General features: G+C 37.3%; 1 protein-coding gene across 1 annotated transcript; it reads right to left on the bottom strand.

Moving 5' to 3' along the window:
* Positions 1 to 26302: 26302 nt before the first annotated feature.
* On the bottom strand, positions 26303 to 110383 carry ST8SIA4 (ST8 alpha-N-acetyl-neuraminide alpha-2,8-sialyltransferase 4). The gene is made up of 5 exons (XM_026714595.2): positions 109979 to 110383; positions 98392 to 98523; positions 83601 to 83858; positions 68194 to 68487; positions 26303 to 33621 (listed from the first exon to the last, which is right to left on the bottom strand). Exons 1-5 carry the CDS (start codon positions 110089 to 110091, stop codon positions 33339 to 33341), a joined length of 1080 nt encoding a protein of 359 aa, XP_026570380.2. The 5' UTR covers positions 110092 to 110383; the 3' UTR covers positions 26303 to 33338.
* Between the last annotated feature and the right edge of the window lie 33796 nt (positions 110384 to 144179).

The following is a 144179-nucleotide window of genomic DNA, read 5'->3' as shown; positions in this document are numbered from 1 at the left end:
GAACAGTGCATTCCACCTGTCTCTGATGGCACCTTTGCCAAATAGTAATAATTTAAAATCCCCTTTGGAACACTTGTTCTCCTTTTATCTAGCTTTCCCTGGCGACAAAGACAAGGTGTTTGTCCACAGCAGAATTAATTTCACAGAATTTCTTCTGATTTGATTATTCGTAAGAGTTGCAATTCACTTTTTTTTTTTTCAGAAACTCAAGCAGATACATGGTTCTTCCCCTTCTATTCTCTCCTGCAATGGTGATGCTGTGAGGTCAAGGTGAATGGGAAAAGGTCTTTTTTTCATGATCTTCCATGGTTGAAGGAGGATTTCAATACTTCTCTCTCTAATTCTAGCATAAAAGCCTGTCTTCTCCACTGTTTTAAATTGGTGCTCATTAATAGGATGTGGCTTAGTAACTCTTTAGTCTGTGCAAATGATAGCAGCTGCTACAACTCCAAACTAAATCCTCATTATTGGTTTTGTGGCACTCAGGGTAAAAAAATTCAACTCTTTTCTCTCTTGCCATGGTCCTAAAGATGGCTTCTACTTTGAAGCTGTTATTTTTTATTGGACAAAAATCTACCAATAATTAAAATCCTTTCCTCATATCCTATTATAATTTGGTCGGTTTTCTGTTTCTTTGTCAATTCTGTAGCTGCTATTTGCATTTTTATAAGTATAATTTAAATGTAGACACATGTTATGTTATTACTTTAGCCCCTAGATACTCCACACACACTCATAGATACTTTATTTTTATAAAATAAGTGTACCAGTTTGGTATCTTGCAATTTTTGCTGGTCTCTTCTTTAACAGCCAGGCTTACTCCCTTCCCCTCAAAAAAAAAAAAAGACAATGTTCTTTTTTCCCCTCTGTCTTTCATTTATTTCTAAAATAATTATTGGCCTCTTAGATTGCTAAATCCCTGTGGTCTCCATAATTGCTTTACTTCATTAAATAATATATTTTATCCATGAATGAGTTTCACATAGTTTGTTTTTTTATTAGTTACATACTGAATATTCTATTTTATCTAGAGGAAAAGAATGGTATATTTGATCACTACCGTCTGATGCATCTTATTCTTGACGTGTGATGAAATCTTTACGGGATCAATAAGCTATGAACTATTCTTTAATGCTTCAAAGATGAATTACAGTAAAATATGGAAAAGAACCCAATTTATCCTATGAAATACAATCTGTCTTCTTGTGGCTTTGGTAATATTAAAATAATATGATGAAGACAAACTTTTTTTCTTGTTCTTTCTGTTAATTAAGCTGTGCATTTCTTCTTAAAAAGAGGACACCATGAAAGAAACATTATTGGGGTATTTTTTAACAGCCTATGATTTCTGCAGTGCTAATGTGATTATTGATGACAGAGCATTGATATGTACTTTTTGGTATTTCTCTCAGGAAAGTTAAACATACATTATCATGATTTGCTGCTTAAAATATTCTGAAGAAAGCATTACTATTTAGAAAGCTTCAACTGTTTGCTTTAATAAATTCCACTAATAGTTTTATATTATCTTCAAATTCAAATAGTTTTCTCTTTTTATAAGAAAGACCCCATTATAAATAGCTGAAATGTGTGATAAAGAGGTTTAAATTTCACTTGCTTTCCTGCATTAATTTGCTTATTTGTTATTTGTAGATTACCTGTAAGCCTAAACCTCCCCTTTTGCTAGCGTAAATTCTGTTTCCTAGTGATTTTTTGTTTGCATGTATGTGTGTGTATTCATATTCACATGCATACATACATCTCTCTGTGTGTTCATACATACATACACACACATACATACATACTCACACACAGTATATATATAAATTATAGCACAATGACCAGAGTTTTTCTTGGTATCTGCTGAACCCTTATGTTGTCCTGCTCAGGACATATCTCTCTCTCTGTGTGTGTGTGTATACACTGCTCAAAAAAATAAAGGGAACACAAAAATAAGACATCCTACATCTGAATGAATGAAATATTCTTATTAAATACTTTGTTCATTACATAGTTGAATGAGCTGACAACAAAATCACACAAAAGTTATCAATGGAAATCAAATTAGCAACCCATGGAGGTCTGGATTTAGAGTTACACTCAAAATTAAAGTGGAAAAAAACATTACAGGCTGATCCAACTTTGATATAATGTTCCTAAAACACGTCAAAACGAGTGTGTGTGGCCTCCACGTGCCTGTATGACCACCCTACAACTCCTGGGCATGCTCCTAATGAGGTGGCGGATGGTCTCCTCAGGGTTCTCCTCCCACACCTGGACTAAAGCATCCCCCAACTCCTGGACAGTCTGTGGTACAACGTGGCGTTAGCGGATGGAGCGAGACATGATGTCCCAGATGTGCTCAATTGGATTCAGGTCTGGGGAACGGGTGGCCAGTCCATAGCATCAATGCCTTCATCTTGCAGGAAGTGCTGACACACTCCAGCCACATGAGGTCTAGCATTGTCTTGCATTAGGAGCAATCCAGGGCCAACCGCACCAGCATATGGTCTCACAAGGGGTCTGAGGATTTCATCTCGGTACCTAATGGCAGTCAGGCTACCTCTGGCGAGCACATGGAGGGCTGTGTGCCCCCTAAAGAAATGCCACCCCACACCATTACTGACCCACTGCCAAACCAGTCATGCTGGAGGATGTTGCAGGCAGCAGAATGTTCTCCACAGAGTCTCCAGACCCTGTGTCTGTCACATGTGCTCAGTGTGAACCTGCTTTCATCTGTGAAGAGCACAGGGCACCAGTGGCAAATTTGCCAATCTTGGTGTTCTCTGGCAAATGCCAAATGTCCTGCATGGTGTTGGGCTGTAAGCCTCTGGACGTCGGGCCCTCATACCACCCTCATGGAGTTTGTTTCTGACTGTTTGAGCAGCCACATGCACATTTGTGGCCCGCTGGAGGTCATTTTGCAGGGCTCTGGCAGTGCTCCTCCTGTCCCTCCTTGCACAAAGGCAGAGGTAGCAGTCCTGATGCTGGGTTGTTGCCCTCCTACGGCCTCCTCCATGTCTCCTGATGTACTGGCCTGTCTCCTGGTAGTGCCTCCATGCTCTAGACACTACGCTGACAGACACAGAAAACCTTCTTGCCACAGCTTGCATTGATGTGCCATCCTGGATATTGTTTCAGGTCTGGTGTTGGTTTTTGTGGCTGGGACTCATTTGTCAGAAGAGAAGGAAATACTTCCTCCCTCTTCCATCACCTTAAAGCCACAGCACATGAAATTAATTTCGAAGGAACCAAATTAATATCCAACACTGAACACTCCAGCAAGAGAATAATCAGGTAAGCCATCAAGATAGAAAAACACCCCCATAACATGAATAGATGGGACAATACCTCCTGCCTACCAGACATCTGGAAGCTAGCCCTCACCAACAAATGTGTCCCAGCCACGAAAACCAACACCAGACCCAAAACAACATGGCACACCACCGCCAACCCCCCTCATCAGACCCAGGCCCAAGCCCATCCTATAAATGAAGGACAACCACCATCCAGAAAAAAGACCATGGCTGACTCTCCAGCTGTCGCACCCCCCGACCCCAAAACCAAACAAGCTGACACATGCCAAGAACACAGACCCAGACCCCAAACTCGAAGCCAGGCTAAAACCCAGAATGCTATATCACAGCCACCCACTCAGGATATCAGGAAATTATACCACAAGAACTCAAGAAGTTGCAACACAGCAAATGACCCAGGATATCACAGCACAAGACCAAGGATACCATAGCAATAAGTCTCACAAGGTCACACAACCCATTACCCAAGCCGTTACTACACAGGAGGCTAATGGAAAAGAGATCAAAACACAAATGACCCAGGAGATTACAATGCAGGACCCAGGATACCACAACAAAAGAACTCACAAGCCCATCACACAACCCATTACCCAAGCCGTTAAAACACAAGAGGCTAATGGAAAAAAGATCACCTCAAAACAAATGACCCAGGAGATTATAGCACAAGATCCAGAATATCTCCACAACAAAACTCACAAGGCCATCACACAGCCCATTATACCAACATCAACTCCATCAACCAATCAAGAGGCAGCAGCACAGCCAACCAACCCAGCACACCAGCCCCCATTACCAGTATTTATAGAGAGACGGGAGCTCCGATCACACACTGCTTGCACTGGCATGAAGCTGAAAGCACCAGCCTGAGGATGGCGAGTGGGACCTCACCGAAACGTCACCAGGATACTCTTAATCTTACACGGGAAAAGACCCGAACACACCTAGATCTACACACACACACACACACACACACACACACACACACACACACACTGACATGCCTGGTTTCCTCAACAATTTAAAAACTTTTATACTCTGTTCTGTGCATTTTTACAAAAGTAAACTAAACAGAATTGATCATCACTGATGCTTTATTGAATCCGATGGGTCCCTAGAACTGTTTCACCATTAGAAACTTTATAGATAAAATAAGTGCTTCTAGAGAAAATTTATCCATGCGGCTGTTGACAGTCAACACCAACGTCATGACATCTAATCAATTTCTCAGACTGTAGAGGGACCACAGTATCTAAGTAGCAGAATGCCCCGAGCCCAGCTAATTAGTAGATGCAACTGATATGTCCATCAAGATCAAGATCAAGTTAGGTTTAAAAGCTTTGATCTATAATGCTTACTATGGTTTAGGGTTTAATTATTTGATAGAATCCCTTTTCCCAGGTACATCTGAAGCCATCTCTTAAAATCCTTCTTTCAATTCTTTACTCTAAGGTTTGGACAATGGCAACAGGTTAAAAGAATTCTTGTGGGCATTGAAATTGAACTCCTGTTTTATCTGTTTTTGAGCAATTATATTAGCTATTTAGATCCATTGATTGAATTCTAACAGTTTAGTGTTTTGTGCTGCTTTTAGTAGGGTGTTATTTTTATAGTTTTATCATATGTTATGAATCTCTTTTTACTGAGGACTTACTGCATCATGTACTGTAACTTCTAGAGAATTATATGGCTAAGAGGTTATATTGAAAGATTTAAAAAAATCAATCAGTTATTATAAAAGTATAAATAAATGTAACTATAAAACAACAAAACCCCAAATTAATACATGATAACAAAGGAAGGAAAGAGTATACAGTGTACTGTTACTGAGTGATTTTCAGCACATTTCCAAACTAAAAAATTAATAGTACTATCTGACAGTCTTTTATAAACTTATTGTAAAGATTAAAGAGATGATAGACTCTGATTAATAAAGGTAAAAATTGCTTCCTATCAAGTCATAACAATGGATTATTTCATTCAAATTAACTACAGCAGAATTGGCTATAGCCTTTTTTTTTTTTTTTTTGCAACTTCAGAGAAAGTGGTAGGGCCTTCTCCAACCCATAAACACTTTCCAAAGATTTTTGAACTAAAAAACAAACAAACAGCATAGCATAGTACTTAAAATGTGAATGAATGAAGAACATAGGAACCAGGACAGAAGGAATAAGGAAGGAAAAGGAAGGTACTTTGTAAGTAATGGAATGAAAACTTCATTTTCTATTTCTTTAACTAATTTTTCATATATTTCTACAGCTTCTGTTTTTATTCATGTCATGTTATCAGCTGCATAAAAACATTCATTCAGTGCACGGGTGGGTGTTTTTTTTCTTCCAAACAGCATGTATCAAGTTGAGTATTATTATTTTTTTAAAAAAATCATGTGTACAGTTCTGTGGATTAGTTTCTTCATGTTTCCATTAACTAGCAAGTCCTTTTGGCTGTGAAACATTGTATTTTTATTTAAGCTAAAACTTGTGCCATCAGGACCAGCCCAAAATGCTGTCAACTTCTCCCAATTCACTTACATAAATTGACTAGACTGGCAACTGAATCTTAGTACAACACTGATTTAATGCATCTTTTTTTCAATCCAAAAGCAACAGGCTAGTTTAGAAAGCTCAAAGCAGGTAGAAAAAAATAGTTTTTCCCCCACAAACCAACTCTCCACTTTTGCATTTAATAGCTATTATATGAGAAAATCTGTTTGGGTTATCATATACCCCATGTTATAGGTATGGTTTTCTCCTCCAGACAACCTCCAGTCTTCCAATTTGTTTCTACTGTATGATTAAACTATAGTATTTGAGCTGATTATGATAATCCATCTTTGGTAAAGAAACCACATTATAGCCAGGACTGGGATTCAAATTTCTTAACAACCGGTTCTGAGGGCATGGCCTAATTTGTGGGTGTAGCTTGGTGGTCATGTGATTTGGTGGATGTGCCTTGTATGTAAATATTGAAAGATACTACACAGGCATCACATCAGGACTGCCTTCAAAACAGACAGAAAAATAGCAGCCATCCAAAGATAAAATTGACTTGGAAAACCAAGGCATATATGAAGTCCCCTGTGCATCATGCCCTGCCACATACATTGGACAGACCAATAGAAGAATAAGTACCCACCTGGATGAACACAAAAATGCAGTAAAAAAGCTGGAAAGCAACAGGTCATAGCATCGACTTCAATGGCACCAAAACCCTAGCCACTATAGAAAACCCCAGCCACAGAATTATCAGAGAAGCCATAGAGATTGAAAAAAGACCTGAAAGCATGAATAGAAGAGATGACTCCACCAGACTGTCAATTATTTGGAAGCCTGCACTCACAAACAAAAAAATCTCCACACCACTAGCTAGCAAACACCTGGGCACAAACAGATCCCCCCTGATACCTCCAGCTCAAACACACCCCAACAAGACACCCAGATGAAACTTAGCTTCCTAACAAATGATAGCTGTTCATTTTCTCAGAGCCAAGCCACACTAAAAGCCTCCAATACAGGAAACACAATGTTGCCACCAATCAAGACAAAAAAGCCACAAAACAGACAGAAGATATTAGAAACACCAATCAAGCAGAACACAGCAAACTCCAAGAACAATAAACACAGACCAAGACTCCCAACCAATCAGGATGAAGAAAAAAACATTCTGGCACAGCAGTAGGCTAGCCCCAAATTTAAAACTGAAATGGCTGTGAAAGTCTGACTCACAGACAAACACAATACAGAAGCCTGATGATGGCAGATGAGATTCTGCCGAAATGTTGCTACAACTTTAAAAGCACAGCTATAATGATGTGGGAAAAAAACTGAATAAAACTGAATATCATACATGTAAGTACCCGCAAAAACTTAAGAAATATATATATGTTTTCTTAAGTTTTCGCGTGCACTTATTCTTCTGTTAGTTTGTCCGATATATGTGGTGGGGTAGACGGTGCAAGGGATTTCATAAATTCCTTGGTTTTCTAACTCGATTTTGTCTTTAGGGTTTCTTAGGATGGTGGATATTTTTCTGTTTGTGCAGAATGCACACTTCCATGTAGAAAGCAGACTCACACCCACACAGAAGATAAGACACGACCACGGACCAGAAGCCGCACCACAGCTGCATCACTACCCACTTCAAACCCCTCTGTCCCATACATGAAGCGAACTGACGCCCACCATGAAGATGCAGCATGACCACGAACGCGAACCGAAACCGCAGGATCACAGCTCACCAGCTCAAATCCCCCAGCAACTAAAACTAACCTGAGCACAACCAAGCCCCCACCTGAACAGAACACACCCCCAGCCAATCAGAGCATAGCCAACCCCCAGCCAACCAGAGCACAGCCAGGCCCCCAACCAATGAGAACACACCCCCACCCAATGAGAACACAGCCAAGCCACCACCCAATCAAGTCACTCCCCCACTAGCAGTTAAAAGGAAGAAGCAGCTGCAAGCTCACATTACTCTGAGAAGCAGAGCCAAAGACTCTGGAGATGATGAATGAGACTTCATTGAAACATTGACTAGATACTTCCAATTTTATGTGGTAGAAAACCCGAATAACCAAAGATCCACATACAAATACCCGCGATAACCTCAGAATATATATATATGTGTGTGTGTGTGTGTGTGTGTGTGTGTGTATATATATATATATATATATATATATATATATATATATATGCAACTTGAGATTGAGATTGAGTTGCTTGCAGAATCACAGATTCACTCACAGATCTACCTTTCTTCAATCTGCTGCCTGAGTCTGCTCTGAAAAATACAGGCTTCAATCCTAAGGAAGGTTTGGATCTGCTCTCAGGCCACTTCTCCCCCCCCCCAATCCCCTGAATACTACCCCTGACTGGGCCTCAGGAAGCCTCCTGGGTGAAGGCAAAGAAGTACAACAGCAATTTAGATTAGCTAGAAAGCAGAAATCTGACAGGAGGGGGGCAGACAGTGGCGCGATTTGCCACTTCTCTGAACTGCAGAAAATCGTAACAACTGGTTCTATAGAACTAGTCCGAAATGGTAGAATCCCACCCCTGATTATAGTGAGTATGTTTGACTGATTTCAGTGCTCTCTGGAACCAATGTGAGATTGAAATAAAATGACCATGGCAAAGCAAATGTATTGTAAATGCAGTCTTTCAATTGCTTACCTATCAGACTATTACATTGAAAGATATTCATTGTTTTGAACATATATTAGCTTCGGTATAGCTTCTGCATGGTTATTTCAGGAAAGAACTATTTTACAGACCTAACTGATATTTGACATAGTACCACCAAATTCCCTTGATTTGATCAGTGTTCCAGATATTGCCACTGTGCAATTAATGTTCTAACTATGAATTGTGGCAGTCCCACTTATGATCAGATGAGATCATAAATATTACATCTCTTCATTTCTTACAATTTTTCAGCCTGCAGACAACAGTTTCAGATTTGGGAGACAAAACCAAGGACTTCATACTAATTCTATCCCTGCTGGTAAAATTTTATTATCTCCTGACAAGTGGGCAAATTTAGAGCACTTCCTTTTCTAAGAATATTTGTTGCTCAAACACATTACTCTCTCAGTGCATATTAATTTTTCTATTCTTCTTAAAGATTGTGTATGTACATGTGTATCCATTGCAAGTTCTAGTTAAACACAAGGAAATTTGTATTTGAAAATAACAGAACCCAAGAAGTAATACATGCATTTTTATTATATTGCACACCTCGATACATACATAAACCTTTTTTGTTTATTATTTATTACCTTTTAGCATAAAAGTGCTTAGCGAAATAAGACTTTTTAAAAATTTCATTCATTCAACTTTTACTTTGGAAATATATCATTTGATTTTAAAAGATACGGGTTCTTCACTTTTTCATGAATAAACATGAGCATTTTGCTTGGTGAGATGAGAATATTTAGAGAGTGAGAGGTAACTGAAGACTCATTTTATGTGGAAGCATAAAACAAAAGCTGTTGATCAAACGCCCAGGGCCAACTTTCCATCTAAAATAATCTCATGGATGCTTAATAGTTCGCATTTGGTGTCTATGCAAAACAGCCACCCTTTTTGTAATCAATTCTTTTTTCTGAGTCTGAAGCAATCAAGACCAAGTAATCCCTGTAAACCACTTAATTTGTTCAACTAAGCCATCTGCTCATCACTTCTACAGTGAAAGAAGTTTTTAAAAATCCCTAAAATAATTTAGTAAAGCTTAGTTGACTAGAGATATAAAAAGAGGTAGTCAAGGGAATCATAGTTTCTTAAAAGTGAATTAAATTTCCAATCCAACCTTGTGGAATAGGAGGAACCTCACAATATCTTTTCTTTCATTTTCAACATTTTGAATCAGTCCAATGAAGGACCAGATGTCTGGAGGAATCAGTTCAAGTGCTAATATCTGTTCAAGCTCTTTCCCCCTTTCCTTTTTCTAAAAAACTTTTTAAATATTAACTGAAAGTGTATATTCCATTGATTCCCTCTGTATGTGTATTTTTTCACATTAATGTAATTAATGAAAATAGAACTCATACTGAACACATTGAACACATTGAACACATTGAATTAAGACAAGGTTGATTCTGCAAGGCAACAAAGGCTATTTTTGTGATCCATGCACAACAATAAAAAAATCAGTTGATTTAGATATTGTGTAGTAGTCAAAAGGGGGAAGGTGTTGAAGAAAAAAATCTTGTGAAATTTCTTTTGATATCTTTTGAGCAGTAAGTCAAAACAGTCAATATTGTTATTAGCAACAAAGCCCACTTTCTTTTGCATTCAACAAACATTAAAAGGGCAGACCTTTGTTTGCCTGATTACAGCCTACCATTTTGATGTATTCCCCATCCCCATGGATGCCTCTGCATTTGACAATGATATTCCAATAAAAATAAACTAAGTTTTTTCATCAAAGAGACCATTTCTAAGACCAACAATAGAACATCTATTGCAAATCTTTTTATGGATAAAGATTGCTAAGTGAAGTCGCACTAGATTCATGGGAAAAGGGCAAAGGAATTGTTATTTGCAGAAGAATACTGTAGTTTCGAGCTTATATGTAATGGTTCATCTGCAAGCCAAAATCTTCAAGATGGAAATGTTTTTAACCATATATTGTATAACTATGGATTACTGCTATGTGACTTCAGTGGGGCTGTCCTCAAAGTCTCCCTGAAAACTTCAACTGGTCAAGAATGTGAGCTGAACTGGCTTCCAGTTTCCTTCTGGTGCAATTCAAGGTGCTGGTCAACACCTTTACAGCCTTATGTAGCACAGGACCAAATTATCTGCAGGACCAGCTTGCCTCAAGAAAAACTATCCATCCTAACAGATGAGATAGGATGGGTACACTGTTAGGTCCTTTCCCTAAATATTGCCATCTGAAGGGAAGCATTCCTAATCTATGGCAGCTCCTGCCCTATGCAATTTCTCCTGAATTTCAGCAGGTCTTCACTCTCTTAGCCTTCCATAAAGTTTTGAAGACCTGGCTTGTCTCCCAAGTGCTGGGATAAGATTAGGTGGATGCAGATCAAAAGCTTGATTTGGTGCCAGGTTTTTATGGCTTTTAATTGTTTTAATTTTTTTTTAGTTTTATAGTAACAGTTAGGATGCTGGGCTGATGAATGGCAGGCTCATGTTCAAAATCTGGTTGCTGCCATGGGACAAGGTGAGCTCCCTTCACACACTTCAGCTTCTGCAGACCTAGAAGTTTGAAAGTGGGTGACTGCAAGTAGACAGATGGGTACCACTTTGGTGGGCAATTTAACAGGTACTAACAGTAACCCCTTCTGGGCTTCTCCTTAGCAACAGTAATGTCACCATTTAATCTTTTCAACCCAGAAATGCTTTGGTGCTCCTGTCATGACTCTGGTAGTAGTTTTATAATTGTAATATGGCTTTTATGCTGTTTCCTTTTGATGAGGAGCTGCTCTGATTCTGAGAGGCTCTTTAAATGTTTTAAATAAAATAAAATAAAAATATATTCATATATACATGCCTACATAAATCCATATATGAACTGACCTATGTACCATCCACTCCCAGGATTCAGTGTCATTTACAAACAAGCAACACACAATCACAAAAATAAAAATCTAAACTAACCTAGCACACCATGAGTAAGACATGCCTACTCATATAATCTTTCTAAATTCATCTGTTCAATTTTTAAATGAATTATATGTGGGTCCATTTATGCATCAGTTAAAACATGGAAATAAATTACTATGTTATCTTAAAATGTATTGAAGTGAGGTGAGGTGAGGCAAGGTTCATTTGGACACCTTTCACAGGTAAAATCACCTCTCTAGCTGAATAAATCAAGCATATGAAAATAGTGCTGAACAATTAACACCCTAGCTATCCATTTTATATCAGGAAGTTCATAAAAATCAATGTGCTTCTCAAGAAGTAGAAAATAAAGTTTAGAAATAAAATACAAGACATAATAATTGGCCTTATCCATGAATGAAATCATATTGAAGCTTAGTAAAATAACAATCAGTTATAACTTTTTGAATGGGTCATCATTTAAAATAAAAGGCAGTGTATCTTAATTAATGGTAGAACCCAGAAAGCACAATAGAAGCAATTTCAGTATTATTCTACAAAATAAGATTTTAAGATGTAATTTTATACTTTTTTTAAAGCTTTTCTATTATTCAAAAATAACCTGGCCTTTGTAATTTTGCAGAAAGAAAAATCCATCCAACATTGAATGTTCAATACCAAAACTGATGGGTGTTTATTGTAAATTAATAAAAAATCAAAAGCAATTATAGATAAATTAGATTTTTTTTTACATTACATTTTCAGATACCTTTATTTTGACAGTTGAATAAATCCATGAGTATTTTCACTGAGCTACCTGTAATAATTATAAAATCATCTGTCAAGTGCTTACACTGTACAGCAAATCATTAAAATATAAAGAAATTAATATTTCAGTGATGACATTTAATCAATACCATCATTTTTTAAAACCCAGATTGTAGAAAAAAAAAACAAGACTGGTGGATTACCTTGCAGTTATGATATTTCCTACATTGAAGACAGCAAAGTCCACATTCTGGGCAGAGATGACTACTGGTGTGAGAGAGGGTCAAAGAGGCAATCTATATCAAAATTAAACAGCCCTCTCACAACAGAGGATATGGTACCACCTATTTCCTGCCTACAACACAGTCCTTCAGCAGTACCAAAAAGGTTTCACACCCTGATGCAGGTGGCCCTGAGAATATAGTTAAACTCTCAAATGGCTTCTATGACTCTCAGAGACCTAATGACCAACCTTCCGAGTGCTAACAATTAGATGACTGCCAAGAATATAAATCCTCCCATTCCCCACCTTTCAGCCAGAACTGAAGAAGATTTTTGGATGAAAACAAGCACTTTTCAAAGAAAAAAAAAGTCCAGTTGTATTTTGAAAAGCATCTTTGGGACATCCATGACCTGGATGATTGAGAATCTCCATAGATATTTCCTACAGTTAATTGCAGATATAACCATCATCATGTACAGTTTCTAGAAACAGCCATTCAGTAATGAATATCTTAGTTCAATGACAGAACACACATTGTACTTTCTATGCATAACTGTCTTTGGCATTTTCACACAGAAGGTCCAGGAATCAGATGAGAAGATAAACATCTGCCAGAAATACTTTAAAAATTTTACCAGCTAGATTAGACAGCTTCAAGCCAAAGATAGCAGCCAGCTAGAATTAAGGAAATGTGACAAATGTTAAGTGACACTCATTCCAAAGTTAATATTGCATATGTTATATGTTCTTTAAAAGTTGTGCATGTGAAATTTAGTATTTGATAATGTTATGGTTATGAAATTGAAGCACAAAGTGTAAACCTGCAATTTGGAAGCATTGCAATTACAGATCAAATCCCAAACAAACCTATGAATCCAATTCTATTATTAGCCATCTTTCAATGAACCATTCTGGAAGCTACACAGAATTTAGTTAACACCAATTCTATCTTCCTATTCAGCAACTTGATTTCACTGCAACTAAAATTGAATTTATTTAAAGTCAAACTCCCAGGTTTGAATTTCAAGGCCCTAGGAGAGCATTTCATTGAATTCAATCAAATTCTTTCAGCTGTAAATTGGACACATTAGATTCAAATAATTGAGTTGGAAAACTCTCCAGTTCATGATTAGTGAATCATCACAAAACCTAGATGGATTTGTCTTCACAATGTTAAGTCAAATAAACTTCCAAGAAATCATATTAACAGTATCTAAACATCCAGAAGCTGCAGCTTATACTAGATCTTGTCTAATTAAAGCAAGAAAGTCTTTGATTCAACAAAGCTTCACTAGGGGCTTCTGAAAATTAAATTCCATGCACCTTTTACACTGATCCACTTGAAAATCTTCAAATCTTAATTTCACAGATTTAACTGTGTAATCTCAATTCCTTGAAACAAAAAAAAGATATAGCAAAATTAGTAATCTAGTCCTATAATAAAAGGAAGGAAGGAAGGAAGGAAGGAAGGAAGGAAGGAAGGAAGGAAGGAAGGAAGGAAAGGCCTCTCTTACTTGTGATATGTGATATAAGTTACCATATATATCTGATAAATATAATGCAGAATATTTTTAAAGGTTGATTTATGAAACTGGAATCTGGCTATATTATCCATTTGTATTCCTAATATAGAGCACAATATTAAACTGCTTAATTTATTTAATCTAGAAACTGATACAATTCTCTCTCCTTTCCCAATGTTGTTGCTTTGTACAATGTAATGAAAATTCTATTTTGGAAGCGTAAAACTAATCAAGCTCATGTTTGCCTGAAACTACCTCAGAAGCAGTAGAAAAAATTTCAGATCTTTTCATTCTGCTTTGGAAGGCTTTGTTTGCAAATCTGTTTTCACTGGGTAACCCAGATGAAGCTTTGTGGAACTAAATAAAAATGAAGTGGACATCGCAAAATGCTTAGATGCTGTGGACATCGGAAATACTTAGACTTCAGCAAGGCACTACATAAAGTAGATCACAACCTACTTCTTGATAAAGTCGAAAGATGTATTTGTATCTGACAAACCATACTCAACAAGTAGTCATTAATGATACGACATCTACATGGAAGGAAAGAGGCAGTGGCGTACCACAAGGTTCCATCTTAGGCCCAGTATTCTTCAAAGTCTTCTAAATGACCTAGATGAGAAAATAAAAGAAGAACTCATCAAATTTGCAGATGACAATAATCTGGCAGGAATAGTCAACACCCCAGAAGACAAGCTTAGGATCCAAAAAGATCTTAAGCGACTTGAACAATGGTACCTATCCAACAACATAAATGTAAAGTGAAGAAAAGCAAAGTTTTACACTTAGGCAGGAAAAACCAAAGGTACAAGTACAGATTAGGCGAAACTTGGCTCAGAAACAGTAATTGTGAAAGGACCTTGCAGTCCTAGTGACAATCATTTAAACATGAGGCAGCAGTGTGTGGTAGCAGCCAAAACAGCCACTGCAATCCTTGGTCGTATAAACAGAGGCACAGAATCAAAATCATGTGAAGTATTAGTATCACTTTATAAAGCCTTGGTAAGACCACACCTGGAATACTGCATCCAGTTTAGGTCACCACATTATAAAAATATGTTGAGACTTTGGAAAAAGTGCAAAGAAAAGCGACTAAGATGATTAAGGGCCTGGAGATAAAAGCATATGAAGAACGGTTGCAGGAATTGCGAATGGCCAGACTAGTGATAAAAGGACTAGGGGTGACATATCTGTATTCCAGTATTTGAGGAGCTGCCACAAAGAAGATGGGTTAGCTTATTTTCCAAAGCATCAGAAAGCAAAGCAAGAAAGAATGGATGGAAACTACTCAAGGAGAGAAGCAACTCTAAGACTGTCAATGCCTGCAATCATCCAAATGACATCAAATTTCCTCCCCTCCTTTATCCCTCCCCCCCTCCTATCAAAAGAATTAGGTCAATGCAGAACTTCCAAGCTTTAAATTGAATTTCATATTGTTAAGCTGTAGCGTATTTCCCCAAAGAGCATTTCTGCTGTTAAAAAGACCTTTGAACAAAAAAGCTAATATTCAGATTTTTGTTACTGTATTGCTTGGGTACTCTTTGTGTGAACTTGCTGAAATGAGCTCATCCATTTGTCCAAACTTCAAAACTTTGACATACTAGTGAACAAACAGCTGAAAAGCCATCTCCCCTGAAGTGAGTGACATTTTAGGATCATTCCCTATCAGGCTAAAATTGCAATCAGAAGTCTTATTGTTACTTCAGCTGGTGCAAAAATATGTTTCCCCAAGTAGCTTGTTTCTTTTTCACAGTCCCCTATGAAGCACCTTGCAGCAGACAGTACAATTATAGGCAAAGAGCAAGAAATGCAATCATATGTTCAAACTGATGATTAAAAAGTGGATATTGTTTCCTCACAAAAGCATCAGCTGCAGAGCTTCAGACAGGATATGGCTGCTTGCCTTTGAAAAGGACTGATTCAGTTAAACACAGACATCTTTCTGGAATGCTAATTAAGGAAAGAAACAGAACAGATTTATTGCTGATGTAATCTTATGGCCAATGATATAGATATATATGAACTATGGAACAATAAAATGGAACAGCAATAGAATCAAAGCATTCTCATCTAAATGCTGCTTTGCAATGAGAATTCTATTAATACATTTTGATTTGGCAGGCCACATATTGCTCAAATGGTGAGACATACGCATAGGCAATAGTAATATAAGGGGAACAGCATTTTTTTCATCTGCTGGTGAGCTTAGTCTTTGACCTAAAGCCTCTGGGTCACACAAAACCCACAAAGCAGAAGCCCTCTGACTATTGTCAGCAGTTTGTACATCAGTGTTTTTCAAACTTGACAACTTTAAGTTGTGTGGACGTCAATTCTTGGAATTGAAGCCCACACATCTTAAAATTGCCAAGTATGACAAACATATAGACTATAATGTGAGGGAACTAGAATGTTATTTAATGCATGGCTGGACAGCAATCCTAAATGCTAATTTAAAGTTTAATATAAGTGAAATAAAAAAATAAATAAATAAACCCTGAATGCCTGATTTCCAGTCCAGTCTGCAAAAATTCTATACTGGTATGATGGCTTTTCTGCAAGCTTTGCTCAGTTTTCTTGATCTTGTCTATCTACAGCCCAATTCTGGGGAAATTCCTATATTCTAGAAATTATTTCTATATCCCTCAGCACCAGTTCCTGCCTCTACTTATGGCATTACGTACAAAAATGTTGCCTGAAAGGTGGTATGGTTGCCTTAAAGATGTTTGCAATAGGGAAATGTTACAGACTAGTTAAAAGCAGGTGCAACTGTGATGGTCAAATATAAGAATTCTTATATTTATAGAGAATTATATATAACTTAATATATAGAGGAAGTACCTCTATTATACTTGGAGGCCAAATTGTCAAGGCCTGCAAAAACACACATCATTTTTATTTATTAAGGAAGACTGTTGAGTTCATTTGGACTGAAGGAAGTATCTGAAAATGAAAATGCTGTTGAAAATTAGTTCTTTATTTTGCAATACTTAACTTCCTGTTTTGTAACTTCCCAGAAAGCAAGACCTCTGAGAACTGTTTTGTTTGTTGTAGGATATAAATATAAAGCAACACATGCTTTTTTTTCAATTAAATAAATAAATAAAAATTCAGATGGAACTGCCTGTTTGGCTCACTTTGAGGTCCCAGAATTAGGCAATGGTCCTGTTGGGTGGGAATTTCTCTCTCAACTGATATGAAAGAGGCTACACTGGAGAAGGCTGCTACCATACATTGCTTATCCATTTGTATTCTAGTTTAAATTCTGCTGACCTACTTAGCCCACTGTTATTTATACTTTTCTTCCATGGTGAGATTTTTCAGTCTCTGCAGGGCAGCCCATTGAGACATTGATAGAAAACCCAAACATTTGATGATTATACCAGTGCTGCAAACACCAGTTCACTTTATGTCCCTCCCTCCCTCCTTCCTTCTCCCCCCTCTCTTGATGGACTTTTCCCTTAGGAAACAGTGAAAAGAATATCAGCGGGTTCCCAAGTCACAAAGTCACTTTTGATATACTGGAAGTCAAGCCTTCAGGTATGATTTGTAACCAAAGAGATGAATGGGAATCAGTAGCTTCATAAGTTTTTGCAATCTCGTCTCAGACAAGATACCTAGGAGGTGGGAATACCTGTCTTACTGTTTAAGCCTAACCCTGAATGGACATGGGCTGCCGTGCTTGAGGTCACCACTACCCATTTCTCAGAATATGCAAACTAGGCCCATGTGCATTTTTGAAGAAGAATCTTTTTGGCCTATCATATCTATTGTTTATTTAAACATATTCTGGCCTCAGCAATGCTTTATTCTGTACAGAATAGGCTATGTATGGGTTGTTAAAAATAAATGTAAAATCAAGAGGAAGAGCAATATTTATCTCTTTTTTTAAAAAATATTATTTTCTAGGAAATGGGAAAAAACATGATTTTGAAAAGAAAGGAATGTAACATATAATTTGTGTTCCATTTTGAACCTAGGCCAAAAGAGGCCTTGGCTGTAGCAATAGCTTGAGTTTTGTGTACTGAATTTTTTTAGAAGAATGTAGAAGAATCTGGAACTGTTTTCCTTCTCTTTGGCAAACTATTTGAGTGGTATTTTCAAGTAGAAATGATTGAAATGCCCTGCTGGGGAATATATGTTCAGATTCTTATCAGGAACAAGGAATAATACACTAAGCTGCCAACTCCTGTGAAGCAATGACAGTAACTACAAGGAAGAATCTCCTTGCTGGAATAAAAGTCTCCCCATTTCAGTATCTCCATTATTCTTAGATGACTATAGAATAGAATAGAATAGAATAGAATAGAATAGAATAGAATAGAATAGAATAGAATAGAATAGAATAGAATACTTTATTAGCCAAATGTGATTGGACACACAAGGAATTTGTCTTGGTGTAAATACTCTCAGTATACATAAAAAAAGATACATTCATCAGGAGTCGAGAATCATAAGATATGACACTTAATGATAGTCATAGGGTACAATAAGCAATCAAATCATACTAGGAAACAGTCAATAAAAATTGTAAGGATACAAGCAACAAAGTTACAGTCATACAGTCACAAATGAGAGGGGATGGGTGACGAGAAGATTAGTAGTGCAGACTTTGTAATAGTTGAACAGTGTTGAGGGAATTATTTGTTTAGCAGAGTGATGGCTTTCGGGGGAAAACTGTTCTTGTGTCTAGTTGTTCTAGTGTGCAGTGCTCAATAGCGTTTTGAGGGAAGGAATTGAAACAGTTTATGTCCGGGATGTGAGGGGCTGTAAATATTTTCACAGCCCTCTTTTTGACACATGCAGTATACAGGTCCTTGATTGAAGGCAGATTGGTAGTAATTGTTTTTTCTGCAGTCCTAATTATCCTCTGAAGTCTGTGTGTGTCCTGTTCGGTTGCAGAACCAAACCAGACAGTTATAGAGGTTCAGATGATAGACTCAATAATTCCTCTGTAGAACTTGATCAGCAGGTCTTTGGGCGGTTTGAGCTTTCTGATTTGGCACAGAAAGAACATTCTTTGTTGTGCTTTTTTGATGACTCTTTGATGTTACATGTCCATTTTAGGTCATGTGATATAGTAGAACCTAGAAATTTGAAGGTCTCTATTGTTGATACTGTGTTGTCTAGCATTGTAAGAGGTGGTAGTATGGGAGGGTTTCTTCTAAAGTCTATCACCATTTCTATGGTTTTGATTGTGTTCAGTTCCAGATTGTTCCGGTTATACCATGAGGCAAGTTGTATAACCTATTGTCTGTATGCGGATTCATCGTTGTCTCAAATGAGACCAATCACTAAATATCTGAATTCCAAAATTGCAATTGTCAGAGTAAAATTATATACTTTGGTGCTATGGATTATATTTCATGTTCATCTAACACTCATTTATTTAGTATGATTAATTTCCCTTGGTTCTTGATCTCTTTAGTTGTTCTGTTTCTTTTTGTGACTATTTCTTCTCCTCATATTCCATTGATTCCTGCTCATTTCACTCATTCTCTCTTTTTCCTTCTCAAATACCCCCCTTCTCTTCTTATGATCATCTTTCTTTTGCTCTCAACTCATCAGTGCTGATTAACTTCAAATCTATATTTCTTCTTCCTCTGATTTGTCTTTTTCAGGCTCACTCTTCTTTTTTCTCCCAACTCTTATTTTTCTGCTAGATATCCTGCTACTAATGCAGTTGGTAGAGGTAAGGGCAACTCAATTAACAATGTTACCTCCCCAAAAAGGCAATTGGTTGAAGTTGCTGCCCCAACACCTGTTGTTCCTTTCACAAGTTACTGTGCATTTACCATCTATTTTTATAGGGCTCAGAAAGATGGGTAAGTTATTTTTTTCCTCTGCAGAAGGAAATGAATTGAACTAAACTGAATATGGCAGTTTAGCCTCTGAACACTGCATAATAGTCAGGTCAAAAAACTAATATGAAAAAGTATCAGGGATATGTGTGAATGAAGCAAAAAAACCCCACCCCACAACATTTGTTATTAGCAGTGCATTAGCAATTACATTTGTGAGCCTTCTCAAAGAGCCTTCAAGAGAGAAAAATACACTGCTAAAAGAATTAATGTTAAAATAATTGTAATTTTATACCTGAACAGAGACAAACAGTCCCTACATTAGATATAGTTATCTCAATCTGAGAAAATGATGTATCACTCTGTAATTATTCTCTCCACACTAGCCAGCTTCAAAAGTCATTAATTTCTTTGAAAAGCATTAGGCACAGGGAACAATATCTGATTGAATCATTTATTTTAGAAGAAAAGGTGACATTAATTTTCTAATTTAGCAAAATTAAGAGTTAAGTAAGACAGCCCATCTCTTTACAGTGTTCACTCGTTTGTCAGCCTAATGGATTCTTGTCTCTGTTGCTAATAAAGCTATGCTGTAAGCAAAGAACATTTAAAGTTAAAAAAGGGACTTTGCTCAGATTGTTGCTCTTGATTCTTGACAAAAATTGGAGATACTGATGAGAGAGGGCAGAGCTGGTGTTGTGACAATACGGCATGCGATCTTGGAGGTCTGAGATCGCTGCCGATATCTTTGCTCCTGGACGGTCCTATCAGATCTAAACCATCCCGAAGAGATGGTGAAAGTGAAGAATGCATCCTGTCGATCCCAGGGATACCGCAAAGTCCCTGGTAGATCCAGGAGAAGCTCTTCTTGCCAGCGGCAAAGAGGCAGCCATTAAAGCTGCTAAAATTGGGACAGCTCCGAAATGAAAGAGAACAGAAAGAGAGAGTATGCCGGTTTGGTGAGAACTTTTTCTTTATTCTAAGATCTGAAAGGACACCCTAAGGAAAAGAAAGAATCTGTAAAAGTTTTGACAGAAGTGATTAAGCGGCAATTTTAAACAGGAATGTCAAAGTAATGTTTTTTTATCATTGTTGGATTTTCTATACATGATCTTATATTTTGAAACTGGACTGGTTTTTTCTTTTCCATCTATTTTTTTTCTCCTTTTTGATTTTGTAACATTTTAGGCTAGAGACTCCCTTTTAGTTATTTCTTTTTTAAAAAATCTTTTTAAAAAATCATTAATTCTTATTATATTTTGCTTGGAAAAGGAGGGGGAAAGTGAAAGCAAAGAAACTTTGTAACACTGCCAACTAGAGGCTTGGAAATGTTCTATTTCTCCTGTGACCTGACAAAGCTGAGAAAGAAAGAACTGAAACTTTTTTTCAAGGATATTGCTATTTGATAAGATAGAGGGAAGAGCATGGGAGAGTATTATTGCAGGTGCTCTTCTGGGTTTCTATCAGCAGCTGGAGTCTGGTGTTGAAACTTAGGGAGAAAAAACGGTGATAAATTTTTGGAGAAGAGAGTTATAATAAGAGCCCTGGATAATTAAACAAAGTGCAGTGTGCTCTTTTAACTTTTTCTAAATTGTGCTATCCCTCCTCACCAGCTTTATTTTATTTCATTTTATCTTTTTTTTTTTTGCAATAGCTATTTGGATCTTTGGCTTTGTTGGAGCTTGTCTTTATTTTTCTTTTTTTTCTTTGGAAGTCCAATCTCCATGCTTGGTTTTCATTTTAAAGGGAAACCTTTAGTATTAATGTTTCCTTTTTTTAAGGGAATAGCCTTTTTTTCTCCTTTCCTAGTATTTTTGTTTTTTCATCTACCTTTCTGGTTTATTTTTATGCACCCTTTTCTATTTGAGACCTCTCAATTGGATTAAGGTGTTGAAGAACCTGAAGAATTTTTCCTTTCCTTTTTTTTTCCAAGCCTTTTTCTTCATCTAACTACTGATTGGATTAAGGTATACAAGAACCTGAAGAAATTTTGTCCTCCCTTTTTTTTATCATTATTATTTGGCTTCTTTTTTCTACTATTTTTATTTTGAACTACAATTGGTTATTTCACAATTGGATTAAGGTTTAGAAGAACCTGAAGATTTTGATTGCTTAAAATGAGTAGGAAATTTACAGCTCCTGGTTCTTCAACTTCTACTTCTTCCTCTCCACCATCTGGAGGACAACATTCAATACAGACAATGTTAAAGCCAGAAAAAGAACAAGAAAAAGTGACACTGCAGATGATTATGCAAGGAATTCAAAATATTCAAGCAAGATCAGAGAATATTGAAAAGAGAATAGAGACATTGGACAAAGAACAGAGAACATTGAACAAAGAAAAGGGAAAACCGATGAAAAAGTGGAGAACATCCAACAAATGATGTTGAAGTATGATGAGAGATTCCAAAAGTTGAAGAAGAAGATAAACAAAGAGACAAGAAGATTGGAGATATTGATAATAGATTAATGGTGGTTGAACAAGATAAAAGTGGTATGTTGAGATGGGAGATGGATAGATCAGAATTCTATCTTAGATTCCAAAATGTAGAGGAAGAAAAAGGACAAAACTTAGCTGAGATAATGCTAGAAATACTGGCTGAAGCTTTGGAAATAACTCAAGAGAAGATGATGGATGGAATAGATGAGGTTTATCGAGTTTTCACAAGATATGCAATGAGAAATAGCTTACCAAGAGAAGTTCACATTAGATTTACAAAGAAAGCCATTAAAACTCAAATATTACAAGTGGCAAAAGATAAAACATTGAAATATAAAGACAAGGAGATTGTGGTCTTGAAACAAATACCCAGAAGAATGAGAGAGATGAGAAGAGAATACTGATTCCTGACTAAAATGCTACTTAAAAAAGAGGTGAATTATAGATGGCTGATTCCAGAAGGTTTAATATTTACATGGCAAGAAAAGAGACACAGAATTGACTCAATTGAGAAAGTGGAATTATTTTATACAGAATTTTTTGGAGGGAAACAGGAAGAGGCATAAAAAGAAATCTCACTAATTGAATTCCAAGAGGACTGCCAAATGGTGATTGAAAAAGAAGAAGGTGCAGTAGGTGGAAAGGTGGAAGCCAAAGAACAACGTGAACTAAGATCTATGAGAGCTGTTAAATCTAACTACAAAATGTAACCACGGAAGAGAAAAAACTGATTACAATTAATATAAATGGACTTAACTCAGCCGTTAAAAGAAGGAAAACCTTTCATCAATTAGAGAAATTAAAATTTGATATAATTTGTCTACAAGAAGTACATATTAAAAAACAATATGAACAATTGTTGATACAGCCAAAACTAGGGAAGATATTTACTTCCTTGACACAATGTAAGAAAAGAGGAGTGGTTTTTTACATTAAAGAGACCACCCCAGCAAAATTGATTTATACCGATGATGATGGAAGAATACTAATGGTGGAAATAATGGACAATAATACAAAAACACTCCTGATTGCAATCTATGCTCCGAATGACAAAGAAGAATTCTACAAAAAATTACATATGAAAATAATTGAACTGGACTATGCTAATATAGTTATGATGGGAGATTTTAATGGAATTGTAGACAATAAATTGGACTATACAGCACAGAAAACAATAAAGCAAAACAGAAAGACTCTCCCTAAATCTTTTTTTAAAATGGTAGATGAAATAAACTTAAAAGATACATGGAGAGAAAGAAATGCTAAAACTAAACAATACATATTCTATTCAAATAGACACTTATCATGGTCCAGAATAGATATGATATGGATGTCAACAGAATTAATAACTAATATTCAAGAAATAAATATTGAAACAAGTACTTGGGCAGATCACAATCCAATGACAATTAAATGGAAAGGACAAAAAAGAAGATTTAGATGGACGTTAAGTAATACTATTTTAAAGGAAAAAGACTTCACACAGTGGATGGAGAAAGAATTGGCTTTTTCTTTAGAGAAAACAAAAAAGAAGATACATCAATTCAGAATGTATGGGATACAATGAAGGCATATGTTAGAGGCTTGATAATAGACTATACAAGGAAAAGAAATACTATGAAAAGATTAGCCTCTAAGCCCTTAGAGGATGAGTATAAAAGACTTGACAAAGAGCTACAGAAAATGTCACAGAAAAAGGACATCAAGCTAAAAATGGATATAGTTAAACATAAAATGGGTCAAATAGAAAAAGAAGAATTAGCACAGAAAATTAGAGGTGCTAAACAGAACTACTCTGAAGACACAAACAAACCAGGTAGATGGTTAGCATACAAATGAGAAAGGAGAAAGAATCAAGGAAAATATTGCAATTGTTATTACTGTTGGAACAGATGGGCTTTGCTAGAAAATTTATTCAAGCAATAGAAGCTATATACATAAGCAAATGGCAAAGGTAATGATAGAGGGAGAACTGACAGACTCCATCAATATAAGAAAAGGAACAAGACAAGGGTGCCCACTATCACCTTTGTTGTTTGTGTTAACTTTGGAAGTGCTAAACAGAAATATTAGAGCTGAAAAGAATATAAAAGGAATGAAAATCAAAAAGGAAGAATTTAAGCTGCAAGCATTTGCAGATGATCTTGTTTTCATCTTAGAAGACCCTCTAGAAACAGCATCAAAATTGATAGAAAAGATAGAGACATATGGAAAGGTGGCTGGTTTGAAAATAAATAAAGATAAGACAAAGATCTTGACAAGATCCTTTTACTAAGACAAAAGGAAGAAATGGCAGATCTATTGAAAATTCAGGTCATGAATAAGATCAAGTCTTGGGGATATATTTGACAGCAAGATGTAGTACATTAAAAGAGAATAATTATCTTAAACAGCAGATAGTGCTAGATTTGGCAAAATGAGAAAATTTACAACTGTCACTAATAGGGAGAATTTCAACAATCAAGATGAATATATTACCCAGAATGTTATATTTGTTTCAAACAATTCCAATTAGGCTTGGAAAAGATTACTTTGAAGATTTAAATAAAATTGTGTTGAAATATATATGGCAGTGGAGCTCCCTAGACTAATGGCTTTGGAGGACTTAAATCTTTTTCCTGTGAATGGATCCTGAGGTGTTGTAAGGATTGCATGGCTTTCATGACAATCCTGGGCCTATCCCACATCATTCAAGAGACCTCAGGGTTGTCACTGCAGGTCTGCCATGTGGTACTTCTCATCCTTGAGGCAACTGAACCCTTGGTTCAAATCACATCCATATCACTTTTCTTTTGGGGGTCCTGGCATTCACCATGGTTTACAAGACATTGAGGGAGATGATATAGGAAAAGCGATGGCTATAGTGTTGCTGGCACTGAATAAACAACTCAACCGAACACAAGTTATAGCCACTATTAAGATCTACCCTGTGGAGATAAGGAGGGCAGTGCATCTGCAGACTGAAACCCTACAGCCCTTTTCAGGTGAAATGAGCCTATTTATTATTGTGTTGAATCAAAATTGATTGTGCATATTCTAAACCAGTGTCCGGATTCAGTAAAACGTTGAAGACCAGGAAATTGTGACTAAATCTTGACAAAAACAAAAGAACTTGTAGGCATGTAGTCCTTGAATACAGGCACTTAGTTTGCTTTTCTAAACTAGATTGCATTCCTTCAGAGAATTGGTAGTTCAATTGGTGGTGTTCCTAAGGTTTTCACTGAGAGCCCGCATGACCATAGTGCCCCAAATTATTCATTAACTTTGGTTGTATAACAACTGTAATTGTTCGACTGACAGCCAGCCAATGTTAATTCACTGCCAAACTTATGTTTAGACTACTATAATGAATCCCATGTGGGGCTAGTCATGTGCTTGTAAAAGTACAGCAGGAACAAAATACAGAAATGAGGTGGAGTGGAACTCTTGGCCATATTCTTCCAAAGCTACTATACTTGGACACTAATTAGCTACTGAACTAGATGAAAAGTTTACAGCCTTAACATTGGGAGCAGGTCAGCTGACAAACTCACCTTCGCTGTCATAATCAGTGTTCACCTTAGCTCTTCATCCAGGGCTTCCTTGCACACATTTGTTTTTTGCTCTTTTCTTTGCACCTTTTAAACAATCTACTCTGGTCACCCCCACTCTTCTATCACTTCATATTCCTCCTGTAGCTACAAGTTGTCTTACATGCATGCTGAGCATTGTACTGCAATATTTAGCATATATTTTCTGAACAACCACTCTGTTTTGAAAGCCTTATCTACAAAATTGGAATAAAGTGTTCCAAACAAATGTTCAAAGGAGAGGCTAAATTACTTGTCAATGAATTCTCACGTGTATTAAAATTTAGGTTTAATGCATTCAGCGCCTACAAAATTGAAACATAGCAAAGGCTTTTAATCACACTGACATATGAATAAATGAACGACATTCTATAAAATATATCAGACTGGATCTAAATATTTGAGATGTGTGAAATATTTCATGCATTCTGCATTAGAGCTTGTTGAGTAAGGATTTCACTGGATCAACTGTCTTAAGAGTCTGCAAAATATTATTTTTACAACAGTTTTTGCTATTTCACATACAAATTCTACTAATGCCGTCCTTCCAGAAAAATTAATGTATTCATTGCTGTGTAAAAGAAACAAAATGCCCAAACAAAAGGACTGGAAAAGGAAAGAAATTGACTTTATTTTACAAGTACAAGTAACAAAGAATTAAACAGCAACTTCTATACACAAAATAATATTAAACTGCATTAAACAAGATGATCCTGACAGAATACATCTCAACAGTGCACACAAATGAAACCTGTAGTTTAATAGCAGTAGTATTGTTTCGGAAGGTATTTTCTGAAAATATCCTCCCTCTAATATATACAGTTAAAACAATTGTGCTTTTGCTGATTTAGGACAACAGTGCTCTTTTTCATAGGATGAAATAATAAGGACAGGGAAGAAAAAAAACATATAAAATTGCACAGCTCCAGTGTGGCATGGACCCTTTCATTCCCATTGAAGAAACAGAGATGCCTGTTTCCCTGTACCTTTCTGGATGGCATTTGGAGCCTTGAGACATACCTTCAGTTATAATCAAACTTTTTGGGTGCTTTGTATTTTAAACTCCTATCCCATTGGCTGACCTCCTTTGCACAAAACCAAAGAGGGGGTAGACAGAATTCAACCTGTGAGAGATTGAAAGGTATACTGAATGCTGTGTACCTTATTATTTCATCTTCAAAGATACTTTGAAGATACTTTCCTTCAATATAGATTCTAATGTTCCAGTGAACCTTTCCTTCAAAGTGCCAGAGTAGTTTATTTGGCAAAAATGACATTTCTTCCATTAAAGCAAAGGGGCTGATCAAGTCCATTTAGAGCAAACTTACCGCAATGTTTTATGGGGATAGATAGACTCACTCCCTAAGGCACATCAAGGTAAGAGTGATATGACTTAGGGAGGACAATAAACTTACATACTGAATGCGACCCCCCCCCCCAAAAAAAAAACCCTGCCAGATTTTGATTTTTCTTAATAAATGACCATTCATTGGATTACCACCTAATCTTGGTTTCCAACATAGTTACACAACTTCTATGTCTGGTAAATTCAATGATAATTTCAACTGGCAACAAAGTCATAGAACCCAGTTTAAGAATCGCTAACAAGAATTTGAGTGTCTATATGTATTATCTGCAAATTGAAAACTATTTGTAAAATGTAATAATTTTAGTTTAAACTGCACACCTCATAAGTACCTTTGGCTAGGTTACTAAGACATGCTTAGAAAAAAAATGAATGTATTCATTCATTATAGCTAGGAATGAAGGAGAAATGTGTTTGACTAGAATTATATAAGCTTCTCAGTGAATACTCTTAAGTTAAAACATAAAATAGAATAAATCTGTGTTGTAGCTGGTGCTTTTAGAATTTTGCAGAATAATATGCAATTCAGCAACACATACAAAATAAAATTATTCAAAAACCCATATAGTACCATATGGAGAAATTATTTGCAAAAAAGAGCATTTAATATACAAGGAATATATGATATGGAAAAGCATGAATTTTGGACAATGTTTTAGTGATAAAAAATTCAGAAACTGATGAAAACATGTTTAGAAATTAACTTAATCAACACTGAAATATTTTCCAGTTTCTATTCTGGCTATTTTAAATCAACAAATATCAAATTATATCAAATTATTCATTTTTATTACCTTGTTTTATTTCTTGTACCAGTTTCTGAATTTTCTAAAGTACAAAAATTACTACACATTTCCTTGCACAATTTTCTACTAGCCATACTTTTTTTAATATATGCATTTTTGCAAATAATTTATGTATTTTCTTCTGTTGTACCAATATGGTAAACCTTTCCAATATAGGCATTATATAGTGCCTTATATCCCTAGCATATATTTTTAATGTTTTTGTCTAAGCGGCTTCATAAAAATGCATGGAAACTGTAGTACACATTAATTTTTACCCCCCTATAAGTTTGGAAAATGTAAGTTGACCAAATTTGCAGTAAATTGTGAATCAAGCTGCCTTTTATTGCTTTTAATGCATCAATTTCAAGTAAGCATGACTTAATCTAGATTCAACTAATGGTCTTTAATTTTGTGAATCTTTTTTCTGGATGATATAAAATAGAGATATATCAGAAAGACAACTAACTAAAAGAAATGTTGAAAAGATTTTACCTTTTAGTTAAAAGAATAAAAGAGGGAGAATATTCCCAAGGGGGAAAAAAAACAAGAACAGAAAAACCTTAATTAACTGGATCTTGATGAAATAGATTTTATATGGAATGGAGCAACTTTTCACATTAACATCATTTGTATAATAGTAATCATTATGCAAATATAAATTGACACAAATGATATACTTTTTAATTTACATAATGATCTATGAGAAATCTCTAACTTAATAATTCCCAATTCCTATTAGTCCACTTAAATGAGATTTCATTGTACATCATCACTAATCTCAGAAACTAGAGAGTACCTAACATAACTCCCAATTTATAAACACTGATTTATGATTTATATTCATGGAAAAAATATTATTGAATGAACAAATTCCCTTTCTAATTTCATAGTTTAAGATTTTGCATCAAGTGATCAAATTTTGCACCTGGATATTTGTTGGAGATAGTGCTGGGCAATAATAATGGGAAAAACATTGTCTATATCCAGAATTCTGGCAGTAAAACATGGTATGGAAAAGAGCAAATATGAAGAGAAACTTCAATTTATTCTTCATAAAGATCTGAAAAGATGTCACCTATTATTTCAATGCATTATTAGTATGTGTGGCCAAAATCTTTCTGTATATTTTCTGATTACCTTTTCTTCTCCCGGAGCTCTAGTCAAATTTTCTCAATCAAAAATTACTGAAATTGCAGGAGAATGCCCCATTTAGCAATATTAATACCCCATGAGCTTGAGAGTCTTTGTTTTTATTATTTTATTACAGTAGTTTTTAGGTCTTTAATTTTAGAGTCCTGTCTAAAATTTGATATCTTGCGAAGCACCATATTTTATGGTGCTTGCAGGCATTGCATCTCCAACCCTAGATTTAAAATGGTGGTTCTTCTCAAAAGCAATCATTGACAATGTAGGTCTGCATAAAGGAAAAACTTGCTGTAGGAGTTGCATTTAAAGAAAGAATAGAAATTTCAATTCATATAAAAAAAAAAATCCAAAACAAAGACATCGGGCAGATTTTCCTCAAGAGCTGCAGAATCTGACAATCAAGAAGAGGCAAGGCAGTTATAGGAGTTGAATTTATCATATACAGAATAAGAGAGGAAGGTGAGCAAGTTGACACTGTCTATAAAGAAGAGATGTCAACATCTGTAAATAATTTCAAACAGATGAAATGAATGTAAGGCTCTGAAGGTATTGTGTTCTTAAGAAACTTTCTGATAGTTTCAATCACTTTCAATTATTTTAACTTAGAAGCTTTTATTCTGTTTTGTTCTTTTATAGACCAAATCTATCCATGTTTATGTATTTATTGTCTTCAATGAGGCTTATTTTACAAATAGGATTTTAATATCTTATAATGAAAAACAGTTTTGGTTTTTTTTAATGTAAAATAGCAATATATATTAATCTTTTTTAATTGTAACTTTCTTCTATTTTGATTTGGAAAATTTAAATTTCCCTGAGATGAAAAACATAAAAGGGATTTTAATTAGTATTTTAGCCCTTTCTTTATAATGGACATATTGAAATAATCTATATAAGAAAAGAATAATACAAACCAATGATAGGTGAGTATTAAGATTCAAGATAAAGTAAGTTGATTATAAAGGCACTAGTATTAACATCCCTAAGATGATTGCCTGTAAGTTTTAAAGTATATAATCTATTCTGTCAAAAACTGCATTTTAAAAAAATGCATGCATCATTCTTAATAAAGCAAGTACTGCAACTTGCAAATCTACCCTTTTACATTTTTATAAACTAAAAAGAAAAATCCTACAACAATCATTTCTTGTTGTTGAATTATTTTAATGTATTTCTTTTCTCACTGTGTTGCAAACAAGTGAGCTTATAAATAACCATAAATACAAATTAAACTTCTTTTGTTAGAAAGATCAATCTTATTTACTGAGTGAACAAGAAATAGTATAATTTGCTCTTCAATGCCTCATCAAATAAAAGTTTGTGCTGGTTGAGTAAACAAGTCACTTCAACAAATTTATTTTGTTCTTTTTTTTTTTTTAGAACAAGAGCAAGAAAATAGCTACCAGTTAAAATAATATTGCAGGAATCAAATACTTTTTCTAGTGAAAAAGCAGCTGCTAAATTCTTAGCATTGGCATGTATACACGTCTCACAAGCTTGCCTTTCAAGCTCAGTAACACCAATATAACACGTTGTGAATTGTTTATCATTTCCCATCCACTTTTATCAAGCTCGAATAATTTCATCCTTCCCTTAATCAAAAAGAAGAGAAAGAACAGCAAGTTATAGGAGAACAAATGTCAATGAGCTTTCCAAAGACGTTATTATGAAAAACAGGATGCTGAATTAGACAAGATATTAGTATGATCCACCAAAATTTCTCTTATGGTCTTCTGAAATGACAGTGATACATTGGCAATTCGTTAGTACGTGGAAGAGATGAATAGCTGATTTTAATAAGGTAGGTTGTAAGCCAGAAATGAAGTCAAACCATAAAAGATGGTTCAGCAGTCCTGCAATCATCTAGTATGTATGTATGTATGTATGTATGTATGTAGGCACAAATAGATAAGCAGAAAGGAAAAGTGTGAGAATAGAACTTAAGACCTAGAAGGTTGTCATCAAAAGCTCGAAATTTTTCTATTGGTGAGAAAATGGCATCCACAGCCCATTCTTCCTTATATGTTCTATTTCATAAGATCCAATTAATAGTACTCCATGTTTGCTTTTCAGCCATTTTCTCCTTTTGCTCTCATTTAGAAATTGGAGATAAATAAGGAAACAAAGAAATAAGTACTCTGTTCACCCTGTAATAATTTTGACACCAGTCATTAAATGTGCTTCAAATACTAAGGTTTGCAGCTATTCTGTGTACAACCCTGCTTGACGCTAGTGCTTCTGTTAAATAATTCTTTAGAAAACCTTTCGAAGCAAAGTGCAACAATAGAATTCTTCAAAATAGTACAAGAAAAGGAAGCTTCTAAAAAGCAGAAAGGCAAAGTAATTTAGCAGTGAGGTTTTTCATTTACTATTTATCAGAATATTATTAGGTCCAGAAAAACAGGGATATTGTCCAGCACTATAGTGAATATATTGTAAAGAAACCAAAAATTGTGGTTAAAACTGCCAGTACAGAATCTGAAATAAATATTAATGTACTTTTCATTATTTCCATTATCCTATTTTGATTAATGAAAGTTATGGGTACATTCTAATTAAGAAGGGAGAAGAATCAGTTTTGCTCTGTTTATAAAATATTCAATAAAATATTCAAAAACAGAACCAAGACAAGTTAAGGAATTTGTCATTCAAACAGAATCTAGCTATTAAGTTAATGGAAACAGAGATGATTGAAAATAGTTTCCTCAGCAGTACAGCAACACAGTAATAGCACTAAATGTACATTTTTGTCAATACAAGGTAAATAAATACATCATCAATTACAAAAATCAGCATAATCTTTGGTACCAAATGTAAGGGCACCCGCTTGTTCATGGTATTTTCATATGCCATACAAGGAAACAATCTTGCTTTATTAACTGCTCAAAATATGAAATGCTTTGAGTATGATTAATTTATGCCATAGGGCCAAACTAAATGGATTTCTTCTCCATTTAACTTGTCTTCTACTACAGCCCATGGCAGGAAGCGGTGACAGTCCAAAAATAATGTCAATATTGTGGCTGCAGCCACGCAATCAAAACCTTACTCTTTGTCATCCTCCCCCGATTCTTCTGACCTTAACCATAAGATTTATTATCATGAATGTGTTTTAAAAACATGCTTAAGATATGTTTTCAAAATGACAGTTTGAAGTCAAAGCCATATGAAGCCCTCAGCCAGAACATGTTCCCTCTTGGATTTCAGGGTATAAGCCAGCCTCTGTTTGAAAATGTTTCCTGTGGCTGCTGCTGTTTGAAGCAAATAATAATTAGGAATAGATTCAAGAGCCCCAATATGAAACTATCTGAATCAGGATTTCACAACTGCTTTTTCTGTAAAACAAAACAAATCAAGAAGAGTGTTTTTCATTTGAACATGTATTTATCAATCTCTCCAACAGAAGCACATTTTTTATTATTATTAAATTTCTATGTTGCACATCTCACTGATACAACAACTCTGGGAGGCACATAAAGCAACCGCGAGATTCTAAGGCCTAGTACTCAAATTATACTTTTTTTAAAATACTGCTTAAAACAGTCTCTCTGAGGTGACTTTCCACCATCCATTTTGTCCAAGAGGAGGATTGTTAATTATGTATCATTCTTACCAGCACCACATCTTCCTGTCAGTGGTTAATGCTAATACAAAGCCTCTGTGGCTTGCAAAAACAGGGGAATGGCTCTGCATACTACAGCATCAATAAGCCTCCCATGGAACTAGTTTTGATTCTAAGGTTAAGCTGAACAAGATGATACAACATCGATTTTAACCTTCAGGTTTTTTTTAAAAAATAAGACCACTTCTTGAAGTTCACTTAGAATGTTCATGTTATTGTCTTTTTAACATCCCTTACAGAGTTCCAATACCTATTATGATAAATGCATGAAAAACAGGAAAGCAAAAGAGGAAGATTATAATACAAAGTTAGGCATTCCTGTGATCAAGGTGTCCTGTTTGATCTTTGAGATATGATCCACTGCACCTTGACTTCACTTCATTTCGTTTTAATGCCTGGGTATTCCTTTGGACATTGCCCGACTTTGTGTGGAGGCAAATGATCAGCGCACAAGTGATGAATGCATTGTTGGAGCTTGTAAACACTTCTGATTGTATACATTCAAGATTTGTTCTTAGCAAAAGTGGCACTTACTTGAACCATTGCACTCAAGATTTAGCACTTCAACAGGTAAAACAACAGCTGGTAATAGAGTGTTGATGCACTTCCTTCTGTTCTGATGGCTTGGTACAGTGCACTGGGATATATCCACTGTTTGGATCCCACTGCTGTTCTATAAAATCTGAATTTCCTGTATTTCTCTTGAAATTTGACTTGTGCATTATTGCTGTATACATTTCCCTGTGGTCAGTTTAAGTGCTCCTTTATTATGTAACATGTTCAGTGTTTTAAACTCTAATGGCATCCTATGGGGGCTAGCGTTTGAAAAGTATCTGTACTTTAAGTCATCATAATAATGATATTTGACTGGTTTTCCATTTATATCCTTTGGGAAGGGCCAGAATCCATAAAGGTGAATTTCATCACAGAACCTCGTCGCAAGAGTATACATAAGGAGTCCAGTGCTGGGTCGCTTGATGTAAACTTTGTTGGTTAGCCAGTAACTGTAGAAGTTGGAAAACAAACAGAAGTACATTTGATTATTAAGAAGCTTTATTTCAACTTCAACAAGAATATCTTAAATTATTTTCTCCTTGAAATATGCTTTTCTAAGCCTTTTGTATCACAATAAACATATTAGACTGCACTTTAATACTATTTCAGACAAACATACTTTGTGGTAAGGTTGAAATAGAAAACCTGGTGTTTAGTAAAAAATCTAATCCACACATAAGCCTGGAAAATGGCAACCAAATCACATATAAGAATTCACTAAGGTTTAATTAAGGTCACATCTCAGGGATGGGAGCATTTTCTCCAAACAGCAAGTGTCTGTATATTGAATTAATATTTAACTACAGGATTTCTAAGTATTCCCCACTCCACCCACTCCTAATAAAGCATGAGTATCAAATATAGTTACATATTCAGATAAGAGTAGATATAATATTAAAAATTAAATCCTGCTACTAGCTTAACTTATATGAACAACATGGTTTAATCCCCAGTTCACAATTTGTTTTCTGTCCCACTCACTTTATTGCTCATACAAAGAAACACATTCAGCACAAAATGCTTCCCACTACCAGCAAAAAAAAGTTTGAAACAGCAACTCTGAGAAAATCACATTCCTCCAAATTAATGGAATCATTGCTACTCCCCGTGGCAAAAGTATGCTAAGTGGTCTTAGGGAAGCAGAATTTCTTTCAACTTCATCTATACACCTCTATGGTCTTGCAATTCAACAAATCATTGCTGTATCTTGTGTTTTCACTGAGAAACAGAAGTATATTTTTTATTGAAATTGACAGCTGAAATGTAGCCTGAGGCAAACTACAAGAGTAAGGCTCAGGTACGGAGTATTTCTAGGGAATGATTAAAAAAAAAAGAAGTTAAGATGACAGCCATAGCACTTTATAGTACTCTCTGAGAGGTTTACAATGTGTTATTTGCATATTGCTTCCAATAATCTGAATCCTCATTTTACTGATCTCTGAAGGATGGAAGGCAAAGTCAACTTTGATTCTTATGAGGATCGAACTCCAGTTGTGGGCAGAGTTTGCCTGCAATACTGGACTTTAAGCACTGCGCAAGTAGGTGTCTTTGTTTTTAATGTGCTACTGTTGTGATGATCCTTTTTTTGTTAACCATATCCTGCAGATTTCCCTGGGTGGAGGTGAAGTAGATTCATAATACCTAGAACTTAGGAGCTGGTTTCTTGTTTTGGCCCAGGATGAACGTTATCTTGCAAATAGAATTCAGTCATTTCATCCCATAATTGAGCATTGAAATGAGACCACCAATGTCTTCCTGGAAGGGCCACCATCCCAATGCAGATGTTTTTCCCTCACAAATGAACAGTGCTTAACTGCTGCCTAATCCTATCTCACATCAGTTCAATATATGACACCAAATAAAAGCAGCCATGAGGATCCCAGACTGGATCAGAACTGGAGCACTTATGATGAGGAATTTAATCCTGACCCTGCTGTTTTTACATACACACCTGCCCTTGTCTCTCTTGCAATCTACAATTTTGGAAAAGATATAGAACCATCACACATATTTCCCCATTTAGATAAACAACACCTGGTGAAAGAATTTATATCAGTAGTATGGTCAGAAAAGAGAAAGATCTATTCCTGGTTTTGGTTTTCCCCCTTCCCCAGTTGCTGCAGTGGCGGGTCTTGTGGCTGTTTTAAAAGAAACTTAAAAATATAGAGATAGTCGGTTAGGTCTAGCGGTTAAGGCACTAGACTAGAAGCAGAGTAACCTGAGTTCCAGTCTTGCTTTAGACATCCAAACCAACTGGGGTACTGCAGACCAGTCAATCTTTTTTCCTTCCCTTCCCTGGGAAGAAGGTACTAGTAATTCCACTTTCAAAAATGTTGCCAAGAAAAACTACAGAGAGTTATCTTTGTAATCTCTTAGAGTCAGGCTGACTGAAAGCTATACAAAGCATGAGCACAGACCTCAACTCCCCTTTTATATTTGAGTCTGTCAGCTGTTGCTTTTACAGTCTGAATGTAGATGGAGAAATCCATAACTCAGAAAAATGCTTTTGCTGAGGCAAGAAGGCTTAAGAGTACAGAAATATATTTTGTAGGAAATCAGACCATCTCAAGTTGAATTAGTTTTCAATTGTACACTCCTTTCCCAATTTTCAATTAACACTTCCTTCTCAATATAGCAACAATAAAAATGTATTAATTGTGAGTTGGATCCTTTAAAAAGCAACTGTTGAAACAACAGTGACAGACGGGGATGGGCGGAAATTAGAAGACTATGTAAAGCATTTGCTAATTTTAAACTTATTTTGTTCTTTGCTAAGTGAGATAAAGTATCTTGTCTAGCAGCAAACCTTTTAAGAGATATTACAGGATGATTTTTTTCTGGTACACTTAGAATAAATCCAAAATAACTGCATACTTCAGTTATTTGACACTTAACAAAGACTTGTCTTAGAAAATGCACATCAACACATACACATATAAATTCAAGCCTGCTAATGTGAAACAAGACAGAGATGGTAATGTGTTGTTGCTGTTAGAAGCACAATATCAAATGTATAAAACTAAAATGTATAAAACTCTGTATCACGTTTAATTCTTTTTCCAAAGATCAGTTCTAAGTGCTTTCAAAAGCAGCAGTTAATTCAACGAGCAAATCACTCATCGATTTAACTTAAACCAGATTAATACATGACAATGATAATAGCCAATGGTCAGAAGATTCTGCTGCATGCATTGATCGATTAAAATGCTTTCAACTTTGACAGTTTGCAAGCTCCATGGTTGTGTAGCTTGGGCTGAAGTCCTTTTGACTGCCATGTGTGTTTGTGTGATAGAGATGCTATGATCTTTCTTTGGCTTGAAAAGGGCAGAAAACGGTTCTTGTTCGAGCAAGAATTATGTTGTAAATGACAACTTGCCAATATTGGCGCCACACTGAGCTGAAAATATGCAGAAACCCTAGCAATTAATGTAAGGTCGTATTTCACACCAAAATGCAAAAAGGTCAGCCATATGTGGATTTGGATTTCTAACTGGGCCTCAACATCCCATGGGAAAGTTTCTTTGGAAAAGGTTGCTACAGAAGCTGAATTCTTTGCTGTAGCAATTGCCATATAAAAGTCTCAGCTTACCAGGATACAACAGAAGTCATTTTTATGGCTCAAAACTTCGGGACATTTATTTCACCAGGAAAGAATAACATCAACAACCCTCTTTTGTGTTGTACCAACTATGGAACTAGATGCAGCTTTCTCATACTGAGCCAAAGACACTTAAAAATCCAAAATGTAAAAAATGCCACCTTGCATTGACAGGAAAAATAGCCTAAAATTTACTGATTGTAAGTTTAATTCAGCTTCTATCTCTACAAAGGTTAATCCCCATCACAAGGGCTCATCTATGTGTCCTAACAGTGCTTGTAGATGCCTCGCTAACTATGGCCTGGTTTTGCTTTTACCTGATATGGCATTAAAGTGATGCTCTCAACCTTCATCCAACAAAAGCCTTGCTCTAAGCACAATTTTGGACGTTTCAAAAACCATTGTGGTGAAGTAGAACAGGGGTGTCAAACTCAAGGCCCGTGGGATGGATCTGGCCTGCAAGGTGCTTAGATTTGGTCCGCAGGGCTGCCCTGGAAACAGCAAAGAACCAGCTCGTGGTGCCTCTGCCATTGAAAACAAAGCTCAGGGAGCTCCGTTATCACTGGCAGAGGGCTGCAGGGAGACGTTGTGGCTGAAAATTGAGCGTTGACAAGTGACGCTGAGCTGACCACGCACCCTGGGCAACCCATGAGGACAAACACAACCCTGATGCAGCTCTCAATGAAATCGAGCTTGACATCCCTGAAGTAAAGGATGTGGGTTTACCTGTAGCTCTAATTAGCCTCTTCCAAGCGCTGCATACACAGCCATACATTTCAGCCTGACAATTCCTGGGGAAATATTTAACTGTCAAAGAGAAAAGGGGACAAGAGCTTTCTGAGCCTAATCACATTTTCTTTTCTCATTTAAGTGACTCTATGCTTGCTATTTAGAACTTATACATATGAAACTAGAGTAATGCAGGCTTTTTTATTGCAGCTTTTGATTGCCATTCTGCTCATGATAGAGTGGCAGAGAGGATGAACAAAAATGGCAGGAGTGGGGAGACCATCTGTTGGAGCCTACAAACAGCCTCCCCATCAGCTGTTTTCAGACATAGTGAGACAGAGAGTGAAAAAAAGGGCAAGAAAGAGCAAGACAAATCAAGCAAGAGACTAAGATTAGGAAGGAGCACAAGAAGCTGAATGAAAGGAAACGCAAAAGAGCACAAGAAGGAGAGAGAGGCAATTTGCAGATCATTTTTGAGGTGGGTAGAGGTCTCCTTAATATAACAGGACAGCTTCTTCTACAGGTCTCGAAAATTCTTTTCCACCCTGTGAATTGGCTGCAGAGCTTGGATGACAGGGTGAATTGGGGCTTTCTTGTAAAGGAGGAAGGCAGAAAGACCCTACTTATTTCTGAAGATCAGGTTAGGACAGATGACTAAATCCATGGATTACATCCTTGGTCAAAACTCATCTCTCCCCAGCCCCATTCAATGTTAAGGGCAGCAACCAATGGTTATTTTTCCTATGTGTAGGAAGTTCACCAATTATTTTTCTTACCTTGTTACATACTGAACATATAAAAACACTACTACTCACAGGTTTCATCACTGAGACAGATTACAGCACAGCTGTCAGGAGAGAGCAAATTTTGCCAGGATACTTTATGCTGGCATGTGGATTGGAAAAAAGCATATTAAAGTGGCTGTCTGGATGAGTCCCAATTTTCTATCTTCAGTTAACTCATTTAGGAAGGCTAGTGCCAACACTTAATGAGTGAACCAATGCTAATGAGAACAGAGCTCCATTTTCATTGCCTGGACCACTTCTTACAATAAATAATTGCAGGAATTTTAATTTAGTCTATATTTCTCCAGCCTCAGGTTTACTCTATTGATACATATTCAACAGAATTGTTTCCTCATTAAAGTTGGAGAAGACATTTTGATTTGGTGATACATTATCAAAGGTCTGTTAGAGATAGTCTCTCCCAAACCGAAAGCTGAAATATCCTTATAACTGCTATCCAGTCTATACTTCTAAAACAAGTTTGTAGTTAGAACTAATATATCCATATATATTATGGATTACTATTATTTATATGAACAATAATATTCATGTATATTATAAATTGCTGATCTCTTCTATCCAGAACTCCACCATACTGTGTCAATTGTTCTAAGTTTTTAGATGTGGTAAAAAGGACAAGGTAAGAAAATATCTATTTAGCAACTATATATGATCAGTATCCCACTCCTACAGTCAATTTTTGCTGATCTGAGTACTCTAATCCAGGGGTCCCCAACCGTGGCAACTTTAAGACCTGTGGACTTTAACTCCCAGAATTCCTCAGCTCAGCATACTGGCTGAGGAATTCTGGGAATTGAAGTCCACAAGTCTTAAAGTTGCCAAGGTTGGAGACCCCTGCGTCTACAGATTCCAAATCATGTTGATTTGTATACCACAACCAATACAGTAAATAGACCATGGTAGTTTACTGAAAATTTATCATTCTTAATTGCATTGATACGGTACAGGAGCATGAAATCAATATGATAAACATTAAATACTAAAATCAGGAAAATAAACAATTCATTTATTTGAATGTTTCTGTTTCTGCACCGTCAACTTGGATTGAGTTACAGTATCATCAAATAAAAAATAACTAAACATAGAAGTCAACAAGATGACTTTTCTCTATGTCTCTAACCTTCCCTTGCACTTAACTCAAAAACAATTAAATCTTGTCTGCATGCTTTTAAGGTATATCTTTATGTAAACCTAAGTATATTTTATGTAAATCTACACAATGTTGATTTAATAACATGTCTTGTTTTGATTTTAGTCTGAAATAGAAATAACAATAGCACTTAAGACTTATATTCTGCTTCACAGTGCTTTACAACTCTCTCTCTAAGCGGGTTATAGAATCAACGTATTGGCCCCAATAATCTGGGTCCTCATTTTACCAACCTCGAAAGGATGGAAGGCTGTGTCAATTTTGAGCCAGTGATATTTGAACTGCCAAACTGCTGGCAGCTGGCAGTCAGCAGAAGACCCTGCAGTACTGCATTCACTACGCCACCACAGCTCTTAATTAAAAATCAATACAATACAATCTATGGAAAAGTAATAAAGACAGAACCTGGCATTCATGAACAGATACAATTAGATTTTCCCTACTTGGTGGGTGTATTGGACTGTTATAATGTTGGCCAAATCATTGGGAACAGAAAAGAAAAGCCTTTAGCTTTAGAATCATGAGAACCTCATCCTATTTTGGGGAATCCAGAGTAAACCCTTGTCCTAATTCTGAAAGTAGTAGTATGATTTTCTGCCATTTTGAAGCAAACTACATGTGAAAATTCTAACATAACTTCCAAAATAAGCTTGATATACTTTGAAATGAAGAAAAACAGTATTAGCACACCAAATAAAATGAAACCAAAAGTCTCAGGGCCACACATCTGCATCATAAGCCTACTCTCTGCTCCTTCCATGTTTTTCTAATATATTAAGGAAGGCTCAAGCAATCTTAAGGTTGCTCATCTTACGCAAAATAAAAACTGGTTCATGGTATAGGGAAAAAGACTTAAATGACACATATAATAAGCTAGCAATAATATCTGCAATATTGTTTTCTGAGTTAATATTTTCCTATCTGGCTGTTATTGTATATATCCAAATACATGAAGAAATACAATCATTTGTGTTGGCTCTTATCACATAGTTCATAGATGAAAAAGGAATGAAGCATTTTAAACTCTGAAAACTCTTGAAACTGTGATTTAACAAAAGAAAACAACTACGGTATATAATATATGAAAGGACTTGAAAATCTATTTTAATTTCTGTAATTCTTGGGAATTAATAAATTCATTTTGCAACATTCAACCATCTCAAAGAGAATCCTTTGGTTTATGACATATTCTTTACAGAGGCTGGTTTCATTCTTAATCAGCAATTAACACATTACTCTCCAATACAGCCTGGCTTCTAGTTTTTGCTTAAAAAGAATTTTAAAACTGACCCAGAAATTTAATTAGCATCCACCATTTCTTTCTAGAAAATATGTCTGAACTGATCATAGTCCTGACATTTTGTTAACTGATCAATCAAAATTGAATACTGAAAATTATTAGAAAAGTAACTGAGTCATAGATACTTGCATTAGAACTATACTATGGTTGGACCAATTCAAGAATTTTTGACATTTTTTTTACTGGTTGTAATTTCTTTGGAATGCACAGATTCTACTTTGAGTATTTATTTCCTTTCATATGCAAACCATGAGGATCTACATAGTTAGCAAAAACCAACTTCACTCATCTCTGATTTTGACTATTTCCATGAACAAAATCATCAATACCTTGTGTACTTCTTACTAAATGTATACTGAAGTGTGTGTGGCAAGAGAGTTTTGTTTATGCATTTGAAACCACATGAACACCATTCAACCTGTAAAAACAGTCACCCTATCTGCACTTTTAGCATTTTTAGCAAAATGAACAGCACTGTCTATTAATAATTATTTTGAAATCTGAATTTTTCAAAGTGTTCCCTTCTACTTTGGTCGTAAAGCCACAATAAAACATTTGTAATTTTATAATATGCTATCTTTCGTGATACATCAAATCAGTTGCCAAAACACTTTGATGAGGAATTGGAAAATATAGACATATACATGGAAACACATCCTGTAGCCATATTTCAAAAGATCAAGATATTTTCTATTAAGTTTTCAGAGGCTGCTATGATTTTTATTCAGAAGAAAGGGAGAAAATACATTTTTTAATAAAAGAGAAATAATGCATAGATCTGGTGCTATATTTTTACAGTACAAAATCAAATAAAACTGTAGGGAAATTGAAGACACTGCTGTAAATATTTATTAATCACCAAAGGATAAATTTATGTTTTGTCACAATTTTTGATAATGCAATAATAGTATAATATAATTTTATATTACACATATGGGGTGTGATGCTAGTTCACCTCGTTGAAGTGCACCCTGGATAGCACAGAAGTGTGAAATGACTTGCAACAATTGGCAGCCAGAGTACATTGAAGAACTGGCAGTTAACGACAGTTGGCAGTCAGACATATTTGTAGAACTCCTGGCTCTCTAAACACATGGCAATGGATAAACAAAATGGCTCCCCATCCTGAGCCACACTGCATCTCCAACTCTACAAATGCAGGAAGCCACAAAATTACAACTCGCTCAACATCTGTCTAACAACTTTGACATCAACACACAGTAGAAAGCCAAATGGGCTGTTGAACACCACATACAGGCAGTTACGTAGATGACCCTACACAAAAAGTGCCAAGTTTTGATCTTCCTCACCAGCATTGATCAACTTTGAACAGGATCCGTACCCAACATGGTGTCTGCCAGGACTCATTGTTTAATGAGTCTTGTCTCTAACCCTCAGTGTGACTGTGATGCTCAACAAAATATCCATCACATTGTGTCCAAATGTCCATCAAGAACTTTAACATTTGAACTACTATACATCCATGTATTTGCCATACTCTAAATAAATAAAGCACACATGCACATACATATGTGCATACATACATGTGTACATATATTTTGAATCATGTAATTTATATCTGTCACTGCATAAAACTCACTTGGTTTTAAAATTATTTCCAGGGGTGCGATTCAACTGGTATAACAACTGATTCAGTGAGTTAATACTTACCTTCAACTGCAGCTGAAGAAAACAGCTGAGGCATAGCAAACCATTCTGCCATGCGAATCAGCTGTGCTCTAACCAAAAGACATAAAGCACAGGAAAGGTGGGCCCACATGCTTGTCGGACCGAACTGGTTCGGAGCCAACCAGTCCGAACCAGGAGAATCCCACCCGATTATTTCCCTGAGGAGAAAGACATGCACTTAATGTAGTACTTTGTTCAGCAATATTGTTGCTTTATAATTTGTATGATTTCTTGGAGTTGAAGCAAATGTGATTGCTTTTAAAATGTATTTTTGGAAAGTTTCACAATCTTTTAAGTGCCCTAAAGTAACTGGCCTTCTGTTGTACATGTCGATTGAATATAATTAGATGCATGAGCCTTGGTGGCACAGTGGTTAGAGTGCAGTACTGCAGGCTACTTCTGCTGACTGTAGGCTGCCTGCAATTTGGCAGTTCAAATCCCATCAGGCTCAAGATTGACTCAGCCTTCCATTCTTCTGAAGTGGGTAAAATAAGGACCCAAAATTGTTGGGGGCAATATGCTGAGACTGTCAATTGCTTAGAAAGGGCTGCAAAGCACTATGAAGTGGTATACAAATCTAAGTGTTATTGCTATATAAAGATTATGTGAACATAAAGAAATGTTCTTAAGAAATCTCCAATATTGTAGCAAGTGAACAAAAAAGCACGAGTGTGCCTTATTTAAAGTCTTAATCTAAAACCTAATTAATGGATTTTGTGCTTAGTTATTTAGAGAAATAAAGTCTCCTGAACTGAGTACAGTAAATATGCATCAAATTATTATAAAGGTAAAAAAAAAAGGTGAAATATGCAGCCTGAACAATTTATTATCCAGAGTCATATTATTAGATGTTGAAAACACAGATTTATCTTGAACATAAATATTGTAATGATCAACTCTAACGTTCTGGATAAACTGACTATATAAGAATTTGGAGGATGCATCTTGGAAGACAGAAATGCTCAGCCTGTCAAGCAACCATTATACAATATCACTAAAACCAGTGAAAGCACAGGTTCCAACTACCTTCATCAAGTAGAAATGTGTACTTCATTATTCAAAGGGATGCTAAGTTTGGGTAAACTGATACTTCCTGATGCTTTTAACAGGGGCAAACTTTGACTAAACATATGCATGCCATGCTAGTAATTGGTTCATGAAATAGGATGTGCCCTTATTGGAAACACCTGCATTAGTAATCAATTATTTTCTGGACTTCACTTGAGATAGATTTATTCTTTGAAATTCTACATTGCTTTGACCTTGATATTTGACCGACCTCCTGTCTTATAATGAACCTGTCCAGATATTAAGATTGGTAAGAAAGGCTCTCTTGCAAATGGTCTTATTTTCTGAGAACCATTTATCATGTTTGGGAAAGGATTTTCTTCTACTTTCCAAGCTATGAAATACATTCCCTTGAGAACTGTGCTCATAACCCACTCTTTCTACTTTCAGGAAAGGAAACAAGAACTTTGCTTTAATCAGCCAGGCCCTTGCAGTATCACTAAAAGGATATTTTAATTTTTTATATGTGAGCTTAGATAGATACGATAGATAGATAGATGATAGATAGATAGATAGATAGATAGATAGATAGATAGATAGATAGATAGATAGATGACAGACAGATAATTTTAATAACTCTCTCTAGGCAAAGATACTTGCTCTTGTGCTTTGTAAAGCATCCTGAACATATAGTAAGGAAATATAGTTGTAGGCATTGCTTTCAAAGTAGGTCTGGAGTAACAGTAAGTCACAATAATGGCCTATCCTTGACCCCAAAAGTGATATCATAAAGATGCCCAAACAACTGCATGAAAACATGTGCAAGAGTTTTCAAAGACTAGAATTTCCTTAATGCACACTTTTTGGCAATGTTCTTTTGATGCTGTCCAAGTTACTGAAGCCACTTTTCCTTGAGGACATGGTTTAACCTCCAGAAGCTTTAAAACTTTAAAAACTCCAATGTGCAGTTTTGTAACAGATTACTTAGGCTTATGGCCAGGGTAAGATGATGTGTTATTTAGGGGATGATTTCACTAGACTCTGGGTGCTGAATGGTACAAAATAAATGTATGAATTCCTATTGTCAAAATACAAGCATCCACCAAAGCACATTCTCATCAAGATTTGTATATGGCACTCTTATGTATGACAATTTAGAAATAACTTCTATAGTTTCTTAACAACTGTTACTATTTTAAAAGCTTATGTTTATATAGAAACTAGGATATCTTGAAACTAATGATTTAAAAAATTTGGAGCAAGCATCATTAGTTTAGAACAAAGCAAATTAAAACCTAAAAATCATATAAATGAATGAATGTGCTTGATTTAGATGTGATTTAAGATCTAATTAAACAGTAAACTTCAATATGCATATAGATGTTGTCCAGTAACAAATTCTAGAATGGTTTTAAAATAAAACAACAAATTAAACAAAGCTGTCATTAACATAGGGGCCTCCAACATTAAATTAAACAAAGCTGTCATTAACACAGGGACCTCGTATTAACAATAATTGTTTCATACAAAGGATTGTCTCATATGCAGGTCCAACTCAAGATGCTGTATATTAGATTGAAAAATAGAAATTATTTATTGTCACTTTTTTACTTTACAGAAAAAGTCCTATAAGATAAATTATCCTCCTGCACTTTTTCTTAGTTACATTTAGTACTGCTACTGAAACTTGTTAGAACATTCAACTAAATCATCAACATCAATTGGACCTTAAGAAGCAAGGCACCTTTTTTGAAAAGACAGTAAAGGGCTTTCATTTATCAAAGAGGACTGAAATAAATGGGATACACACTAAAGTGTCCTTGCATTCTTCTGCATCTTATATATATGTTTTTAAGAGACTTCTGCTGTACAATTTTCTAAGTTAACTCCTGGCATATGGAAGATTTCTGTACATAATAAATTCCCAGTATAAATAAATAAAATTGTTAAATTCTGCACTTGTATTGAACTACTTCCAATATATCCGTCATAATATCACCCTAGTAATATTACAAAGTAAGGGAAGATTTATAGATGAGACATGTTCTTGAATCTTTTTGCCAAAAGGCATATGAGAATGGTAATATTAGAAAGTTAAGGTGGAGAAGATAATACATACAAAAAATACTTACCATCTTTTATTTGGCAAAAGACAATCCTAAACATTCTTTCCCCTGAGGAAACATTATTGATTTCTGTTACTTTCATCAATATCTTGCTAACATTAGTCATTATACTAGTATTGGACTTCCATCTCATTTCTGTGTACACAATAAACAACCTTGACAAAGAAAAGTTAGAGCATATGACTAAAATCATCCTGCTGGGCATGGTATGTGGACAAGGATGAAAAAACAAATAAGCCCCAAGGGCAGTAAAGAAGCCAATGTGACTACGCAAAAACTCCGTAAAGCTCTGAAGAGTCTTGTAAAGAAAAGAAAAAGACATAAAGAAAACTGAGAGCGGTCACAGATAAATACTTCAGAACAATAGGGCTGAAGTACAGAAAAAATGTAAACTCAAAATAAGTTCAGTTTTGGAATAGATTCTAGGAGTATCAAAAAGTGTTCAATATGCTCAAAATAAAGCAAAAGGTGGTTAACTAACTGATGGACTAGCCATATCCTTTTATCTTGAAGAATGGGATTCATGTTAGATACTTGGAGCAAAAAATGATATCCTATCTTCAAAAAGGGGAAGAAGAAAAATCCAGCAAACTATGGAATCTGACAGGGTTATCTAAAAAAATTCTAGTTAAAATTTTAATGTTGTTCATCTGTAAGCATCTTTAAAACAAAATAGTAATTGCCTTAAGTCAACATGGATTTGTGAAGAACAAAACTTGCTAGCCTAATTGTATCTCAGTGTTTGATTGGGCAACTTCCTTAATAGATTGTGGAAATGCTGTTGACACTGCTGTTTAACACCAGTGAACCATTTGACAAAATATCCCTCAATATTCTGATTACAACAAGCTATTTAAGGATGAGATAAAGGGTTTGACAATTAAGTGGATTCTGGAAAATCGTACATTGTCAGGATTACTTTTTTATGTAATTAATGAAGCAATCTTATTCACTTAGATTCTCAATCAATCAATAGGAGCCAATGAAGCTCTAATTATTTTCAGTGGCAAAGATGTGCAAAAATTCAGAACATCTGAAGAAAGTGATGAAGACCAGTCTTGCCAATTCCTGCATCATTGTTCCCCCAACTGATTGTCTGCATCAAAAGGTTCAACATTTCCCATATCAAAACTAGCCCACTTGTACTTCCAACTCAGATGTTAATGATACACATAATAAAGAAATTGCAATTTTCATGAAAAAACAGTTGCTAACATCCAAGGCTTCTGATAGTATAAAACCTAAACTCACTTATCCTTGCTATGCAGTTCTATTAACTGTAGTTTTTTATCTTTATTAAAGGAATGCTTTTACCAGTAGAACAATGCATTTTGATGGAGCAATAGATATACATGTTGTAACAAAATATACTGTAGTCCAAGGATTTATTATTAATTTAAATTTATTTTCTTTAAAAGGTGAAGGTGAGACTTAACATTTATAACATTTATATTCTTTAGCTTATGATACTTTTAATAAAAAAGTAGGGCGAATCATTAGTGGCATTGATTTAAGAGAAGAATGCCCAGAAATTCACTCAACAAGTTGTTTACTTGATCACCTTTCCTATAATTTCAAAGTACATTGAAATTTATTCAACTACATTGAATCCCATTCTTATATTAAATTCTCTACTGAGTAACTTTTCTACTTGATGATCAAAGTAAAAACCAATTTCAGGACTTTTGGGGAGGGCCGAAATTAATTCTTTATCTTTCTATTATATCCACCTATCACACATGGAATCTTCTCTCTAAACTATTTGCTATCGACTAGCAGCATGTCAAAAAGTTTATCTTATATAAAGGACAATATTAAGTAATAATTGATGGATAGATTTAAAAGTGGTGCTTTCAATGCTTGTGGCACGTCCCTGAAAGAGACACATAAAATATAAATGTTCATTCATCTGCTGTGCATATTTGAGACATTCACATAAGAATATATGGTGCGTAATTATTTTATACACAGTAAAATGTTTTTGTTTTAAATATTTGAATTAACTGCATTCGAAAATACTGTGCCAGAAATGCTGCCACTATGACATTTCTAGCTGCAGTTCTGCTATATGGTAGCTGTTGAGTGGTAGAATGGCATTTGTGAATACATTCTTCATTAGGTCAAGTGCCAGTTCCTTCCCCTATTAGTAAAATTGAGTTAATACTTCATTGTTCCTAGTGAGAACATCTGTAGTTGCATAAACCCAGTTTCTTATTCCATCCTCTACAGAAGGATCACCTCACATTTTCAAGGCTGAGAGCAATTTTTAGCACTTGAGAAGTTCCCTCAAATATGGTACTAGTGTCCTATGGTACTCATTTACCTAGTGTCCCCTTAATTTTCTGTTCAGACATAATACCTGAAAAATCTATTGTTCTATGAAGAAAATGGCACTGAGGCATCATCTAGGAAAGATCTCCTGGATAAACCGTTTGTATGAATGTATTACAAGTGAGGAATGCAGATTTAGTACACCATGAGGCAAGGGTTTTACCACAGTGTCTGCCACTGTTTTAAATCCATGATATGATGGCAAATACCAGGATATATTCTAATATATATAGCAGAAACAATTGCTGGTTCAAAGACATATTCAGTCTGAAATACATTGTGGAATTAGGTAAGTGAAATTTAAAAGAGATCTGTATTATTTTTTTGAAAAAAAATTGATACAAATAAAGATAATTTGAAGATGAATATTGCTTTTTTCCTTTTTTTTTTCCTTATTCCACCTGCTAGGTCTGTGCTGATCTTTAATGCTGTAAAATTACTATCGTAGTTTGGCTTTAGTTTTTCTATGTCAAACAGACATTCGTCTGTTAACTATGTCTGGCACTAAATTCACAAATAAGGAAATTCTAAAGAAGAATGTGAGACAACTGTTGTTAGTTTCTGCTGTTTTGAAGTTCTCTGCGTCTGAAATTCTATATCCCTTCCCTGTTGTAAGGTGCTACAGACCCTTCTGCTCCCACAAGCTCTGAAATGCCTTTTAGAAGTAGACTCTGAAGCACAGGGCTAGTTTGAATCAAGCTTTTAAATTTAATTTTCATTAAAAATATTGGTTATAATAGTAAAATCTAATAAAAACTAAACTTAGAGAAAGAGAATGGAAAAAAAAAATAAAAAGAGTAGGAAAAAAGAAATGGAATATAAAGAAAATATAGAAAAACAAAAATTAAAAATATATAAAAAGTGATTTCCAACGTTCATCTATTTGTTTAACTTCCATACAAGATTAGCCCTGTAATCTCTGTACCAAATTTTGAAGCAGAGAGGTTGTTGTTTATAATCATCCAGAACAAGAGAACACATTTCTTCCTACCCATGTTGACAACAACTATTCTAATTTGTCAGAAACTGCACAGACTAATAATTAAACATGTGGAAGAAGAGCTGATCCCAGGTATGTCTTTAACAGAGGGAAAGATGTTCAGGGCTGAATTATACATTAATAGAGGGAGAAAATATCATCCCTCATCCTACTAGTAAAATTGGAGCAAAGATATCAGACCTTACTTCTTTGTTATCCTTAAGTGCAGGTCTATTCTTTTCCCCAACACTTTTACTTTTTCTCCTGCTATTTGTATTACTTCTAACATTCCCATCTGTTTCATTGAATTTGTTTGGGGGTGGCTACTTTGCAACAGGAAACCCTAACAACAACACACTGTGACAGGTGAAAACCTCTATTTAACTATTCCCCCCCCCTAAAAAAAACCCTGCTGCTACATTAACTGTACATCAAATGAACATGTCAGAGGATCCCAATTATACTTCTTTTAAAGCATCTTCAATAATTGTCAAGATGATAGAATTTTGAGGCACGATCCACCTCAGATTTGTTCTTTTGTTTTTATTTTTGTTTTGAGGCAACAAAAATCTGCTGAGAATCCACATTTCATAGGTACAATGTGATCATTAAGTATTGTGAACAAAAAAAGTCCTATTGATCAAGCAGATTATTGAAAAGTAAACCAAAGCAATCTACATGGCTTTGTTCTGTTGCTACTTTTCAATCAATACATATTGCTTCTCCTGCAGCACATCTAAGCTCAGAGACTGTAAATGATGCCAAATTATGACTGTTTAGTACCAGAAACCTTTGAGCTGGTTTGAGCTACTAATTTAAATTACAATGATTGATATTAAAAGCTATAAGCTGTACCATGCTTCAGGGTGCCAGTGCTATAATTTACTGGGTTACACTAGAGTTTATTTGTAAAACTAGTAGTCTGGGGTGATACTATACTCTTTGGAAGTATGCATTGTGTGAATTACGGTGATGTTGAGTATTAGTGCACAAATACAAATCCACACTTCTTTCAAGCTAATTGTTGAAAACACTTGGGAAAACACCAATGTCTTGAAGTGCCTTGTGCACACATGGGATTTGCGTATATACACAATAAGGCTATCCCAATGTAATATCAATGAATATGTTATGAAGACAACAAGATGGGCACCTTCATTTTAGGAGATCCATATACAAATCTTAGATAGTCCAACATAAGGTCAAATAAGGTAACAAACAATGAGAGCAAAAAGACATATGGGCAAAATATCCCACAGTTGCATCATTTTAATATTTAAATGTAGTGGTAAGTATAGAACTAATTGATCTCTTCGCATTTAGAAAACTAGGTTATAATTCAGAGAGTTTTAGACTGGCACTGTGTTACATAGGATTCCAACTTTTTATAGTTCAGAAGTGGAAGAAACAGTAAGCTGTATCATCTATTTTTTCTATGTGAGTCCTACTGGGCCCTAATTTTATCATGCAGCATAGTTACATTATTTTTTTTTCTTTCATGACTATATATTTAAGAAAAATGAGAAATTTAGTTCTAAATAATGCACACTGCTTGTTAATTGGGACTCTTGTGAATTTATCATTCACGTACAACAAATAAAATTAACATTTCAATCATGTAAAACACATTGCAATTGTTGGGTATTAATCCTGCTGTAATTGTTAATATATGCACAATAAGACATGCAGGCATAATAATTTATTTTATTATGGGATCTAGGAAACAGAATTATAAGAGCTCAGTTTCATTCATACTAATATGTAATCTGAAAGCTTGCTTTACTTACTGAATTACAAATTACAGAACAATGGCAAGATCATAGATAGGGTTTACAAGAAACCACGACCAATAAAATCTGCATCATAATGCAACATCACTCTCTTACATACTTCCATGCAATGTCATGAGACAAGTACAAAAGGGCAGAGTTTGGTATGTGATGCTATAATTTTGTTATGTCAATTCTGCACCACTGTGTATAGCAACACAAGTATGTTTTGCGGGGAATTTTAGTGTTTGAAACAGACTAAATTTAGGTCTTTCCACTGGAGATTACAGAGTGTAGCAATGGAAGGCCTGTGAATATTTAGAATTCTGGTTACACCCAGGATGTGACATGGAAAAATGAATGTCTTCAATATAATTGTGGAGCAATAGATTTTTTTCCCCAATATAATTGTAAAGCAGTGGTCTCACCAGTCATCCTTTATAGACTGATATACTGAATTTTAATTTATCATGTCACTAAATCCTGACCCGCTTTTCTTTAATCAGTGTAATAAAACCTATCATTTCAAATATCTATTACACATACTTAGATTTTAATCAGGTTAAATCATCAGATATAAACATATTGATTTTACTATCACATTTCTCATCAAGGCCTTCATGCATTTGCCAAAAGAGACCTGCAGTACATTAAAATAGTAAGTAATCCTCTAAATAATCGAAGGAGGTATTCATTCCTGTGAGAGCAAAGCACTTAAGCAGAGGAATTGGCAATGGGCAGAGCAGCTGGAGTAATATTTGCAAAGCTTTGTATAATGCTGAAATCCTTTATATCAGCAGTTTCCAAGGAAAAGGGAACGATGTGAATGATCAGGGAACTGACTTCAACTGTTTTATGGGGCTACAAGCATTTCATTTCAGCTGTAGATCAAGCTGTGGAATTGTATAGGCAGTACCATAGTTTCTTCTCCAGAAGAGTAGAGAAACATCTAAATACATTTATGATTCCTACTTGTGCCTTTATGTTGAGTCTCTTATTTGTCATTACTAGTACATTCGGGATGCTACCAGGTTTCCTGAAAATAAGACCCGGTTTTATTCTCTTTTGGGCCCCAAATATATATAGAGATAGAGGGAGAGGGAGGCAGGCACCCAAAAAGAGGCATCAACTGGCACACCTCAGATCAGCTGCAGGCTGATGTGAGAGCATGGCTGGTACCGCCATGAGATGAGGTGAGAGACAGCAATCTGATCAAAACTCTGTGTGTGTGTCTGAGAGGGAGGAGAGAGAGAGACAGAGAGACAGAGATACAGAGAGAGATGCCACCAGCCATGGTACAACTCTTCAAGGCTAGATAGGATCTCTCTCTGTCTCTCCTCCCCACCACACACACAGAGAGGTTGGATTGGATTGCTCTCTTGCTCTCTCTGTCGTAGCAATGCTTTGGTGCCTAGCTGGCCAGGATGGCCCCACTTTCCCTCTTTCTTCTCCTCTCTCTTCCTCCCCTTGCTTTTCTGTCCATTGCAGCGCAGCGCCTGGGATCTACTTTGACAGTGGCAGAGCTTAGGGGATGGTCAATCCTCATTCATAGTCTGGCTGCAGACCATAGCGGTAAGGTGGAAGGCAATCCTGCGCACCAGACCAGCCTGTCAGGGGTGGGGTGAAAACCAAGAGATGTTGAAAACAGCGGAAAGTGTGGCATTCAAGCCCTGAAAGATTGTTTGAAAGGGAAGTGTAGCTTGCAATTCTCATTACTGGGAGAGACTGCACATTGCTCCCATGCACACACTTTCCACAATATTCCGGAACTTGATTACACAAAGACAATTAGCTCTGAAAGGGAAACAGGAAAGAAGTTTCTGTTGGGAGAGGTCCCACTCAGCAGTCAAAACTTCAATGCCACATTTCAACACCAGCTGCTTTTGGTGCTGCTCTGTTTCCCTCCCATGCTGTGACACCTGCCATGCCCTGCCCGACTTCTGCGACCACTTGTGGCCAGATGCAATGTGACACGTAGCATCCAAGTGGTTGCAGAAGTCAGGCAGTGGCGCAACATGTGTCAGGGCATGGGAAGCCAGGCTGTGGCTGTCCTAAGCGGGTGCAGGGCACGTGGGGCAACTCCACTTTGTTTTTATACCTGCATCTCTCCCTACCATGTAAAATTCGATGGTGGGCAGGGCTTTAACTAGGACTTATTTTTTGGGCTAGGGCTTATTTTAGCAGCAAGCATGAAAATTGGGCTAGGGATGGTTTTCGGGGTAGGTCGTATTTTCAGAGAAACACAATTGATGCTTTCCTATTTCTATTTTCAATTACTTTCAAACTCTACTCATCCAAAGCAATATATGTCAATAGTTTCATCAAGGTCACAGATAAATTGAAGCTTATACAGAAAAACTTTTTTTATTCCACTAAGTTTTATTTGGGTACATAAGCTCATATAAAAACTTACTTTCCACGATAGGTAGATATGTTATTCTTTGTATGGAAGTACGAAAATATAGTAACTATACTCACTGTGGGAAGGCAGATAATGATGCATTGCTATTCTCTTCATTAGGGTTTACAAAATAAATATGTTCTAATGGTTGGTGGTCTATGTACCTAATGGTCCTATCTACAGTTGAAAAGTTTCATACAGTATACACTGTAGAAAATTAATCTAGATTTCACTATAGCAAAAATAGCAGAATATTTCTTTTGACACTGACATATAAGCCTAAATTGCAATACAGTACTTTTTTCAAAAAATCCTTGCTGCCATTTGAATTTCTTCAATTAGCCTTGAATCAAGAACTTCAAAGTTATGTGGGTTGGCAAGATTTGGATGGGTTGTGTGGGTTAACAAGATTTTGTACTAACTGACTAAGGCAGTAATTGTGAGCATGCATGGGGTCATCATAAAAGTTCTGTTTAGAAATTGTAGATTCTGATATCTGAATTTTCCATTTTTATCTGTTCTTTTCTTAGAAAATTCTGTTGTCATTCACTCACCCATAAGATAGAAAACCTTTTTGGAATGCTCCTTATTTTGTAATTTAGAAAACAAACTTTTGAGATAACTAATAACCAAAACCAAAATGTAAACTGTAGACCTCCCTAAGGATGCAAAAAGCATTACCACTCTTATTAATCAGCTTCACCGCCTGATTCCCAACAAAATTAGTGGCAAAAGACTCTATACCTTGAGGAAATAAAGGGTTTGAAGATGATTTATTTAGTAACAAACATTAGTTATGTAAAGGCCGATATGAAATTTCCAAAATGTACAGAAAAATATGGCGAAATCTATTGCCACTTTACACTTGGTGTTGAAAGTATGGTCCTTGTATGTGGCACTGTATTTTTAATTCTGTAAGCTGTGTTGATATGTACTGAAAATTTATTGGCTACTATTCCTTTAATTTCTAAAGATACGCAGAAGTAAACCTATAAATTGCAATGCTGATATTTGTGCATTCTCATCCCTGATGTTATCATAATTAGCAGAACAGCAGAAAGGAGAAACAATACACTTAAAATAAATTAACTTTTAAAAACACCAATGAATAAGCAAATTCTTATGTCAGACCTTTAAATGTAGTTGTTTTTTTATTATATCATGCCTATTGTCCTTTTAACTTACAGAATTCCTTACAAGCAGCAGAAGTACAAATGTTTAAATAACATTTAATATAAAGGTTTTAAATAACAATTCTTTCTTCTGGTTGCCTTTTAATCTTGTCTACCATCAAAAACTAGTACATGTTTTTCCAAAAAAGCCATTATAAGAATCCCATTTGTTCTGCTGGTTAACCAAACCAAGTTCTGAATCTATACGCCAGACAGATACTGAATCTTACCCAACAAATTGGCCAGTTCTTCTTGAAAAATGAGAAGCTTTTGTATACTAGCCATGATTTTCAGTATGTATTTGAATCTTAATCTTAACCATGGGGTTTAGATTTGATTTTTAAGGCAAATTCAGGTCTAAAAGTAATTTATCATCCAGTCAATCCACATCCCATCTTTTCACCTGTTTTTGAAGCTGTTAAATGAGGAAAGAAAAACATGTAAGTTTTTCTTCATTTCTGATCCATCTATTAGATCAATATTTCAATATTTGCACTGTAATCATAAAAGTACAACCTAAGTACAACTCGAAGACTACTTTAAAAAGAATCCTCTGAGTTTAGACTTCTACAAAGGGACTGATTTGCAGGAGGGCAAGGCATGAAAAGACTGGAAGATTTAGTCAACCCTGACGTTGTGCAGTTTCCAATGCTATCTGATTGCTAAATCTATCTATGTATCTATCATAAAAAGTTTATATAAACTTATTTTTTTTTAATTTTACAAGTAATTGTTTCCTACTGTAAAATATCTTATAACTTATTTTCATAGACAGATGCACCTTTTTGTCTGCAGATTCCCATAATATAATGAGTCTTGTATATCAATGTATTTTTCAGAACACTGCAAAATCTGATAGGAAAACAATGTTGGTTTTGTATCTTATTTGAGATACGATCATATCAATGTATGAACAGAATACATTTTTTCCCTATATATAAAACTCTGTACCTGCATAATGTAACATTTGTATCTCTCTAGTCTGAGAAGGATAAACTGTTCTGATCCCTCATATCAAACTTAATACAGAAAGAATAATAATCTGGAACACGGCTGTTAATTGAAGTTTTACAAAACAATTTTTAAAATCTATCTGGAAAGAAAATAAAAAAAAGCCTTCCAGACTGGTTTCAAGTATTTGATAGGAAGTTGAGTTATTCAATATTATTGTCCTTCACAAATTATTGCTGAAAATATATACACCTAATGTAAGAGAAAACAGGATATCCTTTGTCCAACTTCAAGTCAATAACAATGAGTAGTATCAGCATTGATGGAAAAATCAAATAAACTTCCTTTTTCTTTTTTGAAGATAGAAGCAGATGTTTAACTATTTTAGGAAGCAGACAAACAAAACTAAACTGTTATTGTTTAATAAACAGAAATCTATGTGTTAGGCCAAAGGTCTCCAAACTTGGCAACTTTAAGACTTGTGGACTTCAACTCCCAGAATTCCTCAGCCAGCTTGAAGATATAGGAAGCAAAAGGCCTGGAATAATCTACATGCAACTGAGTAAGAAAGATGCAGGGAAAACCTCTTTTTAAGTTGGAAGAAAGAACAAGAATATCTATTCTGTGTATTACAAGCCAAGCATGAATGGAAGTAGGAACATTCCCATAAAATAAAAATTTAATAAATATAAATGTAATAAAAAAAACTTAATAAAAACTTAATGAATAATTAAATAAACAATTCCTAGTTCTACACATCCAGGTTCTTATCAGATGAATAGACAAACTGCTTCCTACGTATTAAAGTACTATTTCTAACTATCCTATTACCCCCCCCACACACAATCCTATTCCATACGACCTATCCATTGTATCCATCCTATCATACCATTTATTTCATCCTATCATTCTATTACTACATGGATAGCTCTTATATTAATGAACTGTTTATGTCAAAGATACTATTTTAAAGGAGCTGGCAGAGGTCATCTCAGAACCACAGCACCATATCTTTCAAAAATCCTGGAGCACCGGAAAACTACCAGAGGACTGGAAAAGAGCTAATGTGGTTCCCATCTTCAAAAAAAGGGGAAAAAAACAGACCCAGGAAACTATAGACCAATCAGCCTAACATCAATACCTGGGAAGATACTGGGAAAGACAGATCTGCCAACATCTAGAAACAAGTAAAGTAATAACTATCAGTCAGCACGGGTTTGTTAAAAACACATCATGCCAAACCAATCTTATTTCATTCTTCAACACAGTGACTAAATTAGTAGACCAGCAAAATACTGTGGACATAATATATTTAGATTTCAGCAAGGCATTCGACAAAGCAGACCATAACCTACTTCCTATGAGCTAGAAAAAAGTGGAATAGATAGCACCACCACTAGATGGACTTGCAATTGGCTAACAAACCAGACTCAACGAGTAGTCCTTAATGGGTCTAAGTCTACATGGAGGAAAGTAAGCAGTGGAGTGCCACAAGATTCCGTCTTAGGCCTTGTATTCTTCAATATCTTCATTAATGACTTAAAATGAGGGAATAGAAGGGGAACTTACCAAATTTGCAGATTATACTAAGCTAGCAGGAATAGCTAACACCCAAGAAAATAGGCTCAAGATCCACATAGATCTTGACAGACTAGAACACTGGGCCATATCTAATAAAATGAAATTCAATGTAGAGAAAAGTCCTACACTTAGGCAATAAAAACCAGAGGTACACATATAGACTGGGTGAAACCAAGCTCAATAACAGTAACTGTGAGAGGGATCTTGGAGTCTTAGTGGACAACCAGCTAAATATGAACCAGCAGTGTGCAGCAGCCAGAAAACTTAATGCAATCCTAAATTGTATTAACAGAGAGATACAATCAAGATCAAGGGAGGTACTATAAAGCCTTAGTAAGACCACACCTAGAGTACTGCATCCAGTTTTGTTCACCACATTACAAAAAAGATGTTGAGACTCTAGAAAAAGTACAAAGAAGAGCAACCAGGATGATTAGGGGGCTGAAGGTTAAAACATACAATAAACAGTTGCAGGAACTGGGCTTGACTAGTCTAGTAAAGAGAAGGACTACGGGAGAGATGATAGCAGTCTTACAATATTTGAGGGGCTGTCACAGAGAGGAAGGGGTCAAGCTATTTTCTAAAGTGCCTGTAGGCCACACAAGGAATAATGGATGGAAACTGAACAAGGAGAGATTTAACCTGGAAATAAGGAGAAACTTTCTGGCAGTGAGAACAATCAACAAATGGAACACCTTGCCCTCGGAAGTTGTGGGAGCGCCATCACTTGAGACTTTCAAGAAGAGATTGGATTGCCATCTGTCAGAAATGGTGTTGGGTCTCCCGCTTGGGCGGGGGGTTGGACTAGATGACTACATGGTCCCTTCCAACTCTGATGATCTGTTATCTGTTATCTATGAGGTTTATACATTTCAAAGGGAATCGGGGAAAAATATAAAAAATATAAAAAGGTATATGAAGAAACTTTGATACAAAGCTTAAGTATATTCATCTATGGATTCTATCTGTATATTTTGATTGAGATGCTAAATGCACAGAGTGGGGTTAAATATGCAGACCGCATTGGGAGAAACGGCTCTTATGAATATTTCCCCTTGCATAAACTGTATTGCTGCCATTTCCTTATTTATTGCATTTATATCCTTTTACATTCCTCAAGAACTCTAAGTGGTTCACAGATATACAACAATTAAACTATTAATGGTTGAGTTAAGAACATATCCCACATAGAACAATCAACTCAAGCTCCTGGCAAATTGTGAAATGCTATATGCAAATAATAGGTTTCTCCCATTGATACCTAATTTCAAGGAAGTATGAGTGCATTGAATTTTAGGCTAAGATACTTGTTGTCATTTCATGAACTTGAAAACCTTCCTATCAATTTAGCATGTCTCAAAGCTACAAAATTGGAATTACTTTGCAATTAACCTACCTGGCACTGAAATCTAGCAATAAAAAAGTAATCATTTTAATTCACCTTTCGATTGCAGTTTTAATTCTCACAGTTAATCACGAACAGTGCAGTACACTGACTACCTCAATTATTTTTTATCAATAACAGACCCAGAATTATATAATAATGGTCAGCAAAAAGCTATTAGAAAATATTGTGCAATTTTGCAAAGAATACTTGTAATACAAAGAGGGGGTGGAAAGGAAGTTAGACTTTGAAAGTTGAAAAAAGAACTAGTGAAATTTGTCTATAAAATTATTTTACAAGATATAAGTTATAAAAAGAGATTACTTCAGTATATCATTATCAAATATGGTCTAATGTATTAAATCGACTGTATCCATGCAGAACTTTGAATTGCCAATGAATTCTGAGTATAATTTTTAAGGTGCCCTTGAAAATAATCAATTAATGCTGTTTTATATTCTAAAAGGTAGACCTGTCTGTCTTTCTGTATGTCTAAAATATTTTTTTGTAGAGACAGCTTTCCCAAGTATCAGAACTGCAACATAAATAAATGGTGTAAATTAAATAGAGGGGCTGATAAAATTGCAGCATGCTTAACAAATAAGGATATATATTGAAAAGAAAACAGAAGTTCAGATTTTGGCAAAGAGTAGGGGAACAGGATGGCATTTAATGAGGCAAAGGCAATGGGATGGTGGGGAAATCAATATGGCAGTCATAATCAAAAATATTCAAACTCGCCTAGATCTTTGAATCATAAGGCATGCAAAATGGATTGGAATTCGTCTTGCAATCACAACCACTATTGTGAGTTTTGTGATGCCATCATAGAAAGCTCAGTGCTGAGGTTTTTCAAGGTTTCTCCCAACAACATTTCCAGACATGAAAGATGGGGAAATGCTTACTTTTTCTTAAAATGAGAGGGGTTAGATGAGGACTCCCCAAGCCTAAGGCTGCAGTCCACTACCATGCATTGAGCCCTTTGGAATCAGGCCGCAGAAGTGGCAGGCAAGTGAAGTTATGCATCCCACTTGCACAAGCAGCAGCAAGCTCAGGTGGGCACATTCTGCCACTCGTGCAAATGGAGCTGTGTGTGCATATTTGACTGTTGTTCATGCGAAACCATCCCCTTTCCCCTCCCCAGCTGATCCGCAAAGGCAAAAAAGTTAGGAAACCATGGGTTATAATATGTTTTGCAAAGTCAAGTATCTTTCCAGGCTTACAGCATAGGCCTAAATTCACACCAGAGACTTGAACTGCAAATGAATTTTTATAGGAAATATACTTACAGGCTCCGTTGATTAAGAATCAGGCATGTACAACTTCTTTCAGATCATAGATAAATCTTGGGCTGAGTGGCATTTTAGGGCCACATTACTTAAAATAGATAGCTCAGTGTCAATAATGAATAAAACCAAATTTATGTTGATTAAGTACAGTTAATCTAATTACTTCACCTCTGCTTAATATATACCTTCTTTTAGACTAAAATCAAAGTCTGGAGATAGTTTTCAAAGAGTAGGGCTGTTAGGTTTTCCTGGTTGGCTTGAAACAGATTGAGCACTTCAGAAATAATGTTCTTTCAATTCTTAATATTCATGTTGAATGGACAGTAAATGCTCAAGCATCCAATGCCTCATTTTATGTCATACTCTCTGTGTGTCCTAACAATGTGCCATTATAGTGATATTACTTTTAATTGTCTCTCAGCCTTCAAGCCAACCTGCTTATGAAAGATTTCCCAAATTATGATTCTTTATGTGTATGAGAAAGCAAACATCCTCTGTACCACAGTCTATTTTTAAAAGCATGTCTTTCTCCTCAAATATTTAGGATCCTTGTAGGATCCTTGTTTTGAAAACAACTGCTTTTGATTGAGAGATTTCTAGAACAGAAGCTCTTCAAATCCTTTCAAAGAAGCCTCAAGGTAAAAGATGATCTCAAAAAGGGCTGCCAACAATATTATTTCACTACTACGGTCTTTAGTTTTCCTTCCAGGGTCCAAAAACTGAAATACTCCCAGCTTTGACATTTTATGGTCAAATTCCATAAATTAGTAACAGTTCAGTTGTGTCTATAAATGTGCAATGCTTTTAAAAGCTGTAACTCTTATTAAACTCTTACATGAAGATTGGCTAATATATACTTTTATTTTATTTAGAACATGTACAGTGCAGCCAAGTTGCTCAGATAAAACTATGTGGGCTAGAAAAACACAAAGGGACACTTAGCTGTTAAAGATAAATGTTGTCTTTTCTCCCAAACGATTTAATAGGCTCACTTAGGCTATTAACTATGAAGCTATACTTTTATTTGTTGCTTATAGTTGTGCAGTTTATTTCAGGTAGTATCTGAGTTCAGGTAAGCTATTCAAGGAAACAATGCATTTAGGAGGTTTTCAAAATCCTTCCTATGGTATTTTATTTTTATTATTTTAGCTATTACAAAGAATGTATTGTGTTAAAACACATTGTAAAAACTTCTGTGACTTTGCTGACTATCATGAAACTCTAATTCTTTAAAGTAAAAAAAGGCTTGCATAAAAAAACCATTCTATACATAGTGTACCACAAAAGTGAGTACACCCCATCACATTTTGTAAATATTTAAGTATATCTTTTCATTTTGACAACACTTAAGAAATGACACTTGGCTTCAATGTAAAGTTGTGAGTATATAGCTTGTATAAGTGTAAATGTGCTGTGCCCTCAAAATAACGCAACACACAGCCATTAATCTCTAAACTGCTGGCAACAAAAGTGAGTACACCCCTAAGTGATAATGTTCAAATTGGGCCAAAAGTGTCAATATTTTGTGTGGCCACCATTATTTTCCAGTACTATCTTAACCCTCTTGGGCATAGAATTCATCAGAACTTCACAGGTTACCACTGGAGTCCTCTTCCACTCCTCCATGATGATGTCATGGAGCTGGTGGATGTTAAGAGACTTTGAGCACATCCACCTTCCATTTCAGGATGCCCCACAGATGCTGAATAGGGTTTAGGTCTGGAGACATGCTTGGCCAATCCATCACCTTTACCCTCAGCTTCTTTAGCAAGGCAGGGGTCATTTGGGGTGTGTGTGTGTTTGGGATCGTTATCATGTTGGAATATGGCCCAGTCTCCAAAGGGAGCTCAGCTCCAGTATGTCACAGTACATGTTAGCATTCATGGTTCCCTCAATGAACTGTAGCTCTCCAGTGCTGGCAGAACTCATGCATCCCCAGCCCATGACATTCCCACCACCATGCTTAACTATAGGCAACACACACTTGTCTTTTTTTATTCCTTACCCAGTTGCCATCACACAGGCTTGACACCATCTGAACCAAATAAGTTTATCTTGGTCTCATCAGACCATAGTACATGGTTCCAGAAATCGATGTCCTAAGTCTGCTTGTCTGTAGCAAAGTTTGAGGGCTTTCTTGTGCATCATCTTCAGAAGAGGCTTCCTGTCATGCCCATCAGAATCTGATTCTGAGGGGGAGGCTGAGCAGCTGACAGGGAGTGGGAGTGTGGCTCCACTGGCTGTGGAAGAAACTAGGGAAACTAGGCTGGGCAGAGCAAGGCAGAGGGAATTCAGAGGAAGATCCAGGCCCACCCCCTCTTCATCCTAGGGTACGCAGGAAGAAACAGAGAAAGGAGCAACATGGGTTGTGTGGTTTATGGGAGAGGAAAGCGTCCTGATTCCCTTCATTAGCTGCAGCTGTGGACATAGTGTTTAAAAAGGTAGATTGTGCACAGCAACTTGTTGGAAGCAAATTGTGAGTTATCTGTTATTGTCGAGGCTTATCTGGGTTCCTGGCATCTTCCTAACTGTGTGTGTTTTGCTGGCCTTTTAAGTCTGCAATTCCTTATCCTGCCCTGTGAAGTTAATTACCGTGGTTTGTGTGGATTTTTATTTATAGTTTGTATGTACTTTGTTTTCGGACTGAATTTCCTCCACTTAGATTGTTCTTGGGAGAGTTTTTTTCTCCAGCCTAAGATAACCTGGACATTGGGGGCAAAGTTGGAGGATTAAAGTGACTCTTCTTATGTGACTGTGTTGCCTTTGTGTCACGTGCCGGGTCATCACATTTCCTTACGGGACAACAGCCTTGCCAACCAATTTGATGCAGTGTGCGGCATATGATCTGAACATTGACAGGCTGAACATTGACATCCCTTCAACCTCTGCATCAATGCTGGCAGCACTCATACATCTATTTCCCAAAGTTAACCTCTGGATATGATGCTGAGCACGATCAGTCAACTTCTTTGGTCGACCATAGCGAGGCCTTTTCTGAATGAAACGTGTTGGCCAATGTGCTGCAGCTCAGTTCCAGGGTCTTGGCAATCTCCTTATAGCCTAGGCCATCTTTATGTGGACCAACAATTTATTTTTTCAGATCCTCAGAAAGTTCATTGCCATAAGGTACCATGTTGAACTTCCAGTGACCAATATGAGAGAGAGTAATACCTACTCCTCCTTCACACCTAAGACCATGTAATACTAATCAGTCACATGACACCAGGGAAGAAAAACTGCTACTTTTAACCAAGTCAATTATGATTTTTTTTCATCATATAGTGGTTAAGCAAACTAGGCTTAGTGAAATATATGAACCTAGCTTTTAACTCTTCAAAGTTTGGACCTAATAAAGATTGATACTCCTCCCTCTCTTTTTTTATAGGTCCCATTGCAGACCAATTGTTGTCTATGGCAACTATTTCCAAGAGCTAATAAAATGGGAGACCTATCTAGTCATGTCCACTTTTTCTACTTCTGCTATCCTTAGGACAAGTTCCAGTATCTGAGCTTTTCTTTCATTATCTTATTTTATAAAGTTTGGGAATTCCTAGGCTGGTGGGCGAGGTGCAGAATAGCTTCAGCTACTCTCAAGTCATCTAGAATAGACTTGATGATATATGTTGTCATAGAATTTAAAAATAACTTTGCAGCAGCTGAGAAACTGCAATTTGAGTATTTTAATTGGAAGAAGAGAAATGAGTAGCAGCCTTCCAGAAAATTCAATCTCTTTTTTAACTTAGGAATGAGTAGTATGCAATGTGGATAGGTCTATATTACTAAAATGGACTATACATTGGTTTCTAATTATTTGGATTGTGAGGAAGTGGAGAATTAATTTGTCTACATACATTAGTATTGGTTGCAGAAGACAAGACTTGGGATTTTATCCAACTATTTTTATTTTTATTATCCCAAAATTATACATGGTAAATATACTTAATACTACTGTATCCTATTACCACAACAGCAACCCTTGTGAGTTGGGCTCTTTGTGTGTGTGTTGTATGTGTCAGCTCTGGAATCCTTTAGAAGCTTGGAGGTTCCCTGGAACACTGACAGTATGCTGTGTGTGTGTGTGTGTGTGTGTGTGCAGCAACTATCCAGATATCCTCTCAGAACCACTTTTGGGCAGAACAGTCAGAAAGATGCAAGGCAAACAATATTTGGGATCTATCACAGATTCTTTACATATCCTTCACAGACTATATACAGCTAATGCTAAGGGTAAACAGAAGAATAATTATGTGAATATGCATTCAATGCAGATTTGTGCAGAGTTAAAAGGTGGAAGGGTCATGGGCCAGTTTGTAAGGCCTGCTATGACTACCAACTAGGCTGTTTCACAAGACCTTCATGTAAATATCTGAAAAAGGCCAGTACAACAATTATTGAGTATCCTTTCAAAGCATTTTGTGATCTGTTAAGATAGGCTTCACAAACTGAAAAATATTGCTATGCAATTTATATAGGATGGTGAATCAGAGGTCCTATATGCAATATACCATAAATCCAATCCAGAGTTCCAATCTCTGCAAAAGGTTCAGAATAATCAAAATTCATAGATCAAGATTTTGTCTAAGATTGGTTTCAAGGAAGACAGCTGCCTAAACCATATGTCAAATGTCTTAGTGTTTGAGCTCAAACAAAGATTACCATTTCAGAAGCTCTTGCTCTCCTCCACTCAAGCACAGTAAATGGTATTTAGGCTGAATTATGGTTGCTGGGCTACATGCAACTAACAGTCTACTTAAAAATAACAAATCCTGAATAGATTAATATTCCCAAAGCACACTTCTCAGCAATCTTGCTCTGCTCTGCGGCACTTAATTTGGAAGCAGATGCCCTCTTACAGCTTTGTTCTTTTACCAGATTCTGTATTTAGGACTGTGGCAGTGAAAGCAATTCTGCTAAGACCTCGCAGCAAGCGCATGGCTCCTCAGGTTTGACTTGCCATACTTTCTATCCTTATCCAGAAAACTCTAAAAGGGCCACAAATGGGTCTTTATTTGAGTTGCACATTGTAGATTCATATTTGTGTGAAGCATTAGTCTTTCACTAGTCAGATTCATCTCTAATTCAACATACTCTTTTTGGTGGGGTTTTTTTTTAAATCTTGTTGGGTGTTCTGTTCAACTATTGATAAATAATTTGTCTAATGGCGAACATCAGTGTGCCTTTTCAAAGCTTCCATGCTTTTTTTCCCATTTAAATGACAGGATCTCAGCTGGGTACATATATCTCTTTATTCCTAATCCCTGCAATGATTTTTCACTTTCTGTTGTACTTTTTCTCATGTCTCTCCTAAATCTGAAACATATCCTAATTTGCCATAAATTGTTTATTAGACGATAACTTACGGCTCTTGCTTCCTGTGCACAATAGATGTTAAAGCTTATAACAATACCATTGTTTAGAAAAGGAAATTATTCCTTTGAGGTACTGCTATAAACTACATAATCATCTTACATTGGACCTGATTCATATTAGTTAGAAAGAAGCAGCAGATTTGCTCTATTCTATTCTGGGGAGGGGGCAATCAAACTAGTATCAATCTCATATCCACAGCCAGCACACATATTTTTATGCCAACATTATAATTGATAATTTATATAACTTATAATTCAGTCACAAAGATTCACAATTCAACACAGATTTTGGGAGGTGCATGATTTAAAAAATACAGTATTTAAAAAACAAAGCCAACATGGAACTAAAAAGGAGAAACAATATACCATAGCCAAATAAACATTACAAATCAAATGAACACACTACCAATGAGCTTTAGGGAAAAACCATAACAGGCTTTAAAAGACTGTGTAAATGAAATGGCCTCAGAGAGGAGGGCGGAGACAAGCATGGTGATCCAGCTGATTCGCTGAACTGCACACAAAGTTAACTACCGGTTCGGTTGAATTGGTGCGAATCCCACCACTGGAATCATGTCCTATTAATATTTGTTATGCAGACCTTTAGATAGCTCTTCAGCCTGCTGCCTGGTTCTTCTTCTCTCTAACTGACCGGAAAAACCATCTCTGTCTCTCCTCTGGCAAAGGCTAAGTCAGCTAGGGCATTATAAAGGATCCAGTTTATGCATGTGCTCTCCAGGAGACCTCACTGGACTCATTATACATGCAACCCAGCAGACGGCAATGGTCCCGCAGGAGACCAGTTCATGTGCTATACATGTCGCACATCTGATTGACAACCCGGCACTCCAGCACACAGCTCAGTATGTGTCCCAGCTCTGAATGACGTACGGGCTGGACAAATTCCTTTGGCGGGCCGTATCAGGTCTGGGGGCTGTAATACTGTAATACAAGGACCCCTGGTCTAAAGGATTGCAAGGTTGGAATGGGCTGAACCTCCAGCAGGGATGCTGTTTCAAAGGCAGGCATTGAAATAGTGGAAATATACTTCTTGGGATCCAAGAGATAAGAGTAACATTCTCCTTCGCAATTGGATCATAGATAATAGTCAGAAATACAACCACAAATGGGACCAGAAACTTGATTGTAAAACAATAAGGTCAGTAAATGTGATTGTGCTTACAATCTTATTTCAGCCTTCTTTCATTTTACAGCTCAGCAAAGTTTATAAATGCTTTGGATTGGTCACGAAATTACTTTTTTATCGCTGTTGTAGCTGCAAATGGTTGCTAAATGAAGCAGATGCCAAACAAGGACTGCCTGTAATGGACCAGAGACAATCTTTCAGAGGGCTTTATAAATGATAAACAGAGTATTAATTGCACCCAAAGCTTAAAGGCAATAAGCACCATTTATGTAGCAAATACAGTTCCATGTAGAATATTACTTTGGGGGTTTTGGACAGTAAATAAATAAAATTTTGTAATGATCCACATCAGAGACTAATGAAATATTGAAGTGGAAGGGATAATAGAAGAATCAGCAAATGCAACATCTGTTTGGTGTTTCTTCAGAAGATGTCCATGTGCTTTAGTTTGCAGAGGATAGTTTTGGGCTTAAGCACAGTTCCCTAATTAAAAGACTGTCCAATTCCAGTGAAAGAATAAAGAACAAAAAGACAGAGAATGGAATTTTTAACATCGCATCAGCTTTAGAAAATATACTGTGTAGACATGCATGTTTTATCTGTCTCAATCTTCCCACTGTGGTACAACTTATTTGAATGTAATATGTAATACACACTGAGAATGTGACAAATCTGTATATCAGGAGGGAACCCATGTTAGGCAAGATTACTCTTGCTATTCTCAAAATGGATTTTTGAAGATTACAATAGTAGTTATGCAGCTCCAGTATACAGATTGCATTTTAATCTGGCGTTTTGGAGCATAAAGCTATTACGTAGATCAGGGCAGTTATTTTTACTATTGATAGGTACAATTGCTTTCAGAATAAAAAGCCCTATAAATTCTTACCACTACATAATACCATGCATTATGCATGGTATGCATTTTCATATTTGAAAAGTACCTTTGGCAAAAAAATCTAACTATATTGTATGATGGGGATGCGGTGGCTCAGTGGCTAACACGCTGAGCTTGTCGATCAGAAAGATCAGCAGTTCGAATCCCTAGCATCGCGTAATGGGGTGAGCTCCTGTTACTTATCCTAGCTTCTGCCAACCTGGCAGTTCAAAAGCATGTAAAAATGCAAGTAGAAAAATACAGACTACTTTGGTAGGAAAGCAACAGTGTTCTGTGCGCCTTTGGCATTTAGTCATGCCAGCTACATGACCACAGAGACAGCATTGGCTCTTTGGCTGTGTAATGGACATGACCACAGCCCTCTAGAACCGGAAACTAGCATGTCTGTGTGAGGGAAACCTTTACCTTTATACTGTATGATATTCTAATAAGAAGAAGGCCAATAAAAAGCAAAATGCAACCAAAATAATTAATCTGAAATGATTCCAGCAACAAAAAGTGCTGCAATATCAAACGTTTCAAGGCAACACCAGAAATGTACAACATAGCAATGAAATGACTGACTACAACCTGGGAAAAGGTTATCTCCAGAAGGATGCATCCCAAAAATCAATTAATCTCAAATAAAAAATATATGATACTTGATGCCTTTTCTGTGGCAGCTGCTACCCTATGGAACAGTCTTCCTCCTGAAGTTAAGCAAACCTCTACCTGCCCACGCTTCCAAAAAAATACTGTCGAGTCAGCTTTTCCTCCAAATGCTGGGATAAGTTGAGGCAACTGCATACGTTCAACTTGTGCCAAGTTTTTGTTTTCAATATTTATGGTACTGAAAGTTTAAATATGGTTTTTACGTTGCTTTTACTATTTATATTGTTTTAATTCTTGCTTGGGAACTGGCCAGAGTTTGATATAAGATGGCTGGCTAGATAGATGTTTTAAATTAGTATAACATTTCCTTACTGTTTGTTCAATTGCAGAAATATAGTGTGCGGATTCTCAAAGCCCTGAAAACATACATATGGAAAACAACAGTAGAAGGCAACATTTTCAAGTCAGAACATACAATATTGGTGGTGGCTGGCTCTGTTACAAGTCAAATGGGGGAGGGGAGGGGAAGCGGTCCAGCCATACCTGATGAAGATTTACATGTTTTTTTGTGTCTAAAGTGGAGAAACAGATGGGAAGTGCTTGCTCTAAAACATGTCTTTATCAGAAACATAATCCACTATGAGTTGAATGGAATTATCTCAAACCTTTTAGAGCCACTCTTTCTCTCTAGCAGAAATTTTAGTTATGAGTTCCATTGTGCCAAGAACAGACCAGTCTTTTCCAGACACTTACCCTCTGACAGCATGAATAAGCCTCAGTGATGGATAGGCAGTTCGCACTTTCAATTTATTCTTAAGGATTAATGCATTAACCCACTGCACATGCTTCTCTCCGCCTTTGACCATGAAAGCAGGGATCCAAAGGACACTGTCATTCAGCATAGATAGTCTATGCACAAATTTTTCTCTGTCACTCTCATTCCGAAAGCCTCCAAATGCTCTTTGTACAACTGATGGGTTCATGGTAATAAAATCTGATTTAGTTCCCACGTCTGCAGCAAACTCCACCACAGGAGCTAGATTGCACCTGAAGAGGAAGAGATTAATGGAAAAATAACAAAAAACAACAACAATGAAACATTAACTCAAGTAAAAACATGCATGAAATAAAAGCTGAAAATGAAAAATGCAAGGCTGTTTTCATATTGAGTAAAAATCCTGGGCCATCTCACAGGTTTAAATTTAACTCCGTGCCGAATAAAGCACTGCCCTCGTCATCTTAAGAATTTAGGTGGAATCCAGAAACAATTTCAATTCTGCTGATACAAACAGATACAATTTACTTAACTGTAGACTTAAACCTCACTAAATTCTACTTATTACTGGATAAATGGAACACAGATCTAAAGGTCATTTCTAAGTAATTCAAGTAACAAAGGAAGTTTTATTGTGCATCAGATGCAGGCATAAAACCAAAGGTGGCCTACAATCTTTTCAGGTGGATACAGTGATATGCCAGAAATCATATTCCAACAAGAGGCAATAATGAGCTAAATTTGGATGAATGAAAACTGACTTAGTACATTGCATGGGTTTATTTCTTTTCTGTAAAACTATAATTTAATGGAAATCAGGGTGGATAAAAATTGATGTTTTTTTTTATTTAAATCAGATTTTTTTTTATTTTGATCAAATTTATTTTAATAAAATGCTTTTGGAGTAAAAAAAAATCTATCTATAGTTTACTATTTAAGATACATTAATAATTTAATTTATTCAGCATGAAATGGAGCTTAGTTATGTAACATGAACTGTATATTCTGCAATATTTACATTTTTAGTAAACTCATTCAATGAATCCAAGCTCTGCAAGCTGAGATAACATGCACTGCATTGATGCATTCACACAATTTCACAGTAACCATGAGATAAATCATAAAACAAAGTTCAGGAATATTCTTTTATCCCATTGTTTTTGCAAATCTATGTACACTACAAACTGTATAATTGTTTGAAGAGAAATACACCTGTACCACCAGGCTCTAAGTGTGAGGAGAAAGGGCAAGCAGTAAAAATGAAAGTGAAATCTTCTAAGCAGCTTATAAGTATAGTATTAAAGAGCACCTGTCATTTCAGATCCATCATGGCAGTGCCTGTTAGGGGATATCCTGTCACCTGCTACCTGCCACATACCTCATCTTGTTGTGTCACTACCGTATCACCAGCCATCCCATTAAAGTGAATGGGACTGTCAGTGAGTCCACAGCAGGTCAGAAGAGGAACAGCTGCTGGACACAGGTGACAATTGTTCTTTAAAAATTATGATTTAAATTGAGTCGATTTAAATCAAATCCACATTGCTGGAAATAGTTGGATATGCATCAAGGGCCTGCACTAAAAGTTTCGAGGCTAGTAGCCATAGAACTTTGGGTTGTGTAGTCTTGTACAAAATGTCCCCTTGTACCAACTAAGTGCTCCTTTATAGAAAACATATGCACATGTAATTTGCAGTTAATTTCAGGATCAATATGAACATGAATGAGAATCTTCTAGATCAGGGGTGTTAAACTCACATCATCATAGTGACATCATGTAACACATTGGGACTTTTTTTCCACTTTGATAAAACATGGGCATGGCCAGCGTGTGATGCATCCCAACCATGGGCTGGGAGTTTGATAGCCCTGCTCTAGATAGCACTTTGTGACTGGATTTTCAGAGCCATATAAATTTAAACACTGAACTATGAAAAAATACAATTGGTCTCATAATTTGTCAATATTAACTAAGTAACTGATCGTGGTCCAATATCAAATATTCCATAAAGCCTAGAATGAAACTATGTATAGGGTAGTTTCTTTTCACCTTTATCATGCTGCAATTGTTAGAATGAGGAAAAAAATGGATTAACCGGATTAGGGTGAACAGAGTTGGAAAGGACCTTTATACATTTAGTCCAACCCGCTGCCCAAGCAGGAGACCATTAGTTGAGTTTACTTGATTGTAATTGCACCTCGTACAACGAAATTAAATGCCATCTTCAGTGTACCTTATAATTACAAAAATAAAACACAAACACATATCCTTCACAATTCATTTGTGTGCATGGCTGATGTGCATGCTTGCACACAAGACTCCATTTGTGTGAGCAGCAGGCTCGCATGCGAAGCTGCACTTGAGTGAGTGGTAGGCATGTGTGCCCACAGGTTAAATGGAGCTGCGCAGGCTTCCTGTATGTGCCTGCCATTCACACAGAGCCATCCCCTCTCCCCCTCTGCCAAGCCAGAAAGGTTGGGGACCACTGTTCTATTCATTAGGAGATTTATCTAATGTTCTGTCATTACATTTATGAGCTCCTTGTTCATACATATGACCACTCTTCTAAGGCAAGTCAAACAAACATTGTGGAATATGACAACGAAGGAATGGTGACAGTTGACGTGGCTTCCAATGATTCTTCCATTGACAATCTTCTGGAATTCTTATGGTCTCTAGTCATCTAATAAAAACAATCAATAATTTTCTAAAAGTTGGACTTTTCTAAAAAATACCAAGTCATTAAATTATCAATCTACATTCTTTGTGGATGCATTTATACTCTTAGTGGAATTAGAACTTCATGCACAACCAAACATAAATCTTCATATAAAGAAAAACACCACCTAGATAATGCCCTTTTACAAACATTCCCTTTCCGTACAAGAAAGAGTACAAGACCTTTGGGGTGTATGTGTGAACATGCCTTTTTCAGACCCCACCAGCAGATTCCCAGACTGATGTAAATTTCTCATGGCTATAGATATTACACTAACATTAGTTTAGACATGGTATCTTTATACTGTTTAAAGATTATGAGACTTAAAAGATTTTGTTTTCAATTTTTAAACAGAATTATACTCAACTTGACATCTAACAGAAATAAATAAGGACTCATATTTTTTATAGAAGCAGTTTGTTTGGGGGTTAAAGCACCAGACTAGAAAGCAGGAGACTGTGAGCATAAGTCCTGCCTTAGCCATGAAAACCAGCTGCATGATTTTGAGCCAGTCATTCTCTCAACTCTACCCACCTTCCAGGTTTACTGTGGAAAAAATAGGAGGAGGAAGGCATCATACAAATAAATAAATATAAAGTTCTAAATATTAGAAGAGTTTTCAAAAAACCCTGCTGCCAAATGAAGTGCAGCAATTAATAACACAGAAAAGGGACCATCATAGTGTTAAAACGTTGTTTAAAATTTTACATCTGGCAAAAGTAATGCATTTCTTATATGGAAGGCAGCTAAAATGGAATTATTCTGAAATATTTTTTAACACAGTGATAATTCTATCTCTTTTTAAAGGTACTCTTGTTTCTGTTTCATACGCAAAATGCCAGGTGTTTTTGGATTCTGATAGAATAGAAATAAATATCTAAAATAAGCAACCACAATTTGGCATGCTTTGCGCTGAAACAGTAGATTACTTGCATTGGATTAAAAATTATCAGGGCAGATGGAATAGAAAGTTAAAAGGAAGTTGAAAAAAGAGAGAACTGTGAGGAGATAGAGCAGAAGTAGTTAACTGAATAAAAAGAGAAAAAGAAAAAAAAGAAAGCTGTATATAGGAAAAAAATGAGATATTGAAATGTGAAAATGTAAATTATCACTAGGTAAATAGGCACATATTTTTAAAGGAAACCATTTAGAATTGTACCTTATACTATTTATATAGTATATTATTATGATATAAAGTTTTAATTGCTCATAAGAAAACTTTAAATGAGTGAAACCATACAATAACGTTTCATGCCCAGATCCAGTAAGAAAGAAGTTAACATCTGTAGAGGTATATACTTATTCTGGTGTAATGGCAGTGAGATTTTAGCTGTCTATGCCTGTGTGTAGTTGCATGAATGTATACATCAATTAAATGATCATGTGCAACAAGTCATTGCAGAATCTTAGTTACTGCATAAATTCCCTCCATGATGATCTGACCCTAACCCTAACCTGGTCTTTCTGATCTTCCAATAGTGCAATTATGTCTACTGTAACTTTCCATCCACATATTAAACATGCATAAATTATGTATGTATGTATGTATGTATGTATGTATGTATGTATGTATGTATGTATGTATGAATGTATAAATACACACACACACACACACACACCACATATAGATATCCTCAAACTAAATGTAGAAGAAATTATGCCACTGCTGGTCAAATAAACCCAGTTTCACCATGGGCACCTTGTTAACTTTTCATTGTATACAGCACATGATGCATTTTAATGATTTACTGGGTTTCCTTTATTTTTATTATGCTTGTTAATTATTTACTTTACAAGTGACTTTCAGCTGTATCTGATGTTTTAAGAATTAATCTGTCCATTGATTGTACTGCCAACTGCATTGTACTTTTTAAAACAATAAGAGAAAAAATAATAGCAACACCTTTGTTTTCTTCCATAATACATTTTAACACCTTAGCCTGTTTTGTTAACATAATTTAAGCAAATATGAATATAATTTTTACATTATGTTCACAGCACTCCCCCATTCAGCTGTTGAAAATTCACACTAGCAGTATTCTGCTGTTTGTTCAGTTTTCACTGCTGATATTTTCTGAAAAAAATCACAAAACTGTACTCAATGTAATTTTTCTTGGTTGAAATCTAAAGCTGCAAGTAACCTAAGCAAGTCGATGTAGATTAAGTGGCATATCTTTAAAACATGTGAACCAGCCTGATCTTATAATTAAACTATTCTTGTTGTTTCCTCAGTTTTTAGTATTACTGCTAGCAATTCTTCCCATACATTGAATATATATTGTGAAGATGCCTGTTTTATTCCATTTCTTCACTCTATCAGGCATGAGAAACTATGGTTTAAATCTCCTAATAAAAACTGAACTATCATTAAGCAAGGAAAAGAACAGTGAGCTCTGAGCAGACTGCAGGAAACCCTCCATTAAGTTGGTGAAAACAGAACAGAGAAGCCTAGTAAGAGCCATGTAAATACAAGAGGATCATTCACCAGTTATGTTTTCCAAAGAAGGCAGCCAGGTGCCATGAGGATCCCATCTCAGCAACATACATGGTGAAAAAAAAAGGGAATAAATAATCATGGGAAGAAGATGAACGTAAGCTCTAAAATCTAAATTCCTAATTTTCATAGATTTAATGTTTCAATATTTGCAACTTAACCATCTGTGGCTTTATGCTGGAATGGAACCATATAATGAGGGCAACCTGAATTGTCCTGTCAGGTGTCTTCCAAGGAAAGCTAAGAAACTATAGAGTTACCTGGGGAGGGGGAAAAGGGAGGGTAGAGACCAACAGTGAGGAGAGATGTGGGAGCTGTTCGAAAAGAACACTAAGTGCCAACAGTGGACTTACACTAAAAGAATGCCGGTTTGAATGACAAAGTAAAAACGGTGCTAGAAAATGAAGAGAGAAAAGTAATGTGTATTTTGAAAAAAAATTGCAAAATGAACAAAGAATGGTCAAGATTAATAATGTAAACATTAATGATTAATAAGAGCCCTGATAAGAGTGAATAGAATTAAAATAGCTATAAAACTGAGATCAGGAATTTTGGAAGAAACACTTAAGAGATCCATATGAAACTTGATCATTCATTGATAGCATCCCCCCCAAAAAAAAAAAAAAACTTGATGAAAGCAGTCTGTAAGAATGTTGAAAATTTTAAGACTAAGGGTGTAGATTGTATGACTGGAAAAGGTTAAAATGTTAAAGTATAGAAATTTGCTCCATTGAATGTATGAACAATGGCTGCATCTAGGCATTAGAAGCTTTCACATCACCACTAGTTGTAGAAAAGGCAGATTCCTCTTATACTTGCAAAGGATAGTCATAAAACTAATAGGGAGTCTGTCTCTATAATTGCTACTGTTCCAAGAAGAACATTATCCTATCTTTTCTCTAGAAGCTCAAGGCAATATATATGATAACCACTCCCTGATTTATTTCAACAATAAATCATTGAGTTGCTTAGGCTAAGAAAGCATAACTACATCAATATCACTGTCTGAACTCCAGTGAAACTTAAACCACTGCCTTCAGTCTAAACCAGGGGTCATCAACCTTTTGGACCTCAGGGACCACCGAACTCATAATTTTAGATCCCGGGGAACACTAACTGGTTCTGTGGGTGTGGCCTAATTTGTGGGTGTGGCTTGGTGTCATGTGACTGGCTGGGCATGGCTGGTATGTAAATATTATAAATATTTATATAAATATTGATATTTTTTTTATAAAAAAGAGCAACTTTTATCCAAAATCAGGCAAAGCAGGCAGGCAGATTGAGTTGCTCACAGAATCACAGATTCATTCAAAAATCTATCTATTGGCTAGCTCAGTCTGTCACATAAAATTTGCTTGCAAGCAAACTCACAAAATTAATTCACAACACACCATTCATGTAAATATTGAATTTTTTATTTAAAAAAAGAGTAACTTTTACCCAAAATCAGGCAAAGCAGGCAGATTGAGTTGCTCACAGAATCATTCAATGATCTATCTGCCATCGGCTAGCTCAGTCTCTCAAATTTGCTTGCTGTGAGTCTGCACTGAATTTGCTTGCAAGAAAACCTTCAGTCCTAAGGGAAGTTCAGCTGTACTTAAAAGCCGAGCCAAAGATCTAAAGACTAGCTAGAAAGCAAGAAATCCAACCATTTTCTGCTTCCTAGCTAATCTAAATCTCCCAGAAGAACAGAACAAATGATGGTCGGAAAAAGGAAAAATAGAAATTTAGCAGGCAAGTTTACCAGGTAAGGAGTGAGTGGGAGGGTTTCTGCAGGCCATTTGGGTGGCGCAGCCTTGTGTTTCTGTGCAGCCTGGATTGTTTTTGTGGGGGTGCTCTGGGGGGGGTGAGATTTCTCTGCAGCCTACCAAAATTTTCTCACGGCCCATCAGTGAGCTGCGGCCCATTGGTTGGCGACCACTGGTCTAAACCAATCACCTCAATCAGAGTTTATGAAAAAAATATGAGCGCTACTATAAGCTGTTACATCTATGCATTTTCTACAATGTACAGGAAATGGTATTTCATTCCTGACAATATGTCTCTGTGAAATGTTGGGAATAATATTATCTTAATTTGCTAAAGCTTTTGAAACACTCTGCTAAGAAAAAGGAAGTCTTCAAATTAAGCTCAATTTTTTTATATAAAGAAAGAGAAAGGAAAAACTGGAACAGATAACCCTGAATGTTCTGACCTATGAATAAAACCAAAGAACTAATAAAACCAAATAGCTAATATTGTTCTTTTATGATCTGTCTCTTGAAATAAAGTTTTTTAAAAATGAGTATCAGATTTGAGAGGTTGGTATTATAAGTAATGTAAGGGTTCTCTGCTTTCTCTGCTTTGTTGTTTTATGGGTCTTTTTTGTTTCAAGTAATTATAGCAATAGTACTTAGACTTATATACCACTTCTTAGTGCTTTACAGTCCTCTCTAAGTGGTTTGCAGAGTCTACATATTGCCCCCAACAGTCTGGATCCTCATTTTACTGACCTCGGAAGGATGAAAGGCTGAGTCAACCTTGAGCCAGTGGGAATCGAACTGCCAAACTGCTGGCAGTTGGCAGTAAGCAGAATTAGCCTGCAGCACTGCAATCTAACCATTGTGCCACCACAGCTCTATTACATATATTAAAAATATATTATTGAAATCCTGGGGACAAATATAATAGTTAAAAATGTCACCATGAAAGCAAGGAGCACCTCAAACACAAACAGCAATACAGAAGTTGATACTTTTTAAAAAACCTCTAGCTCTACTGAGCTTAATTGCAAAAACAATTATTCCAGGTAGAAAAAAAGCAACATTGTGGATATTAAGGAATAGATTCATATGTTGATTTTGAAAGTATCTTTAAAATGAATAGATGGAGCAGTGTACATTACCATATAACTAATTTTAATATTATGAATGTATCAAATTAATTCTACATTAATGTTTTATGCATCTTTTGTTTTTGAGATTTTTTTCATTTGAATCAATTAAATATATCAGGTTATCTGATTTTTCTTGTCTTATTAATTTCAATTCATCTTCCAGTAGGAAAGGTGATAACAAAATGATGCACTCCATGAAGAGCATAATTCTTTCTATAGTATCTGAAAAGAAAACATTTTAGTAACCACAAAACCTGTTTTTTGAATTCAGAAAGCAAGTGACTTGGGGGGGAAATCTATCACTTTCAAAATGTTCCAGGAAACCACACCTATTATTTTATAGAATAGAGAAGTTATGACCATTAAAACAAGATTTTGCTTTGCCCTAAGGCTTTATCTTCCTTTTTCATTCTGAACAGGTATCAGAATAAAAGTTTATAAATATAGTTGGATATTAAATGTTGAAGCACATCTTTAATTTTTTAAAAAAATAATTTGAAAACAGCTGTTGCCCAAATAATAAATCCGACTATCCTTTGCAGTTAACCTTCTATGTCCCGTAAGAGTATGTAATTTGGAATAATACTGCTGATATTTTTGTTAGCTCACTAGACTTCAAAAATGAAGAAACAAAACTTCTGCCAACAGCTGAGTAAGATCAGTCAATAACAAGAGTTGGAAAGGACTTTGGAGGTCTTCTATTCTAAATACCCTTCTCAAGCAGAAGACCCTTTATCATTTCAGACAAATGGCTTCCCAATCTCTTTTTAAAAACCTCCAATGATGGAATACCAACAACATTTGGAGAGAACCCGTTCTAGTGGTTAATTGTCTTAACTGTAAATAAATTTCTCCTTAAATCTAGGTTGGTTCTCTCCTTGATTAATTTCCATTGATTAATTTTTTGTCCTGCTTTGGAGAATAGTTGATTCCCTTCTTCTTTGTGGCATCCCCTCAAATATTGAAATACTTCTAAAATGTTACTGCTAGTCCTTCTTTTCATTAGACTAGACATAACTAATTCCTGACACCATTCTTCGTATGTTTTAGCTTCTAGTTCCCTAATCATTTTTATTGCTCTTCTCTGTATTCTTTCTAGAGTCTCAAAAACTTTTTGTTATCACGGAGACTAAAAGTGAATGAAATGTTCAAAGTGTGGTCTTGCCAAGGCTGATAATAAAGCGGTACTAACACTTCATATGATCTTGATTAATATTAATTATGAACACATGATTAATGATAATTAAATAAGTCAGCTGCTGAAATTGACATTAACTAGTAAAATTAATATATTTACATTTGGATGCTTATTAATAAGGAATTAGAAAAACATGACCTAAATAATCCAGGGTTCCTGATTTATATGTAAAACAAAGTTGGGCTGCCCCAAGAACATAAATTTGATTATGGAATAATCCCATTTATGGATTCTCTGAAATCCTTAAGTATAGCTTTGCTTGTCATACAGTATCAGTGTTGCTTTTGGCATGCTGGGAGGGGTTATTTTGGACTGGAGACATCAGAAGGGAAAAAAAACAACTCACATTCTCAGTTCCTAGTTGAATGACTGATGTTTAAACATAGCTCTCAGACTCACTCCATTGCTGAAGAGACACATCTAGCAGTGGTTGAAAATGACATGAAAAAATAAGCAAAAGGAACAGATGTAAATTTTGAGGGGAAGAGAAGGCACCATGTTTAGTTTTGTATTAAAACCTTATTTTAGCCTCCTGAGAAAAACACTATGTCCTGATGTTTTTTTTTTAATATATTTACAATATATAGAGAAAAATAATTCAATGCAACAATGTTTATCACTTATTTCTCTCATTCAAACAGTGGAATTTTCAGGACAGGAGTTTGGGGAGAAACTCCAGTCCCATCCAACAGAAGAAAACCTCCCCAAATGCAGCTGAATTAAACCCACAGAAGAAATGTGAGCATGGAAATGTCTCCAATGCCTCCCTAATTTCTTGGGCTGTAAAAGCAATGGGTGAAAAATGTACTTTTAGGCTGCAAGATTCTCTTAATGTAACCTTAAAGACAGAACTAGAACTTCTGGGTATGCTTCTTGACTGGACCACTTTAGAAGGCTGATGCAAAACAGATAGAATAACTTTAGATTAGACCTTCTAAACTGCACTACTTTCAACTGTGTTAGATGTTGACTTTAAGGGTCTCATTTGTAGGGTTAACAGTATTTTCATATGTTAGCTTCTGTTAGCTGAGATGAGTTTTTGTAGATCTGCATGACATTCTGAAATGATTAGATTTCATCTAAATGACACATATCTGAAATAATGCTCTTTCAAATATTGATGTTATTATTTATTCTTCCAGATCTAAACTACTTCCCAGTGATACTATCAATATTGATTTCTAATGGTTTTAAAGAGATACGTCACATCATTTTAGCTCCCAATCAAGATGAATTTCATTCATAACGTTCCGAATGTTCTACACAATGAGATTTTGAAACCAATCAATGTTCTGTTTTAAACTTCAATTTCCAAATGTGCGTGCATCAACATAAATCTCAGAAAGGAATACTTGAATCAAAGAGTCCACCTTTGTTTTTATTTCTTTATTGATTAAATTTTAATGTTTTGCTTCCTCAAACACCCTTCAAAAAACCCAACATGAACTTACTCCATCTACTTTTGTGAGTTCAAGATAAAAATGTAGGAAGCAAAGCCTTGCTTTGAATTCCCTCTAATTGAACAGTCATTTCAATATTTTTCTGTTGGAATATAAGAAGTCACATTTTAATTGGAGCTGTTACATTTCAAGCTCAAAATAAAGTGTTCTGTGTACATACCTATTACTCAGAAAGGAGACATATTTACCTCTAGAGCTAATTTTGGGTTTATAGCCAAGACTGAATTTTCCCCTTTCCTTGATAAAAAGGAAGATTTTATATTATGTAGACAGGATAAATCTGTCTGTCTGTCGATCTGTCATCTTTTATCACCATCAACTTTAGAAAAAAAGCAGGAAGGAACTAACAGATAGTGGACTGGAACATATGTTTCCTGTGTTAAACGTACTAATTTAATTGTATTATTCATGTCCGTCTATCTCATTATTTCAATATTTATCTTGGATCTAGAAAAGCAGTAAAAAATGCTCCAGATTTGGTTTGGCACAATAGAGAACAACATTCCACACAAAAAAATCCCTTTAGAAAAGAAAGTTATACAATGGCTTAGAATGCTGCTACCTGTCACCATACTATAGTATGACATACCAGCCTACCCAGTTTTAGCACTTCTGGATATGTTGACTGGAACCCAGAATTCTCAGCAATAGACATGTTGAGAAATTCTGGGAATTGATATTTACATGTCAACAAAATATTCAGCATGTGGAAGGCTTGTATCACATATATTGATACCGTGTTTCTCCAACAATACGGCCTCCACCAATAGGAAGACCCAGCATGTTTTCTAGGCATAAAATCAAATTAAGCCCCCCCCCCCCAAATTTAGGCCTAATTTAAAACATGCAAAATGGGGGGGGAGGGTGGGGGGACTTGCCATTTGGAGTGCCGTTGGAGCTACCGCCGCTGTTTGGAGTGCCGTTGGAGTTGCCGCCGCCGTTTGGAGTGCTGTTGGAGCTGCTGCCGCCATTTGGAGCTGCTGCCGCCATTTGGAGTGCCGTTGGAGCTGCCGCCGCCGTTTGGAGCTGCCGCCACCGTTTGGACTGCTGTTGGAGCTGCCGTTGCCGTTTGGAGCTGCCGCCGCCGTTTGGAGTGTCGCCGCCATGTTTGGAGCTGCCGCTTCCGTGTTTGGAGCTGCCGCCATGTTTGGAGTGGCGGCGGCACTCCAAATGGCAGTGGTGCTCCAAACAGCGGCAGTGCTCCAAACACGGAAGCGGCACTCCAAACGCCGGCAGCAGCTCCAAACGTGGAGGCGGCACTCCAAACAGCGGCGGCAGCTCCAACAGCACTCCAAACGGCAGTGGCAGCTCCAACGGCGCTCCAGATGAGGATGAAAGGGGGGGGGAATTAAGTCACCCCCAAAAAGACAGCCTAGCCGTTTTTTCGGGGCTCAAAAAAAAAATAAGGCCCGGGCCTTATTATGTGAGAAACACGGTATTTCCAATTTGTTCTAGTGGTCAAGGCACCAGGCTAGAAACAAGGAGACTGTGAGTTCTATTCCTACCTTAAGCAAGAAAACTGGCTGGGCGACTTTGGGCCAGTCATAATCACTCACTTCACAAGGGTGTTGTTGTAGAGAAAATAGAAGAAGGAGTAGGTATGTATGTTAGGTATTTTTGCTGCCTTGAGTTATTTATAAAAATAATAAAGGCAGGATAAAAACATATAAAGAGAAGTAAAAATAAATAAAATTGATAATTAAAAAATACATGACGTGCAGATTTAAATCTTCTAGATATAACTCAACCCAACTCACAATTCATACCAAAGAATAAATTGTTGAGTTAAATTCAAGCTATGAAATAATTCTATGAGCATTCTCTGCCTTCACTAATGCAAAAAGGGAAGCAATATACAAATAACTAGAATCTCATATATGAATGACATACAGCAGTCCATTTTGACTACAAGGAAAGATGAATACATGGCAAGATATTCCATGATGAACAGTAATTGAAAACTTCTCTTTAAATCAGCGGTCGGCGACCAGTGGGCTGCGGCCCACTGGAGGGCCGTGAGAAAATTTTGGTGGGCCGCAGAGAAATCTCACCCCCAGAGCACCCCCACAAAGCAATTAATCCAGACTGTGCAGAAACACAACACTGTGCCGCCCACATGGCCTGCGGGAACCGTCCCCGCACACTCACTTCCTTACCCGATAAACTTGCCTGATAAATTGCTATTTTTCCTTTTTCCGACCATCATCTGTTCTGCTGTGCTGGGAGATTTAGATTAGCTAGGAAGCAGGAAATGGCTGGATTTCTTGCTTGCTAGCTAGTTTTTAGATCTTTGGCTAAGCACAGCCAAACCTCTCTTAGGACTGAAGGTTTGTTGCAAGCAAATTAAGTGCAGACTCACAGCAAGCAAATTTGAGAGACTAAGCTAGCTGATGGCAGATAGATATATCTCTGAATGATTCTGTGAGCAACTCAATCTGCCTGCTTTGCCTGATTTTGGGTAAAAGTTGCTCTTTTTTATAAAAAAATTCAATATTTATATAAATATTTATAATATTTACATACAATCCATGCCCAGCCAGTCACATGCCCAGCCAGTCACATGACCACCAAGCCACACCCACAAATTAGGCCACACCCACAGAACTGCTTAGTGGTCCCTTGGATCTAAAATTATGAGTTTGGTGGTCCCTGAGGTCCAAAAGGTTGGCAACCCCTGCTTTAAATGATGACAACAGGTGGTACCATTAATAAAAAGTCTAATTATATTAGGTGGTGATACAATGAACAGATCATCAAGAGTACTATCTGTCTAGATCTATAAAACACATATGTATGATTATTTACTGTTTCTGCAGGTAACAGATATACACACCTATATATAAACTTTGCAATGTTTTTCACTTGTATGTGTTCCTCTTAAGCTCAGAAAGCATTCTAGAAATTAGATGGATTATGTTAGATAAACTGCAGGATTTGAACTCATTTGTACCCCAGAAACAATTGACAGATATCTATTATTTGTACTTCAGAAACATCTGCAAGATGGTAGGTTACTCAGCCAAGTGTTAAGTATAAGTGTCTACTATCATCCTTGCTACATCATCTCTGATTGGAACAGTGGAGAATCTCTTTTGATTTAAAGAAAATGTAACTAAAACAACAATTCTTTTAAGTAATGATATAAATGCAACAAAACAAGCAAACTGTAAAAGTTGTAGGTTTTTTTAAAAACAGAACTTTTAACTTCCCAGAACAAATAACAATATTCACTTTGAAAAGATAACTGCCTGAACAACAATAATTTACACAGCTTTTAAACTGTACTTATTTATAGAACTCCAAGTGTGTAGACACAGAACTTAAACTATATTCCACCATTTAAAATGTTAACCCAGAATGTAAACTACTGAACAGTGACATGTATATATTTAGGAAAACTGACTTAGTCACACTTATTTCAGTAGTGATGTTGAGCAATTTTTAGAGGAGAAAAAATATCACAAAAGAGCAAAGAACTCTTGTATCTCACAGCCACTCTTTGTCCCCACTTCCCAAAACTTATTTCTAAAGTTTACAAGAAGTCAATGCTATGTTGATGGAGAAGATGATGTCTTTATTTATATTTGGGGAGGGTTTATAAAATTAAGTGCAAGATTTGCACAAACTCAACACAATAATTTTACCTACTTCCTACAAAATGCAAAGAACTGTACCACCAAAAATTATCAATCAATCAGAAAATCTGGTGGTATAATGAGGAAAGAGTAAAGAATATTGAAATATGACACTTAATATTGTTTAATTTGACTGGATTGTTTGCCTTCTGTAATTTGATACCAATAGATCTAGTAAACTCTTACTTAGAAAATATAGTGAACATATCTAATATATCTAATTGATTTTATTAGCTTCTTTAGTTCCCTATGTAGCAATATGGTTCTTTGACTTTTGTCTCCAGATAATGCTGGCTCTTTGGCTTAAGAAACAGAGATATATCATCCCCTAAAGTCAGTCACAACTAGTGGGATAAAACCCACAGAAACACCTTTAGCTTTTTAGTTCCTAATGCTTGTATTATTTTTAATTAATTTTATTTTACCTGAATTTTGATTTCTTGCTGATCTTTGATAATTATATTCAATTTTAAAGAAATTAATTATTAAAATGAAATATATGAACATATTTGTGCATGTAGTTAAGATACCTTTTCAGTGCAGTACAGCATCTAAGTGTTTAGATAGAAAATTTTAATAATCCACTTAATGGGAATTATTTGGCTAATTCCCAGTGTATTTCATCTAAACGTAACCATAGATAGTGCATGTATAATAAATAAATATGGTAATTTTCTATTATGATGACTGGCAAGAGGGAAAAATTGAAAACATTTTCTCTTTGTGGAGCCAGTTCCCTATCAAAATAATTGTTGTGCCTGCATAAAGAGCAAAAGCAGATCCTACAAACAGCATCACAAATCTCTGCAGTCTCCGAGAGTGCAATTTCTCTTTCATAATATATAGGCAGCACTTTTCATTTTCCACTGAAAATCTTTTGATTTGGGCATCATACAGTGAAAGATATATTTCAGAAAATCTGAGGTATCATTCCAAGTTAAGCATTTCTGTTCATTGCTGTTGAAGTAATAAGCAATCTGTCAAGCAAAAGATAAAGACTCACCTTATAACAAACTCATGACTGTCAATCTCTTTTCCACACCCACTATCCAGAAGGATGCCAGAATTTCCTACAACAGCACATGTCTTAAATCGACGATTCTTCATTGGAGAAACTTCAGGAAGGAGGCTATGCAAATCCTGAGAAATATTTAGTGTACGGCGTCTGTCTAACACATAGTGGATTACATCTCCCGGCTTGAAACTGCTTTTGACAACCGAGATGTCTCTTTCAGCATCCAAGAATCGAAGAATATTCTTCCTGCATTGTAAACAAGAAGGTATTGTACCTCTTTAAGACCTTAAGGAAATTGCTCATATGTCTCATCTGAAAGATGTATTTCAGAAGACTGATCTGTTTCTTTTGGGAAAACTCACCTCCGAACTTGCATGATCACTTCAAGATAATTCATACTTCAATTGCCTAATTCAAATGTCAGATAAAATAAACTCTCTGCTGTATACCAGGAGGAAATCAACATTCAGGGTAGAGAATGAAATAATAAAAAAAAATCTAAGACTGATTTTCATTGATGGGGCCAAGCCCTAGTTTGAACTGTATATGACATCCTCCCACTTTTGTGCAAATCCTCCATTTCTATGATCAAACAGTTTCTAGTATTCAGCAAGTTACTATTCAAAGGATGGAAACATTTTTTTCTTTTTTTCAGCAAGATATGACACCTCTTGAAACAATGAGTGAAAAATTATTATCTGTCAACTTAAAATTATAACAAAATTACATTTGGAAGCCTAAGATTAAAAATTGTGGTCTAATTTTAAATTTTCATGTTTAGCTCCCACAGGTCAATTTTACTGATTATTTTTAATCAACAAAGAAATCAAAACTTTTAGAAAAAAATAGATTGAATCATATCTGTAACAAAATAATTCTACACACAAAACAATAAATAACTTTCATTTAACAAATCAGTTTTCGATAGCATACTAAATTATATATGTATGTTAATAAGAAGTTAGGTCAAGAAGCGAGCGGAGAATCTTGGTTTCCAATAGATGGTTATTTCTCATGTTTTCAGCTCCAATTCCCCATCAGAGTACATTCTTAAAAGAAAAGTACTTTTTCCAGGACAATCCTGAAAGATCCATTTAAAGGTTAGTTGTAGAATCAGACTGACCCATGAGGAAATGACATCACTTTGATTCTAGAATTCCTACCTCTCATCCTGCCCAAGTCTAGATACAAACAAATCCAAGCCAACTGTGAAAATGAAATAATAGTCCTTTCCAAATGCTTGTTCCCAACGAGAAAATTTTCTTTTCTCTTCTGCTTTGGGAATGGATTTACTGTGTGCTTTTCTTACTGCTTCCTTTGAAGAGAAAAAGAGTTGCTCTAGGGCACTGTGTGGCTGTTTCTTGGGGACCAGATTTGGGATAGAGCAATGAGATTAGTGAATAGAAAATACAAAGAATCTCTTGGAAGAGCAAAGAGGCTTCTGCTGAAGCTGAGAGCTTTTTGCAGTCTGTGAAATATACAAGTAGTCCTTGACTTGCAACATTTCATTTAATGACCATTCAAAATTATAACAGCACTGAAAAAAAATGACTTATGACCTTTTTCACACTTATGACCATTGCAGCATCCACACGATCAAAATTCAGGTGCTTGGCAATTAACTCATATTTATGATGGTCAGTGTCCTGGAGTCATGTGATCACCTTTTGCGGCCTTCCAACAAGCCAAGTCAATGAGGAAGCCAGATTTGCTTCGCAATCTTGTTAACTGCAGTGATTCACTTAACAACTGTGGCAAGAAAGGTCTAACAAAATTTATCTAACAATTGTCTCACTTAGCAACAGAAATTTTGGGCTCAATTGTGGTTATAAGTCAAAGGCAACCAAGCTTTATTCATTACTGCCTACAGAAGGAACATTGGAAACTGCCTTATACTGGTTCAATGGTACTTTGAAAAGCAGTGTTCCTTCATGAATTCAGTCACGTTGATGGTCTTCCTTCTAACATGGATCAAATGTTTGTAGGCATCCCATTATAAAGCTTTTCTTTAAAACAAATGTTTGGTAACTTAGCATTGAACACAAAATAGTATTTTCCAATAAGCTTCTCAATATATTTCTGATCCATATAAGTGAATGCTTAGTCCAGGATGATAGATAAGTCTATGAAGGAACTAATCTTTGCCAAGGACCTTTGAAGGGTAAAACAACCTGAGAAACACTTCCTTGATTACTTTTAGTACATTAGCCATCTAGGCACACACACAGAAAATGGCTTTAGATTTCCATGAGGACAGGCTGATGAATCACCTTTCAGACACAGTTATGTGCCCCAGAAGGCTGTCTAAGATGTGTCATCTCTTCAGTCACTGCAAACAACCTGCCTCCCTGATAAATGTGCCAACTTTTAGAAAGATTTGTCTAATTTGATAGTTATTCCTCTCCTAGCCTGTAGCCTTTTAGTAATTAACCTTATACTTGGAACCCAGTTTCAAAACTATCATCTCCAATGGCTTATTGTTTATCTTATGTAAGGAACGGGCAACCTTTTAGTAGCAGGACACATTCAATAGTTTTTTTCTGGAGAAGCAAAGATTGTATCTGCAGATGTTGATGCAACAGTTGGAGCAATGTCACGCATGCAGATAGGAATGTTTCATGCGTGTGTGCAGGTTGTGAATGGATGGTGTTTTCCTTAAAAAAAAACCTTATAAGACAAGTTTAAGTTTTATGGCAGCTGACCATGCTCCAATCTCATGGCATTTCCCCTCCAGGAGTTCCCAGACAAAATGGCTATCATTCACATTTCTGGAAGTTAAAGTACAAACTCATTCAACAAAAAGTGAATAGTGAAAAATTTAGTAAAGACAATAAATGACCATATGGTACTGGCTAACAACAGGGGTGGGATTCAAATTTTTTAATGATCAGTTCTGTGGGCGTGGCTAGGTGGGTGTAGCCATGTGACTGGATGAGCATGGATTGTTTTTGCAGCAAACACCCCCCCACACCATTTTTTTCTCCTTCTGTCAAGATTGGAGAGTCCTGACTTAGAGAACTAAAAGATAGCAAGTCAAATTAAATGGATAATTAAAAACATTTAGTCATAATGACCTCATGTTTCCTTCAGTTGTGCCTACCAGCTGTAAAAGAACAGCAACAGTCTCCTATATCATATTTTCTCAGAAAATTCATATGGAGATCTGGTTAGTCATAAGAGAAATAAGATATGAGACAGGATGGGTCTTTCATTTTCTCTAGCAAAGCTATTTTCTTAGTGAATGACAATTGCAGCAGATTTACAGATTTTAAAACAACACATAAGCTAGAAAAAAATGATAGATTTCTATACAGAGACACATAATAAATAAAGCCATTAAAATCCCGAGTATCCATATTCAGTGCTCTAAGTCAGAAGAAGATTTCTTAGATTCTAACTGAACGTTATTTCCATGAGGTATATTCATATATACATACATGAAACTTAAATATTGCTAAATGTGAAAAGAAAAATGTTTTTCTGTGTCTTCAATATACAACTAAATTAGGATCAAAACAAGAAAATACATGTTTCAGAATAATGAAGCAATAAAGCAAAATGAAAAATATTAAAACCTAAAGTGCCTAGAGATCCTGATAAATGATAATAAAGTAAGGCAAATGTTTCATTTCCCTAGTTTCACTGTTCTGCCATTTTTTTTAATCCTTAATGTAATCTTGCATCCAAATGGTTTTAAAGCCTTTCAAGTCTAATATACTTAGATTGGCAAAATGTAAGAGTATTGGAAAAATTGCATTAAAGACTAAAATAAGCAACTGATCTAGCTGCACTAATAGTTGCAAAAGGACAATAATGAATTTTTACAAGTTTCCCAGTTTCTGACTCAAAACAGTTAGCTGCATTACACAGAGTCAAATAATTGTATCAGGGATGCAGATCCCTTTTTTTTCTGAAATAGTCCTGTGCCCATGAGAGTGAACCATTATGGGCTACATGCCTCTCATCACTGAAGAAAATTCAAGAACAGAGAATGTTGAAATCAAAAGCAGGCAAAAGCAACACCTTTTTAGTTGCTCATCTCTTTCTCTCCCTCTCTCTCCCCCACTTCCTCTCTGTTGAAAAAGTGGTTAGGGAAAGATGTTTTTGCCATCAGGTAGGCTGCTTAGAGAGAGCTTTTGAAATCGAATTAAGGCTTAAAGCAGCCTTCTCTAACTGAAAACTGTCCTATAGTCCATAACTTGTGATGCCTGCAACTGAACATTACGTTACTTACTTAAGGAAGGCATTATTTTCTCCAAGGATTATGGTGGCATAGAACAGAATCCCTTGCTCAATTTTCTCCACAGCAACAACACTGTAAGATATGTTGGGCTGAAAGATAGTTCGAAGTTACCCTATGACCTCCCATAGCTGAAGATGGTCTGGATATCACAAGTCTAATATTTAGCACTCTATCCACTGGTTCTACCACATTGTTCCATCCTTTCCTTTATATTGTTTTTCAAGGTGAAAAACATGGTTTGATTGTTCCTTGCTATATTAGTTACACAACTTTGTGTGGTAAGTTAAGGTAGAAGAAAGACTGACTAGTTCAAGTTCTTTTTATGAATTTCACTGCCAAGTGAAAATTTGAACTCAGACCTCTAATTTATTTTATTAAGTACATTATATTGTGTATATTAATAAATGTATAGTAACAAATGTATTTTTTAGCACCCTAGAACAGTTTTTATGGAAAAAAGCATATTAATATGTTTTATATGTTTAATAAATAGAAACCAAGTTGCCAGAGAAAGCTCTCAGCAAATATTATATCCTACACATTTAAAAATACAAATTTTCTAGAAGAAGGCTTTTTCATTCTTTAATGCTACCGTTGTTTGGCTTTATCAACCATTAACAGTAACACATTTTTGGGAACCCAGACAAATAGATACTAACCTAATTAGAAAATCTAATTTTAGCAAAATTAGTATTATAAACTTCTTGACAATTTACAACATACTTTGTGTCAAAACAATTGGGCAAAAAGTATTAAAAAATTATTTACAGCCTGTCTTAAAATTATTTTCTGTGATAAAAACATGGAGTCAACTATAAGTCTCTACAGAGAAATACAGCCTAGGGGGGAAAAAAACACTCAAAGTATTAAACTACTTTACATGGAATCAAAATACTGAATGAAAAAAGAAAAGTTAGGATGTGATTTTACCAAGAATTAATCAATCAATCAAAGTCTCTAAGAGCTACACTGATATGATGTTGATGTTATTCTTTTACAAAATGAATAAAGTATTTTGGATCCTTTTTGATAATAAAGCAGATTTTGGGGCGGAGACTCAACAACAACAACAAAAGAGTGCTAAGAGATAGCTGAGTAGTGAAGGTTAGGTCATTTATTTTCCATTTTATTTTCACATGACAAAAAAATGAAAGATTATACAACTAAAATTCTGTTTTGCTCCTAAAATGCCCTTTGAGTCACTTGTGGCCCAGAGCTATGGATAAATTTATGACAGAGAGGTCATAGTGTCTGCCAGGGAGGGTGCAATGTTATTTCTGGGTTGCAGCAACATATAAGCATTTCCAAATACCTGTTCAAAGAAACAGTAGCAGGAAAGGCATATGACTCTATGTCTCGTTTTGAATAAAGCATCCAAGAAATAAAACCTTAGGCCAAGATTTGGACTAATTTGGCAGAGCTAACCTAATGTTATATTAATAGACTTTGAAAAAAAAAATATTGGGTCTTTGGTTCAATGAGCATATCTGACATTTGGATACTCTTATAAAATGGTTGTCTTAGTAGCTTTGTCTAGTTAGAAACACCACACTTTAAAGAAGACAAAATGATGCAGTTACTCCTCTCCACTCTTTTTAGTCATCAGTTTGGCTTTGCCTGTTTTCAAAGAAAGCACAGCACACACCTTTATAAAATCTTTCTAAAAACTGCTAATGGAACACAGATATGATCCTAGAAGCATTTTTGGAAGTAAAGATAGTAGCTTTCTATCATTATAGTAAGTCATACAGTCAGTCAGATGTTTCAACTGGATTTGCATTATTTCCACCCTTCCCAAGGACTTGGGATAAGCAAATACGGTATTTTTGTTTTATGGTGCTACATGTATTGTATCATTATTGTTATTCCTGTTTTTATTTTATTTTTTAATTATTTTAAAATAATATCAGGGAAGACCTTGGCAATAAGCAGGCCAAGGGAACTATCACTAGGTATAATGAGACCAATTGAGACTCTGAGATATGGCAATTGCTTGCATTCAACTTTCTTAGATCAATTTATCCACTTTATCAATAAGAGAAAAAAAATCATTCCATTTTTAAAAAAAAATATCACTCAAGCTTGTTACTTTTAAAAAGACTTTGATTGAGTAATTAATACATAACTTAATATGAACTTAGTTTTGTTTTTTTAAAAAATGATTTATCACTTCAAAAATGCAAATTATGTAGATCAGTAGCTAAGTTCAGATCTCTGAGTGTCAAGAAGACAGATGGTCCAAACAAATCTTCACAAACTCTGTTTTTAAAGTTCACCGATTTCATAGTTGCAGTTAAATTATCGTGAGGAATGAAAATGAAAGATTTGTGTTTATATTCTCCTAGGAGTTATTGATTTCACCAAACAAATGGCTATTGTTGTAACTAACTCTTTACTTTATTTATCCTATGAGGTATCTTTGTTAAGGAAAGACTTCACTTTTTGGAGATTTTATTGATCATTTTTCTAACAAATGAAATCACTTCATTAAATAGAACAAATCACAAACAATAAATATGAGAACTCATTTCTATCTGGGCCATCTCTTTAAAGCTGAGGTTAATGATTTAACTGATCTTGGGCTAATCTGTATAAACAATAGCCCTTAATATTTAATATGAGACAATATAGAGAATGGTTTACAATAGTGCTACAATTGAATTACATTGCACATCACACAATCCATTGGTTAAACCACTGCTTAGCATGAATATGTGAATCTAATATTGTTTTCTACATTAATCCGGCCCATACCTGGAAACTAATAATAAGTATAAACAGAATAATGTGTAAAATGTATAGACTGTTACAGAGGTGAGATTTTTTTTAATGTTAAAATACTATGTGCTTTTTTTCATTTTTTTTTCATTTTGGAACATTCTCTTTCTCACATCAAAGAAAGGAAAAGCTGGCCGAAATGAGAATTAGGAAAATGTCTCCTTCATTACCTAACAAACCACAAACTATTTTTCTTTAAACATGCAGCTCCCTGTGGGGCTACAAACTCAATGCAGATTCAACTGCCATTGAAAGGATGAGTAAGATACCATTAAAATTTTGTTATCCTGTATTCTTGAAGAATTGCAATGGCAGACAATAAATGAAGCTCAGGTTTGAAGGCTTAGGTAAACATCTATATATGGCAGTCTAACTATACCTCTCTTCCCAAATTCACAGCATGGAAGATGTTACCTATGCAGGTCATGAAATATGTGGAAGGGAAAAGTTAAGGTCAGACAACTCCTACAATCCAGAATTCCCCAAATTCATTTCAATACTAGTTGTTGAGGTAAGGTTATATATTATGGATTTCAGCAAAAAAATTCTTCAGGTTGCTGAAATCCACACTGAGTAGAATAGCATAATGCCACTGAAGAGATTGAGCTTTCTAATGATTAGTTGTGTATTGAGGGGAAGATACATTTGTAGCATCCACAACACATTGCAGCGATGCCAAAATAATGTTATGTGCACAACCACACAAACAACCACAAAAATAACCACACAAATGTATCACTTATACAAAAGACAATATTTACATAATTGCACTATCTTGCACATTTCTTCATTTTCCTACCTCAGCTCAGCCACTAGATGCCTGAAGAGGATGGAGACAGATGTCTATGTTTGTAAAGTCAATCAGATGCATTAAATGCCACTATTTACATCATTTGATTAAAAAACACCTGATAGTTCAGTATGCTTCCTGGCATAGTCTAACCTTACTTTGTCAGGAGTCTTGGGTAAAGAAATGATATGCAAAATCAAACAAAAAGTTTTGAGAATACAAAGAGAACTTATTTCAGGAGTTAGGGTAAGGGCTCTGGACAGATTATGCCCAAGAGCAAAGTCAGCTCTGGACAGATTATTCCCAAGAGCAAAGACAATAAGAGCCAATGTTTGAAGTGTGCTAGACAATTTAAGAAATACTGGGACTTTGGACTTTCAAGATATCTGTCACTCCCTCTTTCTGCTCACTTCTAGAAGGAACAAACTAGTTTTAAGGACTTCTCTGTCTACTCATGTAGGTTTTTGTGACTAACAACACCATATAATCCACTATATTTGCCACACTTGCTATTAACAAATGAAAAATAAGTCTTGGCACAGTTGTTTTTTACTGCTTGTAAATGTTACCTACCTCACAATTGAGCCTGCAGTGCTGAAAAACCACAAATAACTCACATCCTTTTCAACTTAGCTTGAAGACTTTTTGCTGTTTCCCTTTTTCAGAACAAAAGGAAATCTCCACCTCTAGTAATCATCTGATAAGCTTTTGTGGTTATTCAACTGAAAACAAATAGGACTCTTAACAAAATAACATTCTAGTTTATATGTTTTAAAAGTGTGTATGTACATGTTAGAGAGAGAGAGAGGGGGGAGGGAATGAGAATGCAGTACAGGTTTATGTTCAATCTAATATACAGATGTTCCACTGAAATTGCCATATGTCATTCCACAGACTGCTTTGAAAATTCAGTTTTAAAAAGGTTAAGATTAAGTTTTCATAAGGATTATCAAAAAATTAAAAACAGAATGCAGATAATTAATGAGTTATAAATACATTTCAGCTTCAATTTTATGTGATTTTTAAAATATGTCAGATGCACCTACATCAAATCATCCAATAATTCAGAAATTACAAGAAAATTAAAATTAAATTAAAGGAACCATATAATTTAAGCATAGTAATGGAGAAATATCCATTCATAGTTTTATATATACAAATAAGACTTTTCCCTACTTTTCCTTTTTTAACCAATTTTGGCCTGCATCCTTCTGCCTTCCATCAACCCCAAACTCTCCAAAAGAAATCAAGATACATTTTACTTTGTGATTAACACCATGAAAGCAATGTGCTTTCACTTCTCTGATGCATAGAGATGGCATAATTTACCTCATCAAACCAATTGGATGATTTCTTCTCAGGGTTTTGCCTTAGCATCCATCAAAGAATCTCCAAAGTTGGGTGATTTAGGGACATGCAATGAAACAATCCAGCCTAGAAAATACTTCATATCTAAAGCAGGCTGGAAAAGCAGTGCCTTCTCCATGATGCTCACAAAGGCAACAGAACCTCCAGATTGTTTTGACCTTTCTCAAACACTGTGTAAGACATTCCCCTCATGTGCTGGCCAAGGCTGAGCAGCATTTTCTCTGCAGCATGCCGGAAGAAGGAGATATGTAGTATCTCCCCTGCAGTCTCACCAAAGCTTCTGGCAAGTGGCCCAAGGATGCTCTATGCCAGAAAGCTCCAGAGCTCAATAAGGGGATGCCTGCATTTTGTGTTTAACCTGGCAAGCCTGAAATCAGTTTCACCAGCACTGCAGGGGAAGGCTTGTCTCAGCTTTCTCCTGGAGGATTTCTCAAAAACTTTTATTGCATGTGTTTCACAGGAAAAGACTGGAAGAGGCTCTGAAACAAAGCAAGGTAAAGCAACATAAATACTTAACTGTTTCTTTTAGAAGAAAGAGATCATATTGTTTTGTGAATCAGCTATAAAGAGGTGTTCATTCAAATCTTAATCAAAGTGAAGTATTATCAAAGTTATACACAGACCAACTAACTGCTGTTATTTCTTGTTGATTTATTTCCAAGAGATTGTTCAAGTATGCTGTAACTGTTTAATCCATGTTCTCAATCTCAGGGCAAGGTATTTTAATTTGGGAGAACCTCATGCAACTACACTTGATGGCCTATCCAGAGTTTTCCCCATATCTTCTAGTTCACTAATTTTGATGGAGGCTACTATATACTATTCACTCTTTAATCAGATTTTCAGATCAGCAATTGACAGATCCTTTATATTATCATCCCATAACAGTATAGAACAGTGATGGTGAACCTTTTGGGCACTGAGTGCCCAAAGCCAAGGCACGTCCCCCCGCCATGCATGTGCAACCCGGCACATGTACCCTGGCTCCTATGCATGCACAGCAGAGATCCGAAGACCAGTTGGCCAGCAGGAGATGCGCGCGCATCGGCAATGGAGCTGAGCTAGGGCCATAGGTTCATCACCACTAGTATGGAATTTATTCTGTAAGGATTGTGAACAACGAAAACTGTAAAAATTTAAAATATCGCCTCCCTTGCTTTCACATCAGACAAGTAATTTTTATACCTCTAATAAAATATTCTGTTCCTTTGTAGTTTAGCAGAATGGGCGCTGGTAAATTTACCTGTGAATGCCTTTTCTATCTGTGCTGCGAGAGAGCCCAGGATGGGTAGACTCCTTCTTATGATGTCATTAAGCTGAGTCTGTACTTGTATATCTAAAAGCCAGCCCCCGGACGATCTTATCCAGCTGCAGGCTTCTTTGTGGCCGCTTTGGAGGCAGTACAGGGTAATTTGTAGGTCCCGATGGGCCAAGTGGATGGAGGAGGACAGTATCAACATGTCGTCCAAGTAGCATTGGATCCTCACTGGAACAGAACTTAGTGAAGCCACCAATGCTGCTAGAATCTTTGTAAAGACCCTTGGAGCCAATAAGAAAGTGAAGTGAAGGGCTCAGTACTGGTAGTGGGCATTCTGGTAACAGAAACGGAGAAAATGGCAATGATGAGGCCAGATGGGGATGTGGAGGTAAGCCTCCATGAGCAATGGAAGAGAGGAGGTTGCCCTCCCGAACGCTCTCTAAAATAGAATGCAGTGTCTGCATTTTAAATGGTCTGTATTTGACAAATTGATTGATAAAGTTTAGGTCAAGGATGGCTCGCCACCCCTTCCCCACAAGGCTTTAGGAACAATGAAAAGACGAGAGTAAAATCCTTGTCCCTGTTGTAAGGTGGGGACTGGTTGAATAGCCCTTATGTCGAGAAGGTGTTGAATGGCAGAATTTATAAGGGCTCTCTTTGAAGTGTCCAATGAAACAGGACAAATCAAAAAATTTTCTGGGGGTGATGACAGAAATTCCAATTATAGCCCTGACCTAATAGTGTTGAGCACCCAAGCATCCGTAGTTGACTCCTCCCATTTGGAGGCAAAGAAGTCTAAATGACCTCCAATGGGTGGGGAGAACGAGGAATTACTTAGAGTGACGGAAGTAACGACCCCCTCCCCCCCTGAAAGGGCCATTTACCAGCAGAAGGTTGTTGTCTGCCAGGTGCTTCTGGACGTTGGTCCTGGCGCTGGGTATACGCCCTCTGTGGCCGAGTAAAGCGGGAGGTGGACTCTGCCCGAAAAGCAGGTGGGCGATGAGGAGCTGGGTGATAGTCAGCTTTTTTCCCCAAGGAGGAAATAATTTTTTGTTTATCTCTGGTCTCAATGAGGTACAGCTCTAGAGCCTCACTGAAAAGCTTGTCTCCTGTGCAGGGGGCAGAAACCAGCTTCCATTTGTGGTGTGACTCCACCTGCCAATTTCGAAGCCACAGATGCCTTCTTGCCGCCACTGAAGAAGCCATGGCCTTGATGCAAATTTGGTGGAACTGAAGGTGACATCCGCAGTGAATTCCATTGCTGCTATAATTTTGTTAAGGGCCTGATGAGACCTGAGGTCAGAGGCAGGCCACCGGTCCTGCAGTTGATAAAGCCATCGTAGAGATGCCCTTGTGAAAAACGATGCAGCGGTAGAGGCCCGAACAGCCCATGCAGCTACTTGGTGGTTGCGCTTGAGGGTCTGTTCGGAACACTTATCTTCTGCTTTAAGTACATCTCCTGGCTCAGTGGGAGTTCCAGAAGAGGAGAATGATGCCATAACTGGAGTGTCTATCGAGGGCACTGCAAGGGTGTTGGCTAGGGATGTGCTGACATTGTAGAACCGCTTGTCCAAAGATGATGGGCGAGTACCTGCTGAAGGGGAAGCGCACTGCTCCTTGACCACGTCGAGAAACAAAAGAAGGCAAAACCTCTGTGTGTACTAGTCTGACTCACAGACGAACACAATACAGAAGCCTGATGATGGCAGATGAGATTCTGCCGAAACGTTGCTACAACTTTAAAAGCACAACTATAATGATGTGGGAAAATACCCGAACAAAGCTGAATACCATACATGTAAGTACCTGCAAAAACTTAAGAAAACAAATATATACCATGTTTCTCCAACAAAACGGCCTCCACCAATAGGAAGGCCCAGCATGATTTCTATGCATGAGGTGAAACTAAGCCCTGCCCCCAAAATTTAGGCCTATTTAAACCATGCATTTCCGCACTATTTCTCACATCGTTCGTTAGAACTACACAAGGTAAAGAGAAATAGGAAGGGAACGGGGGGGGAGAAAACTTGCCTTTAGGAGTACCATGCAGGTAGCCTAGGCTAGAATACCCTGATCTACTACCGATGGAACATCATTCGATAGAGGCTCCCCAAAGGCAGAGTGACCAGCTACTTCTATCGGCCGGTAGAAGTGGCTGCTGACTCTGCCTTTGGGGAGCTTCCATCAGCCAATAGAAATGGCCTCGTGAGGGGAGCTTGCATTAGTTGTCTTTGAATCTACCAGCGGGGCAGGAGAGAAAGCACACGTATATCTGTGTCTGGATGAAAATTGTGAGATTGCGACAGAGGGAATGGGAGAAAACGCCTTAGCCCAAATGTATTCTTGTTTTGCTTTCTTACCCATTCCCTGATCAATCTCTCCAGGGCAGCTTTTAGCCTAAAATCGCCCAGGTCTCCCTCAGCTAAAAGAGTGGGGAGGTCTCCAAAGACTATCCTGAACCTCCGCCATTTGAGAGGACCAAACTCATTGCTTCTCAAAGTTAGACCCACAAGTTTTTCAAAAGTTCTTCTGAACACCTCCGACGTCCAATGAAATCAAGAAATGTCTCGTGATTGAACTCAATCAAAAAACAACAACAACAACCTGCACCTCGTCGCCAAGTCCCTGGTTTTACGGCTCCTCTCTCGTCCCGAATTATGCCAAAATAAGGGATTCCGAGGCTGGCGTTGATGACGGGCGCTCTTTCAGGCGCTCAGAGAGAGAGAGAGAAAAGGAGGTGTCGCTGAAGTTATCAGACTCCCCCCAACTTTTAGCAACGCCATCCATGAGCTGTGGCAGGATTGCCTCGGATCATGTGCAGAGTGCCTTCGCCGTTCAGCTCCCCCCACCACGACTCAAGGTTCATACTAAAATTAGGCCTTTCCAATCAGCCCCTGCAAATATTCGGCCCTCACCAGAGCAATAGAAAGGACGGTTTAGCTTCTCTCCTGCCCTTCCTCGCTCTAGCTCCCTCCCGCCCTCCTGTGCTGCGGCGGTGACCCTTTCACACTCACCCTGCTTCCCCGCCACATTCCTATGAGAACCGCTCCCACATCTCCTTTCAGGAGCCCACCCAATCTTCCTTCTAAGGGTAGCCAAGCTCTGCTGCCTCCTCTTCCCTCCCTGGCAGCCCCCCCCAAACCAGAAGCGGCAGCAGGTAAAGGGAGGTCGGCTGCCCTGGGACTTTGGCAGGGTGCCCGGAAAAGGTCTGGCCTTGGGAGGGCAGGGCGGCAGTGGGAACCCCGCAGATGCTGAGACCTTCCCTCGCCAGAAGGGCTTGGCTGACCCGGTGCAGGGACGAGGGCTAGTAGGGGTGGTGTTTGTGTGTGTGTGTGTGTGTGTGTGAGAGAGAGAGAGAGAGAGAGAGAGAGAGAAAGAGAGAGAGAGAGAGAGAGAGAGAGAGAGAGAACTCAGCTTGCTTCCCTTCTGCTAAGAAAAGTTTGCAGCCGCTCTCCCATGCGCACTCCCCTCGCCATGAAGCCTTTTCTATTGGCCGATGGAAGCGGCTGGTGACTCTGCCTTTTGGGAGCTTCCATCAGCAGATAGAAACGGCCTCAAGGAGAGTGTGCGTGGGGCGCTCCTCTCAGGAGTGCCCTGTGGGCAGCCACGCCTCACCCCAAAGCAGCTGGTGACTCTGCCTTTGGGGAGTTTCCATCGGCTGATAGAAACAGCTTGGTGGCGAGGTGAGTGTGCGTGGGTGCTTGCCCCGAGGCCACTTCTACTGGCCGATAGAAGCGGCTGGTGACTCTACCTTTGGGGAACTTCCAGTGGCAGCCTCATGGAGAGGTGAGTGCGCATGGGGCACTCTAGGTGGAGGTGTGCGTGGGGGAAGAAATTAAGTCACCCCCAAAAAGATGTCCCAGTCATTTTTTCGGGGCTCAAAAAAAAATAAGACCCGGCCTTATTTTATGAGAAACACGGTGTGTGTGTATGTGTAAGTATGTATGTATGTGTGTGCGTGTGTGTGTGTGTGTGTGTGTGTGTATGGCATTCAGCTTTGTTCAGGTATTTTCCCACGTCACTGTAGTTGTGCTTTTAAAGTTGTAGCAACATTTCGGCAGAATCTCATCTGCCATCATCAGGCTTCTGTATATATATATTTCAGTTTGATATCTTCTAGCATTGTGCTCAAAATTGCTTTGTGACTTTTTCCTAAGACAGTCAAGATCTTATGTAATTTCACAAACTGTAGACCAAGAGAAATTTATTTTCCCAAGATCGTTCATCTTGTATTTTGTATCCAACAAAGCGGACAAGGCTAAATAAAAAAGGTTTCCCAGTCTCATCAAAGTTGCAAGCTATATATATATATGAATGACTATATATTATTTAAGATACTAACCTTATTTCCATCACCAAGGAGGAATTGATTTTCCATCTTTCTACAGAATACTGGAACACTGAAGAGCCACTCTTCTGGCTTATTTTATCAGAGCTATTGACCATTGATTTACTTAAACTTTGCTCACCATCTCTGAAACACAATGTAAAAAGAACGAAAGGTAGTTAGCTCAGAGATTAGCCAAAAGCCTCCTTTGGACATCACATCACAAATACCAGCTACCAGGTGTTTTTTTTTTTTTTTTAAGATTCTTTTCTTCTTCCATCTTTATTACTTTATGAGATGGCGAATAACTAATAGGAGTAGTCCTTGACTTACAACTAAAGTGACTGTTCAAACTTACAATAGCAACCCCATACTCCATACTTGATCAAAATTCAACACTTGGCATGTATTTTTGACAGCCTGGGGTCATGTGATCATCATCTGTAACTTTCCCAGTTTCTGACAAGCAAAGTCAATGGCAGTAGCCAGATTCGCTTAACAACTGCATGATTCACTTAACAACTTCAGTCATTCATTCAACAATTGTTGCAAAAAAGTATGAAAAATGAAACACAACTCAGTTAACAACTGCCTTGTTTAACAGCAAATTTTTAGACTCAGTTGTAGTCATTAAATTAAGGACTACCTGTACTTCTTTCTCCTCCAATTTTCAGCACAACAATAAACATACTTTATTTTTATTTTACACACTGGCTTCCACTGAATAATTAGAAGCTGAAACTTCCTTAAAATTGGAGGGTTTTTTTCTATTAACTGGCTGAATCTTTGGCCATTATTTACTTGCTAGGTTGAGCTGATAATGCATTATTAATTATAAATCTGAAATGACAGCAGAATTAAAAATAGGAACTCTCTAACTATTTTGATTTGAGGTACAATTACTTCCTATAATTGCAACCTACATTAACAGAATCTTGCAAGTCTGAAAGTACAACCTTACGACCACTGCCTTTAACTGCCTGACCAGGGTGGGTCCTTCCTAAGTTTCTTTCTCTGACTGTTAAGCCACTTCTGTTCTTGTCTGATTGTTTCCTAGCAGCATGTCTTCCTCTCATTCCCCAAGGTCACCCACACATTACATTACATCCTCATAACAGATTACTACAATCATGTTGGGAACACTAAAGTGCTTCCAGGTTGGAAAAAAATTGAACAGTGACATCACTGTTGCCCAGGGGATATCAGTTGGGGGCTCCTTTCTTGTGCCCATTAAATTGTTCACCAAAATGGTACCCTTTTATATTCTTGCGGCCATCCAATTTTGAACTGTTAGCTAGGCAGGAGCTGGAGCATGTGACAGGAACTCACCCCATCCCACAGCAACAACTGGTTTTGAATCAAAGCCTGATCAAGAGCCCATTATCCTAACCTTATGAACCACCACACTCCCCATCATAACAGCTATCAGAATATTAGAGTAATTCCTCAAGTACACCCATATGAAAATAGCTCTCATCCTTTAAATTCCAAATCAAGTGATGTTTAGAAGAAAGCTAGCCTTAATATATAATTATCATGATCTATACCCATTAAAAGATTTCCCCGCATGTATTTCTTATTAATTTATTTTAAATCACCAAAAATCAATGGGCCTGTTTGTTTTAACTACTTTCAGTCTGTCAGTGAAATTAAAACCAGAATGTTTATCAATGTCATTAATTTGTTGTTCAGGAACTTTTGGGGAAAAGTCCATTTAGACCTACAACTTTTGCAATGAAGATACATACATAGAATTGATTTTAATATTCCCCTTCTCTATTTCTAAACAAGTGATTCAGAAGCCAGATCAGAACCATAACATGAAATGGCTTCTCACAATGGGTCATATTCCTTATACTTTGTTTGATTGACTGCACATACTTGTAAACAACTATGGGGGACCATTTTAGTGAAAATATCTATTAATAAATCAACCCTATTATTTACTCACTAAAGTGTGGCATCCATCTTAGAGAGTGAGTTCCAGTAACCAAATATAGGAGGCAAAAGCTATGTCCACTAAGCAATATAATATAACCCATAAAACAACCTATTGCCCTCAGGTATATTGGGAATGTAATTCTCTTATCAAACTGTCTCGTTATGAACATCAGAGAAACATCTAATTCTCCATTGTTTTGATTTATTACTGGAAGAAAGAGACAGGATGCTTATGTTGCTTTCTAATTAAAACAACTTCTCAAGTTATAAGTATTTACTCTTAAGTAAACTATTAACTTTGTTAACTAGACAACACTGTGAGCCATTGGGTCACCTTCGTGAGAAAGGCAGTACAGTCTGACATGACCACAACGAACACTGAATTGTAGACTGACTATATTTTGTTTATCTCAATGCTGAACAGTCCTGTAATCAACTAATAAGAAGTGTATATATCATAAACAGAAAAATAAATGTAGTGGCCAAATGAACTTCAATAATAAGTCAATGTTTATTTATCGAAACAGATAAATAGACCATGGGCAGGCAAAAAAGCAATGGGAACGGAAGCAACTTCTGACTTCCTGCCAGCTTCCCCATTGACTTTGCTTTTGGTGAGGACCATCAGAAATCATTATCACAATGTGAGGATGCTTTTTGAATAAAGCTGATATGAACATCGTGGAAATTTCAATTATATGAGAGTAATGGGTCTTGGATTTGTATGCATTTTTAAGTTAGCAGATTTGATTTGAACAGTGTTGCAATATTAGCAGCATTTGGGCTAACTTGAAAGTACAAACAGTTAAACACAATGAGGTTTTTAGTAGTATAAATATAGATTAAGTCATTAAGTAAGTGTTACTGTATGCAGAAGGGTTTTCATCTAAGTGAATTTGGACAGTTAAGTTTTTTTTTAAATCCCCAAAGAAGGAAATCTGTAAAGCGTTCATACTGTTGCCAAGAGGTCAATAATAATGTCATATTATAAACTAAGAGAGAGATTTGACTTTGGGTTTTTTTCCATCCCAAGAGCACAGTTATTTTACAATTCTGTTTTTATGCTGGTTCTATATTAACTGTTGTGAACAACTCTATAACTAGGATTCTTGTGAGATAAATACATTAACTCTGATGCCTGAGAAAATCTGGCTAGTTTCTGGAACATAAGAATTTGTTTTATACAAGGTCAGACCATTTGTCTACATTGTCTTGTACCATCTGAGTAGCAGTCAACAACAACCTCAGTTAAACCTCACATCCCACCACATAAGATTCTTTAAATGGAAGGAGGGCCAGCAACTGAATCTGAAGTCTTTGACATTAAAGCTATCATAAAATAAATGTTTTGCCCATACACATCACACAATAAAGTATGTTTATTTCTACGTAGAGCATATCAACAAAGCAATGTATCAAAAAGACAAATTTGATGCAAGGGGTACCAAACAAATGCAACAAAATACAATCAAGCCATTTTACAATTAGTTTTTAAAAAGAGCAGCTTTAAAAGTGATTGCATGGGACAGAACTTTTGGAATGTCCAGAGTAAATAAGAAGCACTGTACCACCAATTAAGCCAAAGGCCCAGTTAAACAGATACACTTTCAGATCAGTCTCAATCGGAATTAAAGAGGAAGGGAATTTCACAGTTGAGAAACTTCTGACTGAGAATCAGCTGTTTTGGATTGCCTTTCAATGAACCTCTTGCAAGCACAGCATCATCAAGAGGGCAGTTCTGCTATATCTTTAGGCCCAGATTTAAAAAAGAAAGCAGTTGTTAGATAGGAAAGCTGAACCCATACAGATCTTCATATGGCATAATATACTGTATAGTTTAATTTTAGCTTGACAGCAAACTCGCAGCATAACACTGCTATAAAGCACACTTCATCAAAAAAAAAAAAAAAAAACCCTGCAGGAGCCTAAAAGAATGCGGATTTCTGTTTGCTGCATATAGCAATCTCATGCCACACACAATGATATTCAGAAAGACTAAGCTGTGCTTCATCACATCTTGAAGCTTGTCTAGGAGAACTTATAGGATCAATGATCGTATATCTGCTGGATATGCATCCCATCCAATATGTATGATTGATTTACAGCTCAAAATTGAGCTTAAAGAAAACTAAGCAAATTTTATTTCAAACTTCTTACATAGTAATTTTAAAACGGGGCAAGAAATACAAATACATATGCATTCACATACTCTTGTGTGCATGTATATAACACTTTTTTCAAATTTAAAGAATAATAAAATCTCTGGTGAACAATATTCACATAAATCTCAAGGGACATATTCATGCCAAAATTAATTACACAGCAAATCTCGGCCTTCTATGTCAATGTCATATGAATCAGTCCCTTTTAAATAATAAACACACAACAATGTGTTTATTTTGGGGTGATGTTACCTTCATATTCCTGAAGCAGCTTCATAACACACTTAAAAATAAAGTGATCAAAATATACCACGGGATGCCTAAGGATTGTACAATGAATTTTCACTTGTATTGAATTTACTGTAGCCCCTTAGAAACTTCCCAAAAAGGACATGGGTATTTCACAGTATGTGATGATATATAGACACTCAGTGAAGCATGATTTGGTAGTATAGTGCAAAATGGAAGCTAAAGCTTTGGAACTAGGATAAGTGAAAGGCAGGTTCAAATCCACCATCAGTGATCGAAGGTCAAAGTACTGGTTATTCTTTCTCAAGTGCAATGGGTTATTGTAGTAGAAGTGGCAGAACCTAAGGGACAGAGTCCAAACAGAAATCAGACCAGACTTTCTACATAGCCATAAATGGACTAAGTTCAACCCTTTTTGAATCTCATTGACGCGTATCCACTGCAAAACTGGTGCCAAATTAGTGCTAATCATTAGTTGACTATGTTCCCATTCAAAGGGAGTATTAATAGTAGTAATTGGAACTTCGCAGGTAGTTCTGATCTTTTGTACCTGGAAATTATTGTGGGAAAACCTGGAAAGGAAGAGCTGGGTTTGTTGCTTTGTGTTCTTGGGAAAAGAGGAATATAAATCAGACAAATAAATAATTGTCCATAGAAGTACTCATGCTCTAACCACAGATAATCTTACAAGACAGCTGGAACTAGAAATTTCAATGATAAGCAAGATGGTTGTTAAGTGAGCTCCACTCAATTTTGCAACCTTTTTTTTTTTTTGCTTTTTGCTATGGTTAAACAAATAATTGCAGTTGTTAATTGAATATGTGGTTATTAAGGAAATCCAGCTTCTCTACGACTTTGCTTATTGAAAGCCAGTTGGAAGATTGAAAATAGCAATCACACGATCCTGGCATAGAACAAACATTGAAAATACATGCTGGTTGCCAAGCGACAGAATTTTCATCACGTGACTGTGACACGCTACAATTGTCATAAGTGTGAGGAACAGTTTTAAGTAACTTTTTCAGTGTTGTTATAACTTTGATCACTAAAGGAATCAGTCACTTAGTGATCATAACAAACCTGAGCAGCTAAAATGTGTTGAAAACCTAAAGTTAATAAAAATAATAACGATAACATTACATAACACGGTCTATTTAAAGTAGTTTAGGTAATTTGCTTGTTTCTGCTTCATGCTATTTCTCTAACTTCAAGCTAATGTTCTTGGTCTGTTGGACATCTTGTCTTCTGGTTTATTTTTTATCCTCAGTTATCATTTTTTAGTATTCCTTCTTATTCTTTTATTTAAAAAAATTAAGGAAAATATCCTTTTTTAACATACTGTCAGTAAATAGCACATACTAATATTTTTCCATTTCTCATGTGTAACTTATTGGTTAAGTTTTGTAACTAATCATGTCATCCAAATCAGAATCAGTCATTTTGGCAGTTACTTGAGGTTTGGACAAGATTAGTCACAAGCTGTGCACAATAAAGGATGTGAGAATTAAGATGGTGTTGTATGCTATATCTCATCAACTAAAGTGTTTTGGGGCTTATTGTTTTCAAACTCTGTTTGAAAAATCTGTGCCATATTCTCCTCATTAGGATAAATAGTTTTTAAATCTTGAACAATAAATGAAAATTTAGAATACTTAATTTGAACTTGATTTTGCCTCTGGTCCTTAATTAAATGTTTTTTTTATGATTCCAAAGTTGTTTCTATGCAGAATCTATGCTGCTTTTCATTCTGTTTATATTTTTTTCTGCTTCTGTCAGCAAATCTCTACTTTAAAAAGGCCACAATTTTTCTATTGAAACTATGATTCAATCTATTATAAAAGAGAATTTATAAACAATTTAGCAAAAACCAAAATTATATGAAAAGAATCATCAAGAACCTTCATATAAACTCTTACCACAAACTAGCAAAACATTATTTCTTGTGCCATTAAGTAGAACTCATACCAGTTGAGAACACATTTCTGGATAGCTTCAAATCTTCCATTTTTATAGTTCACTTCTATAAAGTTTATTCAAACATAAATGTCAGTGTGTCATATTTCTGCTGAATTCACCATAGCTAGCCTCTCTTTGCTCTAAACTTGATTCACAGGCTCAATAAAAACATAACATTCTTGATTTGTATCTCATCTATATTATAGTCTTAATAATAGGAATTGCCTTGACAGAGAAAGGGTGTGTAGGAGAAGCAAGAGACAGTTGAATGTTTTGATTTATGGTCAAAAGATCATTCTTTGCCAGAAAAGTCATTTTGTTATGCTATATAGAGTTTTGTTGGAAAAGGTACTACTGCTATAATTTGGCCAGTGAATACTATCTGACAAATGCTAGTTTGCCTCCCTCACACAGATCCTTTTACTTTAAAAAGTTATATCAATGTTATAAACTTTTAATTGGCAGTACAATTCAGAGAGCATCATTATGCAATCTTCTTATGGGCTTGCTCAAACTGATTTGAAGGAATAGTTGTTTTATCTTTTTTTTAAATACTCACAAAAACCAACCAGAACATTTTTACCTCCATCTCAACCAATATAACATTGGCATATGGCATATTTTTTTCTTGTAAAGCAAGCAATATTTTTAAAATGCTTTGCCCCTCACTACAAAGTTACTTTGTATATAAAGCAATGTTTGCTTTTTACTGAATGCCAGGCAAACACAAAGTTTTGATTTCTAATATCACTGAGAGAATCTCAAAACTCAACAAGCAGTTGGACCATTTTACAGGCCTACAAGATCTGAGATTAGAGAGATGCTAGAATTGGATACATTTACTTTATTTTGATTTTTGGTCCTTGCTTCTTTATGGATATTAAAAATATTCCATCTATAAATATTTCAAATAGTTATTAAATAGACAATTACAGAGTTAACAGAGATACAGACAGCAGGAGAAAAATATACAATCCTATATAGATTTAGGTAGACATACGATAATAAGAGCATATTAACCTTTAGTTATGGCTATTGCTGAAGCTTTCCAAATGCCAATCTTTAATAAAAATGCTAAAATCATGGAACATTCAAGTAATATATAAGTAAAATTAAATATAATAAAAAACTTTAAAATTAAAATGTAAAATTTCTTTTTCATTTCCCCAAACCATTATTACTCAGCTATTTATACTTTGCTTTAAACCTTTATAGCTATTGCTTGAATTTAGCATAAGGCCAATCAGATAGTTCATTGCCCTTTTTCTTTAGCTCTGCCCAAGTCTAAAATATCTGTAACTAAAATTCCTATCCCATTGTCTCCAGCCAATGTAGAAGACGCTAACTCATTGCAGTAGATCAATGCCAACAGATTTGTCAGCAAAAAGGTTTCCAAACAAATAAAATACAAAATAAGTGAAATGATGGGGGAAAGATAGCTCCAGTTTTACTGTGACTGAAGGCACATTGGCGTAATTCCATTGGGTGTTTCGAATCATGTTTTAGACCACTTTGTGCTACAACAGATTAACCAACTCACTCAGGAAGTAATAGAATATCAATCAACTCTCAATTCTGCATGTAGCTACCTGTGAAAGTAGATGACTTAACCCTCCTTCACAAGCACACATTCAAAGGATAATGCAAACCGTATTTGCCCTTATCTCTCTACTAGTAAGAACGCATTCAAGAACCCATGAATATACCACATATTCTAAGGAACCATTAAAAACACAAACTTCAACATGTTCTAAAATTGGTTTTTAATAGAACAGAACTACCCCGGAAAATAGTGGTTTCACAACTTATTCTGGAAAAAAATAAACAGCCTTCAGAATTATTTCAATGAGAGATGGGGCAGGAGAAAGAGGAATAGATAAATCCATACAGAAAGTTTTAGAAACAAATTACAGTACTGAAATCAAGAGGCAAGTTAGCCATGGCTTATTTCAATACTAAACCTCCTTTCCTCTGGTCATTGCCCTTCTTGACCTTTTAGCTTAAGTTTCATGGGAGCCTGAATGCGTGAATAGAAAGAGGCATTAATCCCCAACCAGAGCTTTCCGGAACACTTGTTAATTTTAACTAAGGTTCTTCTAAAGCAGGGATCCCCAAATTCTTCAGTTCATCAACACTTTCGTGAAGTTTTAGATGGCTTATTGACACTTTAGATGATTTATTTTAGATGGCTTATTGACACACTTTAGATGACAAATAACACTACTACTCTAATAATACTATAAATGACAATGACAACAATAAGAGATAGTCCCATCGACCCTTTCAAAAGAGTGCTGGAATCACTGACTGAAGATTGCCTTAAAACAAGAAGACAGATATGGATATTTCTTTCCCACTGGCTGCTGTACAGATCTTGTACTGCTTCTGTATCAAGTGATTTTCACACAGCTGTATTTCCCCCACAACTGCAATTTCTGAGGACTTCCGGAAAACACTGAAACTGCCAGGATGAGTATCGTGCAGTTGCATTTCCTGAGGCTGTCCAGTGGAAGGGGGGGGGGAGACTTTGCAAACTCCATTCTGACTTCTATGAATTGCATCCACTGTCTACTCAGATGCTGCTAGTCAGGTCAGAATTAGGCTCCTTGGTCACTCATTATTAGCACTACTTCTTTGAATCACAGAGCATGTTTATTATCAACTGTTTCCTCCCTTCTTCTTCACCCTGCATGGACCCACAAGTTCTGCCACCTGTCAGCACACTTGATAGGTAAGCATGCCATTCTAAGCATGTGAATAAACTAGCACCTCAAGGATGTATCTAAACTCCAGCCTTCAGGAGAATGATTTGTGGTTGCTTTTAGCTCAGGCAGGGAATGCTTAGTGGGAAAAAGAAAGGAATCCAGGGATATCTATCAACCCCTTTTCCTAAGTTAGCTCCATAAATAAAGAAAACGCAGGTTTTGGGCTTCCTGCAGCAGGAAAATATAGTAGCAATGAGAGCAGCACAATAAATGCCAATTTTAACAAGCATAAGGGTCGGTGCAGGCGCTTTAACCAAAATAGATGTGTTGCATTTCTCTTTCCAAAGGGTTATCCCAACAGTTTAGGAAGGTGGAGGTGTAAAGCTGTAGGAGTTGTAGCCACTGTTTAGCAGAAGGGAGAAAGCCAAGAATCATGCCTGACCGCTAACAAAGAAGCTAACCTTTTGTCTCTGCTGGCACCTCAGAAACCTTATCACCGAAACCCCGCCACTGGTACAGCCCTTTTCCTGTTTGTGCAAACCTCGCAAAAGCCGGCAAGGATTTGCAGACGACGCTCACTAAAGAGGAAACGCGACCGCGGCTCCTTCTATTTTATTTGCTCGGGAAGCGAAGCACAAAGCAACGGATCAGACGGATGTTACCAAATTACTCCTCTCTCCGTTTGGGATCTATCGGGGCGACCGTACGCCGCGAGGCGAGAAAACTGGAGGAGAAACGAGGGTCATTGCCAGGCTAGAGGGGCGAGACGCCCCCCTCCCCTTCTCGCCATGCTCCCACTTTTCCTGCAGCTTGAAGATTTTGCGAATGGGTTGAGATCCGCAGCTTCGCCGGGGAAGGTGGAAACATTTCCAAAGAAAAGACGGCCAGGGAACGAGACTGTATAAGGAGTGACAAGGAAGGAGGCGAGCAGTTCTGGCTGCCACGCATCATCACAGTCTCCCGCCTTTCTATTCGAAACGCTGCAGCCTCCGCAGACACCCACGGGTTTCTCGAGAGGCTAGGCAGGCAGACACGTATGAAAGATGTAGGTGCCGGTGAAGGAAGCTGGAATCGGGGCGGAGGCAAGCCAGGGAAGAAAACACACACACACACCTCCAGTGCCGGCAGTATCTCCTCTCTTTGCTGTGCGGGAAGGAGCGGGGAGCAAGACTAGTTTCCCTACCTAAACGGCACCGCTGTTCTGCTGTTGTACTGTACGAGAACCACGTTGGATTTCCCAGGCACCGCCGGCTCCCACCCCCTCGGGCACGCCTTCCCACCAGCCAACAGACATGCCTACACCAAACCAGCCAGCTTCAGGATTAAGTTAGTGCTCTGCCCGCCAATGGCAGCGTAAAAAAATAAAATAAAAACCAAGCACCCATCCTCCTTGAATCCTCCAAAAAACATAAGTCGCCGCAGCTGACCCCGCCAGGTTTCTCCCGTTGAGAAGCTCCTCAGGGTTAAATGCAACCCTGTGCCGTAAAATTGGAAGAGGCTCCTTCCCTCCCCTTTTAAGTGCGCGCTGCAAACTGCAGTCTCGGCACAGCTACGTCGCACTAGACGGGCTAAAGTTTTGTTTTGCTCTATAACGCAGTCGAGACGCGTGCAAATATGAATCATTTCATTGCCGTCGTCTCAAACGAAAAAGAGCAGCAGCAGACGGCTTTGAACGTTTTGTTGCCACGAAGGAGCAGCAAGAAAGAAATAGGAGGACGCGCCCCTCTAAAAAGACGACCCGCGTCTCTAACCCACTCCTAGAAAACTTAAGCCTTCGGGAGCCCGCTTGAGTCTTAAGCACCGTTTCATCAGTAGCTGAGCGCAATCGGACTTGCTTCGGCGCTAATCCCGTTTCAATGATCTAGAGATGGGGTGTAACCCAGTAGAAGCGGAAAGGAAAGGGACATCGGGATTTGAAATAAAGTCATCATAGATGAGTCCTAACACATATGAGCACTAATTTCCCACTAAATTCCCGTCTAGGACCAGGGCGTTCCTAATCCGCAGCCATTCGGGATAAAATACAGGTGAACTCCTGGAAGAGAGGAAGGAGTGCCACTCCCCCCTCCCCCCCAAAATCAGCACTGTAACAGAAGAGAGCCGCTTCCCGCATCTCGAGCTATTCTCGCTTACTTCGGAACCCCTCGGCGCTTCCAAATCTCTAACGCGTCCCTTGCTTTATTCCTCTTAGCAACTGGCCAGCCGTCGAACAACTCATTCGGGCGATCACCTTTCTTTCCCTTTCAACTTCTTTCCAAAACTCGGCCGTCATTTTCGCTTGAGGGGGGTGGAGTGATCACCTCTCTCCTGAAGCCGGCCCTAACGCTTAGCTTTATGCGAGGGCGAAATCGCAGGCTGCAGCAGATCAAAAGGAAGTGGGCAGTGGGGTGGGTGTGTTTGTGTAGAGAGAGGTCTTCACAACATCCCCCCAAAGATATACATCTACTACAATACAAGTTAGGGAGGGGGCTGAGAGGAGCAAACGCCACCGACTCTTTGCACCTTAACGGGCTGTGGAGGCGCACCCCGGCTCTCCTCCTCCTCCTCCCTTTTGTCAAATACGTGGGAAAGCAAACGCTTTGCATTTACCCGCTGGGTTGCGTCTCCGGGTGCCCCTCGGTTCTTGCAATCTCCTTTGTCTTGTAAAAGATCAGGAGGATACTTATCGTGCAGATAGTCCACCTCTTCCTGATGGAACGCATGTCTCCCGCAAATCGGAATTCCTCCCGTTTCCTTTGTTTGGCAGGATGCGAGAGAAAGGGGAGCAAAGGAGAATAAAACAAAGCAGCATTCAGCCAAAGGGGTTTTCTTTTTCTTTTGAAAAAGCAAAGCGGGGAAACAAAAAACCAGCCGACTTGATGTTGTGGGAGGCGAGGCTGCCGTTGCTTTCCCTCCCTCGCGGACCAAGTCCTGCCCGAAGTCCACGCGCTTCCGAGCTCGTCCGGCAATCGCTCCTCTCCAAGCTCCTCTCACGCCGCCTTCCCGTTTAGGTAGCAGCAGAGGCGGCAGCCGCCAGTCTCCGGGGCGTCACGTAGCCCCGCCCTTTCCCTGGCGGGGAAATGATGAGCAAACCTCGGCCAATAAGTGGCCAGAGGAGGCGGGGAATGCCGCTACCCTAAACTTTAAAATGCGCCTCTCGGAGAAGAGAAGCGAAGCTTGGTTGGGGTGATATTCGGTGTTTTGTGAGGAGAAAGCGGCGAACGGAGGTGGCGTGACACGGTTTTTTTTTTCTCCCTTAGGTTGCGAGGCACCTCAGTGTTGCTTTGGGCGCACTTAGGCAGAAGTAGGTCCCCGGGAATTCACTGACTCTCATTCTAGAGAGCCGTGAGTAGGGATCTTTTTTATTTTTAATGCGCTCGGTAAGATGGTGCGTCTCACCTTAACTCCGCATTGCTTCAAAGAAGGATGTGACTGAAGGACGACCGTGTTTTTTGTTGCGAGATGATTTGCATTTGTTTATTGCAAAAGTGGCGGTAAAACAAGAGAGTCTTTAACTTCTGAATGTTCTTGCCCGGGGTTAACCTAAGATAATGATTCCTTGACTCAACAATTACACAGTGATGAGTTGTTCCTTTTTTTTTTTTCCCTGGAGGCTTTTGACTCTTTAGACTAATCCCAAATCCCAAGATTTCCTATTGTTTCCTATTCAAGTATCAGCCGGATCTGGCTTTTTTTTAAATTTTGGGCTTATCATCCCAGCACTGAGGGTTGTCCTTCAAATCCACCATTAGGTTCTGTGAAGTTATGGAGGAATGATCTTGGGGGGACAGGGCAAAGAGGCCTAACAAATACGAGGAATAAAAAGCAGTTTAATCTGAAGCAACAATGTGGATGGGACAGAGACTCCCTAGAACTAGCTATAAAGAGATGGGAGAATTGTACTTTCACACTTGCGAGATTCTCCAGGAGTTCGCTTACAATAAAGTATAGTATAATTAGCCTATCTGGCCATGTCTCTTGTCTTGACTACCTTGTAAAACTGTTGGGTTTATACCACATTCTAAACCTGGATTAACCAAGCAAAATTGCTGTGCTACAGAACTGATTATGCCAAAGAAGTGAAGCATATTATGTGATTGCCTTATTCATACAACATCCACACTACATAAGGTGGTGGGTGGAATATGAAAGCTTGCTGAACTACAAACTAGTTGGGTTAGCCTAGATTAGCAGGCTGTGTGACCATGATTTTCATCCTCCCTGTCCCCTTGAATTGGAGGATCCCTGGCAAACTTGAGAGGGGGATCTCTTTTAATACTATAGAAATTAAGAATTGTAGAGTGGGTGAGAGAACAGAATACACAATGGTAGGAAGGTATTGGGCTTGGGGAACATTAGAGAATTTACTTTGTTTTAAGCTGTGATGTACATATTTTAACCAGAGGATTTCATTTTTTGATTTAAAACCTCAGCATGAGAAACTTATCCAGTTTTAATGGTTAAGGTAGATTAGCTATATAAAGAGAATTTCAGGGTCAGACCCAGCCCTAAAGTCTAGGTTCGTGATGGCAAACCCATGGCATGTGGCATGCACGTGGCACACAGAGCCACTTCTGCCGGCACGCCAGAGCTTGCCCGGAAGAGCTCCACGCACATGGCCCACCTGACAGCTAATTGTCGGGTATCTGATGCACATGCGCGGGGGTGTGTGGGGATCACGCACACATGTGCCTCTGCATCTCTATGTGCACTGCATGGGGGTCTCATGCAGAGATGCGTGGCATGCGGGGGGTGCGCACACATGTGCAGGGGTTGGGGGGCCTCCCCACTCATTGCCTTCTGGAGGCTGGCACGTGAGCGTGCATGCAATTTTCAGCACAGGAGCCCAAAAAGGTTAGTCAACACTGGTCTAGGTAGCCCCATCCTGGTTCATAGAAAAATGTTTTTGCTCTGGAATTATAGACATACAACTATATTAACTATGCCAGTTGGATAACAATACCTTTATGGATTTGAATGCAGAAATGAACAGCTTTCCTAAAGCAATCTTGTCTGAATTGTACAATCCTTTGAAATGCTAATACAATGTGAGATAGGGCATAAATACTCAGTGGTGTGGGATTCTACATATAAAGTAGCCAATCCTAGCTACATTCTATAAATATTCTTCTATAAAATATGAGTTTTTATTCCAGTAAAATACCTGTGCATATTTGTTACAGATTAGGGATTAGTGAATGTAATGACCAAGCAATGTGGGTTTCCCAATGCCAGAATAAATACAGAAGCAATATTATGCGCTGTTCTAGCATATGAATATATTTTCCTTAGAATAATACAGTATATAAGCATGGCAGTGTGTCTCTTGATCAAGTGATTGTGTCTCACCATTTTACCTCTGTAAAATGGGTTTTAAAGCAGGATCTGAAAAAGGTAGGGTTTTTTGGTAGCCTACCTCTCCCAAATTTGAAAACTTAACCTCTCCCAAATTTGAAAACTCATGAGTTTAGAACTTGCTTGTTTGTGCCATACCATATGCTATCTCAAAGTAATATGGAACTCAAACAATATTTGACTAATACTTGACTTTTAAGGATCTTTGCAATGCATTCACCAATCTCTCAGGAGCACTTTGAAAGTAATATACACTAGTCTTCTGGTATTCATTTCTGTTCAGTATGCTGAAAACAAGGGCAAATCACTGTTGATCACTGTTCCACCTCAAGTGCCATACTACTTCTAGTGGCAAATACCTTCTTTATACTCTCATTCCACATAAAATGGAAATAAATTACATGAAATTCTCCCTATTCAGAGATCATTTTGTATTTTGGAGGGAATGCATGATTTTCAGTACAAGGTTTGTGTTCTGAGTTTTTCAATCCGTGGTTGAGTTTCTAGGTTTCTTTATTTTAAAATTTAATGAAATCTAGATGTTTCTATTCATTGCATTATGTTGTATATATTAAATAGGTAAACATAATTAGGTTGAGACTGATTTATTGTGTGTTATGTGGACATTTTTTTCTGAAGAATCTGGGTTTATTTGAGCAAAAAAATCTAAAAGAAACCCATAGGTAATCCTGCTGAAGGCCAGATCCTGAGTAGGTTGATGAGATAAAAAGAGTACTGCTGAAGGTCAGATCCTGGTAGGTTGATGAGATAAAAATAACTGTTATATCATTTGTTGATCAGAAATTATATACAGCCATATGTTTGCAGAGAAAAAACTAGTGTTACTCTACTATCAAATATATAGCAGCCAAGCCAGAAGCAAATCTAGCCTCTTGAGAATAGATGCCATCATAGAATTGAAAAGGTTTAGATCAGTTTTCAAATTGGAAAGAGTTGTTATATGGAAATAATCAAGATATTACAATTATTAGATATTACTACTATTGCAGTAGAAGCTTTTGAATCCTTCAAAACTTTTCATCAGAAAGATGTTACAAAAACAGGAGGTAGAAAACAAACTAGAAAGATCATTTTTTAAATATCTTGACATTTACAACCCCTTTTGTATCATTTTGATTTGGCTCTAATATATTACACAACTCTGAATTTTGGATTTTTTTCCCCTTAAGGTACTATAACTTTTAAAATCATGTATGTTATTTAAAAGTTCTAGGGCATGTGATGGGAGAACCAAAAATAGGGTCTTCAAACAAGACCTTATATTTGATATTAGGAAAGCTAAATATTAAATCATAAACTAAATCAGTTATTCAAATGAGTTACTTCTATGAATGAATGTTAAATAGTTCAATTAAAGGAATGAAGATACCAATTGAAAGAAATCCTGTTTCATAGCTTTTAAAGATGACACATTCTGTATTATGGAATATGGCTTTGAAAGAGCAAAATGTAAATGCAGAAATAATTGTACATTAAGCTATTCAAATTACCCTGGACAAATTAGTATGCATTTTAAAGAAAAGTGTAATATATGTATTGGAACAGCAGAGTCATACAGAAGCTTTAATATTTGTGCTATGATATGAATACTCTTGTTAGATACGAATTGAGCCACAACACTGGACTAAGGTTACAGGCCTAAATTAGAATTGAGGATCCAATTTCTCATTTGTTCACAAAACTTACAAACAATACTATACATGTGTACCAAAAGTATATCTAAATTCAAGGAATTACTTCAAGTCAGTGGATCTGAACCTGCAGCCTGCATAATTTTAAAACAGTTATTTACCTCCTGACTGTCCTATATTACCGTAACTTGGAGCACTGTAGATAAAATAAATTGGAGAGGGCAAACCACATATATCTTTACAAGCAGAATGGGATTTTAAAAAGTAACAGTTGAAGTTACTGGAACAATGACTGTTGACTTTCTTTTCTTTTTTGTGATAAGTACCTTATAGAACACAGGTGTCAAACTCAAATCGCGTCACATGACATATCATGACCATTTTTTGCCTTTGCGGAGGTGGCCGCATGACACATCCAGCCCACGAACTTCTAGTTTGACACTCCTGTTCTACAAAAAGCTTTTCATGGTTCTCCAGTGTTCTGAAAGCAAGTGGGCTGAAGACCAAAGGCATGCATTTGGGGATGACTTCTATTTTAGAGAGTAGTCTCCTTGATGCTAGGTTGGCACTTGCCTTTGGCCATTATGGAAATTGGTGAAAACAGAGCTTTTCCAGGAAGCTTTAATAGGCACTTCCTGTTTTTTTATTGGTCAAGTTCATCTGATTCATTGTATTTTTATAAATTATGTTGTTCTGTGCTCAAATTCTTATGATCTTAGTCACAGGAGCCCATTGTAATTGCAGTGAAATTTCAGTCTTGCAAGATTTTGTTAATGCGTAGTCTTGCAATAAATCTGATCTGTTTCCTATCTGTTTTTCCTTCCCCACATACTTAATTCGTTGTTTCCTAGGCAGCATCTCTTCCCTGTATCCCAAGGTCATCCCACATACTGCTACATATCAGTCTTAGTATAAAAAAACCAAAATAAAAATAAGGCTAGGTTTCCTATATATTTACTCTTGGTAGAGTGCAAATTCCATAGCCTTTCAATTCCCAGAATGGACTGCAATCTGTTTGCATACCAAAGTCTCAGGTTCATCACTGGAGTCTTGAGTGAAGTCAGCCAAACAGCTGATGATATTTGAGGAGTTGATTTCTAAAAATGTAATAAGCTTGTGCTTAACAGATAATACTGTACTGAATCTGATAATTGATGGCAGAATAGTTTAACCTGGTATAATGTAGCTTATTTAACTGCAGCGGACACATGTCTGAGCTTAACCTTTAACAATGCCTCTCTTCTGTCTTGATTCCCTCTCATTTTTCTTTATAATAATATAGCAGAGCTTGACTCCTTTCAGTTTGCCCCCACTGCCAACCCTGTGTATTTGCATTTGTTTCATCTTTGTGGGATGCTGGGATGGTTTTTGGTCTTTGATTTAGAATGGGGAAAGAATCTTCCTGTCAAATTTCATAAGCCATATACAAAATATTCTGTTATCATTTGAATGTTAATGTGTTTGAAATAAACTTTAAAATAATTAACATAATCTTTGGAATACAATATATAGCCTCATAATATAATATACAAATAAACTAATTCTGAGAGTTAAAAATAAGATGACACATGACTTTGGTACAAATAGTCCTTAATTTATATTCCCAATAAGACACATGATTGCAACTTGATTTGGACGCTTAGCAAGTTGAATGTGTTTATGATGGTTACAATGTCCCAGGGTCATGTGATTATGATTTGCAAACTTCTTAGATGATTCTACAAGCCAAGTCAACGGGGTGGTGGTGGATTTACTTAAAAGCCACATGATTCATATATTGATTGCAGTGATATGCTTAACAACCATGGCAAAAAAAAAATCTTAAAATTGGGTGCAGTCATGTGGTGATGACTTAACAACCACATCACTTACAAATGGAAGCTCTGGCCCTAATTGTAGTTATAAATTGAGGACTGCCTATAAATGAAAATACTGCATACTGTAGATAATTATGGGGACAGTAAGAGGACTTCTTTGTTGTTTGAACAAATATTCCGAAAGCTGACATCTGTGAATTTACCAAATTTTTATAGGAGGACGCAAAAAGTTTAGTTCAAAATAAGAGGAACGCAGGAGAAGATTATGAAATTCTCATTAAAATGCCACACTTTTTCAAGCTTCAGAATAAAAACAATATATGTCTCTTTTTATAAGCAAAAATTCAAGAGGGTGAATTTTGACTGCTTTCCCCTTGAACTCAGATATCTTTGCATTTTTTTTCCCATTTACTGAAATTGGACGTTGGCAAATTGAAGTACAAAACATGTTTTCAAAAATCGAACAACCTGGTTCTCAATCGTGTATTAAGAGTACTAGTAAATACAGCAGATTAAATTGCAATGACGGGCTGGCAGAAATTTCCAACAAAAGTGAATTAAAGAAAATGTATCCCAAGCTTTAAAAGTTTCAGTCACAATCTTATTTATATTACTTCCAGTTTCCTCCCACCCCACCAGAGGTGGTATTCAGCAGGTTCTGAACAGTTCTAGAGAAACGGTAGCGGAAATTTTGAGTAGTTCGGAGAACTGGCAAATACTACCTCTGTCTGGAAATTTACAGTATCCTTCCCCTGCCACGCCTACCAAGCCACACCCACAGAACGGGTAGTAAAATTGGAATTCCCCCACTGCACCCCACTCCCATGAAAGAGATAATAGCATGAAAACATATTAAACTGGCCAGAGAGATAATAAAGTTACAAAAGTTCCCTAGAACATATTCAGTGCTCAGATATTTTCCTTCCAGAAAAAATTCTTTGTCATTTTAAGAATTGCATATTTTATATTTTGACATATGCTTCTATTAAATAAAATAAGAGAAGACTGTACTTCTAACCTTATTTTTTGAATGCATAGTTAGATCTGTCACTTAAAAATACATATTTTGATTGAACAGAATAGAAAATAAATACAGTTGAATATTAATTTACAGTAGACATGATTTAATACCTAGCATAAGTTTAACATTAATTCATTTACTTTTGCAAGCAGATTTGGTAAAATAACAATAAATGCCATGCTAATTCATTTTATGGCTCTGTGGCATTCAAGTTTTAAGTTATAAAGTCTGAGAAATAGTTATTTTCGGACACTTACATCTTTTGGTTTCTGTAAAATACTGATAAATATCTCTAGGGGGGTCTAACAAATACATACATATCATGTATGTTTGTTAGACCCTCTAGAGCAAGGGTGTCAAACTCACGTCATGGTGGCATCATGATGTCTCAGAACTTTTTCCCCTTCGCTAAACTGGGCATGGGCGTGGCCAGTGTATGATGCATCCAGCCCATGGGCCATGAGTTTGACAGCCCTGCTCTAGAGATTTTAATCAGTATTTGTCAGAAACATATATATATATTGGGTGTGTGTGTGTTCTCATTGGTAGGGGGTTGGCTGTGTTGTGATTGGTTGGGGGGTTGGCCATGTTCTGATTGGCTGGAGGCGTGTTCTGTTCAGGTGGGGGCTTGGTTGTGCTCAGGTTGTGCTCAGGTTAGTCTTAGTTGCTGGGGGATTTGAGCTGGTGAGCTGTGATCCTGCTGTTTGGCTTCGAGTTCGTGGTCGTGCTGCATCTTCATGGTGGGTGTAAGTTTGCTTCATGTATGGCTCAGAGGGGTTTGAAGTGGGTAGTGATGCAGCTGCAGTGTGGCTTCTGGTCTGTGGTCGTGTCTCATCTTCTGTGTTCTGCTTTCTGCCAACCCCCCAACCAATCAGAACACAGCCAAGCCCCCACCCAATCAAGTCACACCCCCACTAGCAGTTAAAAGGAAGAAGCAGCTGCGAGCTCACATCACTCTGAGAAGCACAGAGCCAAAGACAGAAGCCTGAAGATGATGAATGAGACTTCATCGAAACGTTGCCTAGATACCTCGAATCTTACGTGGGAGAAAACCCGAACAACCAAAGATCTATATATATATATATATGTGTGTGTGTGTGTGTGTGTGTGTGTGTGTGTAGTTTTCGTGGGTACTTACATGTATGGTATTTAGCTTTGTTCAGGTATTTTCCCACGTCATTATAGTTGTGCTTTTAAAGTTGTAGCAACATTTTGGCAGAATCTCATCTGCCATACAGAAGCCTGATGATGGCAGGTGAGATTCTGCCGAAACGTTGCTACAACTTTAAAAGAACAACTACAATGATGTGGAAAAATACCCGAACAAAGCTGAATACCATAAATGTAAGTACCCACGAAAACTTAAGAAAACATATATGCATATGGATTCCTAAAAAACTTATTATCTGTTGTGGATTTTGATATACCTGGTTACCTGTAACCGGGGTGTGTATGAGAGGAGCGGTGACAAGTCTCTAGTCTACAATAGTCTGCTATTCTGTCTATGCTTAATACAAATCTCTGTTTACTACTATATGTAGGAAGAAAAAAAATAGGAGAGGCTGGAGTAGGGGGCGTGCATAAGTGCACCAACGTGTCTACTGTCCCTGTCCTATTGGTTTTTTTATTCGTATCCATTTCATGTATTCATAACCATGCTTATACTTATACCTGTTATCTAATACTTGCTTGAAAAATAAATAAACAAACAAACAAACAAACAAATAAATATGTATTAGATTTATAAAACTGTCACTTTAGAGTGATTCAAGCCAGCTTATTTTAAAAACTTAACAAAAACAGTCAAAATGCAAAAGGCACAAACATTAAACAACACTTCAGGGAAGTACATTGCTGCTATTGTGATGAAAGCCATTATCTTTTGTCTAGGTCTAAGTGAACTATAGTGAGGCTATTCTTCATAAACAGTTTGCATTGTAATTTGTAACTATTCCCAGGTACTAATAAAAAAGGATGAAGCTCCAACTGTTTAATTCTGCAGGTAATGCAAATCGTATTTGGAATAACCTTGAATTTCCAATTGAAAACATCTGAACAAAGAGGCCCTAATCTGTACATCTATCAGATTATTTTCTTAGAAAAATGTGATAAAATTCCTCACCACACTTATGTTATTTGTGCTTTCAAATTAGCTAACTATCGATGCTGTCCTTTCATACTGTTGGGAGAAGAGAATTAAACCCTTAAGTAAAAGTTGCTTTTCTGTCTCTCTCTCTCTCTATATATATATACAGTATATATAAATCAGCATGGTTACCAAATCACAGGGCTTAGATTGAAGTTTCATGCTGCTTTTTCTACATTTTTATTTGTGCCTGGAATTAATCCACTGCCTTAATATTAGAGGACACCAAGCAGTGTACAGTTATTAAAATAAAAAATAATCCCTAACTCTCTGAAGAGGGTTCTAATACTAGGAAATACGGAAAGAAAAAAAGGGAAAGGACAACCACCAGCAGTAAGATGGATGGACTCAGTCACAATAGCAATGAGTACAGAAGTGGAGGATCTAAGAATCAGATTGGGGATGAAACCTTGTGGAGAAAATTTATGAGGTCCAGAAGAGTTGATATTGACTTGATAGCACATAATCAAAAACAAAAACAACTTAAGAATACATAAAAATACATAGGCCGAAGTGGTCCTTTCTCTGATCCTAAAGATCTTCAAAAAAGCATTTTTACTTAAAATCATTCACAATCTTTAGGATAAATGTCAATGTAAGAGTCCCAAAGATTAGAACAGTTTTTTCTCAAAACCCCTTTTCCATTTCTCCTTCATTTTTCCCCCTAATGCATGGCTGCATCATCTCAATCTTCCAATGCTTGGATTATAATCTCCAAAGCCTCTCCAAATATGTAGCCAGGTTGTACTGTTTAATTGTCAGAAATGAAATAATTGTATTAAAGGTATTAAAGAATCCAGTCCAATTTAGTTTGTGTCCTAGACTGACTCGTTATCTGTCCAAATAACATTATTGATTCCTTTATAGAATGTCTTTATAAAAAGAATATTGGTGAGTCATTCCAAAGGCCAAAATGGACTGTCACTACATTTTTCACTGTGGGAAGTTGAAGGCCTGTGAGAAATCTTAAGCAGGACTAAACCGATGATGTTCCTGTATTATCCACCTCCAATACTTGGACTTCCAAGATAGATAGGAACAGCCTAGTGGCATTGTTTGCTGCAACCTGTTCTCAGAACTGAGCTGTGATGCTGGGCATGATAGAAATGAATCTGATGAAGCTGAATTGTTGTGAAACTTTGGATTTTATTTTTCACCTTTTACTGTAATTGAAGTGGAAAAATGACGTGTTTCCTTCTGAAATGGTATGTTGAGGAACTATAGAGAACAAAACGATTTGCAAGATAAGCTGTAACTCCATGATAGAAAGTAGGTTGGTAATACTTTTAACACAAAGCCCCACAGTTATTGTTTTTAATTATAGTGTTAATAGTATATATATTTTGGAGTCCTTTTCATACCCTTCAGAAATGGGACAGAATGTTTCATGACTGTTTTCAAAAAATGAAAGGAATTCTAAAAACTTAAATTTCCGCAGGAGCACATGATGTTTACACTGTTGTCCACTTTCTCCTCAAGAAACCATTGCTAACCACTAATTGCTGCAACTTGGCTTATAAACTACTGGTAACAAGATAATTAAAATATTATGGTTGGTTGCACAGACAGGCAGAAATTTAGATTGGATTTGGCATTTTTATCTAGTTATTGAGTCCTTTCCAAGGATCTGGAATAGGCAGATGTTGTTTAATAATATTAAAGGTATCATCATGGGGATTAAGCGAGTGGTGCAGTGGCATAGTGGTGGAACTCTCACCTCACAATCAGGAGACTGTGAGTTCGATCCTTCGTAGAAGCAGATATTTCTCTGTCTGGGCACAATGAGAGTATATTTGCACTAAGATTTTAGTGAAGAACATAACGGAAAAACAAAGGAAAATATGAATGGAGAGTCTAAACATCCAGATCACAAAAAAGGTGAAATACCTTGGAATACAATTAACAGCAAGATGTGGAACACTTAAGATGATTATTATAAATTAAAACAACAGATTGTGACAGATTTGGAAAAATGGAAAAAATTACAGCTATCTTTAACAGGGAGAATATATATAATTAAAATGAATATACTACGAAGGATGTTATACTGTTTCAGATGATTCCAATAAAATTAGGGAAAGAATACTTAGAGGATTTAAATAAAATGATGTTGAAATATATATGGCAGGGAAAGAAGACAAGAATCAAACTAAAACTATTACAGGACACTAGAATGAGAGGAGGTTTTAAACTACCCAATTGGGAATTATGTTATCAGGAGTAATGTTGATGTGGATGAAAAAATGGATTGTTTGAGAAATACTAGACTGTTAACTTTGGAAGGTCATGATCTTCAATTGGGGTGGCATGCATTTTATGGCTTGAGGAATGTAGAGTGCATGGATACTTTGGGAGACATTATATTCGAGATGCTTTACTATTAACATGGGAGAAAATAAGAGAACAACATTATTTGAAAATACCAGTCTGGTTATCAACAATAGAGGCATTTGCGTATCCAAATGTATTTAAAATGGAAAATATTGTTAGATATACTGAAATTTTAAATGAAAAGGGTGAACTCAAAACAAAACAAGAACTAGATAAACAAGGAATAAAGATGAATTGGTATTCATATATGCAAATACATTCTAGATATGAAAAAGACAGTAAGATAGATTGGTTTTACAAAGAATTGACTGAATTAGATAAAATTTTAACAGATACTGAAGAGAGGATGATTAAAAAAAATTATGGTTATTTATTAGGAGTGAAACTAGAAACAAAACAAGTTAAAGAACCGATCACTTGGGGAAATTTTTTTGGATATGGGATAGATTTGGATAAATGGCAGAAATTATGGACTAGAAACTATAAATTAACAATGTCAACAGCTTATAAAGAACATTCGTATAAGATGTTTTACAGGTGGCATTTACCCCCGGCAAGAATAGCAAAGACGTTCAAGGACAAATTGGTAAAATGTTGGAAATGTCATCAGATACCTGGATCATATTAACATATGTGGTGGACTTGTGCAGAAGCTAAAAGATATTGGACTAAAATACATACATGGTTGGAAAAAATGATAAAACAGCATATAGACTTAAAACCAGAAATATTTTTATTGGGAATTTTATCTGAAAATTATAGTAAAGAAATAACATATCTGATTGTTAATGTTCTGCAGCTAGAATTGTATCATAATTGGAAGAATGAGAAAATTCCAATGAAAGAGGAGATGATTAAGAAAATAATGGAATGTGCAGAAATGAATAGACTAACATTAGCAATTAAAGAGCAAGAAGAATAGGAGTATTATAAGATTTGGGATTTATTTTATCAATAGCTAGATAGAAGAGTAACAAATTGAAGTATATTGTAATAGTAAGGATACATTATAATTGATTATTTTTGAATAAGTTATATTATTAATATAATTTAGTAAGAATTGAGACTTGCTGGAAACGAAACTAACATTTTAATGATAGTATAATAATGAGATAATATGGTATGGAATGTTGATTAGAATATAATACGAATGTAAAGTTAAGAGTAAAGGATTATAGATATTGCGCACATGATATATATACCAAACCGGGACACTGTACAACTGAAAGATGGTTTATTTGTTACTTTGTATGTTATAAAAATAAAAAACTTTTTCAAAAAAAGAAGAGTATATTTGCTGAATAAAACTCCATATTGGCAACAGGAAGGATATCTGGCCAGTAAACACTCAGCTCCATTCAGTCGCACAGATTCCACCCCGCAAGAGATTATGGGGCATTAAAAGAAGATGATGATCATGGGGATTAAGCAGTTCAAGATAAAGCAGCTTTTTGAAATTGACCAATGGTGATTTTGCCAATGCTGATAGTGCTGATAGTGATGCTTTGGTTAATTTTAGATCGCTTGGTACTACATTTGCTTTCTTTTGCCACAGCCATTCAACTTCCATTTGCAGATCTTTACATTTTGATATTTTTTTTCCCCTAACTCTTTCTCTTCTTTTCTTCTATCTCCAAGCACTGCAACATTTATTACCTTGGCATTGTTATCATTGTCGCAAAGTCAGCCAGATATTAAGACTGGATTTGACATTTTTATCCACCTTTTGAGTCCTTCCCAAGAACTTGGGATAGGAAGATATAGATATTTGATATACATATCTTGTCTTAAGGGTGGCTTCAGTGGTGGGATTCAAATATTTTTGCCACCGGTTCGGTGGGCGTGGCTTGGTGGGCGTACTTTGTGCATATGCACATACTTTGCGTGCACATATGTGCCAAACGTGCACTTTGTGCAGGTGCAGAGGCGTTCTAATTCACCTCCTGCAAGCCTGCACGATCCCGGTCACTTCAGCAGCTGCCGCACAGCACTATTCTGTGCTGTGCAAAGCAGCTGTGCTTCAAATTCATCAGATAAAAGTGAGTATGGGAGCCCGGGTGGGCAGGCGGGTCCCACAGCAGAGCGGCAGAATAGGTTCAATCTCCGCTGCTCATCACTGCTACTGGCCCCCCAGAACCGGGCCGAACCGGTCAAATACCACCACTGTGTGGCTTAAATTATTTCCTTAAACTTCCGAGCATTTATCGAACTTCAGTATAGCTTATATAACACACATAATATGTGAATGCTTACATTTAAAAATGTTAAGTGACAGGATTTGGTCATCTAGACTAAAGGCCTTTTTTTCCCCTGTGCAAGGCATTCCCATCTTTGCTATGCTGTAAAAAGATAATTTTCAAAACCAATAGGAACCTGATATTATTTCTGTTTTATTTCAGTATAGTTCCTTGGTATAAAGGCCTCATTGTGAACATAGACATTCATATTGCTCTGCCATTTTCCCTTTTTATCATCTGCCTAACTTGTCTGCAAATGTCCCTCTGATTCCTCTGGTCTTTGTCCATTTTGTCCACACCTCTGATCAGATGGAGCAGCATCCATTTTGATTTTTCCAGAACTTGTTGTGTAAATTTCAACTCCAAGTTCTTTGGCAATAGTTGGGATGAAAAGTAAAAGCTAGGCAGGGTTCCAGTATGTATAATTCTGAAGCACTTTCTTCTTGCATTTATTCTCACTGCATTATCATTTCAAGACATTTTTCAGCCTTCTTAGTAGTTATCTTAATTTCCAATGACAAATTAAGGCACGCTATAAATAAAAGAATGTGAAAAAATATACAGGGCCTTCCCCCATGTTTCAAGCCTGCTGTGAGACTTATCATATTGTAAAAACTCTATTTTTCAGAGTTAGAATTCTTTTTTTAGGGAGAGGCAGTTAAATTGCTTATAACTCTCATTATTTGTGACTCATATACAACAAAGCTTCGGGGGGGGAAAGTATGCTGCAACATTTTCCTGGTCAGTGTTCCTCTAAATGTTTTAATCCATGGCTTCTGGGTTTTTTTAACAATGCAGAGAAGATGATAGTAACAATCCAAGTGATTAGAGAGACTTAGGTTGGGGAAACCAACCTGAAAACATAGGATTCTGAGTGCAGTAAACTACAATGTGATTTATATAATTTTGGTTTAGTTGGTAGATCATGGTTTGTATTTATGGTTATCTGTGATGTAGCCAGTTGCTATTTAGTCAATAAAGTATGGTTTTGTTTGATTTGTAAATCTCACTGACATCCACTTAATAAAACATATATGGAGATGGGTGCAGATTTGCATCACCTATTGGTGAATTTTCTGTTTTGGGAATTTAAATGATCCTTGTTTTGTATGAATTCTGTTTCTTGTGCCCAGCCTTTACTGATTCCATGAATTTGATGTTTGAATTTGAATTATGTTCCCTTAGGAGAATCTTAAGATAGTTTTCTCTATCAATGGATATTCATAGAGGTTAAGGCCATGTTTAGTGTCTACTAACTATGCTAGTTATGTGGTATTTCTGAGTTATTGTTCCTATGTCATTATTTTGTAGTTTTTATTAGGCAAGTTGCTTAGTGCTGTGAAAAATATGATGCTGGTTTTGTGATCCAGTAGAAGTCTTTTAATAAAAACTGGTAAATCAGCTTTCATCAAGCATCATTCAGAAAAGTTTGATTATATATAGCTACCCCAAAATTTCCAGTCAACTGTCATACTGGCTGGGTTAATAGCAAATATAATGCAACAGGTACAATTAGTGGTTGATTGAAATAGAGTTTAGTTTGCCTTGCCCACATTTTTTGAAAGAGTACATAATAAATTTAAAGGTTTAGGTTAGGGTTTAGCTGAGGCTGGGAACAGGTACCTCTTTTTAAAAGTGCTGTAAATAAATTCAATTAAATCTAATTATATTCATTTGAGATGCCTAGTCATAATTTGCTATCCAAATAATTATATTTTCTGGTTTTGCACAATAGATTGAATTACAAACTAGCTATATAGTCTAAGCTTACAAAACAGGCTGTGATGCTCACAGTCATGGGGTTGAAAGGGTATAAAAATTCTATTGTATGTATGTATGTATGTATGTATGTATGTATGCAGTTCCAATGTATATGGTTACCCATTTTAACATCATGACTCTGGGCAGCAAACAACAGTTAAAAACATAATATCAATGTAACAATGTATGTCGAGAGCTCTGAGAATTTCCTTTTGCAGATGGTTGCCCAATTGATTCCCAGCCAGTGCTCTCCACCCGGATATCAAAAAAGAGGAAAACAAGAGTCTGAGGGCCTACCCCTCTCAACACTGGTTTGATATAGAATGGTTTGAGTCTAAAAGTAAATTGATTAGGGAATTTAAGTTATAATAATACATGCATAAGCATCAACCAAGATAAAATGGACAAACAATAAGCATCACAGACATCACATACTTTCTTCCATTAATTGCAATCCCCACATCAAGGGTTTCAAGGCCTTGGGGTTGAGGCTAATCTAATCTCCATGGAAATGAAGTTCCAAACAACAGGCACCACAACAGAAAAGGCTTTCTTCCTGGGTCCACCCAGATGTTACTCTTTAATTGATGGAACCTCTTGTATGGCTGTCTTCTTGAATCTGTTGACCTGGGTAAACACAATTGGGGAAAGGCACTCTCTCAAATTAGCTCCATAATTATACTAGCTAATTTGTGGTTCAGGAACTTGTACAAACACAACTTTCATATAATTACTCACAAAACTACTGATATATTGTTTGAAATGGTCAATTATTTTATTTTGTACTGCTTTTCTAGCTACCATACAAAATATAATTTTGCAATTAGTGTTTGAAAAGTTTGTTTCTTTGTAAGGGTTAGGTTTAAATCATGCATCCATTAATCTGAGTATCATTATCTGTACTATTTAAAAAACAGTTGAGAACAATGAAAGGAATATTTTGAATTTTTTTGTTTATACTCATATTTGGATTATATCACTTCATGTTTATCACTTATGGAATATTCTTTCATCAAGAAAATACACATAAGAGAAAAGTGAGGTGACTCTGGCTTCTCCAAATGTATTTGAATCTGTCAATCTTTTCATTTTAATGTGAAGATATGCAGACAGCAAAAAGTCAAAATCATTAAATAAGTTAATTCACATCTATTTTACTAGATTTTTTTTTTATTACTTTTATTGTCAGAGTACAACATGTGTACAATGAGATTAGCTGAGATCGTGTACCCTTCGTGTACCCCCCCAACACAACTCAAAGTGAGAACAGATGTCCCTAACCCATTCCCTATCTTATTACACTATGTGACCTTGTTGCAAAACGCACCGGCCCCGCAAGTCTATCATACTATATTGACATGAAATTATTTTCTGTTCAGAAGTCTGACGGCCCATGGGTAGAAACTGTTCTCCAGCCTGTTGGTATGACTTGCTATGCTTCTATATCTCCTACCCGATGGTAGGAGAGTGAAGAAGTGCTGACTGGGGTGTGAGTTGTCCCTAAGAATTTTCCTCACTCTTCTAAGGTAGCAAGCCCTAGCAATGTCATCTGATGGTATCAGGGAACAGTCCACGATGTTTTGTGCTGTGCTCACCACCCTCTAATGTCTTTCTATCTGCAGCTGTCAAGCCAGCATACCACACCGTAATGCAATATGTGAGGACGCTTTCTATTGTAGACCGGTAAAAGGAGTCATCAGTTGTTGTTTCACTTTATTCTTTTGCAAGACCCTAAGGAAATGGAGGCTCTGTTGGGCCTTTCTGGCCACCTGGGTTGTGCTGATTTTCCAGGTAAGATCTTCACTGAGATAGACTCCCAAGAATTTAAAGGAGGAAGCTCTCTCCACACAGACCCCCTCGATGTAAAGAGGTGCAGGTTCCTCTCTCTTCTTCCGGAAGTCTAACACTCTCTCCTTTGGCTTGCTGATGTTTAGTCATGCAGGTTATTTTCTAGGCACCATGAAGATAATTTTTGAACCTCCCCGCTGTATGCTGTTTGGGCTCTACCTGTGATGAAACCCAAAACGGTAGTATCATCTGCGAACTTGATGATTACAGTGAATGGGTCAGACAATACGCAATTATGGCACCATGAAGATAATTTTTGAACCTCCCCTCTGTACGCTGTTTGGGCTCTACCTGTGATGGAACCCAATACGGTAGTATCATCTGCGAACTTAATGATCACAGTGAATGGGTCAGACGATATGCAATTATGGCACCACAAAGATAATTTTTGAACCTCCCCTGTGTACGCTGTTTGGGCTCTACCTCTGATGGAACCCAATACGGTAGTATTATCTGCGAACTTAATGATCACAGTGAATGGGTCAGACGATACACAATTATGTGTGTACAGTGAGTACAAGTAGGGACTGAGCACACAGCCTTTTGGGGAGCCAGTGCTAAGCTTCAGGGAGGTAGATTTGAAGACCCAGCCTTCATTGTTTGTAGTTGGTCCCTCAGAAAGTCTTTCATCCAGTCTCAGATGGAAGAGGAAAAATCCAAGTCAGTCAGTTTTTCGATAAGGATGCTTGGCAGGATAGTATTAAAGGCCAAGCTGTAGTCAATGAAAAGCATCCTGACATAGTTCCAGGTTTCTCCAGATGGCTCACTGCAGAATGTAAGGCAGTAGCAATGGCGTCATCTGTCGACCTGTTCCCCCCTGCAGGCAAACTGTTGTTTGTCAAAGTCTGGTGGGAGGCATGTCCTAAGGTGTTGGAGAACCAGTCTTTCGAAGCATTTCATCACAAATGACGTTAACGCAATAGGTCTGTAGTCATTTAAACAGTTAACTGCTGTTTTCTTGGAGACTGGGATAATAGTTTTAAAGCATGATGGAACACACGCCTTTTGCAGGGTGTGTTTGTTAAAGATCTTTGTCAGAACCCCAGCTAATTGATTGACACAAATCTTTACTACTATCCCCAGCACTCCATCGGGACCTGCAGCTTTTACTGGGATTCACAGCCTTCAGTGCAGCTCTTACTTGATGTTTGTATAGGGTGAGTGGCTGGGAATCAGAAGGCTGGCAGGGGTCTGGTCTTTTCACCTTGTAGCGGGTGAAGAAGATGTTCAACTCCTCTACCAATGATGCATCAGCATTGACTATATTCCTTGTGCCCTTATAGTTAGGCCCTGCCACACTTGCTTCAGGTTGTTATCTGCTTGGTGGTTCTCCACCTTATTATTTAGATTATTTGGAGCCACTATTCTTTTCTATAGGGATTGTAAACAACAAGATCTATAGCATTGACATTTCAAGTGTAACTTCTTCAAACACTTCCCAGATCTGCAGTTTATATACAGTATTTGAAGGCTTGTTTTGAAACCTTGCAAAGTATTGAGTGTCTCTCTCTATATGGTGAAGAAAGTACATTCAGTTTGGACTTCCAGAAATGTAGTGAAACATTTTGTATAAAGTAGTGTGCTTATCAGTACCATGCACAATCCAGCCTAATACCTAAATGTTAGCTTGAAATGTTACACTGACATCATATTAGACTTATCTGTGCAGAGAAGTACCTGGAAAGAAAGCATCGTGACTTAAATTACTCAAGTTCAAGAGATTGTTATGAAACTCTTTGTAACAATTCACTTTGAGCTGAGCTTGGGTAAAATAAGTATTCCTCTGTAAATGTTATGTTGGTTTTTAAAGAATATTTCAGTCAATTTTGGCTGGAAATAGACATTGTGATGATAAGACTCTAAGGTACCTTTAAATATTAAAGAAGCACTAGAACTAAAATGTATTAATCATTCTTAGAATTTCAGTGCTCAGTATTAAAGAGATTAGAAATAATACATTACACAGATGGATGTAAAATGCTGATGTTTGTTGGTTTGAATATGCTTGTAAAATTAAACGGGGAAAGAGAAGAGAAAAGCATATATAAATATAAATATTTTTGGTTTTCTTACAGTACTGGAATAAACATACACAATTTACCTCCACAATAACTTGAAAGACGTTGGCATATGGGGTGGGGGCGCTTAAAACTGTCAAGATGGCAAGTATGATTAAGACAATCAGAATCCCATTCTTTTCATGAACTGTCCATGACCCATTTAAAGTGGATGGGTTGATGGGTGGTTAGACCAAGGTTTCAATTGCCTATTAACACCTACCATTTTGATTCTGTTGATTCTCCCTGAAGATACTTTTGTGGGAGGACCATAAGTGATATAATCAGAAGAATAAAAGGGGCATTATGATTTTTCTGTCTGTTTTCATTTGGAGGGGGCACTGATTCATTTGGAGACTGAGCTAGTCACTCATGCCCTGGTCATCTCCCACTTGGACTATTACAATGCGCTTTACATGGGGCTACTCATGAAAAAAAAATCCAAAAGCTTAAGCTGGTACAAAATGTGGCTGCACAAATAATCTTGGGAGGCCAAAGAACAGTGCATGTAACACCTCTTCTGTGTGAGTGGCATTGGATGCCCATTTGCAAGTCCAGTTCAAAGTATTGGTTATAACTTTAAAGCCTAATACCAACTGAAAACAATATATTAAAAACAGAGAAGATTACAGAGATAACTCTGGAAATGAAAATAGTACCAGTTCTGTCTAGGATGATGCTTAATGTATGGGATGAAAATTTTCCTTATTGCTGACAAATGATTCCATAGGTTTGGACAGAAGAGCTTTGAAAAGTCATTTTCCTTATGATGCAAATAAAGTTTATTAAAAAACTTTCTTATACATTATGAAGTCAAGATGGTGCTTGGAACCACACTATCGGAGCTCTGTCCCTTTTTTATACGAATCTTCATAAGAAACATATGGCTAAACAGTATTTTTTCAATAATTGTATACTAAGATATGAGCAAAGCTGCATTTTAAAACAATCAGTTATTTGCCAAGAATTGCTGATGCACTGCTGAGCTGCAGTTCAATTGTTGGAATTATATAAATTTTTCATTACCTACAGAAAAATAGCCAGCATAACCACATTAATACCTATAATTTTAAAATTTAAGTGCAGATCCAGGTAGTCCTTGAAATATGATTGGTCACTTAATGGCCATTCAAAGTTTTGATAGACTTAAAAGCTACTTACTGTCAAGAACTGCCAATTTGAAAAAAATGGATTTGCTTAAGAATCAAATGACCACGTGATTTGCTTTATGACCACAGTGACTCACTTTATGATCATTGAAAAACAGCCATAAAATTAAATTTGGTCATGTGATTTCCTTTACTTACAATCACAATGATTTATAATTGAAATTTCTGGCTCCGTTGTGAAGTTGAGGATTATCTGTACTTATATGATAAACTTAACAAGAATAGATATCGCCAAATGCTGTCAATAATTTTATCTTAACTTCCAGAAGCCCGGGACAGTAACAGTTTCTGACATTTTATGACATTTAACATGACATTTAACAGAAAAAGAAGTGCCATTTCATGCACTACATAGTTTTATATATGTAAATGCAAGTTTCTCAGTTATGCATCAGACTTCACAAAATCTCTTGTTAAATTAGTGTCAGCCGTAAAGGTATTTCCTTTCGAAAGTTCAAAACAGATATCTGATTCTTTCTGACTGAATTAGTAACCCTTTCTTTGGCCTGTGCTGCTTCCAATTGCAACTGAGACTCAGGGGTGAGATTCAAATTTCTTAATAACTGGTTCTGTGGGTGTGGCCTAATTGTGGATATAGTTTGGTGGCCATGTGACTGGATGGGCATGGCTTGATGACTGGACATGGCTAGGTAGTCATATGACTGGATAGGCATGACTTGTATGTAAATACTGTATTATAAATATTTATGTAAATATTTATTTTTTTTTATAAAAAAGAGAAACTTTTACTCAAAAGCAGGCAAAGCAGGCAGGCAGATTGAGTTGCTCACAGAATTACAGATTCACTTAGACCTCTATCTGTCTGCAATCGGCTACTGAGTCTGTCATATAAAATTTGCTTGCAAGCAAACTCATAAAATTTGCTAACAAGCCAACTCACAAAATTAACCCACAACGCATCATGTATGTAAATATTGATTTTTTTTATTTTTTAGAAAAGCAACTTTTACCCAAAAGAAGGCAAAGCAGGCAGGCAAATTGAGTTGCTCACAGAATCACAGATTCATTTAGAGATCTATCTATCTGCAAACGGCTACCTGAGTCTGCACTGAAAAGTTGAAGCCAGTCTTCTGAAAGCTCACAGATTTGCACACAAACCACTATACAATAGCAGAAAGGTGTTTCAAGGTGTTTAATGTCAAACAAGAAACTTCCCATCCAGAAAGAACGGCATATAATCCGGTCTAGATTAGTGCTGGAAGCTTCTGCCTTCTAATGCTATTTAAAGGTATAAACACATCCACCTAAATGTTCCTATCTCCTGTACTCACCCCTAATTAGCCCCTTATTTACTGTCCAGGTTACCATCCGGTTATACCTAATATGCCCATTGTTTCCTATCTCTGCAATCTATCTTCCGGAACCCCACCTACTTGCGAGTAAACTATATACCCAGATTCCCTCCCCATCATCTGCTGTAGCACTACAGTCGATTCCAAAAGCTGCAAAAGGACAGGGGGTTTCCTGGATTCCCCCTCTCATCACCGTCAACCATCCTGCTCTGCCGATAATGAGTCTGACGTGGCTAAACAATCCCGGAGGTATATAGTGTCAGGCTTCAGCGGCTCTTGCAAACGTGCTGACGGGCTCAGTTTATGTATCAGCACTAAATGGAGCCCAACACTTCAGTCCTAAGGAAGATTAGCTCTGCTTTTAGATTAGCTAAAAAGCAAGAAATCCAAGGATTTCCTTCTTTCTAGCTAATCTAAATCTCCTGGCAGAGCAGAACAGCGGATGTTTGAGGGGAAAAAAAGGAAAAATAGCAGCTTACCAAGCCAGAGAAGTTGGATGTCTCACATGCCAGGTAAGGAGTAAGTTGGTGGGGAGGGGAGGGGCCAGCCAGTGGAGCGATTTGCCAGTTTTCTGAAGTGCAGACAATCGTAACATGCGTGTGTGCAGCGTTTGCAAGAAATCATTAGCTGTGCCGCCCTGACAGCTGACAAGCGCTGGGTGCAGGTGCGTAGCATTTGAAAATCCTCTTGTTTCCTGCTTTTTCAACCTCAGCTATGCTGTGCAAAGCAGCCAAAGAGGGAAAAGCAGGGTACAAAGGGCAGCCTAGAGCCTGGGCAGGCAGTTGGGCCAAACACCGAACTGGTTCGTGTCAGCTGCTCTTCGCAGCTGCCAGTTCTATAGAACCAGGGCGAACTGGTAACATCCCACCCCTGCTGAGACTCATGGTTGCTTCTTCACCAGAAATAAAAAAAAAAAATCTGCTGCATATATATATTTAAATTTATAATAAAATTTATTAATGAATTGTATTATAAATGGCTGCCCTCTTACCACTTACAGTGTTAAAAAGATAAAATTATACAAAACCTATAAACCAGGGCTGTCAAACTCACAGCCCACAGGTCAGATGCATCATGTGCTAGCCATGCACATGATGCATGCATGGTTTAGCGAAGGGGGAAAAAGTCCTGATAGTCACGTGACACTTCTGTGATGATGTGATTTTGACACCTCTGCTATAAACAATACAAATAAAGGAGAACAAACATTCAGCAGTTCATCCAATTTAAAAGGCAAAGGCCACTCTTTTGAAGACAGCAAAGTCCAAATTTTGGACAGAGAAGACTGCTAGTTTAAAAGAGGGGTCAAGGAAGCCATCTATGTCAAAAAATGAACAGCTTTCTCTCAACAAAGGGGGGACGATATGACATCATCTATCTCCAGTCCACAACAACAGTTCCACAAAGGCTCCACACCCATTTGCACCAGTCAGGTGACCCTGACAACACAGATTGAATTGAATTCTTTATTGTCATTGTACATATATACACAGTATACATACAATGAAATTTACATAACAGCCAGAGACCAGACCCAACATGTACACACACATGACAATCCCTAAAACATGCCTCCACCTGCCAAGGTTCTCCACCCACTAAAAACACACAAGCATCCACACAACAGACCAAGTAATACTGTCCAACAGCTCACTGATGGTGGTCCTTAAGTTCATTGTTAAGTGCAATTATAGCTCTGGGGTAAAAACTGTTCAGAAAACGTGTGGTCCAAGTTTTAATTGTTCTGTATCTTCTGCCAGAAGGCAACAGTTCACAAAGATTGTAAGCAGGATGGGAAGAGTCTCTGATAATGTTGTGCGGCTTCCTCAAACAGCAAGATGCAAAGATGTCATCCAGGGCTGGTAGCTGGAGCCCGATGATATACTGCACAGTTTTAATGATTCTCTGTAGAGCCTTTTTGTCCACTACAGAGCTTCTCCCATCCCATGGGATAAGATAAGCGTCCAGGTGACCTTAAGGAATGCAAATGACCAGCTGTTTGCAAGGAGTATAAATTCTTCTATTCCCCAACATCCAGTCAGAGCTGAAGAAGTTTCTTGGATAAGAAGTGAAAAGTCTTCAAAGAAAAACCAGAAAGTCCAATGGCCTCTTGAAAAACACACCTCTGGGGCAACCATGACCTGGATGACTGGGAATCTCCATAGATAATACAAATAAAATACTATAAACTAATACTTACTCCTAACTAAAAGATGGGTAGGGATAGAGTGGGATGACAAAGGGGATGGCTGGGTCTGTTTTAAAATCTATCAACCTCTCCAATATGAACCCACTCTCCACCCCACATTGGAGCTCCAAGCCAACTGGCAGAGCCAGGTCTTTAAGCTCTTGCAACAATCAAAGGAATTGGAGCTGACCTTACTGAGGAAGGGGGATGGGAGGCAAGATGTACTAAAGACCAGGTGCAGGAGCAGAGAAAAGGTCTGTTATATACAAGCTCAGTCAATTCCTACTCAGTTCCTATGCACTGCAAGAAATGCACTATAGAACAATCACTTCTGTTTCTAAAAATGCCGGCCAGTAGCTGGCAAAATGTTATATATTACAGCCTCTTAGCCCAGTAGTTCCTCACAATTTGATTAGTGTTGGATGTGAAAGACTGCAATGATATATTATTAGATATATTATCATCAGTGGATACAAGTTATTGTTTTCCATACATACTTTTTAGGCACATTTCTGTGTGTAGTTATTTAGTATCTTCTAATGAGACTAAACCATTGGTAAGATTCATTTTTTTTATTACCAGTTCTGTGGGCGTGGCTTGATGGGCATGGCAGGGGAAGGATACTGTAAAATCTCCAGTCAGAGGTGATATTTGTGGTTCTCCGAAATATTCAAAATTTCTGCTACCAGTTCTCCAGAACTGGTCAGAACCTGTTAAATACCACCTCTGGACTAAACTAGAACCATTTAAGTCTACTGATACTTTTTAATCCTATTAATTTAATTCTTTATTTTGTTAATAAAGAAATCAAATCACTGTTGATCTTAGGATATGCTATATCCTACAAATGTATGTCAGCCTATTTTTTACCATAACATAACTTAAAATTGTTTTATCAGATATTAGATATCTTGTACCATCTGTCAATAGGGAGGCACCATGCACAGATGAAATAGCTGTGAACTGTTTTTCCTGTAGGACTGACAGTTCTAAAGTACTAACAGCTCTAAATACAAAAAACAAGACAGTGAAACCTAAAAAATTGAAAAAGATTTATGTGTTTACATACTCCAAAATAAAGATCCTAGACCATGCAAATTATGGAAATGCTTGACTAATTCCTCATGTAAACAAACTTTTCAGAAAAGGCAGAAGGACATGACAGTAGATGCATAAGATGGATAAGGAACAAGAAGATACCACAAGGAGACATACATTTATGGTACTCCATTGATTACTGCAAGGCCTTTGATTGTGTAGATTAAGTCCAGCTATGAAACATATTAAGACTAATGGGCATAGCATCCTCGGAAGAAAGTATAATTGGTGCTAGTCCTACCTGTATCCACAGAAATAATTAAAATAACTCATCTCCCTAGCATTTAAATCTCTAAATCAAATCCTTTACTTATAAATCAAACTGTCAGGATCAGAGTATATTTCTATTTCATCTAGGCTACATTTGTTTAGGTTTTTGAAACATGTATTGAGGTGAAACTTTATTGTTAAGAATGCCATAAAACTGTAAGTGAAATTTGGATGATCTTATGCTAATTATGCACATCACTGGAAGCTAAAATCATAAGACTACATCTGATTTACTTTGGCCATGTTATGCATGCAAATTCACTGAAGAAAGCAATGATCAGAGATGGTGTTCTGACCAGTTCTGGAGAACTAGTAGCGGAAATTTTGAGTAGTTCGGAGAACTGGCAAATGCCACCTCTGACTGGAGATTTTACAGTATCCTTCCTCTGCCATGCACACCAAGCCATGCCCACAGAACCAGTAGTAAAAAATTTTGAATCCCACCATTGTCAATGATGCTAGGAAATTTTAGTGGACAAAGAAGATGGGGCAAGCAAAGAACATGCTGACTTGATAACATCAAATCTGACCCAAAGTTGAACATACAACAATTGAAAGAAGCTGTGCTTGACAAAGTAGCTTGGAGAATACTTGCCTATAAAGAGTCAGACATCACTAAATGGATAAAAACAAAACATGCTAATCATTAGAATAGTTATATGATGTGTTGGTAGTGTATTAAATAAAGAATGTAATATTAATACCTGCTAATGAGTTTGTATACATTAAAACCCTTTAATCACAATTGTATCAAATGATGATTGTATAATCGTATAACATGTAATTATTTGCTTTTAAATGATAACTACAATGCTGTAATATAAGTTCTTTACTCTTTTTATCTTTTATTTGACCTGTTTTGGATGTAAAGATCACTATACGGAAATACTACAAGCAGAGTTGTACCTGGAATGAAAGATCTAGAAGGATTTTTCTGGATATTGTATTAATCAATAATCAGAAAATCAGAGGAATAGCACTGGGGCAAAGGAAATTTAATTGTGTAATGCAGTGTTTTCTCCAGATATGTGTAAATGTTATTTAGTAATATGGATACTTGAAACAATTATATTTTAGATAGATTATGATTGCATAACATCAGGATTTAAATCGACACAAGTAAGCTCAGAACTTAAATTATTCTTGTGTAACTGAACATGTTGTTGAAAGCTGTTTTGATGGTCCTGAAATTATATTATTGCCAGAAAAGTCTGTTTTGTTGCTCAGCGAATAACAATTCACTCGTTTAAGCAGGGTCTAAGAATCAGTTATGAATGTATTGGTATAATCTGCTTTGTGAAATTATTTTGTGGAATTTTGTTATTTGCTTTTTGGTTGGGTCCTGATAAGAGATTGCCCCAATTACAATCCATTTACTTGTAAAAAATGTATAAATAGACTAAAAGTAATAATAGGTTTAACTCTGTGATTTTAGGTATAAATATCTTACTATGAGCATCAAAGATGCAAGAGGTTGAATGTTTAAAATTTAGACTGCATTTCAAGCAGGATTATTATTACTTTACCAGGCATTGCTCTTCAGTTTATTTATTCATATATTCTTTTTTCGCTTGCATGTTAGGGAAGAATGATTTTTCAATAAAACTCTAAGTAAATTAGATAAATCTCATTTTGTTGTTGCTGTTCAAGACCACATTCAATTAAACTGTTCAGCAGTATTTTATCAGTCCCACAAAAGCATACACAGGAGAAAAAAATAATCTGCATGTGCTCTTGGGTTCTATGCCTTGAATGTTTTTCTCTGAATGTAAATTGAGTTGGAATGACAAAAATATCTGAGGAATTGAGTCTCTTGATCCTGTTCACAACATTTTTCATTTGTGACTTCTTTTCCTCTGCTTCAGTTTTAAAAAAGAAAAGACAACCATTACATCATGCTTCAATACTGATTCTTTCTAAATATGCTGGTTTTTCTACAAATTAAGATCAAAAGAATCCATAACTGCTGAATCAGATTGTCTCTCCTTACCTGGATAAGCCCAGATCCTTTGAGAACTCCCAAAATATGAATGTAATGCCTATCTAACATTACATATTCTGAGTTCAAATTCTAACTCAATTTGAAGTCACACCTTTTGCAAAAGTGGAGATAACACACAGCTGCTATAACTAGCATAATCAATAACAACTTTCACTTCCATACATTTACCGTCCTTTTCAGAGCCCCTTCAAGTCAGTTCCTGTTTAAATAATGTATAGTGCCATCAAACACCATTGTGAAACTATCTGTTCTGTGAAGAAATATTACTTATTCTATCTACCACCATTCAGCTTCCTTAAATGTTTTTAGTATCATCCAGTTTCTCTACACTTCTTTATTTGTTAATCTCTTTTGTTAAGTTTGAGCAATGAGAGGCTGAACCAGAGCATGAGTGCAACAATACTTTATTATAACAATAAAGGGCTGACCGTGCTAGCCACGCCTGGAACTGGCTCGCAGCAATCAGCAACTGGTTGGACCCCGCAGCCTGCTTTTATAGCTGGCTGCTGGGGAGAACCAACCAATGAGGAAAGGGGGAAGAACGCCCACACAAAGTGAGTGGACCTGAGTGAGAACTCCTAGAGTTCTCAGGACATAATACCCCTTCCCCCCAGATGCGAACATGCATAGTCTTTGAGGTAGGCAGGAGGTTTATGTTGGCGGCCGGAACGGCGTAGCTCTGGAACATCGTCTGTCCGTCCGGGGTCTGCCTGGGAAGGCAGAGTCGGCAAAGTGTCACCAGTGTGCCTCTCGGTTTGGGTCTGCCCGGGGCTCGTAGGGTTGATCACTGGGGGTGTGCTCCTGTAGACTGGATCGGTCTGGTCAACTGTCTGGGCGCCGCTGTCTGTGTTCGGGCTTTCGGAACCGGCTGTAGGTGTGAACTGATCGCCGGGCGTGATGTGGATGTGAGGCTGAGGATGAAGCCTCCCCTGCGTCTTGTGCCTCTGGGTCCCTGCTGGCGGTGGTGCTGGGCGTCACGCAGTTGGTCTATGTGCCTTCTCCAGACGCGCCATCCTCCAGTCTGACCTGATATGACCGCGGCCCGGTGATGGCTACGATCTCGCCCGGGATCCACAGGGGTCTCCAGCGAAGTTCCTCGCGAAAACTGGCTCCTGTAAGATAAAATGTCTAACCCCGATGTGGAAGCGAGGGAGAGTCAGGGCAGTACTGTGGGTGTAGTCTGTCCAATACAGTCCTCAGACGCCTGCCCATCAGGAGCTCAGCTGGGGACTTATTGGTGACCGAACAAGGAGTTGAGTGCTGGCTCATCAGGAACCGCGAGAGTTTGTGGTGCCAGTCATCCTTGTTGAACCTTGCCAGGGCTTCTTTAGTGGTCCTGACGGCCCTTTCAGCCAATCCGTTACTGGCAGGATGAAATGGGGCTGTGAAAATGTGGCGGATACCCAGGTTGGCAGCGAAACGGCTGAACTCAGTCGATGCGAACTGTGGGCCATTATCGGAGACAATGGAGTCGGGTAGCCCGTGCGTTACGAACAGGCATGTTAACACGTTGGTGATTGCTAGTGTGGTGGTCGTGGATAGCTGTGCTACGTCAATCCATTTGGAATAGGCGTCCACGACCACTAGGAACATCTTCCCATGCAGAGGGCCGGCCAGGTCGATGTGAATTCTGGACCAAGGAGCGCTGGTGCTTTCCCATCTAGTAGGGGTGGCAATGGGGGGAGCAGGACGGGATTCCTGGCAAATGCTGCAGGAACTTACCCAATTGACAATGTCCTCGTCTAGACCCAGCCACCACACGTAGCTGCGTGCTAACGCCTTCATTCTCACGATGCCAGGATGTCCCTCGTGCAATGCTTCCAGAACTCGGGTATGCAGTGAGGCCGGGATGACCACTCGAGTGCCCCATAGTAGACAGCCCTGCAGACTTGACAACTCCTGCATGCGAGTCTTAAAAGGTGTGAATTTGTTATCAACATTGCCACCCGGCCACCCCTCCTCACCCAGTCGAGCACCTGGGCGAGTGTTTGGTCTGCCTTGGTTTTAGCAGCAATGTCCAGGGCAGTGATGGGTAGGTCCAACTGGGTGATCTCGAAAATAGCGTGGACAGGAGCAGGGTCTTCAGCCGGGCAGGCAAGGGGCAGCGACTGAGTGCGTCAGCGTGGGACAGTGTTTTACCCGGGCGGTGTATAAGTCTGTAGGAGTAGGCTGCTAGGAAGAGAGTCCACCTTGTCATCCTAGGGGAGAGGACTTGAGGGGTCTGCTTGTCCCGGCTAGTAGGCCCAGGAGGGGTTTGTGGTCCGTGACCAGCTCAAAAAATGGCCAAAAGGAATTGTGAAATTTTTTCACGGCTGCAACAGCTGCTAGGGCTTCCTTATCGATCTGGCTGTAATTGCGCTCCGTAGCAGAGAGCGTCCTGAGAAAAAGGCGATGGGAGCCTCGGCGCCATTGGGAAGCCTGTGACTTAGTACCGCCCCAATTCCAAAAGGGGAGGCGTCTGCTGCCAGTACTAAAGGGAGGTTAGGGTCGAATTGAATAAGTACCGCCTCTGACGTGAGTAGTGATTTGACGGTGTGAAAGGCATGGTCTTCTTTGTGCCCCCAGTGCCATGGTGACTTTTTATCCAGTAATCTGTGTAGGGGTTCAGCTACTGATGCTTTATGGGGCAAAAAGGATGCGTAAAAGTTCAATAGCCCCAAGAACGCCTGTAGTTCAGTTTTGGAGGTTGGAGTGGGTGCCTCGTGGATTGCCTTAACCTTGGACTCCAGGGGTGAATGCCAGAGGCGTCAATTTTATAACCCAGAAAGTCCACCTGTCTAGTGGCAATGGCACATTTTTCTTTTTTCAACTTGAGGCCATGCTGTCTGAACTTCTCTAACACAGCTCGAACTCTTTGGAAAAGTTGGGGTCTGTCCCTGGCCGAGACTAAGATGTCGTCAAAGTAGGGTACTACACCAGGGAGGCCCTGCAAAATCCGCTCCATGAGGGATTGAAAATACCAGGGGCAACACTTACGCCAAATTGGAGACGCTTGCATCGGAAGGCACCCCTGTGAGTGACAATTGTCTGGAGTTCCGCTGTTTGGTTATCTACAGGGAACTGCTGATATGCTTGAGACATGTCCAATTTAGCAAAAATGCTGCCTGGTTCGAATGTGTGTAATAAGTGCTGGATGTTGGGCACAGGATAAGCGCTAACTTGTAGAAATTTATTGATTGTTGTCTTGTAGTCCGAGCAAATTCTCAGGCTACCGTCTTTTTTGAGGGGTGTGACAATGGGCGTCTCCCACTTGGCGAAATCTGTTGGCTCAATGACCCCTTGTTTTAATAGTTTATCCAATTCCGCATCTAGTTTTGGCCGAATAGCAAATGGGACCCTACGCGGTTTTAGCCTGATTGGGACTGCTTGGGGGTCAACTGAGAATGAGATGGGGGTACCGTTGTAACACCCCAGCTCTTCGCTGAATACATCTGAGTAATCAGCGAATAAGGAGTCAGTGTCTGAGGTTGAGACAGCATGGACTCCTGTTAGCCCTAGGCCGAGATGGGGAAACCAATCGAGCCCCAATAAGGTGGGTAGATTGCGTTAACTACCACTAGAGGTAGGTGACCTTTAAAAGCTTTAAAACTGACAAGAAACTTGCCTCTGCCGATTATAGGAATGGTCTTCCCCTGGTAGTCCTTCAGGCCAAACTGGCATCTCTGGAGCCGGCTAGTGGATAGGCTTGGTTGGAGCCTCTTAAGGGTGTTCCACGAGATAATTGAGAGCGCTGACCCTGTGTCAACCTCCATGCGGCACGGTTTACCTTCTAGGGAAACGGAGAGAGAAATTTTACTAACAGTGTGGCAAGTGTGCTTGGCAAGGTGGTGCGTGCGACAGTTCAATACTTGCCTCTGTGGTCCCGAGTGCGAGGGAAGGTGCCTTTGTGCTGCGCTTTGGGGGGCTTGGCAGACTCTCGCGATGTGTCCCCTTTTATGGCAGTTATTGCAGGTGGCTCCTTTAAACTTGCAGGTGGCCCCCTGATGAGATCCCCCACAGGCTAGGCACAGGGTGATGTGCTTGGGTGGACCGATGTTTTCTTGTTTGGCTCCTACCTGCGGCCGTCTGTCGTTGAATAGGCGGTGGACTTCGTTTTCATCACTGATGGTTTCCTCTGCTACCACCTCCTCGGAGTGGACTGGAAGTGATGTCAGCTTGGCACTTGGGCCCTGGATTTCGGTGGCTGAGTTTGTTGCCAGCTCAGCTGCCAAGGCCTCCTCGACTGCTTGTGCGAGGTTGAGGTCTTTTTTTGCGAGAAGGCGCCTTTGCAGGTGGAGGTCCTTGACCCCGCAGACTAATTGATCGAGGAGCATGTCCTCCAGGTAGGTTCCAAACCCACAATGCAGTGCTGCTGTTCTGAGAGAGGCCATATATTGATTGATGGTCTCCTTGCTCGATTGCTTCCTCATACGGAAGGTGAATCTCCTGGCAATCTGTGAGGGCCTGGGGAATAGTGGTTAGTGAGAATTTCAAGTAACTCAGACCACGGAACGTTTTTCAACTCACGAGGAGCCACGAGCGCCACGGCAGTATCGTAGACGGTGGCTCCACAGTAGATTAGGAAATACGATTTTTTCCGATGCTCTCCCGCATCCGCCAGACCAACTGCATCGATATAATGATTAAAGCGGTTCTTATACGATTCCCACTTCTCCTCGTCTGGTTTGAACGCTGGGAAGACTGGATTGGAACTCATGGTGCTGGGACCGGTTGAACAACCTGTGGAAAAAATCTCTCTGGGGCAGCAGACAATGTTTTAGTGCCCGTGGTGGGCAAGTGATTTCAGCTCAGGAGAGGCTGTTTGCAATCCTCTCTTTCTCTCTGGGTTATCCACGTTTGGCTGTTAGCCATTGATGGCGTTTGGATTCGCGCCTGTGTGGGCGTCAGTGACTGGCTACAGCGCTGGGCTGTACCTTTTAGGTTTGAAATTCAAATGACAACCGTTTGAATTTCGCGCCTGATACTGAGCGGCTGCGGTTCGCAGCGCTTCACTTTCCCTGTAGCTGGGCTAACAAGCGGCTACAGACGCTTCTAACTTTCGATTCTGACCGCTCTCTCTGGCTGCGGATCAGCGTTTGCTTCTTATCGCTTGCTGGCCGCTTTCTCTGTCAGCGGATCAGCATTTGCTCTTTTTGTTTGCTCTTTTTGTTTGCTGACCGCTCTCTCTGGCTGCGGATCAGCGTTTCTCTTATCGCCGGCCGATCGCTCTCTCTGGGCTGCGGATCGGCGGCTAGTGACTCAGCGGTTGCATGGTGCTTCTGGTAGCTATCCCATCCTCGTCGCCAGTGTTAAGTTTGAGCAATGAGAGGCTGAACCAGAGCATGAGTGCAACAATACTTTATTATAACAATAAAGGGCTGACCGTGCTAGCCACGCCTGGAACTGGCTCGCAGCAATCAGCAACTGGTTGGACCCCGCAGCCTGCTTTTATAGCTGGCTGCTGGGGAGAACCAACCAATGAGGAAAGGGGGAAGAACGCCCACACAAAGTGAGTGGACCTGAGTGAGAACTCCTAGAGTTCTCAGGACATAACATCTTTATTACAGGAAAGTTCATATTTTCCCAAGTCAAAGTTCACATTCGGCCTTTGGGAGAGAAACTACAAGACATTCTTTAGAAGTGAGTGAGGCATGAACAAAACATAGAATGATTATTCTGAGTTACTCCAGAATATAGGACAAGCAGAAGATTACTTGGAAGCCAATTGAAGTTGGTCATTAGTAAAATCTCCTGACAATAACAACAGTTCAACAGTGAAACATACTGCCTTAGCATGTGATAGTAAAGCAGAGGTCTCCAAACTTGGCAACTTTAGGACTTGTGGACTTCAACTCCCAGAATTAGCTGGCTGGAGAATTCTGGGAATTGTAATAAACTTGATTCCTTGATTAGTTCTTTGATTGTCTTTTAGATAGGAAAATGAAACCCTGTACTTTTCAAAGAGTAGAAATGATTGGGTGACAGCTATGCTCCTTCATTTTGGAATTAGATGCAGGCATGAGGAACAGAAGGTCAGCCATAGTGAACTACTGTAATGTTGGGACTCTGACAACTAAACTTGCCTTTTAAATTGTTTGCTAGAGACCACTTTTTTGGAAGAAAACCATAATTGTTGTTATTGTACCACTTCTAAAACTTCATGACTCAATGGACACCATTTTGGCTAGAAGCTGTGAGTAACAGCTTCCTTGAGTTCTTGTAAGTTTATGCTTGTGTCAGCAGCAATAGCATCTTGCTAATTGTCTTCTGTCAGCTTCTTTTTCAATTGCCTACCAATTTTTCAAGCATGAGGGTCTTTTCAATGACTGTTGCTGCCACAGTATGCATCCAAAATATCTAAAATTTAGCTATATTAGTGCTTCCAAAGAGCAATCTAGCATTGCTTCATCTAGTATATGCTTTATTTTTCTTGTGGTTCGGGATATTGTCATTTACTTGAACTAAAAGACAATCATCTTCTTTTGTTCCCCTTTTCTGGTAGCCTCGACTTTATAGCCATTCTTTACAACTATGAAAACTCTGGTTCTAATTTTTTGTTGTTAATAT

This window comes from Pseudonaja textilis, chromosome 2 (genome assembly GCF_049901715.1).
Source record: "Pseudonaja textilis isolate UNSWEBS1 chromosome 2, rPseTex1.2, whole genome shotgun sequence".
NCBI lineage: Eukaryota > Metazoa > Chordata > Lepidosauria > Squamata > Elapidae > Pseudonaja > Pseudonaja textilis.
The sequence above is the reverse complement of the archived record's forward strand: the minus strand, read 5'-3'. Positions and strand labels throughout refer to the sequence as shown.

Excerpts from the sequence above, each read along its gene's own strand:
- ST8SIA4 (XM_026714595.2), bottom strand. The coding sequence starts at position 110,091 with ATGCGTTCCATCAGGAAGAGGTGGACTATCTGCACGATAAGTATCCTC. Across the intron at positions 98,524-109,978 it reads CCGGAGACGCAACCCAGCGG|AGATGGTGAGCAAAGTTTAA; the intron begins GTAAATGCAAAG and ends ATTGTGTTTCAG. Across the intron at positions 68,488-83,600 it reads AGTCATGAGTTTGTTATAAG|GTGCAATCTAGCTCCTGTGG; the intron begins GTGAGTCTTTAT and ends CTTCCTCTTCAG.